General features: G+C 40.8%; 4 protein-coding genes and 2 long non-coding RNA genes across 10 annotated transcripts; 4 read left to right on the plus strand and 2 right to left on the minus strand.

Annotated features, from left to right (window-relative positions):
- Positions 1–14,610: 14,610 nt before the first annotated feature.
- pitx2 (paired-like homeodomain 2) lies at positions 14,611–64,423 on the plus strand. Of its 4 annotated transcripts, none has more exons than XM_069531225.1 (4): positions 14,611–14,798; positions 57,245–57,316; positions 61,741–61,940; positions 62,775–64,423. In XM_069531225.1, exons 2-4 carry the CDS (start codon positions 57,271–57,273, stop codon positions 63,330–63,332), a joined length of 804 nt encoding a protein of 267 aa, XP_069387326.1. In that variant the 5' UTR covers positions 14,611–14,798; positions 57,245–57,270; the 3' UTR covers positions 63,333–64,423. The 4 variants fall into 4 exon arrangements, with proteins under 4 accessions (XP_069387326.1, XP_019934209.1, XP_019934137.1 ...); XM_020078650.2 differs by lacking the exon at positions 14,611–14,798 and adding an exon at positions 53,954–54,910 and having other exon boundaries at positions 57,248–57,316; XM_020078578.2 differs by lacking the exon at positions 14,611–14,798 and adding an exon at positions 53,957–54,910.
- Positions 64,424–65,027: 604 nt separating this feature from the next.
- Positions 65,028–73,040, plus strand: LOC109624320 (uncharacterized). 2 transcript variants are annotated; one of them, XR_002202378.2, is made up of 5 exons: positions 65,028–65,847; positions 68,859–68,967; positions 70,100–70,252; positions 70,535–70,657; positions 70,789–73,040. It is a non-coding gene; the product is annotated as an uncharacterized lncRNA (long non-coding RNA). The 2 variants fall into 2 exon arrangements; XR_011243996.1 differs by having other exon boundaries at positions 70,100–70,657.
- Positions 73,041–79,717: 6,677 nt separating this feature from the next.
- On the plus strand, positions 79,718–93,416 carry elovl6 (ELOVL fatty acid elongase 6). The gene is made up of 4 exons (XM_020080698.2): positions 79,718–80,008; positions 91,230–91,361; positions 91,567–91,718; positions 91,863–93,416. The coding sequence occupies exons 1-4, from the start codon at positions 79,926–79,928 to the stop codon at positions 92,303–92,305; spliced, it is 810 nt and encodes a 269-aa protein (XP_019936257.1). The 5' UTR covers positions 79,718–79,925; the 3' UTR covers positions 92,306–93,416.
- Positions 93,417–97,882: 4,466 nt separating this feature from the next.
- Positions 97,883–115,231, minus strand: egf (epidermal growth factor). Its single transcript, XM_020080711.2, has 23 exons — positions 114,604–115,231; positions 112,531–112,730; positions 112,231–112,412; positions 111,078–111,305; positions 110,790–110,992; positions 110,550–110,663; positions 110,222–110,344; positions 108,113–108,235; positions 107,637–107,762; positions 107,365–107,501; positions 106,925–107,073; positions 106,556–106,660; positions 106,067–106,290; positions 103,627–103,794; positions 103,245–103,394; positions 103,067–103,147; positions 102,856–102,972; positions 102,234–102,356; positions 101,713–101,878; positions 101,052–101,216; positions 99,561–99,657; positions 99,132–99,228; positions 97,883–99,040 (listed from the first exon to the last, which is right to left on the minus strand). Exons 1-23 carry the CDS (start codon positions 114,752–114,754, stop codon positions 98,838–98,840), a joined length of 3,432 nt encoding a protein of 1,143 aa, XP_019936270.2. The 5' UTR covers positions 114,755–115,231; the 3' UTR covers positions 97,883–98,837.
- On the plus strand, positions 104,379–112,680 carry LOC138411379 (uncharacterized). Its single transcript, XR_011244016.1, has 3 exons — positions 104,379–104,669; positions 106,086–106,199; positions 112,565–112,680. It is a non-coding gene; the product is annotated as an uncharacterized lncRNA (long non-coding RNA).
- A 2,771-nt stretch (positions 115,232–118,002) lies between the features above and the next one.
- Positions 118,003–124,347, minus strand: lrit3a (info leucine-rich repeat, immunoglobulin-like and transmembrane domains 3a). Its single transcript, XM_020080630.2, has 4 exons — positions 123,994–124,347; positions 122,341–122,807; positions 119,945–120,250; positions 118,003–119,727 (listed from the first exon to the last, which is right to left on the minus strand). The coding sequence occupies exons 1-4, from the start codon at positions 124,107–124,109 to the stop codon at positions 118,694–118,696; spliced, it is 1,923 nt and encodes a 640-aa protein (XP_019936189.2). The 5' UTR covers positions 124,110–124,347; the 3' UTR covers positions 118,003–118,693.
- Between the last annotated feature and the right edge of the window lie 1,003 nt (positions 124,348–125,350).

Below are 125,350 nucleotides of genomic sequence, written 5' to 3' on the forward strand. Positions count from 1 at the left end.
TCCAAGTTATCAAATTATACAATTTAATAGAATATATTAAATAATTCTCAAGGTGCCAGGTCCATGGCTCATGTGGACTTGTGACACTGACTTACTAAGTCTGTACTTCACAACTGAGGACAGGAGAAGCTGAAAGATGAAGGATATCAACAGAATGTATATTGGGATGTACACACATCTATATAATGTGGAAAAGAAACGATGGATAGATATGGATAAAAATTAATATAATTCCATGAAATTGCTCAATGATTTATATTATAATTGATGTAGAATTTAGAGACATTGGTCAGTCCTGTTGTAGCAAAATGTGGTTTTCATAAATTGGACATTGCATCATTTATCACCTGCTCATGGACGATCAGGCACAAGTGACAAAAATGAGATGAGGAAACATTTTTTTATTTTGCATTTGAAGAATAAAGTCAAAATATCAAGAATGAACTTTAAATTTCATGGTAGAATTCAAACTTTAAGAATTCATCCAACTACTAACATTTGCACCTGTGACTGTCTCTGCAGGATCCCTTACGTAGATGCTTTGATGAAATTGTTCTGGGTTAGAAGTAAATTCTCTCTTTTAGTACACAAAACACATCGTGGTATCACTATTATGTGTTTCAAGATATTGTGCCCAAAAACTGTCTGTCTAGGAGGATTAACCACCTGAGGGCTCCTCTAACTGGATTTGATGGACCAGAGGAGTTGACTTGACTCTCAACATTTCTGATTTCATTTGACTTTATTCTTATTTAGAATATCTTATTTATTATCTTATTTATATTGAAACTTAATTCTCTAAATGCAACAGGATTTAGAGTCTTCCATACCATGTGCATAAGTTTACAATGTCTGTATGCGGTACATAGTTCGCAAAATCTGTTGAATCCTGCTCATCTTCAAATAGTTTCCTCTACAAAAACGGATCATTTTGGTTCAATAGGGCTACAGCCAGCATCAGGTTGCAAGATATTAATAACAACCGTCTTTCAAGGATAAAATCTTTCATACAGGATTCTAAAACTACTCATTCTGCCTTAAATTGCGATTTGGAATATGACAGTTCGACTTCCTCTTGCTGTCACGAGGTAACAGTTGACAGAAGTCGATTTTGACGGGGCAGCTGCAGCTGAGAGGGAATTCATCACCTCACTGGGCTTTGCCCTAAAAGGTTAGGAACACTTGCAATTAATCATCTGGACTGCAACGAGTACTGTTTCCAAATTTATCGTGATGCCAGGCGTTTGCAGGCGTGTCTCACATTATGCCATCCAAGCGCCCACAGTAGGAGACACGGGATGTCAGCTGTAAATTAGGTGGCACACAGTGACCGCGCTGTTCCAGCTTTGGCTAATCCGAGGCGAGGCGCGCAAAGGACAAAGCAGGACACATTGATCCCTGTGACTTAGGTGCTCAAACACTATTCATGTAATTCATGCTATATCCCCATTTGTGGATGCCATGACTATGTACATTTGGGTGGTTGACTCGAGTGCAAATCAGTTTAGAAATGCAGGACATGTTGAGGCTTAAGGCTTCACACTTTTACCAGTACCAGTGTCTTTCATTGACATCAGACAGACAACTGTGTATTATCTGTATTCTTCACACGACATCCCATAATCTACAGTTCAGACACAATGCATCAGCTGGCTTGTGTTTGGGGCTGTAACCTAAACTCCAGCTGCATCAAACCCGACCCATATGATTTGGAAATCAGTTTTAATGTAAGAGATGCAAACCACATCAATATGCAGACCCCCGGATTGAACTGATTCATCACAGAAATGTTAGCATAGCTTTGTCAGCAAGGAAAAAAAAAAGGTGCTGACACTGTTACATCTAAAATCAAAGGAAGAGATTAGGATTTCGTCAGAGGGACGGAGAGGTCGACAAACGTCTGACCACATGTAAGAAGGAACGTTCAGGCCTGTGCAGGTGAGGAGTTGTTGTCAGTGTTCATACATTAGGACTTCTGTCAATTCAAGTTATGAACATGACACATAGTTTTGGAAACATTTTGTTTTATCAGAAATTATCACTTGGATTTTATCAATGCTTGGATTATTCAAATTAATGATGGCACATGAAAGTCTACAGTTAACAAAGAATTTGGATGAGATTGAATACAAAATTAACATTTAACAAAAATATCTTCCCTGAATCATATTGTCTATTTGCAAGTATATTAGATTGTGTTAAAAAGGATCTTTATTTCTTTGACAAGTGTTGTTGATGTCTCATGATCAGCTGAATCAAAACACTCTGCAGGAGCACCAGGGCGATCCAGAGGTTTGACTTGCAGACCGTTGAATGCAACATCCTCAGTTTGAGTCTCTCTCTCTCCTTTCTCATTTCCTGTCATCATCAACTGCTGAGTCCCAAAAAAAATGCTTTTTATTTTTTTGCAACTTTATGACTCATCAAACATCATCCAAATACTTATACTCCACCAGTGGCCTTTAATTACACGTCTCCTTTTAGCTCGCAGCCATTGTTGCTCATCCATTGTTGCTGTTCTTCGAGTTTCTTTCGGTTTTCCTCAAATCTATTTCTGGATTATAGTTAGATTACCTCTTTAGTCTTCACCCCCACCGCTGCACAATGTGCTTAACAAGCAAGACACAGTCACGGTGAGATTACACAAGCTTGTATTTCTATTTTCGGACAACGCAGACTTTGCTGCTGCTGTTTACATGCATTTTTAAAACTACTGGTCAGTTCAGAGCTCGACCGCAGTGCAGCGTGACCACGGTTTAACAGGACGTCACCGCACTGTTGAAGTCGAGTGGCGAGAACTGGAGTCATTTTAATTATCAATGAATGGATTGAAGTTTGATTTAATGTGAATTCTTCTCTCCACCGTGTCCATCACTTCCTCCGTCTGCCTTTATCAGCATAAAGCTGCCGAAGCAGCTGCAGCCGTCCACCAAGAAGCGCGGGACAGCTGGTAGTCCACACACACACCACCACATTTTCACACACACACACACACACATTTCCTCTCCTCAGCCCATCTCCAATCCTCTTGTGTGTATCCCAGGTGGAATTGGGTTGAACAATGGCATGATGGGAAGGGTGTTGTTCGGCGGGCTCGGTGGATAGTGGAATCCTCCCCAAGGTGACCTCTGAGGGGTGGTGGGGGGGTAGAGTTGAAGGCTTTGACGGTGTAATGGACTGATGTCACTCTGACCAGAGATGCTCGGCAGAGTAATGATATCATCTCGATGCTGGAGAGTAAAAAAAAAAAAAACAACAACCTGCAGAGCAACAATTTATGTTTTTTTTTTTCTTCTCTCCTCTCAACTGCTGAAACTGAAAGTTGACACGGTCGTCTGTTGTATGTATTTACAGAAATTTCACAACCCGAGGTCCTTAAAAGTCAGTGGAGTTAAATCAAGTATTCATGTGAGTAAAATAAATATCCATTCTACAAACTCACAAAACATGTTTTTACTGTTTTATCCCTCAGAAGTGCATCGTATAACTATATAGTTGGTTTGTATGAACTTTGCATGTGTTAAGCATGCATACTTAAAATACATGTAAAAATGCATTTATAGATAATGTGATAAGTTGATGTATTTAATAGATGTTGAACAAAATTACAATCACTTCTTAATTTTGATATATTTCTTCCATAAATTTATTTTTTCTGTCACATACAGACAATAATAGCAATTTAAATGTTTTTTTTTAAATCACATTAAAAATAGCCTCTTTAACAACTTTTCCTTTTCTCTGCTTTTGAATTATTGTATTAAAACCTATAAATTATATAAATTATTTAGTATTTAAAACTACAATTACGTACAAGAGAGAGGGTTTTGTATTAGTTTTGTATACGTCTGCATTTCCCTTCCAATAACTCGTCCAAACGGCACAGATTCAGCAGGAGAGTATATAATTAGCAGATGCTGAAGCAATATGGTTGGTAAATCTGCCCATCGCCGGTGATACTGTCAACGAGGCTCCGCAGACTCACAGCAGATATCAGATCACGCTTTAATTACCTTGAAATGAACCAACTTTGAAAAAAATAAAAAAGTATCTTGAACTTTCATATATATTGATCTTAATTATTTCAGCCCCAGAGGGTTCAACACACACACAAAGTGAAAACAGAAGAGCGTTTCTACCTCTCCCTCCCTCCTCCCCTTCCCTACCTTCCCCCTCCTCTGTCTGACAGTGATTTTGCTCTCTTGGTGTGGAGGTGTTCAGAAAAAAAAAAAAAAAAAAGAGGAAAGGAAAGGAAAGGAAAAATAGCCTGGGGCACCTGGCAGAGGATTTGACCTGTTCCCTTGCAGTCGGAGGCAGATTGGTAGAAAACGCACTTTTTCCCACACTAGCCATATTCAAGGTTTGCAGGCTGCAGAGTAAAGCGGTGCCCCTATAGGTGGAAGCCTTCATCTCCGTCTCAGTGTGTAGGTGCGTGCAGCGTGTAACAATCCCAACATTGTGCCGACCCGCCCCGTCTGCTCTCGGCTTACACGCCCAAAATAAGATAAATAATAATAAAGGGTTCCACGTTTATCAAGGGTCCCGGGGTCCGCCGCGTCACGTTAATTTACCCTCAGTCTTATGGCATCACAGCTAGTCACGCGATGGAGCGTTAACCCCCTTGATGATGTATTAAGTTGGATATATAATACGCCGCAATAGATGAAAGTCGCCCATATGAAAACTTTCACTCGCCGTCGTGTGTTTGGTGCATTCAGCTCTATTTAATGCAGAGCTTCCCGTTTCCCAGGCGTGGAAAAAACCCAATAGAATTTCCACTGTTAATCACATTAATGTGGCTTCATGAGATGCTTTGTTCTAGAAACATCTAGACCCTTTATATTTAGAGTTCAATTAAAAATTCACCGTCCTTCTATGAAGCAATATAATGACAAACAGCATTTTATTCTATTGAGACGAAATATGATTTAATATGCCATAAAAATATAATAAACTACTTCTCCAAAGGATAACTTGTATGTCAATCACACTGCAGCTATTTGACAATAACTCATGTTTTCCACAATGGCTCTGGTACCACGGAATAACACTGCCGCACAATAACCATATTTCATCTCCCTGAGAAAAGGGGCACATGGAATCGCTGACGGCGTTTTTTCCTGCTCTGTATTTTCATGGTGGAGTTGTGCCCGATGATGGTTATGATAATTTGATCTGAGAAGACACAGAGATTTGAACTAGCAGAAAGGAGGATGCAAATCCCTCAGTAAATCCCTACACTATATAGCCCGCAGCCTGCCGGGAGAGTTTAATATCTACTGGAATGATTAAACTGAAAAGGTGAAACCACCATTGTAGTAATAAGAAGTAGGGCTGTGCAACAGGGGTTGGGGAGTGGGCTAATAGTTTGCACTGCAACTCTGACCTCCAACGTACACACCCGATCCAAGATGCTGATTCCTCCCACTCATTTGCATCTTCACTCTTTTTCTCCGCAATTTTCTTTCCGTGATGAAACCCTGAAAATCCAACACGAATAGAAAAAAAAAATGGAAAATGATACTTGGTGTTGTTTCCATTCATTTACGTTCTTTTTTATATTTCATTTTCATGTTTCTGCTGCTGGGAATCGATTCCCCCGAACCAATAAACCAAAGAACGGATACGTAAATACATTTCTTGGAAGATTATATGTTATGAAGCGTGATGTTATATATTCAGTTTTGGCCTTTGGTGATTTATCAGCTTATTTTTCTTCAATGAAAACAACTACAACAACTTTTGTAATTATTAAGAAAAGTCAGAGACAGAAATGACCTGTTTCACAATCTGGGTCAGAGGTCACACAATAATTACTATACAACATTATTCTGTATATTGCTGCAGAAAACGATGTCAAAACCCTGGACCACAAACAAAAATATATAAATATATATTCTCAACTGTTCAAGTCGATTATTCCTTCTTTCTTTAATCACATTGAGAAACTGTCAGAGCCTCATGTTTATGGTCGCACTGCACATGAAAGATGCATAATGACATATACCTTCTAATCCCCTCGGTTCCAACTCAGTCACTCTCGTGCCCAACTGTGAAAAGCGTGTCCTGTGTCTTGACAGACAAAAGTAGTGGGCATGGTGCAACCGGCCGCTGATTTTCTCCTGCCAGTCTGGAGGTTTATTCACAGGACTTAACACCCAGGACACACGAGTGTGTATTATGGCTCCGTCTCCGAACTGCTGCCGCTCACACGCTCGCATGTGGGTGAGTTTATGTGTCCACACAGCAGCATGTCTACACCGGGTTCAGATAATGGCCTTTTCAGTGTATAATTAATTCTTCATTCATTTTTTAAAAGTTATCATAGTGAATGATTCTCATAAAACAATAATATATTTAATGATTATAAATAAATAAAGAATATTTTCCAAAATATTATACTGGTTACTTTTCTTCAAACCCGTCTTCAATCACATGATTGAAGACGGGTTTGATAAAACAACAGTGCTAGCAGGCACAGGTAAAATTAGCATCTTTGGGTGAGGAGGACAAACATGTAAAGGCCTGAGTGACATCTGTACCAACATCTGTAGAAAACGGTTAAAATGTATAATCAGTTAGAAATGAGAGTAGCTTCTTTCATGTCTGTGTTATATTCAGATATTCCCTCGTTATCGTTTTGCTGGGACCTGAACACGTCCCTGTGAAAAACAGGCAAATGACGAAACTCCAGATGATCCGCTGCAGCAGCAAAGCGTGAGCTGCACTTCACGCATCTCACGCATTGCCTGGCAGCTTTATATAAGGGCCCTGAAATTAAAACCAAGATATTCCGCAGCCACCACATAACGCAGGCTAACACACTATCCCCGCATCCCATTACCCACGATCAGGTTCCAAAGTAATAAGGACGTGAACTCTCTTTACGCCTTCACACTTCTTTTAGCTCTCTGCCATTTTGAGCCGAACGACACAGGAGACAATGAGATTCAAGTCCACAAAGACCAGCAGTCGATTCTCAGTGGGTCTTTAGTACCAGTCATTTTTTCACATTGTGTTCGTAACATGAACATATCGATGAATGAAGCATCAAAACAATTCATTCTTCTGTTTAGGTGCTTTTCTTCACTAAGTGACTTGTTTGACATTTCGAATGGTCCTGTAGGGAAATTATCTTTACTTTGTTTGGTTTCTAATTTGGTTGGTCAACAGAATCAAATACCCAGCTGACGGCGCAGCACCCGACTCCACCACACCCCTCATCTAAATGGCTAATAATAGCATTAATAAACGTGGGCCTTATAAAACCCTGGAGGTTTTCACGAGAACTGGAGGGAAATCTGATATTGTTCCATGAAAAAGGTCATGGAAGAATTCAAAGCGCACAACTCATCTGAAAGAAAAGTGAGTAGTCTTGTAAAATCCAGCTCGATATAGATTACGTTACATATGAATACAATGAAGCAGCACCTGTTAAATATCCTTATTGAACAAAACACAGATAATGTAGAGCAGCATTATTTTTCTCAACACATTCAGATATTTTACCGGATTGCTTTTTAGTTACTTTGGTTTTTTTTAGTAGTTTTTAATAAAAGAAGAAATAAATTAAAAATGTGGTTTCTACACTTTCACTGATACTATAACAGTAAAATAAACTATTGAACCAACAACAATTCTTTAAGAAATAATGAATTACACTCATTGTTAAGTAGTAGTTATTTAAAAGTAACTTGTCACTCAGAACTAGTTTTGCCAATTAAGTTTGATTAAAGACAATAATGTCAAGATATTCGAGTGTAAAAATCTCAAACTGTGTCTCCTGGCCACTGTTAGATTTATACCACCCCTTTATAAACAGGCCAATACATTAACCTGTAACACTGGATGAAAATGCATTTTGTATCTTCTGTATTATCCTGCTAAAACTGTATCCAGGCACAAAAGCAACCAACTTGCAGGGTAAATGCGACGACCCATTCAGGCTCCATACACAGTAATTCTGCTCGAGCCCCTTTAGTCTCTGCTGGCTAAATCCTCTGTTAGAGATAGAGGCTGGGTTTGATCCCCTGCAGGATCTCAGTTTATCTCTCTTGCAAATCTGCTGCCAGATGACAGGGTTAGCTTTGTGGACTGTGGCTGCCCACGCTCTCCTCAAGATCGACACGATGCCTGGTACCACAGTGTTTCTGCTGTTTTACTCCTCTGGACTCGGGGACTTACACGAGGTTGAAAAGCCATGTATTTCTAATTGTTTATGTATTGCATATTTTTATTCGATTTTATCTTTCTTCATTTTGAGTAAAACTCTTGATGATACTACCCTGTTACGAATTTATTTTTGTGGACAGTCATGACTTTAGCTTGAAGTTCATAAATAAGAGAAATATATTTATTTCATACTGTTTCAAATCTCCCCAATTTGAAATGATGTACAATTTTGTAATGTTTTTTATTAAACATACAATCATATGCCTGGTGTTTTACCACTGAGCATCATTGCATTTACAGAAGCACAGTGGTTTGACACACAGGATGGGATCTAAAGAAAACAGGACAAATAAGAAAACAGAAATTGCACTATATGTTTACCGATACAACTTCGGTGTGTGCAGCGCTCTGCGTGCTGCTCATGCCCAGTTGCTGCGGGAACACATGTGTGTCTTGTGTCATCATTTCATCAGTGCGATGCAGCCAGCTGCTGTTGCTGCTTGCTCATTAAACATTTGTAGAGTCAATACAAATTCCACCACGGCTCCCTTCCTCAGGGCAAACACTGGGAAATACAGTATATAAACGATGCTGCGCTCATCAGTCACCTTTGCAGAAAATAGAGTCATCTTCCCACCCTACTATATCAATAACGGGAGGCATGGAGGGGTTCCAGGAGCAACCCTCCGCAAGTCATTATGAGCCCACGTCGCCTCCGGCAGATGAGAAGGGGTTTGCTGCTGTTGACAGCTCGTCTCTCTGCAGAGAATCGCTGATTATTGTTAAATGTCAATGTGAAATATCAAGTCACCGTGTGAGGGTACTTTGATTGGAGCTGAAGCATTCTTATGCACAGGTGATACACACCAACTTTCTTCACAACTTCATCCGTCCAGAGATTCTCAGTGGTTTGCCACTGCAGTACATTTAAATTAGGCACCTCCCTCAAACAGTTACTGAGAGTTTTACTTTTATTTTAGCCTCTACGAGAAGAAACATTTCTCTGTTTTGATTATTACCACAACTGTGCAACTAGAGCAATAACTCAACAGATTCAATCTCTGAACCTGCATCCTTCCTAAAAATGAACCTGAAATACCAGATATCAAAACACTTTATTTATACATTTTGTAGCGCAGGCTGGAGGTGAGCTTGAAATGCATAGTTGTTTTAAGTAGCAGCTACACAAGTAAACAACATCCGTTTCGTGGCGCTTCCAGGTCGGTTTGCTCTCATCCACTATTGTGGGTTTCTGTTGGAGCAGATTATCTGAAACATGAAACATGTTTGATATTTACGATTCCAGATCGAGGAGGCTGCGACTCAATCTGTAGCTTCAAGATTATTTTGTAAACCCTCCACACTTTATTTGAGCAGATAATCAGCATCTTCTGCATCTTATCATAATAAGCTCTTCCAAGGCGAGGAATTATAATAAACTTATTATACATATACAGTAGCATATTCTTTTGAATCTATATTGGAAATTACAGAGTTTTTAGGCTGAAGTTGCCCAATAACCAGCGTTTATTTCAGTTTTTTGCACATGAATGCTCGAGCATTTAAAAGATAAGGTTATTATTACTGACCTGTTGGGCCACGTGGCATGAGCTGCAGCTAATCTCAGTTTGGACTGGGAGGACTGCATTGACTGCGGTGGTAAGTAATCTGGCTACTGGTGTGCCGCCCCCGCACTGCGAATGTGAGAATAGCCCGCTGGGAGCGAAAGCGCTCTGGGGGCTGCTTATCAAACGTCTCTTCCTGTGATCACAGCGAGATACAGGCCTTCATAGTTCATTCTGCGAGGAAGACGTCGCAGGAGACGCATGTAACTTCAAGCCACCACCACGAGAAACCCTAGAGTCTTGTAAAGCTTTTGAGAAACCCCGGAAACTTAAGAAACATTACTGCTTTTTAAAAATCACGAGTACTTTCACATTTAAGGTGAATTAAGAGCCTGTCTGATCCACTAATTCCTGAAAGACATGATGACTCCTATTATTGAGCCTTTAACATTCATCTTTGCATTATCAATGAAAACTGGCATCGCACCTTCTAAAAACCTAAAATTGACTTAAATTAATTCCACAATTTAGATCAAGTGATCCAGGATCCTTTAAAAAACAATTCAGCCTAATTTCAATATGTCAAGAATCTAAGTGGTAGATTAACAAATCCTGAAACATTTAACACAATGTTCTTTATAATACTGAATATAAAAAGGTTTAGATAATAATGAATTTGCACAAGGCATATTTTCAGACCTTTCTAAAATGTAAAGATACGGCTTTTATGGAAATGTTCACCAATGGCTCAGTATTTAAGTTCATAATAGAAGTTAATGTTTTGATTGATGGTCAGGAAAAGAAATATATAACGTATTATTTATATATTGTCAAAATATCCATAATGTTTTATTTTCTCTGGATTTCAGACAAATAATTTCATATTCCTCATAAATGCACGAACCTCAAATCAGCGAGCATATTGTAATTGTTACTGTACTAATGGCAGTTGCGTGCTTCGTGCAGCCTCAGTTCTCAAAAGCAAAGTGTGCAAACACCAGACGTGAGTTGTTTTACTCCCCCTCGACTGACCTCGAATTTCCTATGTCGCAGAGGCTTTGAAATCCGGTTTGTTTTTGGGCCGTTGGAAAGAAAACACGCACTTTTTCACGGTGTAAATTCTTGCGAGCCTGAAAAACAGCGGCAGATATAAATAGTTTCTGTGTGTTTGGTCAGACGTTCTGTACTTTTCTTTTCCTTTATTGCTTATTCGCCACAACATTAAAACCAGTTACCCGGTTTCAATGCTGCGGCGGTGATGGGTGGACATCCGAAGGTAACGTGGAAAGAGAAAGAGCTACATTTTACTGTCCCATACTTAACCTCTCTCATCAGTTGAGACAAGATTTAAGAGATAAGGCAGAAATGTAACCTTAACATGAACCGTGCATGAACGTATGACCCCCGCGTGGTATGATCTTCCTCTGGTGCAGGACCAAATAAGTCCAATGTGTGCCAAATGATTCAGAGAGAATCAACATTTATTAGATTTATCTGTCCACAATCTCAGTTTGCTTTTGATCTTATCGTAAATTTCATTAGTGAAACTTAATCAGATTCACAACAGAGGAAACGTGTGATGCGAAAAAAAAAAAAAAAAAATCACAACACAGCTCATCATTGTTTTTCTGCCCAGGGGGTAAAGTGTACATGAGATACGGTCGTGCGGAGCGAGGTGCCACATGGTCAACACTCGACTCCACTGAACAAAAGTAAACACACGGTCCAAAGATAGCTGACGGCTGTCAATCAAACCCATCCCCAGCTGCCTTCGCCTGTCAGCCGTCACTCTTTTCCCATGGTTCCACAGGGCCGGAGTATCCCCGCCTGTGTTTTTAGACAAACAGATCGGATTCCTCCTCAAACAGGCCGCTGCCGTCGCTTTTGATAACAATGTAATAATTCAAAACAAATGATCCAGCCCTTTGATGAGAGCACATTTATGGGTCACAAAGACTCACCCTCACACTGACATCTGTTTGATTTTATCTTCTTGAACTTTATCCCCGGCTGGAAAATTTACTGGCTCTGACCAGAGAAGTGTGTTAAATCCTGACTAACGCAGGGGCAAAGACAACTGAGACACTGGGCAGGACAGAGCTCAAAGCCTATAACACGTATAGTGCAGTTACCATATAACACTGTCAAGCACGTAAGTTATATCACCTTTTCAGCATGGTGTCATGAAACACAATAAAAATCCAAATAATACTGTGGAACTCGCCCGGTAGACGGTGGAACACCTTGAAGGGTTGACAAGAAGAAGGTCTGTGCTGTGAGTAAAGTTTTATTCACTTATTTATTCTGAAAAACTCATTTAAATAGAAATAAACAAGTTGGAACATCACCAAACGTTTTGTAAAAGTTCCCCTCCCCTCGAAAAAGTGAGTTTGAACAGATTCTGACACGTTTTGAAACTCGTCAGTTTCTCTGTGGTCGATGTCGGTTTAACACGAGGGCGCACAAGCGACGCGTCTGTGACATCACGACTAGTTTGGAGGCAACCAGGGCCCAATGGTCTATTTACTGTGTGTTAGACACTGTCTTCTGTCATGTATGTTTAAAATATATGTTGCACACAACATCTATTGCACTTCTGTCCATCCTCTGACGTTTATGCATTAATCATTTTCGGGAGATGTTTTTTCCTCACCTTCCTCGAGGGACAGAAGATGTTGCACCTTGTACAGATTGATGGGGTCAATTTTGATTTGTGAATATGAGCCATGCAAAATAAAGTTTGATTGGTTGAGTGATTGAAACTTGAAACATCCATCGTATAGACACTGCAGTGGACTGAGGGTCCTGTAGTTAAACTCTGGGGAAAAAAAATGTATCTGGAAAAGCTATGTCAGCCACAAAGGTACATTTAATCGGACTGTTTTCATATACACAGAAACATATCTGGAGCCAAAAGCAAAATCTATAAAAGTTGTGGCCAGAGTAAAAGCTAATACGTGGTTATAACATTTGTATTTATTCTTATTTTCTTTGTGGGATTAGACAAAGTTCTTTCACGCCTTCATTCAACCCTGATCAAACCAGTTCCTGTTGTGTCACATTAATCTTTTCACAGCGGCAGAGGAGCAGAACTTAGAGCAGAACTTAAACTAATCATCAGCTACACTTTACTGGACCGTGTGTGAATCTAAAAACAGCATGAAACCAAAACCTGGCCCTCTTAATTCTTAATATCAGCCCTGCCTCCTCCTGCTTCTCTATATTTCTTCCTTTAGTCGGGGGCCGAGGGCGGGGAGGGGGCAGCTCCGCTCTAGGCCCCGGCCGTGGTCGGAGCTGTATGCTAAAGCCATGCAGGCCCCAGAGATTTCCAGCCTCTTAGATGCCTATAACTCATCCCTAGCCCTGCTTCTGAAGGGAGATTTTCCCCCCTCTCAATCCCAGGCCTGAAATATCCTTTCAAAGGCCGCAGACTGGAGACAGATATGTAGGTGTTTTAGATAAGGTAGGAATTGCATTAAAGGATTTTTCCGTTTTAAAGCTGTTGCCGTCTTTTTTGCCCTTTCCCATAGACTTGAGAGGAGTAGCTGAGAAAGGATGGGAAGAAGGGTAAGGGATGTGCTTTGGGACGGAGCAGTCCGTACATTTGCGGTCAGTTCACAGCTCATAAAAGACTTGGACTAACCTCAGTAAAAATTGAATAATGTAGAGTGGCTGGAGGCAGCGCAGGAACCGTCTCGGAGAATACGAAAGTTATTGACCCAAGTTTTGGAGGAGAGAGCCTCCCAGCTCATTGATCTCCACACCAGCATAATTACAGAGCAGCGAGATGAATCTTCATGTGGAGGAAAACAGAAAATTCAGAGTGATGAATTTTCATCGGAGTGACGAGGATTCGTGCCAAACGCAAACGTGAAATTAAAAGATCTTTCCCGAAACCTCAGCAGTGGGATAATTTTGCTTCGCGAAGGAGAGCGTGGCCAGAAAGAAACTGTCAGGCTGCAGTGTGTGAACGTGTAAAGTCGATTTTTACAGCAGTTCTGTTAAGGCCCTTTAGGTATGTGTGTAGCAGGACTTCTCCTGTCCCTGCCGCTCTGTTTTATAAGAGCTTATACGCTTCACTCTGGCATAACTTTATAATTACATGGCCTCCTCTTTTCTCCGAGCCAACTGTGTTTACGTTTGCCAGCTTAACATGCACACGCAGCTCCTCAGCATCCACATGTCATTCTGTGGCAGTGTACGTTGGACGGAACCACAGGGAGATTAGACGCCTCGTTCACACTGGTGCCTCAGCACAACCTTTCCTCACCCAGAAGGCTCGGCTGCTCATTTTCAAATCGGACCCTGCTGCGGGGAATTCCCTCTAATTTTGAAATGAGCTGTTACTTTTCCTTCTGTCTGTTCACTGTCAAAGTTTATCCAACGTGTACTGAAATATTTGAAATCCATTAAGCATTAGAACCTGTTATAACCCTCTTTTTTATTCTCATAAATTAAAATGAAAGTTTTTGGCAATGACCTAAGGACACATGGAATATATGTGGATATTTTTTTATGTTGCATTTTAACTTTCTTTATTGTTTCTCCAAGTTTAAAAAAAGCATATTTTCACGTCGATACTTCACTTCATGAGTATTTTAAACCGAGGACATCTTTCGCTTTAATAAACCGTAAATATGCCAGTGGTTATGATACAAAAACATCCAGCCTTAAATCAGAGCATCTGAAACGCAGCCGAACTGAGCCTGGATATTTGCTGAAATAATATATCACATATCTCATATTGAGAAAATTACAGACGAGCGCACTCAGTCGTAGGGAAGGGCGCTAGACTAGACAGGGACTAGGACCCACATGGTCAAAACCCACACATCAGTGGATTGGTAACGGCATGAGAGAGAAAAAATAAGAAAGGGAGCAGGGAAACTTGTTGAATCGAGGAATGAGAGAGTGAAATTTGCACGAAACAGAGCTAGAAATTAACTTGTGAATGGTTTTGATTAGAAGCAAAGCGTGTAGTCTTCGCCATCCTCCCTTTGTCTTCCTTAAATCTTCATTTAGAATCTGCGAGCCAGGACAGCTGTTTTAAAGATCTCTAAGGTAAGTCTGGCTTCATTTCTATTCTTCGCCACAACATCGTGCTTTGTGTGTGTGTTTTTTTTTTTTTTCTTTCTTTCTTGCACCAGCACAGCTCATTGACTCATTTGTTGTTTGGTGGTGTACATTTTACTTATCGAGCAGTGGAGTTTTGTACAGCCTAGGCAGAGATTAAGACAAATTCTGATAAGGACTGGAAGTTGACTCTCAGCATTAAGGAGGATTAATGTTTAGCTCTGTGTGGCAGGGGCCTTCTCAGTGGCGGTGTTTACGCAGTGTTGCAGACCCCGCATTAATCCGAAATTAGTATAAAAGATCAGCTGTGGCCACTGAGGCGAACCTTCACAGGGCTTAGGCCACTAATCAAGTCTCACTTTGGGACAATGAGCGCCTGGAAGGTCAATGAGGGGTCTGGGTTCAAGGAACGAGGAGATTGAGGTGGGGGCGGGGGGACTTTTGGTGACCACATGGTTTAATTTAGGTGAGATCCAAACACACACACACACACAAACACACACACACACACGTTTTGCTCTGCCGTCTCCTCCTCTCGTCCACCGTCCACGACCACGGTTTGTTTTCATTGATGCTGCAGATGATATTAGTATTTATACTTTCACACTTAAAAGACATTTCTTCCTTTTTCTTCGAGCCCGTGTGAAATTCAACACCAGCATTTGATGTCACGCGAGTTTACATTCTGCCGCGCTAAGTATTAGCCCTGTCACATAATTATAATGTGTGCTGAGGGATTATAACAATAAATAGCAGGAGACTATCTAGCTGCTCGTAGCGTAGAGCAACAGCTCCCGTTCCAATGTAAACCAACAGCGAGCAGAGCTGGTCGGAGAATCACAGGAGTGATGTCTCCGCTCCACGACTGTACTTCACAGGAAAGTAAAACTGTGTCAAATTGAAAACAAGCAGTAGATATATATATTTAAAAAAGAAAAATCAGCGCTGGATTTTTCCACTGCCAAACTGGTGCTGGCTGGAACAAGACGCAGCACCACTGAATTCAGTTAGGAAAATAAAATAAAGGAAATATAGCTCTGCATAAACCACAGGCCTTGGATGACGAACACTCACAAAACTGTTGATATCTGCATTATTTTGTGTTTTCAAACCACTCACGCTGAGAGCGGCCACAGACAAACCTGCGTCCAAAAGGAGACAATTTTATTGGCATTTTAAATACGGCCCACCATACGTGCAGCGCTGTAACGCAGCCAAGTGAATGTCGTGGCGAAGAAGGGTCCGAGGAACTCTCCCTTGTAAATTCTTTCCAAACTACATCTGTACAGTTCTTACATTATTTATTTATAGGGATTTTATGGGCGCTCGGGCAAATTACAGTCTCCTTGAACGGAGAAACAGGAAAATCAAGTTAATCAAGAGCTCTTTGGCACGTGCCGAACTTCATCCTGCGCTCAGTTCTCTGCAGTGGTCCCACCGTGTGTGTGTGTGTGTCTTCTGTGCACACATGTTAACAACAGACAAACTACAAATGAAAGGGGGAACAGCACAAAAAAAAAAACAACAGCGACACAGCCAAATGGTAGTTCAGGGCATTTGCACCACATTGTGGTGGAGGCAGTTCTCTTCAAGTGCCAGCAGGGTAACAGCGAACCCCCCCACCCAAACCCCCAAACACACACACTGGCCCCCACCCACCCACTGCAGCCACCCACTGCTCCTGCTAAGATTAGACAAATTAAACACCATTATTCACGTCACTCCCGCAGCTGGTCTTTTAAGTGGTTCTACGTTAACTATCATAATGGTTTGCTTTGAAAGCCACAGTCTTCTCCTTAATTTACAATATGAAAAAGCACTTTTGGCCGAGTCTGGGTTTTCTTCTTTTCTGCCTCATGTTGCAGAGGAAAAACGCATTTCCTTTACACACGGTACTTTCTTGTGCTGCACTATGTTCATACCGTGTACTTCTGCTTCAAAAAAAAAATATATTTTCAATATTTGATAGTGCATACCAGTCGTACCACTTGGTTTTTATTTGTTTAAAAGTCAGCTACTATCATGTCTGTCCCTCTGCACCACTTCATCATTGACAAGAAGACATTCCTGAGTTTGTGTCCTCAAACTGAAGAGTATCTGCCGGACTCCCACATCTGTCCATACGTTTTTTAATGCAGACTCCTGTTGGGGGGGGGGGGGACTCCTTTCATTTTCTCTCTTGTATCCACACAACCTGATAATGGATGTGGTATCAGCGAGAGACCTGTGGACTGAGGACGGCCGGTGATGGATAACCTAGTTTCAGACCCATCATCACAGTACAGCATGTGCCGTGTATCTGTAGCAAAGTAGCCCTCCATCCAGATACAGTAGGTGACGTCCTGTTGGCTGCATTACATTTTAAACCTCTTTCACAAACTCATAATTGCATCTAAATAAGTAAAGCATCGTTTTTTAAAACAGATAAAGATTTTAATATGCATTTTTAAAATTAAGAACCATAACAACATGAGACTATGTATTATTTTCTCTCCAGTGAAAACATGAACTATCTTTTATTCATCAATTGAAGCACATGTGCTGCAAATAAACATAAAACACAACCGAAACTGGAAACACACTGCAAGTAGCACAGATGACAATGGAAATGTTTCCGGGGGGACAGAGAAAAGTGATGTGGTTGTTTTTTTTAATAGCAGACTTCAGTCACTTCAAAACTTTAAAGTCATTTCACAGAAAGTTTGCCTCTGCTGGGTCCATCGCTTTTTAGTGTCCCCTGGAAACACTTCCATTGTCCTCTGTGCTACTTGCAGCACTATCCTCTACTTGGAGAATTAAATTGTGTGTATGTGCATGAGCCTCCGAAGTCAGTGTTCAACCTTGTGCAGCAGTATCATAAAGCCTGGGACAGTCTAATGCACATTAACTAAATTATAGTGATAACAAATACCGCTGAACGTAAATCATCAGCAAAACCATAAAACACAAATTCTTGCTGCATGATCACACTCTTATGACTCGAAGTTGCGTGTTCTCCCAAAACCAACTCTTGAAGAAATGTAATGCATCGTGCGAGCCAGTTTCTGGAGTCAACACCAGCACCGTTAGAGCAACGGAGAAACACCCGGCCCTCTCCCACTCGTCTGCTGCTCACAGTATTAAAAGCGATGAGGTTTGCGTATCAACTTCAAATCAAAGCACCGGGGAGCTGCACATAACTTCCCAGCAGAGGAGAAAAGCAGGTTGAGATTGTAGGTCTATAAAAATAGTGACAGAGAATCTCATGCTTCTGTGAAACTTGATCACTTTGTCTACAAGCTGCATACTTGAGCTCCAGGTCACTGAAACACCCTAATGTCTGAGTTTCAGATTTACCGGTGGATTATTACTTCAATGCAAGTGTCCTTAGCAGAGAACTCGTAATGATTACACTTGTATTCATTCTTAAATATGTATCTTTTCAAAGCAGTTTCACTATATTCCATTGTTTGTGGCTCAATACATAAAGATTAATCTTATTAAATGATTATTTAGATAATAATTTGGGGACAAAACCTTCAGCTCTAGATGGATTTTTTGTTTCATAAACACAGGCATGATTACTGCACAGCACAATTCCTCTAACTTATGAATCAGCCTTGAGAACTGTCTTTTCATTGGTGGGAGGTGCAGCATTACTCGGTCCACGCAGGGTTAAAGCTGTGACACATAATTTGAAGACAGCTGTGCGACTCGCCATGCAGCGTGAGTCTGTTTGTCTGCAGGCGGTTGGTTCTCATCCTCTCTTCGATGATTTACGCCTGACAGATCTCTGTACAGTGAAAAAGAGTCAGCATATAAAAGAAAATGAAAGGAAGGAAGGGAAAGAAAGAAAGATGCTCTTCACATTCACATGTTTTGCATTTCTGCCTGCATGGACGAGGATGACATTTCATTTCTTAGCCCGAGTCATCTCAAAAGGGCTAATTCAATTTGCACTCCAAGCTGTTTCTAATCCTCGCTCCCTTCGGTTTTTTACTCCGTCGTATGAATACCAGAACACTCGCTGTTTGATTGTCTCTTAATGGTAAAATGTTCTGTGTTTTGACACAGAGCGAGAAGAAAAGGGTCTGTCAACGTATATCAATACTGCTGGATATGGATTTTTACCTTGGTTAATTGGGACAGCTCACTAACCTCTTTGATTATGTTTTTTGAGTGTTGACTACAAGGATCCTAATAAGTGATGCCACCTGTAATTTAACAGGGAGTTTGATCTTGGGTGGTGCATAAGCAGCCATCTTTATTCAACTTGCACTCTAACTTTTAATTTAGTCAATGTTCTATCCACTAACATGGAGGAGGTGGGGTTTATGACCTGTACTCCAGCCAGCCACCAGGGGGAAATCGAGAATATATGATCTATGGGCCTGTGCAGCTAGCATCGAGAGTAGAAGCTTAGCTAATGATTGGAAGCAATACCTCTCGTCACCAAAACATATTTATAGCATCTATCTTCTGTGGAACCACAAAGATTGCATTTTTTCTCATGTGCAAATTATACATACTGGATATGTGTGAACGGGTTACGTCAGAGTTGCTTTTTTAAGTCTGCTGCTCAGCTCTTTGCCCTCGCTTGGTCTTCTTTTAACGCTAAGTTAAGCTAATTACCTACTTGGTCTAGTTCCATATTTAGCAAAGAGATGCAGACATGAGCGTGGTACACATTTTCCTATCCAACTTTCAGGAGGACAGTCAACATTGTCCTTGTTGCAGCGCTCCAATGATTTAGCATCTATATTCAGCTCCAAAAATATGACTCCTACAATTCCCACAATGCAACAACAACTTATGTTCCTAAACAACTGAACTGCAAATATATTTTGTAGGAAACTAAGGATATGCTGTTAATTTACATATTTGGTGAGTTGCAAATGTGTTGATACTGAACATACAGTCAGTGATTTTCAACATGCAGCTGACTTGAGAAAGAACTCGTCTCTTTCAACGTAAATTAAATGTGTATCTCTAAAAAAAAAAACCTGATCAGTCATCGCTACACTTCTGCAACATATACCATCAGCTACTGGTAGATTACAGTAGCTGCAGTTTTACAGCCTGCACTTCTATATTTAAGTGTTGTGGTCATGCATGATCCATTGTGGGCTCAGCGAGGCCCTCGTCATGCAGAGCTACAGTATCAAACAACTGGCACAGACTGTGGCCATGAGAGTTTCTCCACACTGGCCACAGGTTGCTTGCTTCTGCCTCCGCCACCAGCAGCCCTCACAAGGTAATCCCCGCCCACTTATGTGCAGCATGTGAAACTAATTTCCCTCACCCGCTCGTCAAATTAGGAAGAGGATTCCAAAACAGTCCATTTATTTTCATCACTTTCCTGCACAGCTCTTCTGAAAGTGTAGTTATCACTCTTGAGGGTTTGTGCTGATATCCTTTGCAGCAAATGCTTGTTTTGTAATTCAGGGAAGGTTGAGCTTATATATAAGACAGCAGCTGGGCCCAGACTCCAGTATCTACTTTAGCATTTGGCATGAAATTCTAGGGCACATCATCAGGCCACAAAAGTGAAAGTAAGAGGAGAAATACTGTACATTTCTGAAGTTCTTCATTTGTCTCTGAGGGAAAAACTCACATGTGCAGTGTGTAAATAAATAAGACAGAAATATCTGAGTTTCCAGCCTCTGCCAAGTAACCGAATACTGGACGTAATAGCAGAGATAAACTGAGAGTCCCTGGCAGTTTAACAGGCTGTGGGAGAAGTTTCTCTTGCAGCCCTGCACGCCATGTCCCTGCTCCACATTTCTATCCATTAACACATCCACTGTGTACGTACTCAATTTGGGTGCGTAATAAGAGGCAGATGAGTCTCGCAGCCACTCCCCTCGCAGCCGGGAGAGACCCTGTAGGGGTGGAAATTTGTCCAACTAAAACCACCCCAACAGGGGGGAACTCTCAGGTCAGAAGCCCTTAAGTTGAGTTGAGCAGACACTCGTATGAGTTTGTGATGAAAACCGCGTGATCCATCATCGTCGGCGCGTTTGTCTGTTAAGGGACCGTAAGCATGCTGGGAGCTCCCACAGGCCTCCACTTGATCACAGTTAATCTGAGCTACATGGGGCAGCGGAGCCATCACTCATTATGAAAATAGAGGGAAACCGAGATAAGCTTTCATATTAAATAATTAAAGCAGATCCTCACAGGGAGCGATCGAGACAGAGGTAAAATATTGTTCCGATACTATAAACCTGTATTCTCACTAATTACACCAGAGCATTTAAATTTCAGATTCTGCTCAACACAAAACATATTCAATAAAGCTGAAATCAATAAGCATATTTTTCTTATGTTATGGTATACCATAAAAAAATAATAAAGGGAAATTGTTGCCATCTGTACCCGATTACATAAGATTACATTATGCTTCAAATAAATACATATTTAATTCACAATTAGCTTGGAAACATTCATTTAAACCAAACTAGCTCTGGTGATCATGTTTGATTAATTCGCTGTATCCCCAGCAATAGCTTTTGAATTTTTTCTAGCATATAATTAAGTCTTTGCTTGATATACCTTGTTTTGTTTTTTCATAATTTAATCAAGATATGATGATATAATGAGCAGAACATTTAACATTAGCAACACACTCAGTCATTTCTCTTTTATGTGATGGAAATATCATTTCTAAGCCATTGTAAACATGCTTTGGCATTTTTGTACTGCCACAAATACACCAAATACATACACCAAATACACCCTGGCTGATGTATCACCCTAGCCACAAATAAATTATTAGTATTTTAGAATTACTGTCCTGCCAAGCGCCTCTTAGGTCTGAGACCACAAGATAAGTTGTTGTTGTTGCACTTCTTTAAGTAGATGAAAATTCCAGGTGATAAAACCTGTTAAGTTCTTTATTTAAAATCTTCACCAATGATCACACTGAATCCTCTTCCTCTTCCAAACAAGAGCTTTTCTTAAAGAGCAGAACCGCATGTGACCTCCCACTCGGCCCACCACAGCCCAGAGACTATAGGCTAGGTAGCAACATCCCAACGTCTCGGAGCCAAGACGAGTCTGGCTCTGATTACCATGGGAGCTACTGGGCCAGCCTGAGAAAAAAGTGCTGCTGCTTTAAAATAAATGTTATTGTTTGTCACAGGAAACCAATCTGATTACTGTTTCTCCTCTCATGCTCACACTTAGCGCCGCGCACCGGGGTGTATTTACGCATGTGGTTTCCATTCCGCCCTGCCCCGCTGTGGAAGAGGGTGGAAACGGACACCTCGTGTTTTCATCTTTATTAAGTCACACTTTGGGGAAGGTTAAAATGAGGCTTGTTTACACAAAGTATTTGGAAGACAATCTGTCTGGTCACATCAAACAATAGATTGGGTTTCTCTGCAGCAGCAGCAGCAGCAGCAGCGTCTCAGCAGTGGGCCGGGGAGAGGGACGACTCCTCTGATAGTCGTGACGTCTGTGTTTGCTCAACTTGACAGGGAAAGTGAGGAGTTGTTAAAGTGCGGAGTGAAGCTATTTTGGGTTCAGTGGGAATTGGCCATTTTGAGAGTATGGTTTCACATTAGCTATGAGCGTTCTTATGGCAGCATGGTGTGTGTCCATGTGTGTGATTGTGTCTTCAAATGGAGCATATAGCTGATTGGAAATGACATCTTAAGGAACCCCTCGTGCCACTTTCACTCCGTGCCCTGTATCGCTCTGGTTCTGTCTTTGTCCCTTCCTTCTTTTTCCTCCTATCACTGTGGGGATTATTGAAACACGCACACACTCTAAAAGCAGTGCAAAGAAAAAGGAGCAAAGAGTGCTAGTAAAAAAAAAAAAAAAAAAGAATAAAGGGCTTAAAAAGGCATCTGGGAGGAAAGCTGAGAAAGCGAGGGACCCATCAGCAGGGTCTGCCAAGGCTTAGAAGTCAGACTGTTTGTTTTGCTTCGAATGTCGACGCGGCCGCTCTCTCTCTCCCAGCGTAGCTCTGTCCCAGCCTGATTCTCCACCAGGCTGCTCCTCTATACCTCCATGGGACCCCTCGACTTGACACCCAGCAAACAAGCAAACACCCACCTCACAGGAGGAGGGGAGAAAAAAAGAAAGGCAATATGTAAATGTTGTGAAAGGACCCAATTAGGAAATTTATCTTGTTTGGAGGACTTGTAATAGTTTAATTCCAAAAACATGTTTTCTGCCTCCCTGATAATGTGTCACATGTGAGGTTGTGGCTTTCTGCAGAGCGGGGGTGGGCGGGCGGTGAAAGGCGGAGGCTGGGGGTGGGGGGGTTAGATTTGAACGTGCCTGGTGGCAAACATTTGTTTATGTTTTCCTCCTGGTGCATCATTTCAAAGGGCGGCGTGCATGCCCCATCGCGGGCTTCACATCTCCCGCCGATTGGAAACACATTGCACAGCACTCCGCACGCCGAAACGTCAAACTAACCGTCCTGTCGTGTATGAAGGAGAGAGGGAGCATGACGTGATGCACTTTTTTTTAAAAGAAACAATAACTTGCGCATTTAATCGGGAAGACATCAGCTCATTTGGTTTCACTTAAACCCACAAGTCGTCCCCCACCACCCCCTGATGTGCAGAAATGGTTTTTCTCTAGGCCTCCCACCAGTGTGAAGGAAGAAACTGTGTGTGTGGTTGTGTCTGCTTTCAACGTTTCACGTATTTACGTGAAGATGTCAGAGGATTAGTGATATTTCTACTCCCTTTATTTTACTCCTACTGGAACAGCGGTTCTAAAACTTTTCCTGTCATCTTGCCCGAACCCTCCGAAAAAAGTTCCCACCCCCTGACCCAACTATTTTAATCATTCATTAGGGGAAGTGACTAATAAGGATGAAAAGTGACTTGAAGAGAAATAAAAGTCGGCACACGTTCAATCCATGTTTTACCCCTTTAGTCATCTGATACAACCCATTTGAGAACTACAGTGCTAGAAACAATAATTAAAAAAGAAATAGTAAATGTCTTTCTAAATGAATGAAGGTGGCTATTATAAACTGTGTGTGTTTCCTGTTGCTATTTATTTTCCACTTTGCCTTTAATTGCTCCCATGAGTTGAGGTACACGACCAACGCAATGACGAGCGATGTCCTTGAAAGGCTCACGCACTAAAAGATCAGAAACTTTTTATTTCTTTTTAATTTCCTCATAAGAAACCCCTGAAACCAATTTTGTATTTCATTGAACATACAGTACATGGGAATCACATATACCTCCCCACTTTAATTGGATTGTGAAAAAAAAAAGTGACTCAATCTTTTGACATTTCATTAGTTGATGCGTCTCTTACTCCTCTAAATGGAAAGATGTCATTTTGAACACAATTTAAATTAAAATTAGGAGTTTTTGTAGATGTCACATTCACGGGGGAATGACATTTATCCAAGTACTAAAAAATGGTCATGGACAAGGTTTTTATTAAATGGAGGAGAAGTAATTTGCTGCTGGGAAGACATTATTATACAGACAGAAACTATTGGATTTCGTTTCCCTGTTTCAGGGATGGTTCACTATATTCTTAGCTGTTAAAGAATGAAAATAATGCATACACTATATGTACAGATAACACTTTTAATTTAAAACAGGTATCTGTCTTTAAGCAATTAGCACTAAGTACATGTATCTAGGTATTTTTGTGCGGTGAATTCATGATAGTTATGCTGCTAACTGGTCAAATCTGTGGTACTTTAGGTTATTTATGCTTCAATAATTATGTATTTGTTTATTTCTTATTTTTGTTTTGTAGTAAAGCTTCAATTTAACTTCTTAGAATTAACAAAAGACAAAAAATAAAACACAAACTTTTATCCTTAGTAGTGATGAGAACTAGTTAAAAAAAAATACAGAAAACATTTGTTTAGTTTTTTACTTTTTACTCACAAGAGATTCTTGAAAGGAAGAAAGTAAATATGTATTATATTGTTTATCATATCACCTGCAGTTTGTGTACCACTGCCTACAGACGGTGAAATTGAGACGGACCAGGTGTTGTCTGTGTGAGTCTCCAGTAGCTGACAGCAGTGAGGCGGCGGGCAGCACAGGGTGAACATGGTCCTGGGCAGGGTAAGGCCTTATCGCCGCTTTAATTTTTCTCCCCAAGGTGAGCTGGGAAGAGATCAGTGGCACTAAACCCTGGGAATTACCCTAGATATTGGCCCCCTGTGCTCTGCAAATGAAATCCTGCCGTCGGCAGGAAGAACATGGTGGTTAACACTCTGAAAATCAGTTTTTGTGCAGACCACAGCTGGCGCGAAGGGGCTGGAGAAAGTAGTGGAGAAAGTACAGGGAGGGAAAGAGGAGGAGGAGAAGGGTGGTTTGGAAAAGAAAAAATCGACATTAGTCATGAAAAGCAAAAAAAAGGAGGGAGAAGGTTTTACTCTTTTCCTCTCGATCTTTTATATCTGCTCTTAGATATTATTCTGCAACAAGTGCCAGTATAATTATAAGTGTGGAGATATTTAGACACATCGAGACGTGGTTCATGGAACAGACCACAACCTCCCGTTTGTAGTTGTGCAGACTGAACTAGTAGTGAAACCAGAACCAGGGTCCAGCTGTCTGAGGGTCTGGGCAGGGGTCTTGGGGCCATGTTGCCTGGGTGAGTGCTGAGATAGAAATCAGTCACTGTGATCATAACCTTCACAGTCCTGAACCAGACCAGCTGTCAGGGCCTGTGATCACACACTACAAGCACTGCAGCAAACATTGTGACTTTCAGTGTATCCCGCCGCCAAAAGCTTTCAGATGTACATTTTGTTGCTATAGCAACTGCTACCCATTCTCATGGGAATTTAACCAACGTGTTACATCCAACATGGAGCTGTCGTATCTGAGGCAAACAAATACTCCCGCCTGTCCCAATCATGAGTCAATCTCAGCTGTCAATCATGACGTCTCACCCGGTTCTTATAGCATCAAAAAACAGTTTTGAATCGTACTTTACCGCCATACGTACAACCTAAAACTGGAAAAACTTTGATTTTTTTTGTATGGCCCCTCTCCCATCTGCAGGGAGGAGGCAGACTTTATGACCTATACTGCAGACAGCCACCAGGGGGCGATCAACATGTTTTGGCTTTAATTTAAGGAACCATTTTGCCATCAATCTTTACACACAATCATGTTACGAAGCAAATACTGACAATCCTCCACAAACTTCTCAATCAGTAGTTTAATACAATTATCAACACGTTGCAATATAGTCGACATTATTTGACTCACTGACAATAACGTATAATATATCATTTGTTTTCTTTTTGTTTTTTAACACAGTAAAGTATCTCATGACCTGCGAAATAATTAACAACTCTTCCAAACGTCAAAGTGACACCACACAAAAAAACTGTGGAGTATGTAGTTATATTTCAACACTCACTCGAGTTAGTCTCCGTTTGTCTGCCTCACATAGAAATACACACCCATATGCTCAGCATGCATGTACACAAGCCACATACACACACATCATCACCCAGAGACACATACCCCCCTGACACCCACCCTCTCACACACACAGATATTATTTATAGATTCTGATCAGGGTGTAAAACAAGCCCGTCTCTCTTTAGAATACCCCTCGACATATCCTCCCAAAAATAGCAGGTGCCCATCCAGTTAGCCGCGGTGGGAGGATTCAGAGCTTGAAAATAAGTGGAAGGATGTTTACTCAGAGCCAGAATGAAAACAGCGCTAATCTCCAATCAAGTCCAAAAGGCAGATAGTTAGCAAGGAGAACCTAAAAATAACCCAGAGGGTAACAAATTCCAGCTACGGCTGAGCTTAACTTTGATGGTACTATACGCTTGCCCTGAAAATGATTAGCACTTCTGTACAGTGGTTTAGGACACACTGTATATAGATGAACTTAAAGGACATAATATGATGAGCCGCCAGTATTAGTGCTCCACAGTTCAGTGGGATGGAAAGTACAGTGGGGGGTGCTATGAAACGAATGGAAAGTTGAGTTGGGAAACAGTTACAGCAGACACGAGTGAATGATGGTGACCTTGGTGATGTTTTAGTGAGATGGGTGTGTTTATTTATTAATACTCATTTTTATGAATATGTTAAATTTAGTATCTAATTTTACATAACACGTTCATTTCAATAAATGTTTTCCCGCATTCAAGTTGTAATTAGTTTTTCCTGCATGCTTGACGATAAACAGAATATGGACTTCAACGGCAGATTGAAATAATTTGTCAGGAGTATGTATAAAACAATAAAATAATTGTCTGTTCTGGCTTCATTTGAAAGAAAATCAAAACATAAAAAGCGTTTTTGGATTTCAGTGAGTTAATGACAAAAACCCTTTTCTACTCGAGCAATGAAATATGAGTGCAATGCCACAAGTATCAAGTGGACGGTTACAACTGAAATATGGTTTCCATAATCGTTGAGCTTTTTAATGACATGTAACTGCAGTGCGAGTGTTACTGTGTTGAAAGGGCTTGTTTTATTTTCCTTTGGGTTTTTCTACATTGAGAGTTTGCGTTGGCCCCTGTTTCTGTGTTTTGGGGAGCAGCACTCCCTGCAGCTGCAATATTATCTCTCACGATTCATCTTCATGTTTGACTCTTTAGCATTAGCAGATAAGGGATTAGGAACTATGAACAGGAACGTCACAGTCCTGCACCTTGAGCCAGAAAAATGGCGATAGCGACGGAGGAAATTGACGCAGCAAAACAGAATCTCATCGTAAGTCAACCTACAAAAATATTGTATCATTTTCCTTTCACTTCAAACCTTAGACCTAGATTTTATTTTAACTGAGAAAGGAAAGAAGGTCATCTTGTTTTACCAAAGATTGAAAAAAACGCCCTGTCTGGTTTGAGCCTTTAGCCACATCCATGTCTTATGATCTGCATTTCAGTCTTTAGGTGGATTTCATGTCGTAGACAGTGAAGTAGTAAATTAAACATGTAAACTCAAAGCATTAAGAAACATGCGTCTATTTCCTGAGTCTCTTAAAGTAGACGCATATTGCAGGTAGTGCAAATAACTCAGCAATTCTGCAGATTAACAGTCACTGTAGACCCATTAGCTGAGGAGCTGTGCTTATGTAGCGAGGCTCGCGGTGGGTTGATATTCAGAATACATGCAGAGTGGAAATTATGTGCTGTTTTCCAAGTGGTTTTGGAGGGTGTTACCTACACTTTGGCTGCTCAATGAAGCGTTCCACATATCCTGCCATCTGGCCGACTATAACTGGCATGTTCCCATGGCAAATAACCAGCATGGTTGACTTGTAGGTAAAGTAATGGTAGGTAAATAGCCCCTTGGATGGAAATTATCAGTTCATAAAATCTTGAAATCGTCACCTTGTTAAAGCTACTGTGCATGAATTGATTTAAAGGACATTTAGCTGTGGAGTAAAACCACTTCCCCAACCTTTTGTGTGCTGAAGCAGAAAAGGTGCAGAGAACTTTGAATTTAGAGATGATTAAACAGCAAAAGAGTAAAAATGTGTAAAAAGGATTCAAGTAAAACCATGTTTTTCTTCCTGCAGCCTTAGTTTCTGCACATCCTCACAGCATATACTCACATCACCTGCGTGCAAAAGAAACATTTCAGTAATTCATCTGTAAACAGCAACTTTCTCATCCACGAGAGGGAAGAAATAAAGAAGAAATACACCGTTAATATTTAAAATATCTAATTTCCCATCAGTGGTTGCCATTCCCGAACACTTTAGCATTAGCTACTAAACAGTAGCGGCTATTTCTATATAACCTGAATTTGTTTTTACAGTTTGGTGTTTGTTTAAGTTTAATACCTGATATAGTTTACAACATATGAATTAGTGATTGTTTTAACCACTGGACATAACCAGGCTAGCTCCTTCAGCCTGCACCCTGTTTTTACGCTAAGTTATGCTAAGTGCCTGCTGCTAGGTTTAGATTTTGGCATAGAGACATTATAGTGGTATCATTGATCATCATCTTGGTTTGCCCACATTTATTGCTTCTATGCTTCTGCTGAACTTAGCGTGCTAATCTGTCTGTCTTTTCACTTTTTGATAGTGAGACATCGTAGCTTCCAGTCTTCTCTCAAGGCGTGGCACTGCTCAGAATGCGTATTACAACCTCTGGTCTGTTAAATGCAACTGTGGAAACCCTTAGCAAACAACCACCACCACCCGCTCTAAAGTTAAAACCACATTCAGCAACAGGAAAAAACACTTATAGTATCTTTAAGATTTATCTTTTGGCCTTGCCTCATGACTCCAGCTGTGGCGGCTTTTTGTGATCATGCAAACAACATGTCTGTTTATTGCAAACAAATTGTTGCTGCTGTAGTGCCACTTCAACATCCTTTCTGAGTCGGCCCTTGAGGAAAATGTGTACGTTTCACAAACCACACGGAGCCAGTGAAAGATATTTTTCCCAGAAAGAACAGACATCAGCACTTGTTTAAAAGAACGATAATTTACCCAAATGTCAATGTCAAGCTGACCTCCGTCTGAGACATGAACATTTCACTTGCCAAAAGGTATATAGTTCTCTGTCTGTCTGTCTGTCTGTCTGTCTTTGTTTCAAACTGCAAATTCTGAAGTCTCATGTTGCTCGCCTTGAGAAGTCCACATGGAGTGAGGGCAGACATCATAAAAAATGCCTATCCACCTGTTGTTCTGGCATTGGGGGAGCATTTGAACCCCACCTGCAATTCTTTGTTCTGACAGACTGTGATGTGTGCGTGTGTGTGCTTGTGTATGTGTGCGTGTGTGTGTATATGCATGTGTGCGTCTCCCCCATAAACAGGTGGGGTTCCCCCGCCACAGATATCGAGTTCCCCTCTTTGATAACCCATTACAGACTTCATTAATTTCACTCACTCCAGCCACGCACTCGCCGTCTGACAAACTCGCCGAGGAATTTTTGTATGAGCACACCTCCTTGGGGTTGTGTAAGTTTTACAAGCAGAGATTAACATGTGTGAAAACAAATGAAATTGAACCCTTTATTGTTTTAGGAGGGTGAGGCGAACATGCCCAGTGTTAAAAGAGCGGCCCGCGTTGGGAGCTGCGGTGCTGTCTCCCATGACAAAGGTTTTCCGCTTGTTTTGAAAAAACAAGGAAAGGAAGAAGTCCTTGAAATGTAGATTAATCATATTGTGAAGTCAAAGAGAAATACCAAAACATGACAAATCATCTTTACAGTTGTGTAATAACAGTCTATATACATTTATTTCTGGCTGTGTAGCCTGAAAACAATACTCTACACATACATCTCCCATGTCCAGTTGTGCCGGGCTAATTTGTGCTTCACTTTGTTTTTCTTGACATTGATTGGTTATTTCTGAGCACATGGGACACCCGACACCGAAGCCCCCTTGATTCCAGTTGTGCAATGAGTCATCTCCGTGTCTGGCAGATGACACAGTGGCGCGGGGTGAACTTGGACCTGATCCGTCCGCATGGAAGCTGCGAGCGCTACGCACCCGAAAACATGTCTCGCATTGTTCCCAACTTACAGGACAATACCCGGGATTAGGACGCTGGGTTAAATTTAAAGCTGCTGAAGAATGCACACAATAACACAAGGACCATCCAGAGCAGACGTTTTTTCTGACCATGCAAAGACAAAAAATTATGGGCATCGTTAAAACAGATTGTATTTGTGTCGTAATTTATATGAACACTTTTTCACAAAATTTGTGAAATAAGGATAAAACTCACAAAGATATTTTTTCAGGACAAAACACAGATATATTTTTTCGGGCCGGGTCTTTTTGCATGAAACTATGTAACAAGTCATTTTGGCTATATAACATCTGCTGCGGACATCACCAGTGCCTGCGCCCTGACAGTATTGTCTCCTTGTGAAATTCTTGACGTGGTCCAGACACAAGCTTGACCTTGACACTTTAAAAACAGATGAGCAACAAGTGCTGGGGCATGAACTTGACCAACTGAGAGGGAGGAGGACAGAGCTAACAATTCACAGTTTCCAGTGTTGGGACAACAACAACAACATTCACGATAAAGGGAATTGTCTTTTTTTGAACACCACTGTTTGAGGATCGAGACAATCCTCTCCTCTTGTCTGTATTCTCAGTTTTAGATCTTGGAATTCAGCTCCATTACCTCCGTCCAATAAAAGAAACTGGGCTTGACAAGTATTGATGAGAGACTGAAACCTGCTTTGATCAACAGGCGAATAGGATCCACTTGTGCCACATTGTTGAAAGGATATCCATGTCAGTTATTTTTAGAAAGCCATACCAACCATTTACAAAGGTTCTCATAATGTAGATACAGCTCATTGCCGTCATTTTTTGTCTGGTTGCTCAGAGGAGGTGCAGCATCTGTTGTTTAAGATATAATATGGAACAATTCTTATTTCAAAGGTCTAATGACGACCAGGCCTATGTTCTACATTTTGTCGACTTGTTTCCTTACATTATAAAGAGAAATCCCCAAAAGTAAATGGAAAGGTTTTGTTTGGTCGCATATCAGCTTTACCTGTGGATTTGCCCGTCTTTAACATCTGCGGCAAACGGCATACCAGGAAAGAAAAAACACTCCGTTAGCCAGTTAGCTGCTTTTTTCTTACACTGTTTGTATTGGGTACTCATAATAGATCACGATTATTCATTTGCCTGAGTGGCGTCAGGTAGCTTGTCATCAGCAATGGCGGTAAAGAAAAGAACTCCCATGATCCCACTCTGCTTCACGACATCATCACAATTACGTCTTTTGTTGTCATTTTGATTGGAAGACCCCTAGTGAAAGTTACATATTGCAGATTTAACTCTGTATTGTATTCTGTCCAGACACACTTCTTGATTCAAACACAGGAGAGTTTCTTTGGGGGAAAAAAAGAGAAAGAAGTTAAGGTATTTTTAGCGATAGATACAGAGCATGTGGATGTTTGATTCCGAGATGATTTACAATGCCGAGGCGTCTATAAATCCATAGCGTTGAAAAGATACAAACATACCACAGAGGCCACAGAGCAGCAGGAGTGGGAAGTTGTGGACAGAAAAGAGCAAACAAAAATCGTTTCATCAGGCAATTTTTGATCTTCCTCTCAACTGCGTATTGATTTTTGTGGCTCACTGTGCAACTTCACTGTATGCAATCTTTAACAGTTCAATGCCATGAAATAGTAGCTGCTCTCATTTATTTAACAAGGTCAATCGTTACCTCAAACAGAGTGAGCCCTCTTCCCTGCACCCGTGTTATTCTCTTATTGTCTGACGTGGAGCTGATATTAAGGACTAAAGGAATATGAGAAAACGCAGAAAGAAAAGACCTCCCCCACACAAGTGATTCAGTTTTGAGTATGCTGCATACAGACACCAGGAATTACTGTTGCGTTGTTTGAAAATCATATTGATCTTTGCCCCTTTTGATTCGCATTTTCCCCACTCGCAGCCAAAGCCTCCCACACAGGCTTTGCTTTTTTGAAAGATCGCTTTCAGGCCGTTTAAAGATGCCAGCCACGTACCGAAAAATTGTTCTCTGAGAATATTACTTCAAAATACGTATTGATTCCGCTCGCAGAAATGAAGCATTATGTGGGTGTTGAGTGGAGCAGGGAGATACGGTGGTGAAAAATGACACTGTGTCATGAGCTATCAGTTTCAGTGGCTCAAAAAGAAACATCTGGTCGAACTCGGATCCAAAGAACACAAACCCAGCTAAGGAGACGGCATGAGTCAGGAGCAGACAGCCTTCAAAACAAACGCCACCAGCTTTGTTGGCTTCTGATACAATTTGCTCGAGGTCTTATTCAGTTCCAGAGCCGGGAGACTTACTTATGATCTCCATGTGCAGAAGCAACTTATTGCAGTGTGGCGGGCCAACCAAAAAAAAAATGAAAAAGGTGAAAAAGAGATGCAGTCACTGTGTATGATAATAGACAACCCATCCTATGAATGTTACATTTTTGCCTCTTTGGGCACTGTACATAGTTTGGCTTTAGAGTAATCCATCAAGCCAGGGTGAGAAATAGCCTTCTATATTTGGCCTCTACATCTTTAGCTTGTCCTCTCAGTGGGTACAGCTGAGGAGAGAACTCTCTCCATCAGTCATAACTGCTGGCCCGAGGCCCAGAGTTCCTGTCACTGAAAGGCTTAAACCAAAGAATCTTCCCTCTCATTCGTACAAAAGCCAAACAGGTCAAAAGGTTCTTAAACGATTTGCAAAGCCAACGAGGAACAATGAGTTGTAAGACTCTCTGAGGGCTAATTTCCTTATCTTTTTTCATTCTTAAAAATCTAATAAACCTACATTTCCAGATCTCTAACAGCACTACAGAGCATGCTCGAGGATTTACTACCATCATCACCTTGACAACATGCAGTCCTTTAAAGTCCTGATCAAACTAGACCCACTTCATTATAGTCATTTCTTCTACATCAGCCCAATTTAAAGGCATCAGGCCACAGAATACGAGCCCCATAAAATGCAAGTGTAAGAGCGGGGATAGGAAAACATTTGGCGAAAGGAGACGAAAACTGGGAATTGCTTCTGTAACGCTGCAGGGTGACCACAAAAATCTGTCTGTGAACCACGTCAAGACTGTGATCATGATTTCACTCTTTTCTCCAGCTTTTCGTCTGCGTTCGTTTACCACCGCGTCAGCATTTTCGCTCCAAATGAAATCCGAAGGCATTCCTCTCTCCACTCTGCAGCCTTTTCAGAGCCCTCATCAAAGCCAGTACGAGACGACCTCAGCAGCTGATGTACGATTACTGCACACACATTAAAAATCCTCGAAACTTAACCAAACTCAGTGATGTAGAATTTAACACGACAGAGAGTCGATTGACAAAACTATAGTTTAGGTTAGACAAAGGTTTTTCTATCAAAACAACTTTCTTTTCATAACCCGCATCTTCAGCTTTTGATGATATACAGTATAACACTAAAACAACTCTCATTTGAAACCATGCTAAGTCCATCTTTACCTCTGCCAAGAGGCTACGTTTTCATCCCTGTCCATTTGTCTGGTGTGTTGATCGTTTATTTTGTTTGTCAGCAGGCAAAATTAATTAGTTTTATCACTTTCCTCAACATTGCAAGATGTTTTCACACATGTCCCACAGAATCATTCATGGATCTTGATGGAAAACATCTAGAGCTAATGGATTTAAGTCTGGTTTCACACTGTGCTGTAACAAAAAAGGCTATAAACCTGTAACGACCACCAATGTGTGGCTGAGATCATGTGGATTCAGTGGGGAATCAACAGTTTGGATTTATCCTCAATAGTTTTAAGGCCTTGGTGGAAGTACGAGCACCAATACATGGTTTTGACTGGTATCAGTCTGATGTGGCTCAATTTGTATAGAAAGATATTTGTTTATCTCAAATAATGATTCTCTGGTTATTGGTCTCTGCCTCATAAACACCACTTCGCTCTGAGTATGTTCACGATGCCTCCACTAATGTTCTTGGAAGTCTCAACGCAGTGAGTGCTGAACACAATTACTAAGATGGAACATATATATGCACTGGCAACAGCTGATACCTTGTGGTCACAGAGCTTCTCCCACAGAACTACTCCGGCTGAAATGATTGACATATTAAGTTGAAATAATGGTGTAGCCATCTCAGACTGTCTTCAAAGTGCAACTGGTGCAATTTCTGAAATGTTCAGAAGTATCAAACTCTCAGTGTGTTTTATAAGTCGGGGCAGGACGCCATCCAATACACACTGGATGGTTTGAGAGTGTGTGTTTTTAAAGTCCAAAGCCCCTGCCTCAAATTTCCATTGGTGCATGCATAATGTATGCATTCAAGGAGGAGAAGGAGGCGACGCTCTAGGATCTCCAGTTTATTGTACCGTATGGAAAGGCACCATTTTGTTGTATCACCAAACAATGACAATAAAGGCGTTCTATTCTATTCTATCACGACGAGCTGGAACTGAAGTGTTCGTGAACAAGGCATTGTTTCTAAAGGACTCACTACAACGCTTTCTGTAGAATTTTCAAAATAAAAGTGGGCCAGCAGGATAACCAAACTTCTCGGTTTCTGGCACTCAAAAACTCCGGAGTGTCAACAACAGGCGTAAACACGGCAGTAGGGATGTCTTTAAATACTCAAACATGGTCATGTGGATGGAGCCTTAGTCCGTGGTGCAAATTCCTTAGTCGGACTTCAAAGTTGAACTTGACAGGAAAAATTCACACAGATCAACTCTGCCCCTGAGAACCAAGAAAGGAAAGACAAACACCAACTTTGGGAATTCTACATTCTGAAGTGGAGGATATGCAGATAATAATTTGTTATCTTATACTTTCTCAGAGTAAAAGAATTATAATTGTAAAAGCTTTACAGGGAGAAAAAAACCAGATGATTTATTTATGTCAAAAAGATCCGTTTCTCATGATCTCAACTGTTTGATGTTTTGCTTTTTCTGCTCAGAAGGATTTTTCTCTATAATAAACCCAAACACTCACCACATTTCTGCACTTACTATTCGCTTCTGTTGAGGGAGAGTCAAAATGTAGAGGCCACACATTATATGTACCACAAGTGTCTGCTAATGTTATCCCACTATTGCATCTCCTGCAGCACTTGTAGCAGACAACACTCGCGACTCTCAAGAGTCCTCATTCTCCGCTTGAGTTGACCGCCACCCAAGCCAAGAGAGGGGGTATGAAGTCATCACAAAAGTCAAGAGCTACTGTGCCACAGAGACTGATGTTCAAGGAGGGAAGAAAAGTTGGCAGAAAATCAGTGTTGTGTCACTGGAAAGGATTTGCAAGTGGGAGGAGGAAGAACAAGGGGAAGTAGGGAGGGAGGAACTGTGGCTGAGGCGGAAGAGGGATGCAATGGAGAGAAAGAGAGTAAAGGAGGGTGAGGGAAAAAGTTCTGTGTGACCAAAGTAAAATAAAGACGGGAGCGGAGAAGCGAGACGTGTGGTTGTGGCGCAGGGAGAATGCTGGTGTTGATAGGAGAGGTGAAAGACATTTTGTCTGGCTCCAGACCCAGCTGGTGTCTACGCTGCACCGCTGTGGGTGTCAGATCTTTATTCCGACCCTGGAGACAGCTGGAGATGTCAACACCGCGCCAGCCTCAGTTATACCTCCCCGCAAAACTCTAGTCATGTGTTTGTGCACGCAGCCGCCCCACTGTCACAACAAGCAGATATCATGTTGACAAAGGGTCCCCCCCCCCCCCCTTTACATCTTTGGGACTATTTGTCCAACATCCCCGAAGGCAGTGCTTTCATTTGTTATATTTTCTCTTCAAAAAAAAGTATATCTGAAGGAAGGTTTTAGTTTGAAAGTGTAAAATGTCCGCTTGAAAACCAGAAGTCACTTGTGGGATTTATAATCGAACATGACAAGAGCCAAAAAGAAAAGTTATAGAGCGGCTTTCATGCCCCATTTACATTGAAACAATCACTCACTACAGGGGTTTCAAATTCTCCTGAACCACAAACAGACATTTGAGGGGTTAACCCTCTAACTACAAATCAAACTGGTAGGAAGGCCTTTTATACATCTCCTAATGGGTTCCAGAGCAGAGGATGGCTCTCATCTATCGTGTGTCTCTCTGAAACTCCCATGTCACCTTTAAAACTTTACAGCTTTACATAAAGGAGAGGGCAAACACAAGAGTTTGGAAAAGATGAGAGGACTCCACTTCCATATCCGTCAAGAGTGGTGATTTCTCTTCGATCTGGGAGCACCGTCCTGAAGCGGAGATATATTGTAGAGAGCAGGAGGCGAGTGCGTCTGACTTAGACACATTCCTCGGTAATGAGGTTAGTTCTGGTCTGATAGGTGACGGAGGATGATATGACGGCCTCTGTAGGAATCTGGTAAAGGCAGCGTCAACGTCCAAAAATGTTCAATTCCAAAAACAATCCTCAAAACTTAGGTGCAGATTAGACAACGTGAATTAGCTTCTTGAATAATAATAATTGATTTAAAAAAGAAAAAAAAAAAGAAAAATGAAGAAGAAAGGAAAACATCTGTCCTTTGCTGGTCTGGACTTCCTCCAGCTGAGATTTGATAGATCACCCTCTTGTCCATGCAGTCTCCTATAAAAAATAATGAGTCCATTTCAAGAGGAAAAAAAACATTTACTATGTATAAATCATGACGGATCAAGAGACGGCGATGGTTTGGCAACAGAAGCTACGTTTCACTTTTTCATAGAGAAGAAAACGCTTCATATTTTAACATCATCTGACTAAACAGGGTCTGATTAAAAGTTTGCAAAATAACTTGAGTCCCTTTTCACAATTCTGCATTAACTTACTACAGAAAATGAGTTAAAGAGAAGTCAAATTTAAAGATGGACCTTCGAGTTTACTGATTTAAAGGTGTTTTCAGCCCAATTTGTTACACCGCCGTCGGTTCTGAAATGTTTTACATATCGCAGCCCGACCTGCATCAAAACTCAGCCAGCAGACGTGTTTATGGGAAATGGGATTCCTAATAAATCTGTGGCATAATGTTATTGAATTAGTGGGGACTTAGGACCAGATACCACATTAAATCCTGTCTTTTCCAGTTCACTGCTTTTGATAGCAACATATTAGATTCCCACATGATATACTTGCGCATCCGCCATCGTTTTTCACCTCCTCCAGCGAGGCGTCGGCGAGGGGCTGCCGATGAATAATAAATGAGCCTGAATTTTCTGATGGAATTTCCATTTGTGCTGTGAACAATTTTCAGGAAAGAGGATTTACACTTAATACCTTGCAGTGCCCCCTCCGACAGTGGCTGTTTGTAGCACAGATTAACAGTGAGATCTCCATCTCCTCCGTGGCATGATGTGCTATTTGCAGCCATTTAAAGAGATACTTACAAATCTTCAGATGTTCAAGCTGAATTAAAGCAGCTGCCCGTGGAATAAATATTGGTAAACAATAAGATCTGCAGAATACACAAGTTTGACGCACAGCAAATAAACACATTTTAGCCTAAAATTACTTCTTTACATGTCTAAATCTCACGATTTCTTATTTTCAACACGTATTTGTTTTGAGACAACAGCAAAACTTTCGTATGTAGTACTGTGAGAATAACACTGATACATCAATGACATCATACTAATAACATACTAGTCCCACAAATAAATCCAGAAATATCGAGCTGTTCCTTTGATTTCATTCATTCTATCAACTTTGCGCCAAATACATCACAGAATATTACTGTTCCAGCAGCAGCATTCTACATGAATAATATGAATAATGATCTTAGTTAACAGATGGTGAAAATGTCAAATAAGATCATTTAAATGTACATAAATTATTGATTTTAATTTAATGATTTAATGATGGGTGTTGGATTTGTACTTGTTGACAAGAAAAAAAATGATATTTCCTACAACTTAGAAAACTAGTGATGTGTTGTTAGCTGTTGATGGTGTGGGTCCATATGACAGTGGAACCTCATGGAGGCCTGAATGGATTCTAGTATATTACAGTACTGAGGCAGAAATTAAATTTCTGGTCTGGTAAAGTTGTGGTATATAGTTATAGTTTGTTTGTTCAGATTTGAATGTAATTGCATTTTTTAAATGCTTTTCTCAAGGAAACTTGTACAACTGCTCGCCTTGAGAACTTTTGCTAATTTTCATTAAATAAAAATAGAACTTGTGAAAAGTTTGTTTCTTAGAGGAAAAGTCGAACATATGAATACAGCTTATGTTTACAGATCTTAATAATTTCAAACATTCAATGCTTTCTACATTTTAAATCCATTGCTCAGTTTGTTCATAAATGTCCTTTGGTTGTTTCAGAAACCAAATTTTGAGCATGAGCATTGATCACGGACAAAGAAAACAGCGACATAAGTCAAGAAAGTCAAACCTCATTAACAGAGAGTCAAGAGAAAAGGCTGGCACAGTAACAGACACTGTTTGATTGACAGGTGATCACAACATAAAACCCAGAGCCGTGCCTGCTTATCACCCCACATGTCAACAATAATCCCAGACTGTTCCCGGTCATAAACCTCTCATGCGTCACCTCCGTGCTGTGAGGTTTCCTCTCCTGACCGAGTTGATTCCAATGTTCAGAAACTTCATCCCACTGTTTCTCTGGATGAAAGAAGCAGCTCAGAACCTCGGATGTAAACGTAAACACGCTCACACGCCCCCGCATGGCACATACTTCCTTTCTTCCCAACATGGCTCGTAATTGGACGCCTGGATGCCCCTTGCCATCCCTCATTACCCAGCATTCCTGAGGGCTACATGCCGAGGGCGCGACAGAGAGACCCGTGTGTGAAGCTGGCGTGGGGGGGGGTCCAGGTGACAGTGATTGATCGGAGTATGATTGATGGCTACAGCTGATTCACTGACTCTGTTTTCAATTGTTGTTGGATCTGGCACTTCTCACCTTGTAAAATTGCTTTAAGGGGAAGTTGTGGGATGGATGTGGGTGAAGAGATGGAAGAAGAGGATGTTAACTACAGAGGTAGAGAGAGCTCAACGCACTGCACATTAAGAAAACACATGCAAATAGAAACAAACACGTGCAAATTTAGAAAACAACTTAAACATAAATTTGACGACACATGAGCTGCAAAAAGTCACAACACATCCCAATACAGAAAAGTGCATCGGAAATGTTTCCAGGGGAACTAAAAAAGTGAAGAACCGGCTGTAGTTCAATGCTTTGTGAAGTTCCATCACCACTGACGAGTATCAAACTTCAGTAACTTCACAAATCATTGAACTACGGCCAGTTCTTCACTTTTTTTGGTTCCCCCGGAAACATTTCTGGTGTCATTTTCACTATTTGCAGCACGATTCTGTATTTGCATGTGTTCTGACTTTTTGCAGCGCATGTGTCGTCTAAGCAGTTTTCTTAATTTGCAGTGCGTTGAGCTCTCTCTGCCAAGACAGAAAAGTGGATGAGTGAAAACATTTCCAAACATTTCCTCAAGATGATCTCATCTGATTGAGCAAAAATGGCGGCTTAAGATGCAAACAGAGCTAGGAGCGTTTGCAGCAACTGCTGGTTTCCAACGTGGCGTCTGTCACGTCTCTCGGCCCCAACGAGGCAGGAATTTACGGCTCTATAATCACCTAGTGTGACGCAGTTAATATCTTAACAAAAATATCTTGGAGTCTGACCCCAGCATAGGTGGTATGTGAAATGATTCATTCAATAAGCCCTATACTGTCTGTGGAGTTCTAAGATTATATACAGAGCTCATCAGCAAAATGAAAACACTTTCAGACACTACCCGGGTCACATATATAAAACGTGCATTTTTACGATTTTAGCTTATTTTTATTTTTTAATTTTCTTAACTGAAACAAAAACATTTAACTTACATTACAGGTTAAAAAAAAAAAAGAAAAAGTCTGATCTCTCTCCCCTTGTCGGTTTTCTTTGAGTCAGTGTGAGTGCACTGCATGATGGTATACATTATATTTGTTGGTTAGCAACCATTACACATTTCTTTTCATGATGCATTGCGGGATACTACATGGGATATACTGATACACAGCCTCAGTCTTTTAATGCTCGTCTGATCGCTCCATCCTACTCTTACTACTGATCACTGCAGGTAGTGGATTTGCGGACTTTGTTTCAAATTACTCAGACTGGAAAGTTTTTTTTCCTAAGGCAGAAATCACAGCACATTTACCAGCTACTATTTGAGCCAGTGGTGTAGGTTGACATGTCGGCTGATCCCCTGCCTTCATTGTGGCCATTTTGTGCAACAGGGACGATTATAAATCATAATGTCTCCCTGTTTAAACGGAAATACCTATTCTCTCCTTTCAAGTGCCCGTGGGTTAGATGTGTAGCGGAGGTGAACAGGTGGCCCCGCTCATTCCTCTTCCTCCCACTGCTCTGTTCCACCGCTCCACTGTTTCTGCTGGGAGCCGCATAGCTGACGTCTTCGCTTTCCGAGTTCCTGCTTTGCAGCCAGGACAGAGTTACTTTGTGTCCCAGCAGGGAGGAAACCTATCAGGAGAGCCAGGGAGCTGCACGGCATACCGACAGAGTATGGAAGGACATTAAAGCCTCTTCTGTGACCTTCTGAGACACCAATAGCCGTCTGCCCTTTACTCCACTGCTGTCGTCCTACAGTATATTGCTACAGTGCACGGGAGACAATGCAGCTTGTTTCAGATGCTTAGTGCTGTGGTGTGATGTATTTTGAATTAATAAAACCAACAATTTAAAAAGGTGGAGGTGGAAAATATTAGAGATACCGATTCCCAAGTACCAATCAGATACCAATACATTTAAATAACAACTTAACTAAACAGCTGCTATGCTACTTCGCTTAGACCCACAAACAAATACAATCTGAGAATGAATGCAATAGAACTGTTTTAATTATCTGTGGTTTGATATTCAGACAACGATTACTTCCTTTAAAGAGCTCAGAACTGAAGTCTTGCATGTTGTACACGTCACCTTTTTACTTATTTAGGAGACCTTTTTACAATATTGCCAGATTGATTACATTTTAGCCAACTTTAAAGACGTGGCATCAGATCGGTACATAGATTTGTGTACTCAACGAAGCCTGGCACATTTTTGGCATTTCTGATGATGGTATCAGAAGATTTTCTTTTTAAATATATGTTATTATGGAGCGACAAATTAGCAGAAATGAGGTGGAGAGACAATAATCATAATCACAAGAGCAAATCTTCAATGAAAGAAATAAGAAATATCACAGCTACACAAAATCAAAGTCATTTTAAACTAAACGATGGTTGAATGCGGGTTCCTGATGTTTTTACTGAGGTCTCTGCTGTTAGACTTTATATTAAAAAAAAAAACCTGCCTCTCTCTTGTCTCGTACCAGCAGACATGATTGAACTAGAGATGGAGTCTGATCTGATTCCAACTCATTCTTTGATTTGGCTGCTCTGGTTCAAAAGCTGAGGGGATTTGTGGTTTGTATGCTGAGGTAATTGGACTGATATCTAATTGGGTGTCAGGAGAGAACGAAGCAGGCGGGCATGCTAAAAAATCTCCATGTGTGTATGAGCAAAAAAAGGAGACGCTCTTTTCTTTTTTGTGCCATTTTCTTTGTCTTAAAAATACCTGAATCAATCCTGGAATCTTGAAAAGTTGTTGCTCCTGCCACAGTTTGCACGTCTTGTCCTAATTTGATTCCAGTTTATTTCAAACACGGTAGGTTAATCAATTTTTCACCAGATATAATATTGTTTCATTGTTTTCTTTGAGATATAGAAGTTTGACCACGAGAGCTACACAGAAAGAAAATAATCTTTGTGTTGTTTTTCTTCTCTTTGGCCATACACCAGTTATGGAGTCAGGAGTTGATCGATTTGTTTCCCCTAAAGATCCTCGAAGTTGAGTGGGATTGGTGACAAAGCCGCGGTTCTGTTGATATGGGCCCCCGGTGACCTGACGGTATTTGAACTGCCCTTCAGGTCCAGTGATCAGAATGCTTTGTGTTATAGCCATGAGCACCAGAGAAGGGGTTAAGACTCAGTTGGTCCGCAAGGGCCAAGCCTTCAACACACTGGAGGATCTGCAGTTCTCTTTGCGAGGATCATGGACCTACAACCTGTCAACCTCTGCTAAATTCATGTCTCACTGGCCGATGGAAAATATACCTGAAGCCCCACCATTCAAGGGCAGCAAATCCAGTCTGTAAACATTTTATCCTTCAGAAAAAAAAGAAACGTTTCAGCGTTTCCATCGATATTCTTCCAAAGTTGGTCCAGCATAATTTATTTGAAATGGCAGAAGTATGATTCTCTTTACTTCAATCGCCTCCAGCTTTTTACAGCAGGTCATTTGTTCCCCTCTGAGTCAGTTCAGTGAAAATCGACACAGTTTATATTCAGAATAATATTTTAATTATTTTGGTTATGTAATGAACCAAAGATCTGCAGTGGCAGCATACTATAACTTCTAGCCCTGCAAAAGAAATAGACGTACAGAGGTGGTTTTTAGATTTTGTGCTTCCCAACCTCCAGAATACGATCTTTACACTTGCAGATTTTACTTCGGGTGATTGCCGCCTGCGGCCCTCAAAGGATAAACGGTATAAATAATGAATGGAGGAGGTGCTTTGTGTCACAAAAATGGTTTAGAGGCTGAAAACTGATGCATGCAACTGTATTTATGAGTTAAGAGGACCATGTACAATATTTAACATAAATGCTACCATAGGATTTGTTTGTGTCATCCCCTGATGGTTCAGAGTAAAAACAGAAAAACAGCACACAAAACGATTTAGTCACTCTGACCCAAAAACTGACTCTCGGGTTAAATGTGGAGGGAATCGTGTGAATTAAATCTAGATTAATCTTAAACACTTAATTAACACTTCTCCTATAATTCCAAGATGTGCCCAGGCTTTGTTTCACGCATCACTTTATGCATTTCGAGGAGATTTTCACTCCCAGTCATAGAAGAATTAATCTGCTTCTTACAAATAGAAAACATGAAAAAGATCTGCTCGATTCATATAAAGACACAAGATACTCTGTTTTAAACCACTACTTTCTGCAACGATTTTCCTCAGAAACCTCTCAGGTCCAATTTTTCAGCTACACAACCTCTCTGTGTTTGACCATAACAATCATACTTTATGTGTTCTTGACTGTGAATGTCAGATAGCTCTGTCGAGATACAGGGCGAGTTCATCGGGTCGTCCGCAGCTGAATCTCACAAAAATGGAATGTGGTTCAATAACACACAGATTAATTTTCATAATCAAACTTTTTGCTTGTGCTGTATTTATTAAAGTAGCATGTGAACACGAGGAAAAGAGCAAAGACGGAGACTCTGAAGTTGCCTGGAGTGAGCACCGGCCCCCCCAGACAGGCACGATGAAGTCATGTGCATCACCAGGGATGCACAGAGTTTGCGTGATCCATCACATCAGACATTATCAGTCATGTAATGAAGGCTTTGGTTCCACTCCCATGCTTTCTTTTCTCTCACACTCCTCAGACGGGGGTTTTTTTTCTCTCCCCCCCAAATAATAAGCTATCTCATCCCTTTTTCATTACACAAGTATTCCAACGCTGGAGTAGCCTGAAGGTTAGAGGAGCTTTCTTGTGACCGGAAGGTCACCACAGTCTGAATCTGCTAGATTTGCGATGAAAACCGAGGTGGGGTGGGGGGGGGGCGATTGAATGTGCATCACAACCTCCATCAGCGTGCCCTTGAGCAACACACAGTGCTCTCATTGGCTCCTCTGAAGCTGCTTAGGGCAGTTGGTAGCCTTTTATTTTTCAGTTTAAAGTACAAAAACTACAAAAACTACAAAAACTTCAAAAACGTAAACACTTTACCCGTCAGTGAAACAGTTGATTAATCAATAATACCTCTGATACTTGTAAGGCATATATACGTCGAAGACTTGAGGGAGGCATGGCGAGAGCCTGCAGTTGTGTGAAACAATCTGGAACGAGATTTTACACTTCTAATTACATCTATCAACAACTGGGGCTTTCATGTCAAAGCCAATGTGTTTCCTGTTAGCTGAACACTGTTCGTGACAGCCCTGCAATTAATTGAAACATTAGAGAGACGGGGGAATGCTCCGGGGCTCATGTGGCCTTGGCTGACGCGTCGCATGCACCACAGCCCCCCAAAAGACACGGAAAGCGCAGGCTATCCAGCGGCAGCTTAGCCTAGCCTCAGTGTCAGCGGGCTAGCTTTCCTCCCAGTCAGGGGGAACCAGATGTAACTCTGTACTCAGCATTAGCACATGTATCAAGTGGAGGCAGCCGCCACGGAAACATCCTTTTGTGACGAGGTTATTGCTCGGCCGCGTTTGATTCTGGAAGGCAGCTCCTCACGAAAGCTAAGTTTAGGACGCACATATGATTCACTGACTTATGGAGCTGTACATGTGGAGAGCGGCAGGATGGACTTGCAATAAGAGAGACCATAAGATTAGAGGTTTAATCTCAGCCACAGCTTGTGTGTCTTTCAGCAAACATTTGCAGAAGTGACATAAGCTTGAAAAAAAAGAAGAAGCTTGAAAGAGTCGTGTAAGATTCATGTTAGACTGACGAGTGGTATTCTGTACTATTATTTTCTGTCATTTGAGGCAATGAAGTTAAATAATCTTGCTGATTTCAGCTGCTCAAAAGTAACAGTTTCCCTTTTTTATTGTCATTTGTGTGATTGTGAACAGGAGTACACGAAAACTACTGAAGATATTTTATTGAAATGTGTTGCAAGGCTGGAAAATGGGTCATAAAACAACCCATTGAATTCTGGGGCAGATCCAGGACATTTTTATTACTTTATTCAACATTGTGAGATAAGTGTCTTTTTTAAACAATTACTGATTTCCCAGGGAATAATTCATGGATCATGCTGAAAAAAACAGGCTTAGTTAGGAGACTGATATCGACTGAGTGCCATTCTTGTTCATTTTGATGTCCAAAATATTTCCATCCATCTTGTGATGGTGTTTTATTTTTATAATCTGTGGTTTGCAGTTGCACCAGTTTAAGGAAACTAACTCTGCTGTCATGAAAGTAATTAAATTTGATCTTTGACTTGAAATTATAATTTTCCCATTCATATCCATAGGCAAAGGCCTTGTGGGCACCAACTACTGCATCTGTGGCTGCAAATCTGCAGGCTAAGACTTTGTAAGAACTTTGTAAGACCAACGTGAATGAAATGTAATACCCATGTCAAGTACGACCCACATGAAGGAATATCAGCGTCCCAGAATACTTACACTTCTCCATAATTGAAGATAAAGTGAATTAGTCTGTAGAGAAAAACCCTTGATGCGTCACGTTATCTCGCAAACTACAACCAGAGACAAAGGGTAGCCGTAGTGTTTCTCAGGGTCAAGCAGATCCGTGTGTTTGTTAGTTATCAGTTCCACATTGGTCTTGTTTATAGCTTTATACGAGCATAATATCTGTATCGCTGAGAAAGAACTACAACACAGACATAACAAAAAAAGTTCAAGGCCTGTTTATGTCATATTTTAATATATTTGAGAATTTTAAATTTCAGATTTATTCAATTTTAGACTTTTTGCCAAATTTTAAGACCCCACGGAAACTCTCGGCCAACTGTCACTTTTCAAAATTGAGTGTGTGTGTGTGTGTGTGTGTGTGTGTTTCATTGGTTCATTACAATGGAAACTGTCGTGTGACATTCACAGCATGCCAGGGGTCAGCAGCACCAGCCTGGAGCGAACTGACATGTCAGTCAGGAGAACGTACTTGGAAACAATCTTAAGTATTATTTATGAGGCCGGCAACTGCGATTACAATGAACTATGACATCACCTAAGCTTGGACCAATAAGCATTTATTTGCAGCAATGTGTCACCTCACACATCAAAGCTGTCCGCCTGGTATTCCCCCTGCGCCTCCGACAGCCTGCAGCTAATTACATGATCTGATAGTTACACAAGGAAGGTTGGGACTGGATGCTCGCTGCTGGGACAGTAAACGTACTCGACGCTACCTCTGCGACAACAGCTGCTGCTGTGCCCTTGAGCAAAGTGCTAAACCCACAACCAGTCCAGTAGCTGCTCATTGGCCGACAGCGTCCGGACCGGGCCGCTCCGAGATATTGGTTAAGCATTTTGATAGGGAATTGATCATTGGATATTTGGACAGTGGATATTGTTAAACTGATGCTGGACTGACATTTGTCCACATGGTGTTAAACGGACTCCAACCAGGAAGAACATCTAAACATCTGATTTAGTAAATGAGTGATGGATTTGGCAGCTGTCATGAGTGAGATTTTTTCCAAAAACAAAAGTAAAATCCATTAATATTAATATATTTATTTATTTTCACTGTACATTAAATCATCTTGACAAATAAACATAAAAATGAAACTGAAACACTTTTAAACAGACAGAGGGGGAAATATTTCAACAAGAAGCAGTAATGAATTAAAAAATATATATTTGAGTTCTTTTTAAGTCATAATATTATTATTATCATTCTAATTATGAGCATATTTTACAATTTTTATTTATTTAAATTACGCAGAAAAGATGTAAGATTAGATTCACAATTTAGATTAAGAGTAATTATTTTTTATTTAAATTCCAGGTATTTATATTTTCTTTTTATCAATAATTACATACAATGTTTATATTTTACAGTTTGTGGTTTAACTGTAAAATATCAAGCCACAATTAGATTTCTGTGTGTTAAGGATTTAAAACTATTTTTTTCGTCCACAATATCTGTATCGGCCCCTAAATACCCATATTCCCAGATCAGCCTCTAGTTAAAAACATTAAGAACTTTTGCTCTCAGGTCACATTCTTACTGTCAGTCAGAAAAAACACGAATACACAACAAACCGTTTCCCTTTAGCTGCATGGAAACAGTATCACACTCCACACACAGATTTGCCCTCTGGGATCAACACGGTCCGTCTTTTCTGAACTGTAACTTTAATCTTCACACAACAGTCGACAAAAAGGTTTGATTAAATGTCATGTTTTGAAATCCCCTTCATTTTCAAGTGGAAGAGCGACGCAGCTCTTTTCAGAACGACAAGAACAAACACGACTTCTGTTCAATGGAAACAGGAAGTTCACAAAAGGGTTTTCAGGTTACTATGCCAGCCTCTCCACCTGGGGCATGTGACAGGTTTGAGCTGCTGGTATGTTTTTCTTACCACATCAGAGGTCGCGGCTCGGTTTTGTTAGACATATTAAAAGAAAGATAATTCCTTGTTCCTGGTCTGGACGCCGTGTTTGTAGAAATGTAAAAAGGTGTCGATAACGACAGTCCTGAAGCTGCGAGGTTTTCTTGTGATGCAGCGAGTTGGAAACTATTTTTTTTCTGGCTTCACATTTTTCTTTTCTGTAAAATATCAGTTACACAAGCCACATGAGTGCGGAGCTACCTTGTGAAATTGAATAATTTCAGTGAAATATTAGTATAAGAGGATCAATGCTTCATTCAGACTGGACATCATTGGGTTACAAACATGTTATTGATATCTTGTGTCACCTCGTGTGAGAATTATTTAGTCACTTAGAGACTTGAGACGTTATTCAACTTTCAACCTCTTCATATAAAGAGTCAACGAGTGCACTGTGGGTTTTGAACACAGAGGTCGATATTTTGACACCAGAAATATAAAGTAGGTTGTTTAATTTGCACACGAGGGGCATGATGCCAATTTATAGTAGGTGATTTTTGACCTCGGTTATAGAAGAAAAGTTTGTTTTTCTTTCTATAAGCCTGAATCCATCAAATAACCCCTTAACAAGAAGGCTACCATGTTTATTTATAAATGTGCATGATCCAGAAACTAATTCAAGGAGTGAGCATAGCAAACATGCTGCTAAAAGGTTTAATTGGACTTTTTTGCCATTGACAAAGGTTGATAACTATAAAACAAACAGTTTTTTTCTTCGTTTTAAGCTAAAGGTCTAGGCAAAATTATTCAGAATATTTTGCCTTGGAAAGTGATAAAAAGAAAGTATAGAGTAAATCTGTATTTATATTAAAAAAACGAATTATTTAACTTATCCATAAAACATTTCCAAACATGTGCCCTTTCCTCTGGCACCCAAAGGCCTTAAGTGCACCATGCTAACTTGTAGCCCATGTGCTAAAATCTAAACTGTATCATATGCAATATACTGTGATTCATTATCAAGCCAATTAAATTAAATTATTCTCATGTTTATACTTACACCTCATCATAAATCCTCCTTTGGTCATCATTGTTATGCAACAGGTATGTTTCTGTTCTTGGAATAGAACCCAAACATCCATCCCTCTGAGCAGCGCTGGCCGTTACTTTTGCTCGGGCTTGTATCACCATTGTGTTGACGGAAATCAAAGCAGCAGCAGACAGAGAAATAGTGAATATGTATACCTTTAATCCCCCTTATCCTGCTGTTAGGCCAGGGTGTGTCCCCCGGTCTTTTATAATAGTCTGCAATGAGAAGCTTGAGTAAACACAATCAATGGAAGATACTAGCATATGCACCGCAGAGACTTACCAAGTACCCCCCCCCCCCCCTTGTTATATTCACCCCTACATATATTCGATTACACACTCCAACCTTTGTGGGTTCCACACAAATTACAATTGATGCAATATAACATGTGGGCACCAATAATAATCATCTCCATCACAGTTGTGGCAAAAACAGATTCTACGATAGGGGTGCCCTCTCTTTTTCTCTGTGTGTGTGTGTGTGTCGGGTGCTCCTGCATGCTCTCTTACTCCTGGATTACAATCTCTTCATCCATTATTAATGAAGTTAAACTACTAGTGGCATGCTGAATGTGCTGCATGGGAGATTTGCAGCTAATCCAGCGCAAAACAGCCCCAGTCACATAATGAAGGGGAAAAAAAGCACAAATGTCAACAGTTTCACACTGGGACTGGATTAGACACCCCCACCTCGCTCACACACTCTCTCACACACACACACACACACACACACACACACACACACACACACACACACACACACACACACACACACACACACACACACACACACACACACACACAGCAAATCTCTCTTCCAGCATGAAGAGTTACGAGTATCCGCACAGCCACCTCCCTCCGTCACCTTCTCTGTGATGTCTGCCCGCTGACGGATTAGTGAACCTGGAGTACCGATTCGAAGGAAAAGGCCGAAGAGCTGCTGAGGCTGAGATCAACGGTTGTGACGCTGCTTCCTCAGAAAGACAATCGGCCTCAGTTCCAGGCACAGACTTAGCGGAATATGACCCAGACACGCACGTGGTTACAGATCGACCTGGTATGAGTGGATGTAGACCCTGCGTCAGGGTCTGGTGTGTCACATGGGTTTGTTGTCTTGTCTCGTTGTGTTGCGTCTTGTTTACGGTGCAGCCGTGCATCGTGTCACCATGAAAAGCAGAGATAGGCATGAAACACTGGAACTAATCAGAACACATGACATGGGACTAGCATGCTGATTTCAGATTAGCCATGTTGCACTCGCCCTCCCTCCTTCTCTCTCTCTTTGTCTTCCTTTTGGATACGGTCTTTTTCACATCTGTCTCTTTCTTTTTTAAATCTCTTTGGATCATTTGCGTTACATTCTCCTCTTTGCTTCATCTCCTCCCTCAATTCTTTTCATTCCACAAACTGTCATCAATTGAGTAACGTAATTGGAATTCTTATATGAAACAAAACTCATCTTTCCAAGGTTTTTCTTAAATGTTGCAGTTCACACTACAATGTCAACAGGACAGAGACAGATGGGGTCATATTTAGCATTTTTGTGAAAGTCTAGATTCCGTGGTATTCACAACCTCTTACATCAGAAAGTGGTGACATGCTCACAAACATTTTCAGAAATGGTGCCGGCCATAAAAGTTAATTTTTCATCAGATGCTAAGTTGATTGGTTGGTCCACAACTTTTAGGCCAGAGATATTTTAACAACTTGAGTTAATTGCTAAATAAAAAAATGTCTTTGTGAGTGTGTTAGCATGATAGCATTAGTATTTAGCTGTGGACTCTAAATTTAACTTCAAGATAATTGTTATTGTTTAAACTCGGGTGTCAACATTGAGGAAGAAATTTATTTCACATTTAATTGGTAAATTTTTGTGAACGTTGCCTGGATCCATCTTTCCCTCTTGAATTCTGTCCCTCTATATACTTCCACCTCACATGCATGTCTTTCTTTCTTTACACATTTTGAAGGGATTGATTAGCACATTTCATCCATCCTCTAACCCTCCACTGTCTGAACGAGCCTCCACCTCTCTCCTCCCTCTCTCTCCTCCATCTCCTCATGCCATCCCTCTCTGCCACAGTGGACCAATTAGGCCTAAGCTGATTCCAGTTGTGACCTTTGGGTCCACCTCGGGTCTGCTGACAGGAGAGTTAGCATGTAGCTGAACTGTTTTACATGTTATTGACGGGCTGGGAGGCATCATAGTCATTTTATCACACCAATTTCATTCTTGGCCGATTTCCCCTTAGGCAGGTTAGTGGCAGCTTCCCATTGATTTTTCATGTAATTGATCAGAGACCTGCTTGAGCAATTTATTGGCCCGCTCGCACCTGTGATTAAGGCTGAGGCCGCATGTGTTTATGCATGCACGGACTATTACCTTCCCCGAGATCAAGTGCGTGCCGTAAAAGCGTTGCTGTGCGGTGCTGTCCGTCTGTGGCTGTCGGCGTAATGAATGCCGTCCTAGTCTCAGGGACATTTTTAATCACGCTTGACCAAAGCCATGTCATGTCCAAAGTCAAGAGAAAATAGCGGCGGGCTCGTCTGACTGACCAGCAATGACAGGAGTTAATGTGCTCACATAAAAACATGGACCAGAGTTTAATTCAAAGTAATCCTTGCTCATTTGAAGCCGCCTCATGCATGGGATTAATATTAGAGCAGTCTGGGGGCCAAAACCACAGTGACATCAGCTAAGCATTTTCTTTGGAAGCCGAGGATGGGATAATTACAGAAGAAGACAAAGACGAAGAGCTGAGTACTTTTTAAATATACACCATGTTTGCCGGGCACGTCGGGAGAAGTGAGGGTAGCCTAACATGCAAGTCATTTACTGGCCTCGCATATTACGCTCTAAACCACAAGCCATGTTGCTGAGTTGGAGTGGTTAGCGTTGGTGTAGCTCATCTCCCTTTGGTACAGTGACAGAGCTGGAATGGTACGGATCAGGCATAAAGCCGCTCAACAAGCTCAAGAGCTATCAAAGAGCCACCCTTTTAATTTGGTTAATTTACAGGCAGCTTTTTCGCTAATAACATTCTTGGAGTGATACTTGACAAATGGAAATACACACAGGATATTTCTGTCTCGGAGGAGAGAGACGCGTCTAACGTTTGGTTCCTTTTTTCTCCTACAATGGAGTCCCACCCCCGAAGTAAAGCTAAATCCACATGCCGTTGCTTTATTTCTAACATATTAGCAGCACATAAACTGATTTGTTTAAAGATTTGTGGCTTTGGAAACACCAATTTGACTCCAAATTTTATTACATGGCCACAGAGCGTTGGCCAGACAGAGCACTCGGCGACAATCACGTGTGGTTTGAGGCTAAAACTGAATAAAAAAAAGAAAAAGAAAACCAGGCTCAGGCAAAGAACCCCCCAGCCCCCAGCCCCCACTCCACATCTGCATTACTCAAGCTTCCCGGTGCACCAGAATGATGACCATCTATAAAGCAAGGACGGTAAACAGTATATCACTGAATGCTGTGTGGGAGAAAAAAGCTTTAGATTCATTTTAACCGACGGCCTATTTGGAATGAATTCAAAAGTCGTGGTGTGAGGTGAAGGGAGAAGTCGGAGACAAGCGCCCTTTCAAGGGATTTTTGTTTCTTTTTTGATTTGACTGTAATTGATTCCTTGTGGCATGAGCAGGATGCAAAGGCTGTATGATGGAGGAAAAGGCATTTGTCACAGCAAACCATTTCTATAGAAATTTTGTGGGGTTTCATTTCACAACAAGACTAATATCTTTGCATCACGGGGTAATTTAGCATTGCATACCCTCCATTAAACAATTATTATTGATGCAATAGCTGTATGCTGGGAAATGTAAATATATAGGGACATATTCTGGTTGAACATGTGTATTTTCACAATACTGATGTGGCTTTGTGGCCTAAATCTTTGCATTTAGTCACTTTAAATAAGTATACATGGTTGCCAGGCCTTGCAGATGTAAATACTGGTTCCATGAGGGGAAATGTTGAGATTTAAGCTTCATATTATGCACATAACTGGTTCTTAGAAGGTTTTAAAAGTGCAGTTTAAAGCTGTAATAAATCCCAGAGGAGAATAATGAGCAGAAAAGGCAAAAATTTCGTTCCAAATGAAAATGTAAAGCAGATTTTCTCCTTTTTTTGCCTTATGGGTTTGAGAGTTTGTGTTAGTGTGGCCAGTCAATCATCTCTCCTCTTTAAAGTGCAGGCCTTGGATGGATGCGTGCTGATGTGCATGAAAGCTGGGAAAGGCTGTTTTAAAGTCCATGTGCGCTGCTGCAGCATGAGGAGGAAAAGTTAAAAATGTCCAACTGTACTGAGGCTGATGTGCTCGTTAAGAATCAGGAGAGAGCGTCGGCGGAGCAGGTCACCCCCGTTTCTCACATCACAGCCCCATCAGAAATTCTTTCAAGTGTCCTTCTGCGTCGCCAAAGATGACAACGGCAAATCGATAAGCGCTTGAAATGAAAAGGAGCCGCCGGTTTGCCCCCGAGGCGAAAGATTTCATACCCGCCAGCCTCCTCTGAACTTCAGGCATTCCTCTGCACCTTTCTGCGTGAGAAAGAGGAGGCTCTCGTGTGTGTGTGTGTGTGTGTGTGTGTGTGTGTGTGTGTGTGTGTGTGTGATTCCCTCTCCTCCTCATCCTCTCTCTTTGTATAAGAAGGTAAGAGGAGAATATAGCAGCCGAACCATCACCATGACTCTCCAGACGCAGCTCAACCTCCTTGTTCTCTCCGTGCATGCCGGATGGGGGCCGGGCGTGATTTGAAGATGTGCATGATGTGGAGGATGTTATCTGCACGTGCTTTGGGGTCGTTTAACTACATTATGCATGTGTGTGTGCGCACGCACGCACATGGTGGATTTCCACACCACAATCCAATATTAAAGCGAACAGGTCAAATTGCGCAGCACTAAACGAGCAGTGATGGTAAATGGTTGATTTTCATTTCTTTCTCTCGTGTTGTTTATCATTTGACTCCACGCACTGTGCACGCACGTGTGTTTACAGCTGTGGAAAATGGATAAAAACAGCTCTGGCCTTCCTGGGCCTCTGAGGAAGAGGAATCTCTCAATGTATTTATTAACCTCATCAAAACAGCTGGTGAAATTTGGGATCAAGCAACATCCACTCTCATAATTACGCATTTGGTAATTTATGTTATCACATGTGATGCTGTGAACCAAATTTTGGTTGCTGGAGAAGGAGTGGGGGGGAGGAGAGCGCGTGATGCGCACGGTTTGCTTCAGTGTTCCCTTTTTGCCTGGAAATTCCCGTGTGGATGTGCGCATTAATTAGGGTTTAATGGGAGTATGACTAAAAATGTAAAAGAAGGATTAGGCCAGGAGGGAGGAGGGGGAGGGGTGCACAGGGCCTACGTCCGGTCTGCTCGGCTCACTTAAGATGCGAATGGAAACGAAAAAAAAAAAAAAAACTGTCTGCATCTCAAGAAACGGATCTATAAAAACATTTGCATCCGAGCCAGCTGTTCACTTCACGAGCACATAAATCCGCAACACCGCTGCTGCTCTGTCTGGCCCTGGAGGAGCCTCATGTAAATACGTTTATTCTGTTTTCCAGCCACCTCTTAAATATTCAAAATATTCTGTTTTGCAGATTTAATAGAATTATGACTAAAATGACAAAATGCATTTTAATTGGGTGTTAATTAGACGCAGACTTCGTTGATTACGCATGGGTTGGAAGAGGAATCCTCAAATGTTGTGTTTTATTTCAAGTACCTGCCAGTAAATGGATATGAAGCCATTAATCTATTTGTTTAGTAATGAATAAATAATGAAAATGAGCGGTTGAGTCGCTTGTTTTACGTTGCAGGATGGACTTACGCAAATTCTGTTTTGCATATCTGTGCCACAAATGTGCATCGATAAACCTGGCGCACTCACATGGATTTTTTTAAACATGCATGGGCGCTTTTTAAAGACGCCACTCTTATATTTTTATTATTGTTGTTGAAAGTTCGTCTTCTGTCGGACTACAACAGGGAGAGACGTATACACACAAACACACCCCTTTAAAAGCGCGCACGCACGCACACACGCGCGGGGTCCCTCTCTGAGCTCAAAAAGAAGGAGGAAAAAAATGCGCCACTCTTGAAGCGTCTTTCCAGGGGGAAAAAGTTGAGGAAGACAGAAGAGGACGAACCAAGGGGAGACTCGGATGAAAGCGCCTCCTTCGCTGCTTCTCCTCACACTGTAAATAGATGGTTATTTATGCGCATAAATGAAACTATCCTGCGTCTTTCTCTCGCTTTTTTTTTGGATAACATAGCTGGGGGAGCCTGATCCGCGCAATTACGCACGCGTTTCCGGACAGAAACTTCAGACTAGTGCGTAACTGGACCTTGAAGTTTGCTCAGTCGTCGCTGTAAAACTCAACTGCTGTGAACACGAGTGGGTCTGGACGCTGGAATTTACCTCTTGACTGTAGAATAAAACGCCGACGGCTGCAGGGCAACGCATCGGTGTCCACGACTGGTAAGTGAAGTGTAGAGAAGCTGAAGGCGCCTTGAAAGGAAGTGAGATGTGAGTTAATGCAAGTGGAGGAATTTGTTCCACTTTTTTTCGCGTTTCCGATGTGAATTTCAAAGCTGTGGCATAAAGGAGCATGAAGGGATGTGAGAGCAGAGTGCGCCTCACAGGTCGACGGGTGATAATGGTGTATCGTTAGAGGTGATGGAGTGTGGGAAAGTAAAAAAAAAAAAACACACAAGGCGGAGGTTTAGGGTTTGATAGTCCCGACCTTTGGTTGGTGATACTTTAAAGAAAATTATGAAATATCAGCTGAGAAATGAAAAACTGTGCTTTTGTGCGTAATTTGCGCGTTTTGGTTTGATTCTCTGGGTTTAAAACGCAACACAAATTCCATTAAAGTGCGTAAAACGATAGTGTACAAAACAAATAAAGCTTCTGAGAACTCAAACTAAAATTAATTGGAGTTAACTCTCTTCAGGAAAATAAAAGTAACAGTGTAAAGTGACTATAAAGTGAATTCAGGTGTTTTACCTTCCTCTGCCTCCCTGTGCAATACCGTGTAAAGAGAATTGAGAGGGTGAGAGTCTGGGGGTGAGTGTGAGGGACGTTCACGGTCTCACGCCTTTAATTAATACGGGACCATATGGTGGAAGTTAGTCGATCCATCTCCCGGTAAAGGCTGCAGTCTCATGCTCCGTGCACTGTGCTGATTTCAGAAGTGGAGCCAGTGTGAGGCGGTGCCAGCTTTCTGTCTGCGCTGGGCCCGGTGCCATGACACTGACTCACCGATCCACTGTCGGTGCTGAGAGCAGAGAGAGTCCGTGAAGAGCAGAGGATCAGGAATGAACCAGATTAATATAAACAATTATGAATGTTAAAATACAGAAATGTGTTTCAAAACACTGCAGCATTAATGAGAATAATATTAGTAATTAACCACCATTATTATAATTATTAAAAATGTTTTACATATAGTAATTGCTGTTAATCTATAAAATATCCTAGTTATTAAATACTGCAATGTATTTATACAAGTTTATGCAATTTATCCTTTACGTGTCAGCACAATAATTATTTCACTTAAAGGCCAATTTATCATTTTATTAATCAGGCTATATTATTATTGTTTTGGTATTTTTTGCATTCTTTTATTTTTCACGTTATTTTACTATTTGTATCATTTAAGGGAGACACACGCCCCTTAACTTTAATTAAAGGTTGTTCAACTAAAACATGACAAAAATGGATCAGAACAAATGATTCGATGCTGAAATTGAAAACATCAAAATTCAGTAAAACTGCATAAAAACCAGCGGGAGTGATTCCAGCCAGTGTGACTGAAACACTGGAGGCAGCCCCTCATTAAATCTCACTGATTAGATAACACGGAGGCTCATGCGGTGACCTTACACCTGACAGCCTGACCCGCAACGTTTCATTTTGCGGGGGGGAGAGGTGCGGGGAGGTGTGGGGGTGGGGGGAAGTTGTGCAGGTATATGAGACACAACGTGTAAAACTTAACCTGGAATATCTGCATCCTTTGAATCAAAGGCAAAAAGAAAAACCCCTCACAGATGATGTAGAGCAGGTGAAGAGAAGAAGTGAGGAAAATGGTTAACAGCATGACTGCATGCAAATTCCCCCCGACTTGAATTATCATAAGCAAACAGTGTGAGCCTGGGCTAATAAAACCCCATCTGTGTAACTTCATATCGAGGTAGTATGAGGGCTGCGATAATGAATTTTGTAATATCCCAGCGACAGACATCTCAATCAGACTCTAATCCCGTGATTTCCACCGCACTTCCAAGCGGCTGCAGGCTGCACCGAAAACACAAGATGTGGCTCAGGCCAAACACGACGGCTTTTCTACAATATACAAATCTGAGCGATGCGCAAAAAGAAATCTGACGCTGGAGGGAAAATACAGAACAATGCACGAGCGATAAAATGTAGTTTTAGTCTTTTAGTTTAGATTATTCATTTTTCTACAAATAAAAATAAACTTGTTTCCACTCATTTGTTATTGCGTAAAATCAAATTAGGTGTCAAACACACGTGTTGTTCTCTGCTGGGGAATTAAATGAGTCACTGAGGCATTGCTAATAAAAAGGTGCAGAACAGATAGACTCGTCAAAATGTACATTTCTGCAACTACAGTTCAACAGCTGACATCCAAACTGTGGATTCTGCATTTAAATACTCAACTCACTCATGTCTCTTTCATTTTCCTCATGCAACACTTCTCACTTTTGAATTTAAGGCCTTATAACTCCACATTGATTGTGTGATTTCAAGTCTAAATGCGACTCTTCTGTCTGTTTTTTTCTTTCTCAGAAGCAGTTTCCAACAAATTTGCCATAATGGACTCCCACTGCCGCAAACTGGCGACCACCTGCGCGCAAATAGGTGAGTGTCTGATCCATGGGAATCGATGTGATGCGTTTTCGTCCACGAGAAAACCGGAGGCTTTGAAAGCATTATGGTTTTAAATGTCAGATCTGCCTGGAAATGAATGAGAAGATATTAACACGTAATATAAATGTGTATCAGCATTTTTCTCATCAAACCTGGTTATTAATAAAAGGGAGTCATCTATTTACTATAGTGTTTAGGTTAGGATAAATGTACTGAGGAGAAAAAACTACAAGAACAAGTATTTTTGATATCCCCTGATAAGTAAGGTAATAATTACAACAATAATAACAATAATAATAATAATAGCACCTTTAAATGTGGCTTCAGTCTTAAAATCTGATTGAAATAATATCATATCATATGTCATTTACTTTTTTGTCAGGTTTATTTTACAAATAAAAATCTTAAATTAAAATGTTAAAGTACACCGATTTCTCCAGAAGAAGAAAAAACAATCCTCACAAAATGGGAAATTATTTAATTGTATTCATTATATATATATATATTTAAACTATTTTTTAAAAAGCTGCTTTATGTGAATGTTCAACAGATAATTTTAGTAGTTTGATGTGTGGTGGGTCTCAGGTAGTCTTGGTCTTTGGTGATGTGGAGGGCTGATTGGGGGGGGGGGGGGTGTTGGTCCAGGTTGTTTTCTGTCTTAGGGGGACACCTGGCGGCCACATGTGGGACATGCAGCTGCAGAGTTGCACGGGAAGCATGCAGAAAAAGCACTGAGCATCATCACCCTAGAACGATTTAATAAGGAAGATATTTGATGCAATTAAAACCTGTATGATTATTAATGAATATAAAAGCATTTAATTTGGAGTTTAAAGGACTTTTGTTGCAACAAAGCTGCAGGAAAACACATGAGGCTCAAATCTAATTCTCATTCCAAAATAACGTCCCTCCGGGGGGAAAGAAAATTAACAAGATAAAGCTGGAATCCTGCATTTAAATGTGGGATTTATTAATTATTCTTCTCTGGAGACGGGAAATCACATCAAGTCTTGTTAGGGAGGTAAACGAATAACCGATAACTGATCATTCTGCTCCATTCGTCCAGCGTCGATGTGGGACAGAGCGCAGTCAGGACATAGCTGCACACGGTGAGCGATCATTGATTATGAATTATAAGAAAATAAAAATAAAAGAGGTGGAGGATGATGCAGAGGCGTCAACCACACGCTGCAGTAAAATATGCAGCGCTCGTTCGATCGACTCCGGGGACAGAAAAACTAAATGTATAACGGAAACTCATTCGTGAGGAGGAATATACTAATGGAGGAATGTGATGTCAAACCTAATCCTATGTAAAAAGCCCGCTCGTCTCCTCCTGTATTGACTGAATCGCTAATTAATGGCCCTCTATGACAGAGGCCTGCTGCGCGTAGTAATCCGCAGAAGAGAGATAAAGCATTCACAAGGTAGAAATGAAGAGGAGACCGATAATCCACTTCAGGTTTAGTAGCGTTGCAGTGGAGGGAGAAGAAGAAAGAGCAACACGCTGTTTACTGACGGACACGAAATAAATACACACAAGATGTGATGTTACTGTTCTTAATTTTAAGGTTTTTAAATAGATATTTATAAGATGTATATTATAAATAGGCCTCAATTATGTTTTTCATTTAATTTTCTCTCAAGAGGATGTTGGCAATGTTTGATGATATGATGCATTTATAAAATAATGTGTTGGTGGTGATACATATATGTCAAAATTGAAAAATATATGAACGACCATCATTTTAAAAACTTGCATCATCTAAACAGAATTACTCACACATGTTCAAAACAAGGGTTTATTGGTTTGTTTGTGTGTGTGTGTGTGTGTGTGTGTGTGTGTGTGTGTGTGTGTGTAGTCTTTGGTTTGCTGGTCTTTATATATCAGGGGCTTTTGCGGGATTAGACCACTAACTTCTTAACATCGCCGATTCCAAATGGCCACGTGGATCAGGGACGTGTGTGATGATCTAATGATGATATCATAGTGTTATATGGAGTAAGAGAAAATGTATAGAATATCACCAGCCTGCATATTTAAGCACATTTTTCCACTTGCACTGTTGTGAATCTGCGTAATTACGCAGCCTCATCTCTGTAAAAACAGCTCCACGGCTCCTCACCTGTCACAGAGCTGACACCCCCCACCACCACCTTGAAAATTAAACTCACCTCTGTTTGATTAAACGTGTTTACTTTGCCTTTAGACAAGTCACAATCTTTAGGGACTCAAAATAAAAATCACTGCACATCAGCTCCAACTCATTAAAAGTCCTTTTCCAGAAATTCTTAGGCAAATGAGAAGCTTATCAGATTAAAAAGAGAGAAAACACGCAACAGGAGAGCTCCCTGGCTGAGGGGTCCAAACGCACAGCGAGGACAGAGATCCAGTTAAGCACTCTGATGAAGTAATCCGTCGTCAACAAACCCGAGTGTGCGCGGTTAACTGCGGCTCCGCTGGGGTTGATTTAATGGATATGTGAACCTTAACTCTGGGGAGGTCAAGAGGATGGCCTCATTTGACAACTATATGACTGACAATGCTTTTTCCCCCCCCTGCGCGTAACTGGGGATGTGGAGACCAGTGAACCACCACAGCTCAGATGGGTCAAAGTTTTTGGACAATATTTTACAACATTCATCTCCTGAAGTGTCAGAGGATTAGAGCTCCAGAGGGGGGGGGGGGGCACTTAAACTGAATTTGTTGGTTGCTTTTCACATCCTCTTTAACTTCTTTTATCTTGGATGAACATGTGGAATTCTGGGGTTAGGGTGAGCCGCACCAGCTGCACATGTGCTCGTTTTAACATACTGTACATGTCTGGTAGTTAGCGTCAGTTGACAAGTGCGCACAGAGTTTGGAGCAGGCAGGCCTGGACCCCCTCCCTTTGAGGCTACATTTACACCCCCCCCCCCCCCCACTTCGTCCTGTCACGGCGCCATTCCTTTGTATGTTGTTTGATATTCGGTGCGCATCTTTATTTTCCTTCTTTGCGCTTTCAGTACAATCCTCTCAGTGCCTCGCTTTATCCACATTGAGTCCCTGAGTAAACTGCAGTGACAGAAGGACTGTGAGCACGCGGCTCAGCTCGGGTATCAATAGAACTGCGTCGTTTTGCTGGGCCACTGGACCCATCTCATAAAACAATGCCAAACTGTGTTATTTTCATTTTTATTTGGTCTTGAGCTGCTGCGCAAAGGCACCTCGGAGCGCCGCGGGTGCACCGTGCGTCCCAGCTCTCTTTACATGCTTTTATTTGGAACAGAAAAATAAGCGGCCAGCCCGGCATTACGCATTGGCAGACATATCTCGTTTCTGCGAGCTCCGGTTGGTCGGGCACACTGTCATATCCACATGCATGCGCCTGTCAGAGGAAATCTGGGCGGGCGTAACGTGGTGACGTGGAGGTCTGGATAGAGACGCAGTTGGATGGGCAGTGCGCAGGCAACAGCTGAAATGAACACAGAGCGGTGTGGTGTGTGTATGCCTCTGGATCTAATATCACCTACCTGTCCTTGTCACTCTGATACTCAGCAGAGGTAGCCGCTGTTCACCACCGATGCCATGGCAGCGCTCAATGGCCTATTTTAAAGCATTTATCAGCTCAAACACAACGAGGGGTTTCCACTCAGCCGCAAGAGGAACCGCGCTGCTGTGCGTATTTTGGAGAGCTGCTGAACACATTCCGCAGTCGGACTTTCCGCTCATCCTTCCAGTACTGAAAGGGACTTAATCTGCTTTTTGACAACCAGTGGTGCGATATTTTGCCGATGAACTCTATGAGGGATCCATTAAACACAGACCACCACCACACAGGGAATAAACTTGCCTCCACGCACTACACGGCTCTGGCGATGGCCTCTAGTTTACAGCCGCTGCAGCGGTCTGTGGACTCTAAACACCGGCATGAGGTGCACACCGTGTCGGACACTTCCAGCCCGGAGTCTGTCGGTAAGAGCCGCCCGGGGTGCAGATGTTCTCAGCAAGGAGTCGCAGATGTCTCCAAACAAAAGATGGCTCCCGGTTTTACATGCATGCAGATAGAAGATTACAGCTGTTATTTTACTCGGATAGTTAGTTTTCACTCTGGCCTGAGTGTGTGTGTGTGTGTGTGTGTGTGTGTGGTGTTGTAGTGACAAGTTTCCGTGCCATGTAAATGGAGCAGAGCTTTTCTTATGTTAAATAAAATAAGTCTCAATGTCAACATGGAATTAGAAGATTAACACAGATCCAATAAAACGAAGGCAGCACAAATTTCAGACCATGAAACGTGGGGTTATTTTATGAATCGGAGTCGGAACAAACAGCTCAACAATTTCCCAAGAGGGTCGTGGATTCAGGGTTTTATTTTCTGTAGCAATAAAGGCCTTTAATCCATTGAACTAAAGTAACTGTGCTCTCCTCTCCACAGAAAAAGAAAAGAACCAGAATAAAAACGACGACTCCTCGGATGACCCTTCGAAAAAGAAGCGGCAGCGGCGGCAGAGGACTCACTTCACCAGCCAGCAGCTGCAGGAACTGGAGGCCACTTTCCAGCGGAATCGCTACCCGGACATGAGCACGAGGGAGGAGATAGCCGTGTGGACCAACCTCACAGAGGCCCGGGTCAGGGTGAGTAAGTCCCCTGGGTATAAACAAAAACAATTCGTGTGGATAATTTTGCGTAATTCGTGCCAATTGTCCGGTTTAACTACAAATATCCTGGACGTTAGTATTTTTACGCACGGACGCCAATCTTTGCGCACGGCTGAAATTTCCAAGAAAATAATTAAGGACATAATTTTAGCTAAAAAAAACAAATAATCTGACTTTTGTTTAAATAAACTACTTGTTCAAGCTCAAATTAATTACACTGTATATGTTTATCTAATAAACTAAATATAATTACATGACGCAAAATAATACATTTTTGGTACAAATTAATTTGTGGGTCTGCAGACTTCACTCTTTTCAGTAATTTTACAATAAAACAGGAAAAAACGAGCTGTTTGTTATTTGCCTGTTGAGGTGTACCAACACATTATTGACGTTAACAGTTTGAGTCGGTGACAGATACCAGTCGTGTTCGCCTGTTCGTGTGAAAGAGGTGCAAAGCTTGTATTTTGCGATTGACGCCCTGGTGTGGTGTGCTGGAGGTCAGTGTGTTTGTGGAAGCCTGCAGGGGAATACACATCCACGCCACATTAGGATGGTGCAGTGACAGGCCGGTGTGTATTCTCCTCAGATAAGAGACACAGTCAAAGCGGATTAATGAAGCCTGTTTGGATTTACGCACGGTGATTATTTAGGAAAAAAGGGATTAATTGAACATAAAACTTTATAAACAATTACAAAATAATTAAGTATGTTCACACAAAGATAATGTGCATAGAGATATTGAGGTTTTAATTGATAATTCATCTTCAAAAATAATTTTCTAACATTTTCTAATTTTCTTTATTCTAGGTTTGGTTCAAGAACCGGAGAGCCAAGTGGAGGAAACGGGAAAGAAACCAACAAGCCGAGCTTTGCAAAAACGGCTTCGGCCCTCAGTTCAACGGACTCATGCAGCCCTACGAAGACATGTACCCCAGCTACACGTACAACAACTGGGCCGCCAAGGGCCTCACCTCGGCCTCCTTATCCACCAAAAGCTTCCCCTTCTTCAACTCCATGAACGTCAACCCCTTGTCCTCGCAGACCATGTTCTCGCCGCCCAACTCCATATCCTCCATGACTTCCAGCATGGTGCCATCGGCGGTGACGGGCGTGCCGGGCTCCAGCCTCAACAGCCTCAACAACTTGAACAACCTCAGCAACCCGTCGCTCAACTCGGGGGTCCCCACGCCGACGTGCCCCTACGCGCCGCCGACCCCTCCTTACGTGTACAGGGACACTTGTAACTCCAGCCTGGCCAGCCTGAGACTGAAAGCCAAGCAGCACTCGAGTTTTGGATACGCCAGTGTGCAGAATCCGGCGACGAATCTGAGCGCTTGCCAGTACGCCGTGGACAGACCCGTCTAATACCAACCTGCACTGCCAAAAACGACCACCCTAACAAGTCATCAAAGGCTGTAGTGGCGTGATTTTGCGCGTAATTTGGGTGAGGAAATCTGGTTTTTACTTTTTTTCATGCCTTTAGGGAAATTCCTCCATCGACTGGCATCTTAGTTGGAATGCTGCATTATTTTTGGCCCTTGTTTCTTTCCTCACCATATCGCCACTTGCCCGTTGAACATTCCCCAACATTAAAGAACCCTGTGAGATTATCCACCCGCTCCCTGTTGTTAGATTTAATTTTATTTCAGCAGGAAAATAAGATTTGATGGTTGGCTTGTTATGGTGGTCATTTTTTGCAGTGTGTGCGTGTGTGTGTGTGTGTGTGCGTGTGGGTGTGTGTGCGTAATCACAAACAGCCGGCCACAGGAACAAGAGACTACTACAACTACTTTTTAGTTTTTTCATTTTTTCCAAAAAGAAAAAGGGCACTAGAGACTGAACCACTGAATCAAGCTCAGCTCCGGGAGTATTTAGGTTTATCCCCCTTCGATGAGTCCGGGCCTGTTTCACACTGCGCCACCGTCAAAAAGAAGAAAAAACACAAGCCTGGTTCATTTTCATAAAACTCCTCATGAGGGTTATTTTCTTTTTCTCTGGACGTTAAATGTTGACTGAAAAAAAAGGTTGTATATATATATTTGAACTATCATCTCCTGTTTGTCGAGGGGAATGCGCTTTAACCCTCCAAGTTTCTCTCCAGGTTCAATTTATCAACGCATGTGGAAAAACTAAAACAACAAAAAAAAATAAAACCCTAAAAAGGAATCATGTTTTGCTTGCAAACAAAAGGGAATGTACATACTAAAACGCACCAGTTGTGTGTTTCTAACATATTATAAATTTATTATTAATGTCTGTGTGAATATCGATTTAGAATAGCAATTCTGGACTTAAAAAAAAAAAAAAAAGACGCATCAAAAATGTTCCTGCGACAAATTATTTGGTTTTTGCTCTGTGTATACTATTTGGTACGGAATTATGTTTCTCTTTTTTTTCCAACATCCAAAAAAACTATTGTGTTTTATTTAATGGAAGTAAATATATTGTTCAAAAACATTCTGCTGTTATTGAATCTTTGTGTTGCTTTAGTGGAGTGCAGGCCAGTGACAGTCTGTCTATAGTCTTTCGATTATGTGAGGTGCTTGTGCCGCCTAATCTATAGAGGAAAACAATGGGACCGCTCCAATACACATAGCAGCGAGATGCTCCGTCAGATTAACTGCTGAATACATGTCTCGGGCCTCGGCTGGTCACTGGTGCTTGAAATAACACGGGAATCAACAAACAGGAGTTGGACCACACAACAACGACAAGAGTCCATTAGAGTCAGTGGGGTTTTCTCTCTCCCTGCATGTGTCTGAGATTCTCTGAAGTGGATCATTAGAAAAGGCGCAATAATGCACACTGCAGTGAATTTATGTTTAAATTTTAAAGGGAATTTAGTTCAATTAAATTGTCCAAATTGTGTGAATTTAATGTAGAAATGTAAAAGATTTTAATGAACCGTTAGGACAATTTGTCATAATAGTTTGTCCCACATCTTTACGCAGCCTCACACGCGCTTCTATCCGCCTTCCTTCTGTAACTTTGCCACATTACGAGTTATGGTGACGCATAATGCGCCAAAGCAAAACAAAAAGGAAACTATCTCTGATTCACAAGCTTAAGCAAACAAAGCTCAAACACACACACACACCCACGAAGGTATGCGGGGCGATGCTGACAGTGGGAGGCGGAGGTGGGGGACAAGTTGGAGATTCGTGGCCGCAGGGAGAGTCGCAGACACCGGGGAGGAAGCACCGCCATGCCCCCTCTTGCAGAAAGAAAGAGCCAGATAGATAAAGTCTGGGTTTGCAGCCTGAGCAGCAAGCGATCAGCTCCATAATGTGCACCATGAGTTGAATTGTTCCGTGTGATTATATGAATGTGTCATTACCATTAAAATAACCGGGATCTTCTTTTTTTTAAGTAAAAAAAAAAAAAAGCGATGGCAGCCTCTTGTTGGAGCTGATTTAGGAGCTGGTGTCAGGCTGGAAGAGGCCCGAGGTCATTTCTGGAAGGGGGGGGGGGTATTATGAAGAGAAATAAATCAGACTTTGTCCAAATTGTTTTCATAAAAAACAACAAACACCCACGAGATTCCCTGCAGCCACAATCACATTCTCTCTCTCTTTAAAAAAAGAAAAAGAAAGAAAAGCTGCGGCCTCTTTTCCTTTTTTTTTTTTTTTTCCCCTTGTGTCACCTTCTGATGGAGCCGGTAACGCGGGGCAATAATCAGCTGACAGGAGGGGGGGGATAAGCCTCGGCTGCTGTATAGGGACGAATACGCAAGTCTGCAGCCTCAATACACATCCGCACAATCAACATGTGGACAGGGGATGACCCTGAAGAGGAGGCTTCAGTGGGAAATGTTCATTTGGCTGAAACGGCGCACAGGACTGCAGACCTTTACCCCCCTCTCCTCTCCAGCCTGCACAAGGTAAGAGCTTATTAAAGTTTAAATGGGGGAAACAACATGGAGTACACTTAGCTGCTGGGGCTGCATGTGCACTTTAACTATCGATCTCTGCAGAGAGAAGGGAGGATTTTGTTTGTGCCATGGCTGCATTTGATCAGAAATCCATTATGAATTCGCACACTGTTGTCATCTTGTGCGTAAAACCAAGTTTGGGTCAGAGCAAAAACATCTGCAGGTTAAACAACACCAGAGAAACACACTCAATAAAACGGCAGACTCGTGTAGTTCATGTTCCAACAAAGATGTAATTCTCGCTACATGTTTAAAGCAAATTTATACTTCTCCTCCCACCTCTCGGTTTTCGCACATGCACCTAAAACGCACAAGTACATCTTGATGTGAGATTTGTTCCGCCAGCGTGATTAAAAATAAAACCCGATGAAACACACACACACCGACACACACAGAACCGACGCTGCAGCTTTCACCTCCACTCCGATGGGAATTCAAATAAAAAAGCGAGCGAGTGCAAATATCCAAACATGTATCGTTACAGGCTTTAATCTGAATAATTAACAAGCTGTCAGTATTCATGAAGCGGCACCTGAACATCCTGCATGCGATGAATCAGGGAGCGTGTTCTGCTAATTACACGCTGATGAGGCCTGGATTTCTACTGTTGCATGTTCTCAAACACGTTAACACCTTTTGCATGAGACACATGAACTCACACATAAATAAAGATAGTTTTGATACAAATATAAACAGCACAGGCCTAAAAGTTTAAATCACACACATGGAAATAGTTACAGATATTAATGTGTTATGAATGGACAAACTGTGCCAGACTTGCAAAAAAGGTTTTAGATTATGCACTTCAAGAATGAACTCGTCCAGAGAGTACCAGGTTATTTAGTTTAATCTTTAAGTAATAAAAGGAAGAGTGGCACATGTGCTGAATTCAGATGCTTCAGATACATGGAGGTTAATTTTGATGTAATAGTAATGAGGCAAAAGGGAAAAATTAAAATCACAACACAGCAGGAATTCCTTTCTGACAGAGCAACTTCAAAATCTCAAAGGTCTCAATTGAAATCAGCAATTTTCAGGTTTTTAAAAGCTCGTTTGTTTTCTACAAGTCAGATTTATTTTCAAATAATGTCCACGTGTTTCCTTCTTAAAAACACATATACCAAATAAACATGGTGCACATGGAAATACGTATACACACAGCCGCATGTGTAGTATTCCACTTATATTAGGACAATATACACATCCTCATAGATTCTTCTGTAGGTTTCATATAAGAATTAAATAATGAAAATGCATAAAGATGCACGTCTCTTATATTCCATCATACACGCCTGTACACACTCACTCGCATGTAGCAAGGTATTTTATTTACAGACAAATATACATCCGTCCATCCTCATATATCCTTCTAGATATGTTGTATAAATGAATTGAATACTAGAAATGAAAAGAGATACACCATACTTACGTACATAAATACACACGTGTATGAGAATGTGTAGGATTCAGCAAGATATTTAATTTAAAGACAAATATATATCATATCCGTATCCATCTAAATATTACTCACATAAGAACTGAATAATGGAAACGTATAGAGATACACCTTTCTTGTATCTCCACCAATTTACATACAAATGTACACACGCGCACACTTACATTCTTAAATATCCTTCATATGTTTAACATAACAATTGAATAATGGAAATGTATAGAGATACATCTCTCTTAAATCCCAGTATACTTATAAAATCATACACACGCTTGCATGTATTCAGCAACGTATTTTATCTGAGGACTAAACTCCCTCCATACACATGAGAATTAAATTGCTACACATGCTACCTCCAGACACTCTCCTCTCCTCTCCGTCCCCTCTAAGTGCAGCAGAGAGGACTCCTCTGTGTCTGGGGGAGGTGGGTGGTTGTGGCTATGGGGGTTTGGCTCTGGACCAATGGCGGCCCAGCGGCCTCAGCTAAAGGTCACATGGTCTGACCTCACACATTCTCACCCTCACCTAAGGCCCGAGGAGACGTTCCTCCATAACAAGACGCATGACCGTCCACCTCTGAGCGGAACTCACACGACGTCGTCTCTAATTCTGACCTGCTCGCTTTGTTTCCACGGCATCGACGAAAGATAAATTGTAGAATTTGCTTTTTATTCACTGTAACAACATTCACATTTGTTTGCAGAATGTAAAAAAGGGAGGGAAAAAAGTATGTCTTTGCCTTGAGCTTGTGCTTTGTGTGAAAATATTGACTCGCTGGTTCATTTCTGCCTCCATGCTTGAGAATCGCCACACACGCATTACTTCTTCAATGCTGCGTGCATCTTGAGTGTACGTGTGTGCATCCTGCATGCATACATGTATGTATGTGAACATGTGCGTGCAGATGTGTGTATGAGCTCCTCTCGCAGTGGGGGCTCAGTGCTGTTTGAGGGCAGGCGTCTGGCCGGAGCGTGTGAAAGCAGATAACCAGGGCGAATTTCATGACGCACACACTTCCTGCTCACTGAAGTTCTATTAAAGAAAGATGAAAACAAAACACACATCTGAGATGTTTTCTCTGCAAATCAATTTCTGCACATTAAGCATGCTGGAAAGATCAGCAGCACGGCTCTCATAGACCTTGAAATAGGGAGGGGAGGGGGGGAGAAATGATCCATCAGGAGAGACTCGTGAAACATACCCAGGGTTAAAAAAATCTTTACGAATACAGTTTACCTGTAGGTGTCACGTATATTTCGCCATGTGAGAGGCAGCTTTTCAGGAGCCTGGGTGGGGACGTTTCAAAAGCTCAGTTGGCATCTTTAGAGGGAAAAAGTGAACATCAGTCATCGTAGGTGGGGTGAAAATGTTGAAGGAATCTCGGAGGCATTTTGCCCTCTGAGGTACCCGAGTGGAAAAAACAAATACGTAAAAATAGAAAATGCACTTAACACCTAGTTTGCTCCTGGAGCTCTCTTATGTGTGTGTTCTTGTGTGTGTGTGGCAGGTTATTGCAGAAGAAGAAAAGCTTGCATGCTCAAACTCCTCTGGATAAAAATGCCATTCAAGTGGTATTATGCAGCATTAAGGTCGACGTACAGCTGCAAGAAAAAACGGTAATCCTGTATTATGTTCTGTGTGGATCATATGAAACACATCCTATATTCTTTTTTATTCAGATCCTATCCACAAATGAATTGTACATAATCTATGGAAAATTATAAAATGCATAGAAACTACGTATAATTCCGAAAAACAGGCAGCCTGCAGGCACACCAGCCGCCTGAAGTCTTCCTCATGCCTCTTCATGTTAACCTGACAAGTCTAAAGCTGCTAACATTTTAGCCTTATCTGAAGCATCGTGTTCAGACACCTTCAGTTTACACAGTCTGCCCCAGATGGCATCTCTCAGCACTGTTTTCTTTAGGCCTGTCATCTACTGTAACGTTAATTGACGTTTACCTCTGCTCACCGCTGTCAGCCACCCGGAGTCTGCGTCTGACGAGCAGCCTGGCAGCACAGTTTTCTCAGGCTCTGACTTCAAGATAGAAAATTACACCTGAGCACTTGTGTTTGTTTTAGCTCCCCCCCCTCCTTTCTTTCTATTTTGTGTTGGAAAATGTGTTTTTCTTTCACACGCAGAGCGAATCAGAAAAAGACATTTGTTGCTTCTCAGTTGATGCGAGTGAAATCCTGCCAGTCCGCCTCGTTGATGACAATAACCCTCATTTAAACTCTTAGAACATGATTAATCTGTTTTATGCTTCAATCAGACACTGTATAAAAATTGGAAGACATACAAATAATTCAGAAACTAAGGGTTTGCAACCCTTTGCAAGGTTAGTCCCAAAGGACACAAAACCCCAAACCATACAGAGTTGATGTCATGTACTCAAAACACTGATCTGACTCCAGCTGTGCAAACATCTTTGGGCATAAAATGCACAACATTATAGAGAGGACCACTTAGAGAGAAGCTTTACATCACATATTCCTGCCTGATGCCACAAAAACAACCTCTGAGCTTTCATGTGATCCAGTTATGGAAGGAATAAGAAAGAAAAGGGGACATTTAATATCATTAAAATCATTAAACATGACATTTAACATCACACGTGTGCTTCACATCATTGAACCACTTCAGCTCAGTGCAGAGTCGCTGCAGGATATTGAGGAAACTTTGGAAATTGTGTCTTTTGTTGGCGAGGCAAACATCTTTTGATATTTCTATCACACTTGCATTTGCAGATTCAGCATTTCTTCCAGTTCAAACAATCACGTGGGAAGTCAACTTTAAAATCTGGCCACCAGCAACTCAAATCTGGAAAATCACCAACTCTGCACTTAAACACTTCTGTTGCTGTAGTCCTGACTGCAAAGAAACACAAATCCTGAAACAAGGTAGAATACAGCAGATATAACTCATGTTAAATTGTTTGTTACTTTCCACCTGATTTAAATAATTTCTTTTAACCTGCCTTGTGTTTAATCAGTGTCAGACTGAGCTGAGTGACGTCCAACCGTCCAGCAGTCGATTGCATTAAAAGGAGGAAAACGTTGCTTATTAACAAACAAACGTCTGCAGGAAACAGGCTGTTTCTCACATGATGTACTCCTCTGTGTTTGTGTTATACTGCATGTGACCTGAGATCAACGAGCTTTTCCCTCCTCTGTTTCCATCAGAGCCTGTTGCTGCTTGTGTCCGTCCTGCCAGCAGCAGCTTGTGGTTGGAGACCAACTATAATTCAACATGTAACTCCATCCACAGACGTCGAGCAAAACATAGAAGCTGCCTGCTTAGTCATTGTAAGAGGTTTGCTCCTCGTAAAATATTGTATTTATTTGGCTTGCTCCTTTATAAAAAGTTGCAAGTTCCAGTTTTCCTGCAGCAGATATGGAGCAATGCTTTTACTTCAATTTCTGTCATTCGATTTCAGCTCCAGTGGTTTCAACAGATGTCAGATTTTCTCTTCTGTGGACGAGCAGCTGTTTGAAACAAGCAACAACTATATACAAACGTTACACTGAGACGTCTGTTACTGTTTACGATGACATAAACATTGATTGCCTGCTTCATTTTTCTCATTCTAATTCGGCCTGTTATTTGAACTATGCATTAATATTATTGTTTTATTGCAAATCTCTGTTTATTATTATATAATCACATCGTTTATTAAGTTTGAATTCCGTGACGTTTTTATATTCCATGTTATAAAATTATATATTCCCCATTTGCATTGATGGTTTTCACCTGTTTCTGACATCGTATAAGACGACAGTCACCATTAACGACCAGGGACCGCAGTGAAGTGTAAAATAACGCTCCGCCTGGTGTACCTGGTCGCTCTGCACCTCTCCAAGCCTGCAGCACTTCCAGCCCTACAAGGACAGACGGAGAGGAGAGCGACTTATTGGATTCGATTCCCACCCAGCAGTGACTTATACGCTCAACCTATATGTCACAGATGGCAGGATTTCAGTGTGGCTGATATAGGAAACCCACTAAGAAGTATTGATCTGTGCAAGATCTGCTCCCTCTGCCTGATCTCCACAGGATCTGAACATATGCAGAGAGCTGCAGGGGAGAGGAGCCGCTGGAATCTCACTCTGTACCAGAAAACACTCAAGTATTAATATTCAGCTTCACAAAAATATTTTATTCTTTATCTTAACTGTCTCTGATGAGTATCTGCAGAAGAAACCAATGTTCTTCACCTTTTCAGAATCAGGGGTATAAATAATAAATAAATGTTATTAACAAATACTGTTAACATTAATTCAGAATTGATTATGACTTGTGGTTTTAATTTCAGAACTTAAAGTTCTGTCATTGACATGTTCTGCCAGGAGAATTATAATAAACAACATGTCTCAGTATCGTAGATTTCCATGACAGACAAGAAACAACTTGATTATTCAGATCTCAGAATAATCCAATAGATATATAGATAGTCACTATGATGTTAAACATTTTTGCAGAGAAAACAATTGTTTGAATGTAGTTGCAGTTTTTTCATCCTGTTAAATAAAAACAACCTATTTTGTCTTAGTTTGATTTCCAGTGATTTGCTGTTAATTCTGCTGCCAGAGCAAGTCCATACATCACTAACACAGTATCTGTGTGTGCGTGTGTGTGTGCGTGTGTGTGTGTGTGTGTCCCTCAGACAGTTTTAATCTCTGATAAGACAGTCACGTCCATCTTTGTCGTCTGCCATGTAAACTCTGGTGGAAAGCGACCTGCTGCCTGCTCCTCCAGGTCTCCACGGCTCCCCTTCATTACCGCGCACGGTGGGAGAGCCAGAGCGCACGGTGTGGTAATCCCTGCTGGATGGTGTCACCATATACTGTCATTAATGATCACACACAGACACACACACACACATTTATGCAGGGCCAGGATTGGCTGAGAGATTAATGGTTACAGCAGCAGCATCATGTTGTAGATGACAGCTACAGGTTTATATCTCTGCAGGTTATGGTCGCTCAGCTCATCCTCCTCTGTAGGAAGCTACAGACATGCATTACTCTGTTGTTGGGGATATAGTGTGTGTTACACTGTTGTGTTGTTTGATGCCATTGTTTAATATATGGGGATTTGTGCAGGGAAATTACCCTTCAAATTTATTTTGTGTTTTTTCTTTATTGTGAACCCCCTAAAACAGAGCTAAGTATACGAGTTGCTTCTTTAACAGACTGTTCATCCACTTTATCTGAATTGTATCTAGAGGCCAGAAGTTGTAAAATCATAATGAAATAAATTTACAACATTAAAACCAACAGGGAGAGAAGTCAGTAAAAAAAAAAGGTTTGTGCAGCAGAAATAAATTAATCTACTTATCTCAGGATCTGCCAGATATATTTCACGACCCCTAGAGGGCAGCCTCAGCACTGCAGTAAGATTTGGGTTTTTACGTTATTGTTCTTACATTTTACTAAATTACATCGGTTTGTGATAAAATAAGATTTACTATATGCTGAGATTACTAACTATATGTAACAGGAACATGAGCTGCTGAAATGCATCTACCTAGATGATGTGTAATTGTAAATGTTATATTATTAAGAAGCCATTTAATGTAATGTTCATCTAAATATTACATTTCTTAGATTAGAATTTGTTCGTATTGAATTGTCATTTGCAATAATCTGGCTCCAAGTTTTGTGATGTTTCTGTTAACAAAAAATATTATTTTTATTAAATATAAACCCAGGGTTGTAAAATTAAATTATTTCTCCACAGGGTTGTGACTCAAAGTTGTTAATGTTGTTTTCTTGATGATTTGTCAGTGAACGCACCACCACCATTTATCCAGGCTTGTAATTAGACCACATGATCCAGCAGAGGGCGCCATAGACAACTCAATTGATTAAAACAAAATTAGCTCCTGAGATACTGAAGTGATTTATCTTCTGTTTTGAAAATTAAACCTCATGCTTGATTCCAGTAGAAAGGAATACATAACATCCATGATATTACTATGCTGTAGATTTCCTCAATATCTACCAACTGCACAGTTTGATCATTCATACCATTTCTCATTGTCTATAATTACATATTCCTTAAATTTATCCTGATAACTTCAGGACTTGTTAAACCATTAAAACATTTTTTATCAGTGGATCATTAGCTTTCTTTAGGCAAATAGCATCTTTAATTTAACGGTGATCGTACAGATTTCCAAGGTCAAGAAACATAAACAAAAACAAGGTCAAGCAGACGCATCAAGTGAGAAAGAAAAATGGCAGAGAAACTAAAACTGTGGGTCGCCTCCGTGAGTCTGACGTGACACTGGCTCTGTATTCTCCTCAATTTATGAGGCATCATGGCGGGTAATGAAGCAGAAAGGTCAGGGGGAATTTGTTTTCATCCGCTCTAAACCAATAGGTCAGATTTCCACTTTCCACACCACAACTCTGTGACTGCAGCTGCTGCCCTTTTGGTTAAAACAATACATTCACCTCAGCCACTCATACATCATATCACCAATTCTCCATCTTATTGGCAATGTCACACACAGTGCTGCTGGGGGATATTATAGAATAGATTTACTGCTGCTCGACAGCCTCGGATATGATATGAACGGCCGTGTAATGTAAGCCATACATTATGAATCCAATTTGTTTGGGCCAGAGCAGGTTTGTCGAGAGCAAAACAGATCGGCTGAGAGTCACGCTGAGGCCACTAGATGGCAGTATTCTGGTGAATATGGGCCCAGAGGAGGGTTTGCATGGAAATAAAACATTAATATTAAAACTAGAATAAGTAGCTGTGAGAGTATGAGCCTATAGATGATGGGTCAATCTTTAATAAAGACATCCCCCATTAACAAGGGACATTTATTACTCTTAATATGATGTTCACTACAAAATACACAGTTTAATTAAACCACAAACAATTATACAGACACAATTCTCAGCCATTTATTCGCACGCAGCTTGTCCTTGTTTCAAGAACATGATCAATTTAAAAAGCAGCAACTTTAGAAACAATATGTCATGAAGTTAAAAGTGCTGAATGTGTAAAAGGGCATGGGTTGGGTAATGAAGGGGGGGGGGGGGGGATTATGATCCCACATGTGTGGTCATGGGAAAAACAGGTTCACAACACACAACGTTAAAAACAGGAAGTCTGTGTTTCTAACAGATTAACATCAGCTGTGTACAGTGAGGAGGTGTTTCAGGGTCAGGGGTTATCTGGTGAGATTACTGTAACTGAAGCTGGTCTGGTTTGTCTGATTTCAAGTGGCAGCTCAGAACAGAAGCTCTTGTTTTGTGATTCAATGATAATAACTCTCTCCACTTGTTCTCAGGACCTGCCACACACACATAGGATTGCACACACACACACACACACACACACACACACATACACACACACACACACATGAGCGATGTTCATGGCTACAAAAAGACACCCAAAATGAGCCCGTAAACACTGTGCAGCTCCAGATACTTGATATACCTGCCAAACGTCTTCGTCAGGGCAGACCAGCTATACAGGTGCACTCACTACACACAGCAGATACAAAGGTGAGCACACACACAGACACACAAAGCATGTGCACATTCCTCAACAGCGCTGGAGATTTATTTGATGTGGAGAGAGCGGCCTGTGGTGATGAAATCCCGCATGATGCTGCAGCACAACCCCAGCAGATGCTCCACCGGGACACGTTAAGATGATATGTTTAGACAGACCGGTGAGAGGTCACACGCACGCTTCTACGGCTAAACTACACCCGAGAGACCCGTGGGAAACTAATGATGCGATGATGAAATCCAACAGATGATATTTTAGGAAGCATAAATAGGTAACCGGGGAGAAAATGGGAAAGGAAGGTGCGGGAACATAAGAGCAGCTCAGTCAGCTGGCTCAGGTGGAAGAGATTCATTTATGTGAATACAGAGCGGATATTGGGCAGCGAGCCTGAGCTCTCCTCACAAGCCTGTGTCCAACTTTGTACAAAAGAAACCAGAACACACACATTAAGAGTATGAGCACTCATCATGTCCAGCTGCTGCAGAGAACGGGACATGTTTACATGTTTACAGGCCATTAAATTCAGCAACAGACAAGAACGTGTGAGCGAAACGGCAAAGAACTCGAGTGTCACTCAGCAGAGCACAGAACTCGGCCAAGGTTCCTCTCTCACTTTGTCACAGAAAGTGATTCAAAGATTCCTGGTCCAAAATTGACACCAAAATGTGTTGCCAAGCAACGGCTGAAAGACAGGCTACCCCACCATGAACCCATATCTATATTCACTGGATCTGCATCGAACTGCACACACTCAGAAATCATTTCCCAATGTTAAAGAAAGTGGATCCACACCAACGGGTTCTTTCTTTCCATCTCTCCAACAAATTTCACAGAGAACCATTCAGTAGCTTTTGTGTAATCCTGCTGATAAACCAACCGACGAACCGAGGTGACAAGAGGAAACAATTCACTTGACTTATATCATACAACCCTCAGAATGTTATGCGGCGACAGTCAACAGATGACCATGGATATGGATGAAGGTAAAATGCTGGTGGTGGTAATTCTGGCTGAATGCAGGTGCATCCAAGAACCACAACACAGGAGCTGAGCAGAATCATCATAGTTTTACACAAACCGACACAGAAATAATTCTCCAAAGCTCAGTTAAATACAAAACAGTAAACAGCTTCTTAATATGACCACCAAGAAGCTGCATACAAGAGGACAACATGAAATTGAACATACAGTATCTACTACTGTACAGGCCTAGTTTACACTGAGCCAATAACAAATCCCCCAAAACCCCTGAAGCATCACAAACACAAATACTGACAACAAGCATATTAGAACACGAGTGTTAATATTTGAGCTCTGTGTTAATCAGCATCAGAATTCATCCACCACACAAGAACAGAGACGGTAAATGAGCTCAGCAACATGTGGATTCACAGGTGGAGCTAGAAGAGAGCAGCCATATTGCAGAAAGAGTCTGAGAGCAACAAACACAGCAGATCCAGAATCAGTGGAGCAAACACACAGATGTCAACACCAGCACAGAGAAATATCACCAGCACAGAGAAATATCACCAGCAGCAGAAACTTACCTGGTGAAGAGAAGTGTCTCTGGGGAAGAGAAGCACTGGATCCCAGCTGTTGAGCCACATGGTCCAAACCTTAGCTTGTATGTTCCACTTCAAACATCAGGGTTAGCAGCTGGATATAAGTTCAGGCTGAGACCACATCAGGACACATCAGGACAGAGCAGTAGTAGCAGCAGTATAGTATAAGAATTAGTATAATTAGTAGTATTCGTGTAAGTAGTAGGATTAGCAGACATGCCCGGTAGTTAACAGTCAGATCCACAACAGAGAGCGCGCCAAAAAAAGGGTGCGTTAAATATTCGACCCAGCAGGTGGAGACTGTCACGTGACTGCAGGAGCTCACCTGAGTTACCAAAGTAAACTTCGACCACAGTCTGAGATTTTAACGTTACTGAGTCATTACTTTGAGAAGGTTTCTCATTATAATGATTTACAGGAGCCTGATTTTCTGATGTGCTTCCATCAGAGGAAAATATCTGCATCTTAAGGAGTTTCTAAAATAATATTTAATATGAGCAAGTTGATAGAATAATAAAGTGGCCAACTTTCCATTTTATTTTCTTAATACACATAATATTTCATTAAATTATTTTGTAAGTCTCTTTCCTTTTTCATTCATACTGCAGACTGATGAGAGTTTTGTATGTGGGCATGTTGTGAACACATGACCACAATAAGTTGGTTAAGGCCAAAAACAACACAAAAAAAGTGACATATAAACAATATAAGAGTTATTAAAAATAAGTTGAACATGATGGAAATGTTCCCTCACCCAATCATTGCTGGTTTAAGTGCTGTTCATAGTTTTAAGTTTTAAACCAGGTGATTTAAAACAGACAGATACATTTTAGATTGTGCAGCAATTCAATCTAACCAAAGCAAAAACATTTAGGCTGGTGTTCTGCCTCTCTACTGCATCAATCATGGGTTATGCAGTTATTTAATGGGAACATTATTTGTATTTATTTGATTTAAATTGTATTTCACTGTTTTAGAGCCTGCATCGAGGAGAATGGTGCAGGTTGGTGTACGGTCACCTGCTCCCAGCACAACAGCAGCTCCTGAAAAAGCTGCTACATCATTTTTGAAAGCAGCTTGTAGATTCATCAGCACCCAAGAGAACACTAACCGTCTAATTTAATCTAAATAAACACACATACATATATTTATGATCAGACAAATATTATTGTTACTTGTCCCCCCCCTGCCTCTGGAGCTGATGCTTTGTGATGATTGATGAGCTGCTCCGGTTCTCGGTCTGAAGGAGACAGATCTGGACGATGGTTTCAACATTCACTGTCAGCAGGATTGTCAAAACATGGCTGAATTTTTTTTACACAATGCCAATTGTGTTTGGCAAGTCCTTATTGACAGTGCAGAGATGAGTTGTCAGTTTCCTTCATCTTTACTCTTACAGAGTGTTTTCACTGTATAAATCCCACACTCCCATAAAGGGAGTAATAGGAGTTCCACCACATGTCACTTTGGTTTCCTCCATGTTTTTGGGCTCTGTCAGTGATGAAGAATTGTTCTGGCAGTCTGGCGTTGTTCCTCCTCTGGATGAAGACGTGGCTGTTGGACAAGTGGATTCAGAATCGACGACTTGGTGCCCTGCAAAGTTTACAGACCACCTTTACTAAGTAAAAAGTCACAGCTCTCTCATGACAAAGTGCTGGTCACTGAGGATATTGCACAGTTGAGGATATATGTGTAGAGATCAATCAAAGAGAACAAACTATTAGATACTATTATCCCTCTGACAACTGCAGGCAGCATCAACCAACTTTTGTTGTAGCCAGCCTTACAGCAAACTTGTAAAACAAGCTACTAGTCAATGCCTGGGCCAAAGAACTGATTACATGTTGACCTCACTGAGCCGGTTTCCCTTCACACTGAAACACTGAACAGCCTGTAAATACACTTGTCTCGAAACTGCTCCTGCAACCTGATTTACCTGCGGTTGCACTTTCTAGGCACATTGTATGAACAGGGCTTCCACAGTCATGGAGAACCTGGAAAAGTAATAGGATTTCAAAAAATTTAATGTTTCAGGCCTTAAAAAATGTTTGTTGTGTATAATTCAACAATTCTGACTTTATTCTCAAAGTGTCAGAGTTTTTTTCTTGTGGCCCTAATACTCTGAATCTAGTCTATTGTCTGATAGGTGAACCTTCCATCAGGCAGTGCCATGAAGGGTTCACTAACCTGTTAACCTTTTTTTCAGATGAAGAAAAAGCTTCCACCTGCATCGGCTGATGACGCAGGTGTTGCATCAGTTTCCCAAATTGTTGGGAAACAGCTGATGATGATGCAACAGAGTGGACCATAGTCAGGCTGTCAACTGTTGGACTGACAGATGACATCATCTACATGTCTTCTGGGGAATGGAGAAATTGTGTGTTTAACTTTTTATTGACACTGGGATTTTGAAACCAAAGATTAAACAAATACAGGATCCAATATTTTTATATACCCAGAGAAAATGAATAAAAACTTAGATTTTTAAAGAATGAACTGAAATTAATACTTATCATAAATCATTTAATTCTAATTTGTTAATGTGAAAATCAGGAAATCTATCCTTGAATGTCCATTCTTCCTTTTATCTAACTTTATGAAACCTGCTTTAGTTTTGTCTCTTTAGTTACTTCTCAGTCACTTGAGATCAGGGCCCCCCAGGGGGCCACACCATCTGTTCCTTGCTCTTGACACTGCTGGCTGTGGAAGGAAGGATTAAACAGACGCCTCCATAATGTCATCTGAAGGGGTTAAAATCTTTGCACTGTGCTTGCAAATTCCATAGTTTGAAGGTGTGCTAGGGACAGACAATAAAGTCAAAGTAACAAGGGCCAAACAAAAAGTTGAAATGAATGTTTCTCTCATTTTATGAAGTTTTTATCACCTGATATTTGCTGAAGTATTATTTTTTTGGTAGGTTAGGTTTTAACCATAGACTGTATAGTTTTAATCAGTTATTTTTGTACAATAATGGGGTGAAACATGATCATTCACAGCTGACACTAAGTTGCAATCAGTCGAGTAAATTGTAAATATCTACTGTTCATTTTGCACAAATGTTTTTTCCTTGTGTTTATAATCTTTATAATATTTTGTTCTTCTATTTTTCTGTGTATTCTTGCACTAACACGGCACAACAACTTAAATCAATCGATCACGTTGTGTTTGTTTAGCTCATATTCACACTTTGTCTCATGGGGACTTGGCAATGAACTCTGTCGAGGGGGGAGGTGAGCCGGCGGCGTTAGGACCCGGGGAGCGCCTCCCTGAGCAAGAGGGCGTTGGAGGAAGAAGGCGCCGCCAACGACAGCTCGCGCACAACCGCGAGGTCCTGGCCACAGCGCGAGCGATGCGAGTCTGGGGTCGCGTGGAAGCCAGAGACTAACACTGATCGAACCCGGAAGCAGCTGGACTCACGGTTACGGTCCGTTTCAGCAGCAGCAGCAGTGAGGACGCACACGGCGCAGCGAGCATGTCGGTGCTGGCTCTGCAAGAGTACGAGTTCGAGAGGCAGTTCAACGAGGACGAAGCCATCCGATGGATGCAGGAGAACTGGTAAGGACCGGACCCCGTGAACACCCACCGTGAACGCCCGCCGCCGAATGTGTGCGTACGTGCCAAACCAGAACCGGAGGCTGCACCGGCGCACACGCATCGGGGATTAAACCCCCAACGCGTCCTCTCTCGCCATCACCCGCACACCGTGCCTCACACAAATGAACGAATTCACAGGCCGATGCTGGGCCACGCTGCAGCCGGATAACACACACACACACACACACACACACACACACACACACACACACACATTCACACTCAGTGGGGATGTGTTGCATTACGCATCATTTTCAGAGAAAGGCTTTGCGCTTGATTTCTTGTAATCAGTTGAATTATCATCAGCATCACCAGTTACCGATGTATTGCAGCTGCAGAGGTCCCCAGCTGCCTCATCCATGTTTCACTGGCTCAGCAGCAGGTTTCTGAACCTGGAGCCTCCAACACCAGCCTCAAGACATGCCCCCCCCCCCCTTCATTTCAGTGAAAATATCTACGTTTTATAAGACGTGTTCACAGATATTACATTAAGATCTGATTCAATGTCATTGTAGAGTGAGTTAAAACAATGCGAACCGTGTTCAGAGCTGAATACAAATGATCTGAGCTGCAGAAATCAGGCTCAGAAGCTTTATTTGTCCAACTAACACTTCAAGACTCAAAGATATTCAATTCAGAGTGATGTCAAAGCAGCACATCTGCACATTAGAGAAGTATCAGACAACATTAAGATATGTTTACAGTATTTCACATTTAAAGACGGGACAGCAGAAGCGTCTAATTGGGGATAGGGTTGGGAAGGAGCCGGGTCAGAACCGAACCGGCAGACGGCACAGGAGGCCTCAAGCCTAAGCACATGGCCCCTTGATATCAATTATCACGATACATTTTTTGCAAAACAACTGAAGATAAAACCAACTTCCTCAGCCTATTCACACAATACATGAATATAGTGATGTGTTTTAAACGTTTGCTATATTGTTACTGATTTCATTGCCCATAATTGAAATGTTCATTAATCAAAAGTATGAGATCGTCACTCTGTGTCTCAAAATCTGGTTTTCCGCTGAAGGAGGAGCAGAGAACACTGAACAACTGACAAGTGATTAATTGCTAAACAGTCTCCAGTGTAGGAACGTGCAGATATGAATCCCCTGGAATCACTGACTGAAAATGAAAACTACTTTTAGATCAGTGTGTGTTTACCCAGGGTAGTGTCTGCCAGGGTTTGCACATACTGCAATATTGCCCTAGACTAATATTTCACTGTTGATAGTGGGGGTTAAGTAAATATTGCTCTGTGGCTGTGTGCATGCGGGTGCATTTCAAATGTAGGTTGTGTCCAGAAACCTCCTTTTTTGCATGAACTCACTGAAGGGGCCATTATGGAGCAAAACAAAATGAGTCATGCGTTAAGTTGGTACAGGCTTCATTAGGCATTCCTTGGCACTGGATTGGTAAAAAGTAGCACAGGCTGAGCAGGAGGCATTCATGTGGATTCCTCTGTCGTCTGTGTAACCTCGCAAATTCAGCAGAATCTGGATTGAGTAGCACTCACAGAGTCCATCTCAGAGCAGTTTCATTATTTGTATTTGAAATAAATCTGTGTGTGTGCGAGAGAGAGAGAGAGCAGTGTGCAGGAGCTGTCCATACCCTGGTACTGACAGCCGGCCAATAACGTTCATCTTCTGATGTCTGCTGACTGAGCATTGGCCAATCACGTCAGGGCTGATCTGTGCTGACTCCTCTCTGCTGCTCATGCGGTGGAGGATGTCTGGACGGGGCCGGTGCACATGGCCGACAGGGGCAACAGCCACAATAAATGTAGTTTCAGAGACAAACAGCCGTAACGTAGACAAAGTGACTCAGTGTGACGTGTTTTTAAGGGTGAGACAGAAAGAAAGTACCGGAAGGCGTGAAGCAGGAGAAACAGAAACAAATGAGAGACTTTAATCACACACTCGTGCACCACAAGGTTATTTATTAGTTGATGTATTCATCCAGGGTTAAGGCAGTAAACCTTACATCCACTCAGTCAAGTACAAATGCTCATTAAATTAGTTTTTGGCCGAGTAACGATCACTGAGCTGAGTTGGACATTAAGATTTAAGTGTTTATGAATTTCAAAATTAGAAATAAGATCACATACAGGCACAGTTCACTATTTTTATGGTTATGTAGTCAATGCTGTGTCAAAGGGAAACATACAAACATGAACAAAAAAAAAAAGTGGAATATTAAGGCAGGATCAAAAGTATTCAGAAATACAGGACATGGTCAGGCCAATTTATTGGTTGAGCTCGTTATGCTTTGACAGTTAATTCTAAGTTTAATCACATGTTAAACACCCTATGTGCTGATATAGACTGAAGTCGAGCAGGTTAGAGTTTCAGTTATTAAAAAATCTACAGGTTCAGACACTTGATGGTGTTTTACCTTTGACACCATTTCTGAAAAATGCCTATAGTGGCATAACTGAATGGGGCGAGGCCAGAACTGCAACATGCTTTACAGTCTGAACCTAAAGGCTCCATGTGCAAGGTGAACATTTCCCCTTTCTTCCCTGATCACCCCCCATAAAATGTGATAAAACGAGGACTGAATAGATTTGACCTTTTAATATAAAAACCTCTGGCGCTGCGGCGGCGGAGCAGATACCAGAGATGGAGGATCGGCATTGATGGATGAAGAAAACTAGTCAGACCTCAAAGGTAAGACATCTTTATGTTTGGATATCACCTATTTTCTTTAATATCTAACTTTTACATTGATGCATGTCGGAGTAATTAAATCATCAAATATCCAAATAAGGACGAACATAACTACCAACACGTATAAGATTAACTAGACTGTTTTATTCCAGATTACTTACAACCCTGGGTTTTACTCTTTTGATCCAGCAGTACAACGTTTAGCTTGATAGAATCTTTCTTTTTGTGATGATCACTTTGTCCATTTTAGCCAAAAGTTTCCAAAGAGCTGGGCCCCGTACAGATGCTAGTTGGAATAAGCTGCATACAACTTTTATCGAGAGCCAAATTGTATTGTTGCATTTCTTTTATCTGTTATTGAAACTTCAGCTTTGCTTTTGACTGTTTTTCTTATTTCATACGTCAGTTTTTTTTGTCATTTTAAAGTCATTTAGTCCGTCAGATGTGTTTAGGACACCTCATCTTGTTAGGTTGATTAATCCAACTAATTCTTCTCCTAGTTCACCCTGCCACTTTCACTTTCTGTCACATTCAGGGGCGACACAGTAAATTAAAAATGTGTGTGTTTTTAGTCTCGCCTTGAGTAATGCACACTGTGATACGTGTGTTGACGCTGTGTATTTATGATGTCTTTGTTTGGCAGGGTTCAATGGAGACTGGTACTCTGATCTGATGTGTTTCCTGGAGACTGGCTGCAAACAGATCAGCATTGTGAGACAAGGACAAAAGAAGATGAAGAAGAGGAAGGAGTGGACATGGATCAAGATGCCGTAATGACATCAGCATCAACCTTGTTGACCTTTAACCGAAGCATGGACGCATGAGGCAGCGAAGGAGCAGCACAATATATCGGCTTTACATTTTAACTGGAAACTAATCGGAAGATGAAACTAATATTTTTCATGAAGTTTACTTATTATATCCAGAACCTGTATCCACTGTACCTCCTGGATATACTGTAGAATTAGAAAAGTGGAAGGATTGTTTTCTCTACTTGGGCTATTGCTGTTATCAAAGCTTTCCTGTTAGTTCAGGGGCGTCACCAGCAGCACATATCACCTGGGAGAACTACATGCAAAGTAAACCTGGGTGTTTTGACTATCAGTGACTCTTAGCACAACATCGACTCAAAACCCTTTTGCAACTGTCACTCTGTGCACACGTTTGGAATACGACTATTTAGTATCACAGTTACATTAATACAGTGAAACTTTTCTCTGTACATGACAGGGAATGTAGATCTGTTCACTTAAAAATCCAACCTACATTTATGATATTAAACATTTACACACTCCTTTTGTAATTGATGTATTTACTTGCTTATGGTAGATGTGGTGCATGTTCATGTGCATTTCATTGTATATATACTGTGATATACAGCTATTTCTCATGATTATAATTATAGGTTCTTTTTTCTGATCCACAATGTTGCTGGACTCCTTATTTATTACATTTACAAACGTTATAGCAAGTTAATTAATATCAGGCAAGTGATTAATATAGGAATGAGAATGATCCACTTGTCATTCAGATGGATTGGCTTAAGCCCCTTATAAACCTTTAAAAGATGAGCATTATAGATAATGGATGGATTCAGATGGAGCTCTTGCATTGTATCATTGCATTTAGTATTTGTGTTTTAGTGTCTTCATGCACGGAATGCAATTCATTTTGATGGGTTAAACCTGCAGTTTAGCCTGTTCTGTATTGAGGTTGCATGTGTGTCAGTTTGGCATTTCTGTCCTAAAGAGAGCCGCTGTCTGCTGTTAGACACATCTTCATCCTGCTGATTCACACTGCACTCCCCACAGACGGCATCGCTCCTCATTGCCATGCAGGTTGCTGGGAATCTGTGTTCCCCGTCTTTGAAAAGCCTTCGGGGGTTGTCGGCTTCCCCACGGGTCTCCGCACTTTTGATGGATCTCTGGTGGTTTTGGGTCTGGACTGATAACAAGAGATCCGTAGCCGGATAATATTGCAGTGAGAATTAACAATGAGATCGCTGTGGTCTGTTTTGTTTATTCTGCCTGTCCCCACAAACTAGACACACTGGTTTCCTCTTATCTTGAAGAAGATGTTGTTGTTCCATTTCTCTTGCAAAGTGTAACACACAACATTTTGTCTCTTGGCAGTCGCCATGATGCATGTCAGAGATGGCACGAAATCACTACAGACATGTTTTGCTCACCCTGAGCTGGAAGGAAATCGAGTATATTGGTATTAACTTGCTAAAGGAGGATAGTGATAGATAGTGACAGATAACAAATTAATGATTTATTCCCAGTGAAATAAGATGAAGACATTAACTGCTCCGTCCTTTGTCTGTTTTCCGTGGACTGCCTGATGAAAAGTGAAACCAGAGAGCAGCGACACTCCAGGCAGATCTTTAGTTTCTGAGGAGCCAGTCCACATTCTCATCTCTGGCTTGTAGACCTCAGACCTGGGGTGGATTCTGTGTTAGTCAGGACTTATTAAGATCACCATGTGCTGCTCCTGCAACATAGTGGGACTAAGACTCAGTGTGTGACGATCAAGAGCAGCCTCTAGAATTGGACTTGAAAAAGAACAGCTTCTGTATATGCAGCCTAGTATAAAAGCACATCAGTATTTGCTTATGCTTTCTTTAGTCGTGGAGTTATTTGATTTAATCCAGAATAAAAAGCTAATAAAATGGTAAAAAAAAGAAACTTAGGGATGCATAACTCAGGGATGTTTCTCTAGCTATTAGTTCATAGCACCAGCACTGGTCCAAAAAATTTCAGACTAGATAAATAGATACTATTTAAAGTACCTTTGGTGTTACCCTCAGGCAGTATTTTGCATTTGTTGCACCACTAGTGCTAAAAAATGGTCGATATTGTCTATTTTGTCTCCATCCAATACTGCACAGTGTTTTTTTCCAGTCATGTTTCCACAATGTCAAATCTAGATGAGTAGTGTGGTCGAGACTGTAGTGTTGTCTTTCAATGTATATTTCTAAGAAAGGCCCCAAAGTTTTTGAATTCCTGTATAGTCTTGAAAAGGTGAAGCTTTATTTTGGTGGGATTTGGATGGATCGTTATGGATTTGAATGTGTAACTTTGTATAACGAATGTTCACGTTGTGTTTGTAGTGCTAAGCTACAAGTGTCCTTCAAGCCATTTGTCTTACTGCTTGAAATAAGCTTGACTCAAGATGTTCTTAAGGGTTAGTGTTACTTAACAGGCTGAAATAATTGCCGCTCAACAGAAGTACGGTTTCATGAAAAGACAAATGATCCTTCTCTGTCAGCCACCAGATGCAGAATGAGCTGAAAAAGTGGTGCATAGTTTTGCTGGTAATTTAATGTCCCACCAGAGACAGCATGCAGAGAAGGGAAGGGGTGTGTGTCACTAACCAGATTATATCTGGGCTCTTCTTGGACGAACTGATGCTGTAATAGCTGTGTCTTATTTCCAGCCCCTCCTGGTCTGATGCTGTGCTTTGCTGCTCATCCCACACAGAACAGTAGCTCTGGCAGCTTTCTACACAATCACATGCAGCACAACGACAGCGAATATACTGTTGTCACACACACTGAACTGCACATGCACGATTGTATTCACATGCATTTGCTGTATGTCTGCATACGTGACAACATTTGCTTTGTTGAGACAGTTAGACGGCAGCTAACTGGCCCAGGCGTGCAGACTCATCCTCAGACTGCAAACTCAGGATTACGTAACGGCTGAAATCTCCTGTACCAGCTAATACAGATCCAAGTTACACAGCAGGTTACCCAGCGGCTTTGTGCAACACTGTCAGTGGGGGAGGGGAAGGGTCGAAGGGATCAACATCCTCATTATATTATGCAGTGTTCCAAAGAGGACACATGCAAGTACACAGACTGTACACACTCCCGTTTTGATTTACTTTGACAATACTTGTCAGCTTATGTCTAGACCTGGAAATTTGACGTTTCCTACACACGCTGGACACAGTTGACCATTTACGGCACGTGGACCGGCTGGCCAATCAGAGCAGACTGGGCTTTATCAGGAGGGCAGCCTTAAAGAGACAGGAGCTAAGATTTCAGACAGTTTCTGAAATTAGCTGCAGCAATGGACAGAGTGAGGAGAGGGATGTGTTTTGTGAACTTTAGATCGTTTGATAATATGATATGAGGATAATATGTCTGCATTACTGATCCTCATAAACATTATATTTATTGGGTGCCATTTGTGTGTGAACAGAGTTTTTTTTTGGCTTTATATTCTTTACTTAGATATGAGCAACCTTGTTTTTTCTTTTTTTTTTTTTATCTCAGATTTTCAGCAGAAATTGGCAGCGGTGCAAACTGGACCAGTGCCCATCTTTTCACCCTGTGATAATAATCACACATTAGAGAAAGAGATGCCAGAGATGCCTAACCTACCCAACTGAGCAGCTCCTGCATACCGTCCTGGTTGTGCATATCGATAACGGCCTCTGGAGTTGGCAATGTTCCTGGAAACTTGATATTTGACTCAGTGTTCCAACAAAATAAGGACTAAACAGTATGACTTCTCCGTAAAAGACCAAAAATCTAAACTGTAACATTTCAGTTTATTTTAGGAAAACTATTCTGCCATGTATAATACATGCAGCAGATCTACGACACCTATTTCCTTTGCTTCTTACTGTTATTTTGGAGGAAATGTCAGCAGGAAGAAAAAAGCTGGTGTCCAACCAGGCAAGAAATATCTGCTGATTCTGTTCCTACTTCAAGCTGATCCTGAAAGAGCTCTGCCTTCTAGTTTTTCACTGGTGCTGCCGTGGCCCACTTTTACAAACAGCAGAATCGAGCCTCTTCCCACACCCTTCTTATATATTTATTTTCTCCAGCTCCCCACAGCCTGCGAAGGACAAGAGGTATAGATAATATATAGATAGATAAATCAGAAATACTTTTTTATTTCTCTAAGCTTCCAAGCCTTTCAGTAATTAATTTGCCTTATTATTGTAGTCTCCCCTATTATATGTTTCTAATTGTTGATAAATGAGAATAAAGAAAAATACTTGTCTGATCTCTCTGCACCAGAAGATCTCCTCCTACACTTTATCTACTATTTCTCTATTTTCACAGAATAGATTTATAAGACACATACTGTAGCTTGAACAAGGATCAACTAGAAAGGTTTTAAAAAGACTATGTGCAGTAGATGAGCAGTGTCTTTATCCCCAGGCTGGTCCACAGTGGTTTTGAGCCGGTTGATATAGTCGGGTTATAAAAGGCAGAACTCTTCGCAGGTGGTGAAGAAATGAATTGAATGCACAGTTGGAGAGTCCGTTAGTTTCTGCGATGCAGTGATGGTATTTTTTTCTTGGCCCTGGGAATGATTAAAATAATCCATCACGTGTCCAATGACATTTGGCCCGTTTCAAGTGTCAGAAAATCTTGTTTTATTGGATTAATCCAGTCTTATTTCTCTTTGAATTGAATTACTGAAGCTTGTGGTCGGAGCTATAGACACATGATGTGAAGGTGTGATGTGAAATGACACTGATGACTGAAATGCATTCCTGTGACTGCACACAGAGGTCAGCTGCAGTTGGCACTTCGGAGCATTTGCAAAGACAACCGCAGCACCTCCCCCTCCCCCACCACCTCCACTACTTCGCCAGCTTTGCCCATGCCTTTGGGTTTCTTTGCCCTTGCATTGTTTTCTTCTGACAGCAGTGGAATCCGTCTTGTTAACGTGGTGCATCAGGCTGTGCACGTCTTAATATTTGGGTTCGTCTCATGTATATAATTATAATGATAAAATACAGAATGACACAGAAAGTCATTACAAAAAAATCCAATTTATCCTTGCTGCAGCTTTCAATTTCAGTCTTCCCTGTGTTTATACTGTCGGGGATATAAACGTATCTTTCAATCCAACTCTGACTGTATTTAAAGATGGACGACATGACGGCTCCTCAAAAATCAATAATAACCAAACCGTTTTTGGCAGAACAATGGCCACAACAATGACATCTCCGCACTTTGACCTTTTAGCTTGGATGGCAGCACACTGAAGGGGAATGCCAACATTGTTCCTCCTCTGCGGTTCCTCAGGCCAGGCTACAGTATGTAGGCCACCGTGTATTTGTGCGTCTCTGTTCTCCCCTCATTAGTGTGTAGTTGAGAAACAGTGCTGTCACTCTGCTGTCCAGGCCTGGGGTGATTCCGTGAAAGCGGCTCCTCTTGACTTTGACTGGGCTGCATTGTCCTTTGTGCACTGGAGGTGGCCTGAATCAGAACTGGGGAGGATCAGGGAGGTGGCATCCTTCATCCTTGGAGGAGTAACACACAATGAAGTCCATTATTATTTTCAACAATTGACTGTTTTTACCTTCCACATCTTTCCATTTGTTTGTTGGTTTGTACATTTATTTTTGGTCGGTCATCAAGAAATCTTAAAACAGATTTCCATGAAATTTTTTGGAGAGGTGGAGCCTGACCAAAGGAAGAAACCATTTAATATTGGAGCGGATAAGAAAAACATAAAGATCCAGTGTTATTTTTATTTACTTTCTTTAATGTGGCAAGACAGTGTTATCCTTGGTGGATGTTAACTGAGTAACAGCACCCTCTACAGCCACAAAGGATGATTAGTTCTGTTGGGTTCGATGTGTTGAATGGAGCTCTGACTGTGAAGTCCCACTCACTGAGCAGAAAAGGTGGTAATTACCCATAATCCCCAGCTCCCTGAATCAGAAGAGCTGCTGATTAACAAATTCACCAAACTCTGTTTAGATTCTTCGTATTGAAAAGTCTCCCGGCTGAATATTTGAGTTAAACTCTGATTTGTTGACTTTAAAGTCTGTTAAACCAAATCTATAGTTCGTCATTACTCGTGAGCTTTCTGGATCTAATTCTGCCTGTTTTACCTGCGGCTGTCGGGTACACGCTTTTCACACAGCATCGCACCAACACACCAAAGCTACGTACCAAGAACAGACGTTCAGGGTGAGGAGTGGGAATGAAAGAGGAAACATTTTCCCTGTTTCAAGTCACTGACCCATCAAAGTCATTTGGATTCTGTCATTTTAACGTAAAATAACTTGTATAGTGTTGATATAATATATTTGTTAGGGTCTAAGGGGAATGAACACCTTTTCTCTTTCTTGCATAGTTTCACACCTGATCAGCAAAACTAAGTGCTGCTGTAGCTGAGCTGTGCTGAGTCTGCAGATCAGGATCTATTGCTGGTTTTGCAGGTTGCTCCTGTCACGGTTCTGTGAGAAATGTTTGCAATTATATTAAAGGTATGCAAAGCACTTGACAAGTCTACTTGTGGGCATTTGAACTGCACACAACAAAGACAGATGGTGTTAGATGGCGTCCAGAGATATAACTTGCCTCGAGTTTAACAACTTGCAGTATGGCTTTAGATGGAGAACTTTACTTCAGTCTTTTCCACTGAGTAATACATTTTAATTTAGTGATTAATTTCACTGTCATGTTGTGTAACCTCCAAACAGAACGAAAACAACATCTCTGAATGGGATCATCACTCCTCGAGCAAGTTTTACACAACTCATTATCTGCAGTGCTGTGGGTCCCTGAGGTCCCTGAATGCCTCATTCCTGGTCCCTGTGCACAGTCCTCTGAGAACAAACCTGATTTACTTGTTTTCATCCAAAAGTGTTATTGTTTATGCATCTTTTATCCAGCTGCACTTTTAACACACGTCAACCTCAGCAACACGACTGCACATATGATGCGTTACACACAGTTTGTTGGCTTGTTTGTCAGCAGGATTGGACATGGGTCAAGAAATAACCAGGAACTCCAGGAACATTTAACTCTTTAGTTCTAGTTTTCACCTACAACCATGTCGTTGTTCATTTCCTCACTTTTTTTGTCTAAATCTGCTTCTATCAGTTACTCTGCTCTCTGCGCAATAGACAAAACAGTGTTCTTGGACAAAGGTGCTCTAGTTTTAGGCAGCGTGCCCCCACTCCTACTCAGCAATGAGTCTGTCAAATCAGTCCACCTGGGCTTTGTGATTGTGCTGAACGCCAGGAAATGCTTTTTTTTTTTACCCTGTTAAATTCAGCTGGTTCAGGTGATGCATCATCACAAATCCTCAGCTTCACGTGGCACAGCCGGCATCTCTGAAAACTGAAAGCTAAGCATTTGGCGACAGATGGAGCTGGACCTAAAAAGTGAATTAAATCATCACTTCAGGTGTTCCCTGAAGTCGGTGCAGTTTGGGTTTGTGTTGTTAACAGCATGTTGTAGTGGTGGTGCATGACGAGCAGATTTATGCTTGGATATAAAATAAATTCAGATCAAGTTCTGTCCCAGAGTGATGTTACTGTCAACATACTTAATAGTAAAGTGGAGAACGAGTAAAAGAACTTGTCTTTTAGCATGTCTTCTTTTACCTAGAAGCACTCCTCACTCAGTTCTTCCGGGGTTCTCTGTCTCAACATGATCAGCACTTAAACCTGCACATGCACAGGTGATTAAAAGGTCGTACAGAGATAAATGTTGGTCTCTTTTCTGTTTGTGTTTACAGGAAGAAGTCCTTTCTCTTCTCTGCCCTCTACGCTGCCATTATCCTCGGGGGCCGTCATGTCATGAAGCAGAGGGAGAAGTTTGAGCTGAGGAAACCTCTGGTGCTGTGGTCGCTCACGCTTGCTGCTTTCAGGTGAGAAAGAGTTTTCACATTTTTAGTTTTTAAGTGTATGTTGATTTTGTATCACACAGAGATATGTCTTGTTGTCCGTCTTTATAAACATTATATGTTTAAAACATGCAGCATATTTGACCAAATTAAAAAAATCTGAACAGTGGTCATATAGTATTTCTACTTGTTAATATTCTGTCTGTGTACTGTGTCTGTGTGTGTGCAGTATATTTGGTGCCATCCGTACTGGGAGTTACATGACGTACATCCTGATGACAAAAGGGCTCAAACAGTCAGTTTGTGATCAGAGCTTTTACAACGGGCCCGTCAGCAAGTTCTGGGCGTACGCCTTCGTACTCAGTAAAGCACCAGAACTGGGTAAGTCAACACCTTCTTTAAGCTCACGTGTCTCATCATGCACACTGGTAATATAATGTTTCTCACAAAAACAGCCTGTCCTGTGCTTTTTCGAATAATACCAATCCTCCTGTTCCCATCCCTTCATTCATTATTCTTCTCTAGGTGACACTCTCTTCATTGTCCTGAGGAAACAGAAGCTCATCTTCCTCCACTGGTACCACCACATCACCGTGCTGCTGTACTCCTGGTACTCCTACAAAGACATGGTGGCCGGCGGCGGGTGGTTCATGACGATGAACTACTTGGTCCACGCCGTCATGTACTCTTACTACGCCTTGCGGGCGGCCGGTTTCAAGCTGTCGCGCAACTTCGCCATGTTCATTACACTGACCCAGATCACCCAGATGGTCATGGGCTGTGTTGTCAACTACCTGGTTTACTCGTGGATGCAGCAGGGGCAGGAGTGTCCATCCCACATGCAGAACATTGTGTGGTCGTCCCTCATGTACCTCAGCTACTTTGTGCTCTTCATTCAGTTCTTCTTCGAGGCCTACATCGGCAAGTCCAGATCATCAGCTGCGGCCATCACCAAGAAGAGCAAGTAAAAGAAAAGAAACTGCCATAAGTATGGGAATTAGGGAGATAATGAAGATAGAAGGAGTTTTAAATGGAGAGCAGGGACCAGTGGCTTGAGAGGCACAGTGAGGGGGGGTGGTGGTGTATTAAGAGGTGGCCGGGGATGTGGGGTGGGGTCGGAAGGGACAAGAGGATGGCCGGTGTTTGTGCTTAAGCATTACTAATAATGTGCAGATCTAAAAACGCCTCCTCCGAGGTGACGTGTCTGTTGAGCGACGCCGAGGATGCTGCGCAGCCATGAAGCCATCACGATGACTTGTCCCCCTGAAGTGTAAAACCCCCTTTTTTGAATCCAACATTAAATCGTTCTTAAAAGATAAAAAAAAAAAAAAAAAAAGTACATTTGCCACAAGCATTTGTGTATCCGATATTAAAAAATACAATTAATCCGTACATATGAAGATGGATGGAGTCTGTATCAACTTGAGCCATCTGAGTATGTTTTTGTCTGTTGTCTGTGTTTGTTCTTTCGTTTGGATCTGTCGGAGAAAAGGTTTGAGCTGCTGTGTGTTGGCGGCGGATGTGAAACCGATGGGGTGAACGGCACTGTATCTTCTGTGTCTTACGTTGCAACACGCGATATATTTCTCAGGTCTTTAGGTTATCTCCTTAATACAATATGCATATCAAGACAAGGTAGACATGTTTAACATCAGCAGGGGTTTACAGTACGGCCGCACGGTTGTGGAACGATTGGACTGACTCGGACGATCACACCGCTCCAGGGCACGATGGGAAACAGATGCTTCACCGTTCGTCATGACCTCGCAGAAGCTGCCGACCACACTTGGAAAAGGACTTGCCATGGATTCTGTCTGTGTTGAAGGGTCCCTACCAGTGGAGAAAAAACCCAGAGTCTGTTGGACACTGAAGGCATAAATGAAGGACAAACAGATTTATGTTTAGCAAATGAAAAAAAAAATCAAACATGCAATTTGTCAAAAATCTGCTGTTATTGACTTAAAATAGTATGTATCATTAATGGGGTCTGTTGTGCTATCGTGCATTTGCACTGTATCAATGTCAAAAACAATTGTTGCTGAAAAACGTGACGTACGAACAAAGAGTGCTCAAATGTGACGTGCCTGTCGTCTACATTTTTTTTGTCTCAACTGTGTTATCTTGGTATTATACAATCTTCTTCTTTTATGGGACACTTGACAGATATACCATGACCAATACTCAGGTCAGAGGGCGATTATCAGTTTTAGATATCAGTATTATCTGCTCAGCTGTTTACACAGACTGTATATAAAGATCAAGAAGGTTATGATAACACATTACTGTCCAATATCAAGAAAACTTTATTATAAATAGCTTTAGATGCTCATGACTGATTCTTATTGGAAATAACTATCCAGATGGTGTTAGAGTATATCCATGTACAGGTCCCTCAAAAGTGAAGACAAAGGATTTGACTCACCCCCTGGTTGCTGCAGTACAAAGAAGAGAAACCCATTGGTGACATCATGAATATTACACATACACATATTAATATCTGTATTATAACCCCAGATAAAATTGTCACAGCACTTGATTGTAGATTTTAATGCTTATTGTATTTAGTGAATATAAATATTTAAAAAGATCAATACAGGTATCTCCTACTCAAACTGGAATTTATTGATGGACAGCCCTGTGGCCTGAGGTGAACCTCCAACCTAAAACTCACTTCACTGTCATTTATGCAAATGGGAGGAAGTGGAGTCATCTTACAATTAATCAGTCAAATAAAAACAGTAAAAAAACTGTCACTAAGTTCGAGTCTCAACAGGTGAATGAGTTAAAAATCCAAACTGCCAGGTGAACGTTACACTTTCTCCTGGATGCATAAACGAGTCTGAGGAATCTGAAAAGATCTTCAACACTGAGGTAAGTGACAGAAAAAATGTCCTGAAAGGTTTTAACAAAGGATTGGTTTTAATCCTCAGTCAACTCAGATGCTTATCTTATCTTGTTTCACTTCACTGAGCCTCACCTGAAACTGCCAGGAGTCTCTTGGAAAACCCTCATGTACGCCAGTTTTTTTAAGAACTTACATGGAACTGTCAAAGATCTTATCTTTAAATGCATCCATGCTCATGATCTGTGCTCATGATCTGACAATGAATTTAGGCAATATCTCCAAACCATTTCATAATATGAAACATTTCTCCCAATTGAAGGCTTCGATGTTTATACATTAAATCGATCGATAGATTGTTGTTTTATTCTTTTACAAATTATATGTCACAGTTTGTGCAGAGTGGGTTTCTTTACACACCGTCGCCATCTGCTGGAAGAAAGTCAGTGCAGCCTCACATGTAAATTATTAGGAACAATACTAGCAAATGATCCGAATAAATAATATGTCTATGGAAGATATGTACGTGGAACTAGCAACATGGTGTCAACACAAGAAATGATGTGTGTTGATTTTACTTTGGTCTGATCATGGTTTAATGTGAGTATATAAAATTTCCGATCAACTTCTCTTTATCTTCACAAGCAGGAAGAAGACAGAATACATGTCCTCTCTTAAAATCTGTTAAAACTACTTCATATTTTCCATCATCAGTATGTTGCATGAATTAATACAGCATTTGAAAAAAGAAAATATATATTCGAAATGAAATTCATGAATCAAATATCTCCAAATACATCGTCTGATATTATTCAATAATTTGAAATAGCTACAAACACTATTTCAATGTAAATGTGACGTATCTGTGCTGTAATGATCTATGTTACATCAGGATTATGGTTTTAAATCAGTGTATCTAAATCTTCCTTACTGCCCCTCAGGAGATTAAACTAACAAGGGAACTCCCAGGTTTGGTTCTTTCTCTCCGGCACAGATTGTGGCTCACGTATCTATGTCCAATATATGTATTAGACCCCCTCCCCTCCTCCACTTTTTAGATTTTAAATCTGCCAAAATCCTTTCAAACCAGTGTTACTCTGTCCTGCTCAAGAGGCGAGGAGACCAACTACTGACCTGAAGGATCAGAGCAAAGCCTTTGAGTGGGCAGCTAATTCCCTCTTTAGCCCTCATCAGCTGTCCTCTGGGCCGTGATGGAGACGAGAGCGATAAAGCAAAGCCAGTCCCATCTGGCAGAAACATACAAAACTAGCTAATAGAGAAAGAATTATAACACTGCATTTGTTTGAGTTCCTTTGAAACAATGACTTGCACAATCACATCTCACTCCTTTATCATTAAACACATTTATTCTTCAAATTAATTTAATAAAGTAACTATTTCCCCACTTAACTCTTATTATTTTATTTCTGATGATCCATTGAGACACTGATCTTCTCACACCACCTATTTCATCAGACTTTTAAATTATTATCCACAGCAGTGATGTGAGATCCCATAACATGATGGTTTTGAATGTACAGTTAAAGCCTCTTTCCTTCTCTTTCACAGATCTTTACATTTTTTAATTTTCTTACATATTTATGATATCACTCATTGTGGCAGTTGTGTCTTTGGAGGTCTGGAGCTGGTGACCTGTGAGTGTAGAGAGAACAATGTTAATCAACTTGTAACTTAATTACTATTGAATTTAAATGGCTATTTTTTATCTGAAGACTTTAATTTGTGGAATTAATAATTTGCTTTGCATCAGAAAATCAATCAGTGGTTGTATCAGTATTGATAATATCTATGTGAGGACACTAGTCATCGCCATCATCTCAACCCACATTGTTACTCAATATGAAACTTCAAATAAGACCTAACAATATCAATCATGTCTTTTAATTGTTAAACCTAAAGTTCAACAGTGAGCGGCTGCAGGATTGACTCAGTGGATGTGGAAGGTTTTCATACAGTATAAATGAATCTGATTAAACCTTGTTTGGTTGTTGAAATATTCCAATCACACATGCTGCAGAGTTTCAGCTTCATAAAGTCTTCACTGCTTTGAAGAGACAAACCTGTGGAGTTGTATTTGAAAAGATGATGAGGTACCTCTATAACTAAAATACAGTGATTGATTCCAGCGGAATGAAGGTTGTATATTTCTAATAACATTTAAATCAATGCTGCTTCCATAAATCTGCCCCCCTGAGGCCCTGTTACTTACTCACAGTGTCAGTGACTCTATTGCCCCCTGTTGCCCCAATTGAGGAGTAATGCAAGATAAATTGACACTGGGCCCAATTTCATCTTTACTTGAAGGCTGATCTGCTGCTGTTTAGAGTGGTGCCCTAACCTATCTGTTCGCCCTAATGGAGGCCAATATATATAGATGAGTGTGTCTTGCCAGGAAAATCAATATCTGTGTGGCGGCTGATGGTTTTCAAGTGAAAGTGCTTTGTTTTCTGCCACTGCCTCGAAACAAAGAGGCTGCGGCTGCTTCTATTAACAATCCCCAGTCAACCTTGAGACTGAGTCGCAGACAGAGACCGAGATAGAAATAGACAGATGGGGGGTGGTGATGGTGGAGGAGGGTGGCAGCAGTGGTACCAGCATCACTAGAGCGTTAGATTTGGTGGAGGATAGAAAGGCATCGTCAGTGGAGCATGGGCAAGAGCTCTGGAGAAGTGTGATGGGCTGTGACGAGGCAGAGACGAGCTGTGAATTGCAAAAATAATCTCTCAATTATGACAAAGATAATGTCATTAGAAACGTGTATTTTGCTCATGAAGAACGGCCAAAGTTCACTAATGATAAAAATGTTAATGCAAACGGAGGTTAGTGGTGAATAAGTTGCAGTTAACGAAACCATTTTTTCGGTGAATGTAGTTTTATTGAAATAAAAACAAGCTTAATCTTGCAATTTTCTAATCCACATATATAATCAGAGCAAAATCCCAGTTGAACACAATGTGAAGAAAAATTCTAGATGTTAAAATGTCTAGATGTTTTTTTTGTTATTTTCTGAAATCAGATAGAAGTCAACAGCAACATCTTTTTCCTTCAGCAGTCTTATTTCAAAAAGCACTGATTCAAGAACTCTTTGGAATAAAATAATTAAAGCATAAACTTTGAAAACAATAGCACAGTTGTCATGTTAGGTTTTTAAAGTAGTTGTTCTTGGCTGAATATGAACATTTTAATGAAAATGAATTTGATTAGCAAGAAACAAACTGTTCTACTTTTCTTCACCAGAGCCCGATCAATTTATCGATAAAATAATCATATAAAGCAATATCTAATACGAGTCTTTCATACGTTGATACCAGTGTTGGTTATGGTTAAACTGTAAAATATCATGCCTCAGTTACATTTCTTTGTCATAAGGGTTTGATACTGACATGTTTTATCAATATATATATATTGGCTGATATGTTGGTATCAGGATTTCTTTACTCCCTATTATCGGCTCCAAAAATACATTTTAAATCTAATTATTGTGCGATTGGCTTCTCACTGAGCCACACTGCCTCTGACAAAAACCTATGCCCTACAATTACTCCATTAATATGTAACAGACAAAAACATGTAAATAATTGCTAAACAACAAAACACAACAACACAAAGTATGTCCCTTTATGACACTAGCGAGCAGTTACTCCTGGAGTTGCACGTGTGCATGACTGAGAATCTCCACAGATACACAAGCAGTCACGGTTTATTATTTGCTCTCCAGTTACCACAGTGATCCAAGGAAATTGAGAAGTTTGTTTGGATTAGAAAATTAAAGACATTTTCAAATTTTCTTGTGAGAAGGTCCATGACAATGATATGTTCAGAAACAAGCAGTGGAATAGATTTACATTTTTTTTTACTGGTCTCTCTCTCTCTGTGTGTGTGTGTGTGTGTGTGTACGTGTGTGTGTGTGTAGTTTGGCATCTACTTAAGAAGGTTTGTAGGAAAGATGAACTGTACACGTGAATATAACAGATACGATTTTTGCCAGCTACAGGTAAATTAGTATGAGAAAGAGTTTCAGTCCAAATACTGTATTTTTGGGGAAAATAGTAAAGAATCCAACTTAATAAACTTACTAATCACTAGAATAACTAGGAATCAGAGTTTTATACAGCATTACACCATCATATTATATTATATACATATCATATAATGTGCTTCTCTCCATCATATTCTGGATAAGGACACTTATTCGACTGTATAAACATATTTTACAGCTTCATTTTGTTATGACGTAAGAGCGCTCGTTGCTGTTTTACGATGCACTGGAGTCTGTGTGTGAAAACAACAGCTCCAATGAGACTTCTCCCATTACCTCCACTGAAGAGGTCATGTTTTCATATCAGGTTGTTGGTTGTTTTTGTTAATATGCTAAATGATTTTCACAAAACTTGGAGGAAGGATGGAACATGGACCAAGAAGCCCATTCGATGTTTGTGCCAATCCGGATAAAATCATTTTTTAGAATTTCCTTATCATTAGAGAGGTCTTTTTAAAAAATATTTTCACCAATTTCCCAGGAAATGATAGTTTTGGATTGAAACTCTTCATTTTCAGTCCGTACATCAACCAGATATTTCAGCATGGCATGTCTGCAGTGTTTCAAGTGTACAGCGGTATCGGTTCTCTCGGCTGAACTAGGAAGCGGGTGACTCCAGGCTTGTTGTCTGGGAGACTGGCGGTGTCTTCTGTGGCTTGAAAGATGAACACGAATATGAACTTGCTGATGATGGACTTGTGGGTTGGGTGATCTCCATGGCAACAGCCGACACCATGGAACACTCATACCCTCTGTTGTGTTTGGAAAATGTTTCCGACTCTTCAGACACATGGTTGTCACCTGATGAACAAAAAATAAGAGCATAAAACAGTTTAGTTGCACTCTTATTTTAAAGGATAGGAGATGAACCGTCAACATCAGTTTGAGGTACCTGTCTCTGAAGAACACGAAGGACATATGGCTCTCCTGGGACAGCTCATGGGGGGGACGGCCTTTCCCTCTGCACCATTTTCCATCAGCATGTAGAACTGCGTAATCACACATCAACTTATTTAATGATGAGAGATAATTGATTGGACGAAATTAGCAGCAATTATATTGATAATTGATAGTGAGAGGATTTCCTGCTTTAGCTCAAGTATTTTTAGGTTTTGGTCAAATAAAAGAATTTCAAGATGTCTTGTCAGAGTTTTTTTTGGAATTTCATAGACTGATGAAAATGAAAATAGTTAGTTGCAGCCATAGTGTTTTGCTCCATACCTTAAAAAAATGTTCATGGTTTCATGAGCTTTAGTTGGATTCATTTAACCTGAATTTGGATTGCTTGATTAACTTGTAACCATGGTGATGACGGTCTTACCCGAGGCACAGGGGTGGTTTCTGACAAGCTCTCGTCTGTCACACTGGTCTCACTCACATCATCCACTGATGGCTGTTTGCGGAAGAATTTTCTGGTTCTGTAGAGAAGAGAGTAAAACAGTCATCAGATTCATTTAGTATTTTTATAACTCTATAAATGAGTTCTCAAATTCAACGCAATATTTTCGGACTTTTTGGAATTTCCTGATTTATTTAAGTTTTTTGTTATTAATTTTAAATAATTTCAGAGTTCTCTATCTTTTGCTTTATAAAAGAAGTTATTATTATTAAAGTTATTAAGTTTTTACGATCATGGAAGGAAAAAGGAAAAAAACTGCACGGAAACCTGAATACACACAAATGGTTTAAAGCACATTTAGGATTTTCTCAGCTTTCAGTACTTTTACATACCTGTTGACCAGAGTGAGTCTAGATTCACTACATTTGCTTTATTTGTTATAAAAACACCGAGCACAAGACACACGGTTTTATTCTATATGATGCTTTACTTGTTTGTGTCTCAGAAGACACTAAACCTCCAAACTCAAAACCTGCCCAAGTGCACTTGCAGTCAAGTGCAGAAGGCAATTTGAGGCAGAGCTATTGGCTGCCATGTAGCGTTTCCACTGGGGTCATACCTCACCGGCTTCCATTTTGTAGCCGAGAAATGACCTATTTTTATGTGTAATTGCTGTAGAACAAGCTAAACCAAGCATGTAATTGAAAGCGTGCCACTTCCACAGGGGAACCAAGGGCTGCGAGCGATAGGATGTGGTACGTGTAGGGGGGAGGAGGACTGTGCTTTGTGAGTCAAAAGAGTGGAGGATGCCAACAGCCTTGTCCGTAAGCCAGCGAAACAACCGTAAAACAAATCAGCTACTTAGAGACAGCTCAGGTGGAAACACAAGGGGGTGGAGGAGGAGGAGGAGGAGGGTGTGTGGTTTACGTATACGCTCCTCGCTCGGCCGGGTTAGGGTTGCATGCTGCCATTCGTTCCACATGTGATCTGCTCCCTGACCCCCTGCTGTCATGCCGAGACACTGACATTACACGGATCATGCCACCATGAGTTTGATAGACACCTCTAAATTCTGTCAGCTCATTCATCGTTGAGGCCGTCTGTGCTGCCCTGTGCTTCCACTGTCCACTGACTACACACAACACTGCTTATACTATACATCATTACTGTGGTGAATACACAAGCACACACTGGTACATAAAGGATGTGTGGCTCTACATGACAGAACTTCCCCAAGAGTATTTTTCAAAGCCTATCAGAGACTCACATGAACCATTTCAGTAAAACCCAGTTAAACTAAATCATTTTGGGTTCATTAGTGTCTCACTTTGTCAAAACAAGGCAAGTTTTTTATTGGTGCACATGTTATTTTTTTAAGGGAAAACCAGGTTAACCCTTAAGGAAAGTAGTTTTGATCAAATGGTTAAAATTTCCTTCCGGGAACTCCTTTCTTGCCCCCCCTCGTCCTCTCACCCGTAGCAGTAGGTGACGCAGGCAGCGATGGAGAGCAGGGAGATGAGGACCACCATGCAGGCCGCAATCACCACGTTCCTCCTCTTCTCCTCCTCAGCCTGCTGCAGCTCCCACCACTCCAGATCACTGAACTGACAACGCTCGCCCATGTAGCCCAACACACAACTGCAACAGATCAACAAAGACACAGTTAAAGATTTTAAAGTTCATTTTCTCTAAAATGTACTTTAAAATCATGACAAAAAATAATGATTAGTCATTTTACACTAATTGAAATATATATTCAGTCAATGAAGTTGATGTTTCTTTTCATCACAGATATGAAACAATCATTGTTAAGAATTCCCTCCCCTGAAGAATCTTTGTCATGATGCAGTGGCTTTAATCATGGGACAATAGCGACACCTACTGGTTGTCAGCTAAATAAAATCAGTAAATGTTTGTTTTCATTTCAAGCTGAAGTGAGATGCCAGAAGAAGTTTGGGAAAAGAAAGATTTTCCTGTTAAAATTTTGAGTGTCTTGATATTTAAAATCTCTTAAACATATGAATAGAAGCTTATTATTAAAATTCTTTACTACTGAATCAAGCATCACTTCCTCTGAGATATCAGCAAACTGTTAAACAAGGAGGTTGAACGTGACATAAGAAGGTTTATTTACTTGCAGGCATATGACTCCATCTCAGGAAAGTAGAAGCAGACTCCCTGGTACAGACAGTAGGATTCGTGGGTGGAGGGGCAGCTCTCCACTGAGTTACTGATGTGGTGCAGGGTCGTCACGTCCGCAGGGCTACCGGTCGTCACCCACGGCGATGTGGCCTCCAGCTCTTAAAATGTGATTTAATTTGACAAATACAAACAATGTCAATGCTTTATTTATAATCTGCTATTTAAAATACAGCTTGTTTCTTAAAGTATACACTGATTTCTGCCATTGGTTAAAGAGCTAAACCAAGCAGTCCAGATGTTAGAATGATTATTTTCGGGTTAATTATAAGAAGATTATAAGAAGTTTTCATGTATTCAAGTATTTAGTGATTTTTTTTTGAGGAGGCATCAGGCTCAGAATAAGTAATATGTGGCAAGGGTGAATATAATTGTCCTGGTTTCAGTGTTTGTCATAATCTAAAATCATCAAAAATCTATATATGTGAATATTTACAGTAAATATTCAACACACACCTTGGCATGTTTGCCCGTCGCTGTGGAATCCAGCCTGACATTTGCAGAGATACTTCCCCAAAGTATTTTGACATTCTGCATTTTTGTTACAGTTGTGTGTTCCCAGTTTACATTCGTCGATATCTGAAACAAAGGGAGAAGAAAAGGTCAATAATCTATAATTTATGTCCATATTCTGAGTATGGTACCCTCACTTAATAAAAAATAACAATTTCAAATCACAAAATACACTTTCATTATAATCAGGCTGCACGTCTCCAGGGGAAAGTATTATTTTATTAATCAACTTGATTAGCACTGATTAGCAACCCAGGAAACACATAAACTACTATGCAAATGGAACTGCAAGAAAACTAAGCTCCTCTAATATATATTTTAAATATTCTCCATATCATTTTGGTCCAGAGCAGCTCTGCCTCTGAATAATGTTTCTACATCAAAAACTCTGTTCCGTTCCCAGGACCTGTGCTAAAACGTGGGCTACAGTTCAAACACCTGCTGCAGAGGGTGAGATAAAGGAGTTTCTGAGGCAAATGTAATGCAGGAGCTTTCTGCAGGATATGTACAGAACTAACTTCACCCCTCTGAGACGCCTTCATGCTGCAGAGGAAGAGATACTCACCCACACACACCTGTCCATCACCTGTAAAACCCTCCAGACACAAACACGTTGGGCTTCTGGCCTGAAGGAGGCACTGTGCATTCACGTCGCAACGCAGTGAGTAGCATCCATTCTGGTCTGACAGAGACGGACACACGAGGGGACGCAACATTAAGTTAGAGGAAGATAACGGGTTGTAATAACTGACAATAGTTTAAAGATGCACTGTTACCTGAGACCATCTTGTCAGTGAAGAGCGTTGGCTCACTGCGTTTGAGAGATGTTACATCAGTGGGGTCAGTGTCTCCAGACTCTACACAATCAACACAAAGAGTCAACATCAGGGTTTAGTTTTACAACTTAGTTCATCAGTGTCTCCAACTGAAACAGGACGACAAGAAATGAATCACCGTCTGTTCCATTCGAGGCGTCAGTAGACGAGCAACTTCTTCCATCAGCTGACAGGATGTAGCGTGAGAGACAGGAGCAGTGAGCCAATCCCAGTTTGCTTTCACACACCTGGGCACAACCTCCATTCAGGTGAAGGCAAACATCTGCTCCTGGAGGTGTGGACACAAACTGATGATGAGAAGCTCAGTAACGGGTAAAAATCTGCAGAGCAACTGAGTCGGACACTGCTCATATATACAGCCCAATCCGGAGAGTTTCATGAAAATGTCTGGACTTCAGTACATACCACTTTACTATCATCACAGCCTCACCACTTACCACGAACCTGTAAACTGAAACACCCTGACTGATCAGAGCCTCATCACAGGAGTCTCTTTGTACCTGGTTTTGCGAGCGGATGAACCACCACAATGGATGCAGGCTGGACCATGTTGCCATGGATACTCTGGAGTTTCTTCCCAGTCCGCTTGTGCACGCTTGTCAGCTGCCGGAGCTCCCGATCAGAGATCCAGAGCCTGTCCTCGAACACTGCCAGGTCAAAAGGTCGACCTGGACAAATCAGATTAGAGGAGGAGCAGAACTGAGTTGAATTGGTGAAACCAGGTGGGAGTTGTTTCCTCTTTGTTCAGCGGTTCACTCAGTGATGACAGTACAGAAAAGATCACACTGGTTTAACAACAAACTCAACAGATCTTGACCATATGAGGCGGCTCGAGCCAGGGAATGGACAGTTCAGCGGAGGTATGACCGAATTAAGAAATAATTAAAAAAGAAAAAGATGACAGCTTGTTCCACTGACGTACTTTGGTGAGCACTGAGGCTCACAACTAACTTTTAAAGAGTTTCATCGGTAGAATGTATTGCAGAAGTGAAAAGACAATTTAAAGAATTGAAAACGGGGAAACAGAACCTGTACATGTTGTTGTCTTGCTTTGTGTCTATTAACACAGCCAAAACATAACAGGGGTTTCATAGACTAAATAAGTGAGTTTTTTTAAAAGAATATACTATATTCATATTTGTCTTTCTGTTTTCCCCTAATCCAAGTATTCAGTTTTGTTTCTTCATTAATTAATATATATAAGAATAACAATAATAAGTAGTAAGTTTGAATGTGTGATGTTTATCTCACCTGCTGTCAGAGCCTGTTCCACCTGAGCTCAGTGTGGATGAAGCCTCTCACTGACTTGTTCCATCACATCACAGTGTCATTCTCAGCCTGATGTTTCATTTAACACCTCAAACCAGGCGAGAACACATCACAGACTCAAAGCTGCCGTGTCGCAGTTTGTTCATCAGATAATCAGAAACACACAGTTCGAGTTGTTCCTCCACAAAGAGCTAACAGGAGGAGCCGTGTGGCTTCAGGCCTTCAGCAGAGGATTCAACCGAGGGAGCCTGTTCTCCTGTGAGTTTCACTACAGGTCAGTTAATCATGTTCAAGTTATAAACGCTGGGGACATTGATGGATTGAAAGAGTCGTTCAGAGGAAATTATAAAACAGGAGACTCGAATCTATTGGTAGCCTTTATGCTAGGTTAGCTAGGAGCTAACGTTAGCTCGCTAGCACTGGCTACAGCTAGCTAGCTAGCGTTGCCACCTGTTGGTTAAAACAGCTCCACCTGTCTGAAGGGGATTTAATTCATAACAAGGCAAATTCAGAGTGAATCTTACTGTTGTATTAATGCTACGATAATAACACCGGAGGGAAGTGAATATTATTTTGAATAAAATATTGTATTTAAGCAATATACTCAATTGTTTTAGGTGTGGTTTTAACAAGGGAAGAAAAATGTTTAAATATTACGAGAATAAAGTCTCAATGTAATGATAATATAGTCAGAGGCTAATAATATTACAAGAACAAATTAGTAATTTAAGTCAAAATTTAGGGAATAAAGTAATTTAACGAGGAAAAAAAAGTCACAATATTTTAAGAATAAAGAAAAAACCCATCAGGACGTTGAACATTGAACGGCAGCAACATAATACAATTGTTTTCCAGAGTCATAGGATTTCTGCTTCTTGTTTTGTGCCATTTTAAAGCAAAGACCTCAGAATTTGTATTTGCCACCAGTCAAATCAGAGGATATGTTTTCAACCAAAAATGAACAGGGATGTGACACAAGGGCAAAGTTCCTGGAGGGGTCGCTCTCATCTATTAGAAGAAGAACGCATCTGTTAACCTGGGTAACACTAGATTTACAGTACGGATTAGTTAAAAGTTTGAAAAATATGCATCTGATAACTATTTTCACTGTTCTGAACTGTTTGACATTTACTTCCCCTTCTATGGAGGCCGCTCAGGGCATTTAGAGCTCAGCTTGTTCGGCTTAACTCGGTCAGATGCTGCTTGAGTTCAGTTTCTAGTGTACTGAGTGGGCGGCAGTGGCTCAGAAGGAAGAGCGGGTCATCACTAATCGTAAGTTCAATTCCCAGCTCCTCCAGTCTACACGTTTAAGTGTCCTTTTGCAGGATGCTGAACTCCAAATGGCCCCTGAGGGCTGTGCCAGCAGTGTAAGAATGTCTGTGTCAGTCATGGACCATGTACTACGTATAGCAAGCACTGTCTGAGTGTGTCAGATACATCAGATAGATGGGCTTAGTCTCTCAGCTGTAGCTCGAAAGCTACCTATATATTTTTTATCATTACCTGTATCAGCTGCGCTTTGTCATCTTGACTCATAGTTCATGAGGCTTAGGTGAGTTATAGCCTCAATTCTAACATCAAGTATTTTTTTATTACTGCCATGATGTCATGTTTTTTATTATTCAGTCCACCTCTACATGTTTGCTTGTGCACGTTTCAAACAAGCCTCACCTACTTGGTTCTCTAATAGGATCCGCCGGTCTGAGCCGTCCAGGGCAGAAGACTCCACCAGACCCCTTTGTTGGTCGCACCAGAACAGACGATCCTCTGTGAAATCGATGGCCAGGCCGGTAGGTGACACAAGGTTGGTGCTGGCAATGATGGTTCGCTCTTTTCCTTCCAAAGATGAGCTTTCCACCACAGGCTGGGCACCGATATCAGTCCAGAACAACTTCCTCAAAACAATAAAAAGACATATATTAGGCAAATGTATTAATCTGTTCCACAGACCCTTCCCCTCCTGTCCATTATCACAGTTAGGCACAAAGACATGTATCCAATCATATTTTTTATGAATAATTGAAATACAGTGTATGAAGGACATGCACTAGAAATATCTTTTTTTTAAATTATATATGGTAGTAATTTAATTAATGAATTGATTGAAAATACACAATATTCTGCTGGTGAGTCACTTTAAATTTCTTCTTAAAAACTCACTTTGCCAGAGGATGAACTGTGATTCCTCTTGGTTTTTCCAGCCCTTTGCTCACAATCGTTTCTCTGTTTAGTCCAACCAAGCTACTGCAGTCAACAGTTGACCGACTGGAACACAAAAGTTCAAAAAAGTGTAAAACTGAAAACAAAAGTCATACCAGTTTTGCTTATTTTTAGCAACACAGCAGTCACCTGAAAATACTAATCCCACTTATCACTAATCCAAAAAAATTATAAAATGTCACACAGAACTTAGATGAGGTAAATAAAAACAAAACAGACAAGCAGAATTTAAAATTACCCAAACATTAAAAGTCACACTAACAGCATAGAGCATAGATATAACAATTTTCTCATCCACACTTCACAAACCTTTCATCCGTCCAGTACATCCTGCGGTGGACCCAATCAATCGCCAGTCCCTCTGGAGAGTTCAGATCCTCAGAAATGACAACGCCTCTGGATCCACCGTTCAAATCGATCCGCTCAATTGTCTTTTGGTTTATACTGGAGAAGTACACCTTCAAAATGCGTAGGAATTTAATAAATACATGTATGTATCAAATAACATGGCCAAATGATAAACCAGACAAACAGAAAAGATAAAAAAACAGCTAGTGTCCCCTGTGAACTTAAAGGCCATGAAATTACAGTATATGTCCACTGGGTGGCAGTAGAGGTTTGCACCTGAATCTGCCTCTGTTAAATTCAGTTGCTCTGTAGTAGTTATGACATCTGAGGTTAGAATCACACACCAGCAACGATTAAACAATACCCACACAAAATGGCAACGAAAGAAATGTTCATCTTACATTGTTTTGGACAGGGTCATAGTCCAAAGCTACGATTGTTCCTCTGGGCTCCTCCACCAGGGTTTGATCCCCTGTGCCGTCTGGGTTAATTCTTAGTACATCTACAAAATTGGCAACTAGCAGATATGGTGGTGGTCCTGAAAAACACCAGTGCAGTGTTTTTTGTAATGTCCTCTAGCAAATATCAACCCAGTTTACAGTGAGATTATGACAGACAGTATCTGCGTGGGCTCGTGTGCCTCAGCTTTCTGCTTTGCCACGGTATGACTCACCGGTTGCAATGCAGCGCTTGCTGTCCTGGTGGAGCTGGTAGCCTGGCAGACAACCACACTGCCACGTACTCGGGGTGACGGGAGTACACAGCTGGCTGCAGCCCCCCATGTCTGTCGATGAGCAACCTACAGCAGCAAAAAAAAGGTGCTCCAATGATGAGCATTTGATCTCTGCAACAGGTTGCACGTAACATAAACCAGTTACAGATACGACTGTGAAAAGCTCAGATTGGAAGATATCGTCCAGCAATATATCGCTCAGGCTCTAGTTTCTTGTAAAGACAGCATTAAATGTACATGCATTGTATGCACATGTAACACCAGTGACGTGTCCAGTGTGACACAAATAAACAAATAAAACGTACCTTCAATCATTATTATGTCCTACTATAAAGTGATGCCACCATTTTTATGACCGTTATCTCCTCAGGCTTATAGCCGACCACAAAGGGCTGATACACTAATACTGTACATACCACTACAGGCTTGTCCATCATCCTGCAGTATAGATCCCTCAGGGCACACACACACGTTGCCCTCATCTGTTGTCAGACATCCGTGACTGCAGTTGGTCATATTCCCTTCACATGGCATGATCTCTGATAGTGGAAAGAAAATGTCTTGAAACACTGCGGATTCCTTCATTGTGACAGTTATCTTAAAGCTCATATAAACTCAAACAAACAAAATCACTGCCTAAAGGAAGTTAATGAGAGTCATACAGGTATGTTACATGTTAAAGTATTTCCTGGGTTATTTCTGGGCCCAGCAGGTTGTAGACTCTAACAGAGCCAGATGGACAGCAAGCTTCTTATTCCCTGCTCTTCTAAAATCCCTTTTATAAAGTTAACCATAATCCCATCAAAATAGGTGAAAGTGTGATGGATGCAGGTGAAGCCCTCACAGTGATGGTGATGTGATGTTACCTCACAGGTATGTGGTATGTCCCCGTATCTGTCAATATGGGCCAGGTATACACAGGCAGGGTACAGATATCAATCTAATGTGAAATAGTTACGGGACCCGTTGCTGTGCCTCTGACTGACTTCCTACTGGTACGATTATTGCTCCAGCCAGGTTGATCTTTGCTTTTTCAAGTAAAAAAAACTGTCATTAAATAGAAACTGTAGTTTTAACATTAACTGAAGAATACATTTGCAGGAAAAGCTGCACTGCACATAAATATAATGAAGAAATGAAAGGCAACGTGAGAAATAGAATATCCTCCTGCATGAATTCTCTGCTGCTGCCTCGTGTAGTCTGCGGCTGCTTGGCTGCATATTTGTTTTCTCATGGACCTTGGCAAAGGTTGTCTGCTAAACAGCTTAGACAGACAAAGCTGCTGACCAGATATGTTCCCTATTGCAAATGTCACCTCATCATTTAATCTCATTGTGTCTGTGAACCTTTCCGCCACTGTTGGGCTCGTGGCTGCGAGATTAGAAGAGAAGAGATTACGATAACGTCTTTAATATGTTAGGAAGTTAATCACAGCGTAGACATTTCAAACTCTTGCTGTTTAGTTTTTTCATTTTTAAGGTGGCAAAAGATACGCATTCATAAAAATTCACTAAATCAATCACTACTAATTTATCATTAAACAAATATTTTATATCTGAAAAAATCTTTATGTTACTAATTAAAGTTTTTTTATTGACTGCAACACGTTTGTGCCAAAATAAATTAAAAAACAACGTGTTGTTACGCAGGCAGACAAAACAGACCTGCGTTATGGCTGAGAGGAATGACCCGACACAGATTCAGATGCAGGTATAGAAAAAAACTATATGGAATAACTGGATTAGTATAATTATATTAGAACTAAAAGCATGTTTCTAACTCAGCTCCTGACAACAAACAAGTCAGCTATCTTTGCAGAATGTCACAATAAAAATGCATTTTGATTGGCCATGATAAAAATTGTAAATATAAATCAATGTAACTTTAAGACTTCAATGTGACACCTTTGTTTTCATCTTTTTAATTGTTACACAGCTTCTCAGGCTCACCACGACTGGGCCTTTAGAGAGTGTGACAAAGTGTCTGTGACCCATGTAACCTAACACACAATTGGCAGTTCACATAAGTCCAGCCTGTCTGGTTGTCTGTGACCCAGGCTTTTTATTGGCCCAGCAGGGTCAAGATAGTGTCTAGGGGACAAATGCCACCTTTCATAGTCCCCAAAAAGGGAAGATGCTCCAGTTCAAAAGCAGAGCTACATTCATTATACTGACCGAAACAAAGGACAACTGTTATTTCAATAGAACCAAAATGTTTCTTCTCTCTTATTCCATATATTTAAGATCATTCACATCTAGGACACGATGTATCATAGACACCCTTAAAATTTGAGCAACATCATTCTTTAAAAGTAAAAATGCATTAAGTCCATAGTCCGTCAGCAATGATCCTGCTAATCCACAAGTAGCGGCTTGTGCTAAGTGACCTTAAATAATTAAAGGAATCTTAGCATAAGCCATATTTAAAGGAATAAAAAAACAATATAATTGAAGAGAACAGAACTAATAGAAATTAGTTATATGAATAACATGATAGTTATGCTAGCAAATCTGCTTCCACTCTACCTCGACATATCTTCCTGTCTGGTAGGAGGGCATATCCTTTTGGGCAGGTACAGAAATAGGAGCCTGGGATGTTCTCACACCCAAGAGAGCAGCCATGGTTCCAATGGGCACATTCATTCACGTCTGTGGCACACAGACAAATTAATTGGTATACTGTTATGAAATTTGTGAGACTCATACCAGCCTTGATGAGAGAAGCAGTCAATGAATCACTTTAATCAAACAGCTTCATCAATATTTAAAAATTTTTAAACTACAAATTGACTGAACTACAAAATATTTTAGTTAGTAATATTTAATTATTTGATGTAAATGCAAAAATACGAACCTTCACAATGAGTGCCTTGCTTACTTAGAGCAAAACCCTCACCGCATTGGCAAGCCCCTTGTTCAGCCATATTGGAGCATACATTCACACAGTTTCCACTCCGTATGTCACAACCTGTTTGAAAGGGTTAACAAAGTATATGTCACTAAAACATTGTCATTTGAGTTATAGCTAATAAGATAAAATGCAATGATAATGATGTGCTACAGAGCATAATAAATGGCAAAGTTCAGTGGCAACCTGAAAATGAAGATAGGGAGTCGGCCAGTGGCTGGTTGAGGGGATGTACCACCTTGATTCCTATCAGGGGTTTTTTCATTTGCTTTGTGTTCACATCCAGTGCATTTCCACCAGTGTACTTGTTTATTTGTTTTACAATCCGAGATTCAGCATCAGTGTAGAATAAGTACTCCAAAAGAACTGATATCCCCAGCACCTGAGACCTAATAAAAATAGTAAAACATACAGTAGAATTAAAAAGAATAAAAGTGAAAAGATGAGTAAGTATTTGTAATACCATATACTCACCTAAGTGGCTGATCTATAATGTGAAGGGCGTTTCCGTTGTAATCACAGGAGGCAATGGCGCATTCTCCTTGGAGACCAAACTGAACCCAGAACAGTCTCTTGTCTTGTCGGTCAATCGTCAGAGAGTTTAGTTGCTCTGCTATCTTAATAAGTGTAGTTTTTCCCTGCCCTATGACATCAGACCTCTGGATACTGGGAGTCATCCCACCAGACAGCCAAAAAAGGAACCTGCAAAAGTATGTTTGGAACTGAGAGAGAGGACTTTGCAAAGGAGTATTCCAAACCTTCTCCATATTTTTCTCCACATCCATAGATGCTTTTAATAATGACAATATTCTGTCATAGACATGTTTAAGAAATGTAAGAGATACAAAGGAAAACTTTATCAAATTTTTTTTAAAAGAGACTAATTCTGTTTTTGATATGAGCAATTGGTGGCATACCACTTAAGTGTCTTTTTCTAGTGTCAGACCAACTTTTCCCATTAACCTTCCAAGTTGTGAAATGCACATGGGTTGTGCCCAATGAGTTGGCACATTGCTATCTTGGGGCAGTGGAAAACACCCTTGACAGACAAAACCCTGGTCTGGAGTCATTGGTGCAGGTTTTTACTAGATAGTCATATGCACCTACATACACTTGTGCTTGCTACATACACAGACGGCATTTTTTGTGCACAAAGTGAATTTCCTCTTAATAACAGTCTGAAGAGGCACAAGTGCACTAAGCTTTTAAAGGGAATATGAACTGGCTCTCTGTGTGGTTTATTGCATGTCATGCCTGAAACAAACCTTTGATTAATTAAGAGGTGAAGAAGAAGGCTTTTTGAACTACATACTTCTTGCTGCAGCCTTTTATTTCTGCTCATAATCTAGCAAAAGGAATTTTGACACACACTTCAGACCATGCGCTTAGATCATTAAAATAGAGCCCCCAGTCAGTCTGGCATTTTGCACCTCTGTGTCAAACCGTGCTTGACGCAGTGAGATAAAACATATGCACAGTAGTAACACACCAACAAAATGCCTGGAATCTTAACCTTGTGAGGAATTGATGGTATTTCAAATATAATATCATTTGTTTTTTAAACTAACCTACATGAGATAAAAAAAAAGCCCCATCATGACAAACGTCGTGATGCAGAATTGATTACCTGTTTGTGGGGTCAACAGCTATGGAACTCGGTTGGTTCAAGTGTCTTAAAAGAGTTCTCTGATTTTTCCCATTTAAATCCATTCTCTTGATTTTTCCCTTTTCTCGACTTGTCCAATATACACTGTTCCAAATCCAGTCCACTGCGAGGCCCGAGATGTGTTTGTCAGATGAGTGCAGTTTCTGGAAAACAAATATGCAAATTAATATGTTGTTGCTCAAATAGAAAGAAGAAGTTAGGAGTTATACTGATGAGTTACCAATTTAGTTCTTTACAACTTTTCAGAAGTTATATAATAACCTGTTTTTGTGCTTCTCTCACTGATGCCTTGTAGATGACTCCAGTGTGTTTGTTAGCCCAGTAAATACCCTCCTCTCTGAAATGAAAGTCGAACAGGATTGACCTCCCCACACCGGCCAAAAGTATCCTCTGATGCTTCCCATCCAGGTTCATCCGATGAATGGCTTTACCATGACCGAATATCAGGAAAGGCTGTGAAGCTTAGAAAAAAAAATCAAACATCACACACATTCCTTTACATGCCGAAGGGAGTAAGCTTATAAAAATGTTTCTGATATGTTATTTCCAGAATAATCTTTCCTTTAGTCATATTGATTTTTCTAACGTTTATAATATTTGTCTGCGATCTCTGCCTGATTTATTCATGCAAGCAATGTTTCTGTGTGTTCATAGGGCCATTTGTTAAACATACATTCTGAATGAGCAACAAGACTCTCATAAGCACTCAAATCAGGTGTTGCCAGCACACAGAGTATAAAACCAGACTCAGTAGAGTGCATACCTTTGCTGTAGCCAAATAATCCCCTTAAATTCAAAGAAGCCTTACAGTTCAGGCCATATTACGTTATCTCAGCTGTACATGGGTGGTAGTTACAGATTTGTAGCCCTTTTTGTTACCGAACAACTTCCAACCACCAACAAAAAAACGGACAGCGTCAAAAACTCCCCTGCAGAGGTTATGACACAATACTAGTGAAATGGCAAAGACAAATTTTGCTCAATTTACATACTGATTTGCAACAGCATATGAACTCATTCAGGGTGTTCTGGTCATTCACGGTCATGAACAACCATGGATACTGCTTCTAACTCGATGGAATGAGCAAAACAATGAGCACCACCAGACAAACAACACAATGAAGTGTCTGGCCTGACATCCCTAAGATGGCCACTGATGCTGAGTTGCTAGGGAAGCATCCTAATGAATCATTGATTGACAAGTTCACAGGGTGGTCAACATGATTCTTCACCTAGTTAGCTCAGTTCACTGGATGTGTTGACAAAATGGGTACTTTCAAACCGACATTTTCCATTTTATAATATAGGTATTGGACCTGGCAGCAAAGGGACAAAACAGAATGTGGTCTGAATGCATGGATAGGAAATCATTAGACATTGATTTTTCATTTTATATCATGGTAAAATTCTTTAGGACAGTCTGCATGGTTGTTTTGGCTGCTAAGCCAGTTCATTGGGTTTGCAAATGCAATCCTGTTGCTCATCAAAACATCAAACTTCTCAAGTAATGGAACTGTGAATGAATTGTTAAAGCCGCAGAAGGTAACAGTTCATATTGACTTAAAGGAGTTGAGCGATATAACAACATAGAACCTGAGACAGATATATATATATATATATATATATAACAGATTTATTTCAGAATTCTGTTTATACAAGGGTAGTAGAAGTACCTTTTGATGCGTCTAGTTTCAATTGGCTGTTTGAAAAAAGCAAATTATCTGACCACGACCCTTGACACAAGATTATTATATTGTTTTTACTTGTTTATATTCTGTTGAGATAAAGATACACTCCATCTGTTATAACAGTGGCTGGTCCTGCATGAAAATGTAGTCACCATTTGTAAGCCTAAGGTGAGGTCCCTGTGGCATCCCACAAAAAACTTGGGCTCATGATGAGATACACCCACTCATCACAGGCCATCTAACAGTGCACATTCGGTACAGTGCGTTGTATTGTCTGCTTAGCCAAGTTCAGTGAGTGGCTGTGTTTTACCATCAGTTGCTCTGCTGTTACTTGAGATGGGGTCGTTTTTGTCTAAGCAACTTGTTTTGTTATTTTACATGATAGTGGACAGCAGAGTATGTAGTAGCACTGCGCCTACACACTTGTGGTGTATACTGTACCTGTAAATTAAAATGTAGACCTTTTTCTTTGCCAACCACAATAAATCTTCAAGAAAATCTCTAAACTACTGACACAGATGGTTTAAGGACCCCAAGACCTCTACACACATCAGAATCTAAAGTAGTCTACAGTACTTTCGGTGTCACTTCTGTCAGTCCTCTGTATTGGGATTATCAGTCTTGACCGTGGAGGTGTCAAACTCACCCACACAGCTGCTGTTCCTCCCCGCTCGTGACAGGCGTTCATCCCAGCAAGCTGTTCCGAGGGCCAAGGCTCCAGATCTTTGCACCATAAAAAAGATCAGCGCTGCTGTGATCGTTGCAGCCAACATAATCCTGCGCCTTGCTCCTGCCATGGGAGCTGCACTTGTTCACTATTTCTCAGGCATTCCCACTATCAGAGCTGGCGCACAAGAATTCTCCAAATTTAAGCAACGTCTGCTCATTGACTGTTGGCATCCTTGACCGACAGTGAAGCTTTACATACCAGGAAATGTCACACTAAGAGATGAGCCCAACGCCAAAACCCCAATGGAAAAGATGGAGAACTAAAGGAGGTGGGATACAGAGGGTTTAACTGCTAAGAGAAAAACAAAGTGAGTGGGATCGTGCTCGCTCCCCACTTTGGCCCCCAGAGTGCCAGTCTGTTTTGGAAGCAAAGATTGAAATTCCTGACACCCCCGTGGTAAATTTTGCACATGCTAGTCCAGCATCGGAGCAGGATCGTCTTTAAGCTGCAGTCAGTGTCTCAAGCAGAATGTGGAATATGCAAGAATTGAGGCTGGGCTGACGATAGGTCCCACATAACAACAAGTCTTACCCTCTCCCCACCCCCTGACCCTGTCCTCTCTGAAAGTGGATGGACATTTCTGTTTAAGAGTTTTTGTGTCTGGGAGAGAGAGAGACATCGGAAGTGAGGCTATTAGACGAGACGCAACGCTGACATTTTTTATTATTTAGTCATTGGGAGAAAAATTGATCTTTTGTACTTGTACCATATCAACATTCACAAATGACCTACACATACAGTAAAAGTATAATTTATACATGCCACACAAAAAATAGGCTCTCTGTTTTGTGTCCTGTGTGTCAATGAGAAGTCAGTGTGTCAGACTGTCTCCTGCTGACATTCATGTGGCTCCCAGAGAGAATCTGTAAAATTAGTAATTTATAGAGATTATCCCCTAATTGTTTGTCCTCATTTTACCCAGGAGAACAACTAACAGACAGCAGGAATCAAAACCTCCATTCATACCCTACATGACTAGGATATTGTCAGCAACAACGTCACCAGTAAGCTTGTAGAGGAGAGGTAGAAGATTTACACGCCTGAGAAAGTTGCCTTGTCTCCTGACTAATGTTAGCTGTCTGAAGGGCACTGACCTTTTCCCACGGTATCACCCTCAGCAGATAACAATGAATATGTTAATGTCACTTCAGGTGACGATTGGACTGAATGACAATCACACATGGGGTTTGAATCATTGGGTAAAGACTGTATCTAGGATACACCAAGAGAGTGAAGATGCTGCAGCCATATTAAATGTGACCTCATGTCATTGCTCTTCCTCAATTCCAAGTGATGGATCTTGATTTAAAAAATCTGTCATGTTTAGCGGACTGATATAATTTCATGCATGCAGTCTGGTGCAGATCCAAATAAAAATCCAGATCTAGTGAATTTAAATTTGGTTTGAAAGGGAGTAGTTTTCAGCTGCTTCACATTAACAGAGAGGACTAGAAAACGCCAATCTGTCGCCGAGATCAGATTCAGTAGGGAATCAAAAGTTTGTATGTATCTTCAATAGTTTTAGAACTATGTCCAAAATATCTTGGTGCAGAATTGAAGGGGACTGCTGAGCCCTTGTGGAGTTATGAGCTCTACCGTGGAATAATTGCTACCTAGACCAAATGTGTTTGACGGACTAAACTTGACAATATTGACCAGAGTTGTCAGGTCACACTTACCATCATTCATTTTACAATTTCACTATACTGTTTTGCTTGTTGACTTTATTTGAGAGTAAGGTTAGTAAGTTAAGTTTGGTTTACATCCATCATTTAAGATGCTAATCCAGCTATTCAGACCGCCTTCATTTCATATATCACAAATTTCTTCCATGACGACACCTCAAAAGGTTTTGAGTAATGATTTTTCTTTTTGTAAGTATTACACGTGACCAGTTTTCCACTCCTCTACATTAGCCTTGTTCCTGGTTTCTAAGAGATTTGTGATGCAACCTCTTGAAGTATCTTACTTGCAGTTGCCTTTTGAAGGTTTGATTTAATGCACCACAACCAAGTAGCAACTATGAAACAATAGAAGAAATAGAAATCTACTGAATCTCGTTATATCCAACAAATAAATTGTCTGCTATGAAGGATAGGTAACTTTAAGGCAAGAGGACAAGGGCAACAGAGAGAGGGGACAGAGAGAAAGACAGACACAATGATAGAGTAATTAACCATCTGTTCAGTCATAGTTTATAGATCATTAACAGCCGTTCCTTGTCTACCATCCATTCATTCTGTTTGTTAAAACCTGGCTGTTGCCATAATAACAGCACAGCTGGCATTAGAGATTACTTATTGCTGCATGCTCCTACAGATGGTGGCACAGAGGTATCCATGGGAACAGTTTCCCAGGTCCACCCTTCATCTTAGCCGGATTTACAGCAACGCCTGTTCAGTCGTGCAAAGACAACTGACGTGACAATTGTAACCCATTGATTTCTCAGGATGAAAATGCTGTTGTTTACACATCAGACATGTCTCACCTCTTTACATAAATAACACTTATACCACTTTACTAGTAGTAATCACTTATATTCTGTTAATAATTGATAATATACCCTTCTCTTAGTCTGTATGCCTCTGCCTCAGAATAGCATGATGGATGCACTATATATAGCACAAGGAGCGCTGTGTGTATTGTAACAATAACATTTTGTTTCACACATTGAAGCCTGGAGATAGCATACAATCCTATGATTAGAGAAAAGGCAAAAAGATCATCACATATTGAAATGACGCTGAGAATAACATGAACTTCTGCTTTCATGTCAAATATTTCCATGATTTTGGTGTCACAGAAATACATACATTTGTTACTTGTTTATGAAATGGTGAGAATTATGCATTGTTGCGTGTGACAGCAGAACAGATAACATTATGATTGACTTAATGTAATGTACATGTGGAGTATTCTGAATTTAGTCACATAATGTAGCCATGTTTAAATGTCTTTATCACATTATACCATCCTATTGGAGTCTTCATAGCATTTAAAGGTCCAGTGTGTAAGATTTAGGTGAAAGGGATCTATTGGCAGAAATTGAATATAAAATAATCCAAGTTATATTTTCACTTGTGTGTTTCATCTCAATTGACGAATTGTTGTTTTCTTTACACCAGAATGGGCCCTCTCTATTTAAATACTTAATATTTACCTCTGTAATATTGCTGTCCATGTTAAACAGAGTCACTGATGGGCAACAATTATTCTTGATTTTGGAAACTCATTCATAACATAATATCTCTTTTTTATTTGATAGTGTTATGCATTTATCTACTCTGATAACATGGTACATGTACATGGCACAGATATAATTAAACAGTTTTATTAATGGCTCATTTAAAAAAACTCAATTTATGGACAAATACATACATAAAGAAACTGGCATTGATTTTCCAGATGTGTCACAGATTCTATTAAACACACTGACAGTGCTTTTGTGTCCAGTAAGGCAACAATCAGCTCAATGCTTAAAGCAACAGTGATGTTGTGAATGTGATGGGGAATGGTTAATTGGTCTTCTTTGACATACCATGCGATATTCATACCTGACACTTTAATCTTTGGCATTGAAATAGTATTGAACACCACTCACAGCTAACTGGCAACTCTTTGTATTGTACTAGAAACAATTCAGTTCCACAAAGGTGCTGTGCTGTAGTGACAACTATTGAGTTTTAAAATGAAATATAAGGCTCCAAAATAAACAAGGGCATGAATACAAAAAAGGTCAGTCAAACAGATCTGGTTGTGGTTTCACAAACAACATCCAGCTTTCATGTCAATTAAGTTTTTGTGAACCATTGAATAAATGTGGAGAGCAGCAAATGGGTGCTGTATCACCTCACACATTTGAAAAAGTATTATTTATAAATATTTATGTATTTATAAACATTTATTATTTTGTAATTAATATCAGTGTCATGAAAGGCAAATAAGGAGAATGTCACATAATGTCTCTCTAAAGTGGCATTTGGGCCTTGGCCATGGATTCCTGACATCAGCAGAGATACTCAGACCGGGAACTGTCGCTCTTATAGGTCATCTGAGAGTCTATGCTCGACCTGGAGCAAAGGAGCATTCTCTCCGAGTCATGGGTTGCTCTCCTTGCCCAAAACTCAGCTGGATGAGAGTTCAGAGTTCGTTGTTTCATTGAAATTGTCTCGAACTTGACATAGCTCTCTTTTTCCAGCTCCTCCTCATCCAAAGCTGGGTCACGTCCTTTGCAGTAGAGAGCGAGGATCTTGTAGACCAACAGCACAATGAGAGGCAATACCAAAGCACAGGCAATGCCACTTATAATCATGAAAAACTGGTTCTGACCACTATCCTCGACAATGTCCAGTGTGTAGAAGTCAATGCACGGATCTTTTCCTGCATCAATACCTTTTGCTATGAGGCAAACTGAGTACCTCATCCCAGATGAAAGACCCTCAAGAAGGACTTTTCCACTGCCAGCATTAGTTTCTTCTGTCCTTTTGGTTTCATCCTCACCATAGGGTGAAAACACAACTGTTAATGGGGCATCGTTTGGTAACCCATCTGCTGTCCAGAGCAACACAGCACTGTCAGGTGTTTCCTCTACAATCTTTAGGTCCTTGACAGACTTTGATGCATCACTTTTCTTGCTTTTTTCATCCGCTGCAAGCTTCCTCCCATTCCCTCCTTGTTGATTCTTCGTTTGTTTTAGTGAGCCCTTCTGTAAACCGTTGCTGGGGGTAGTTTTCGGCTTCTTGGGTACAGTAGGTTGGGTTGGTGTTGTTCCTGGAGGAACTGTAGATGTTACAAAGGGTGAGTCAGTTATGTCTGTAGTGGGAGTCATTGTTGTGCCTTGGCTGGTTGGTCCAGTTCCCATGCTTTGCTTATCAGGTGGGATTGTGGTACTAATGGTACCAGCAACTGAGAGAGAAATAGTGGCTTCTGCGCTGCCAGCAACATTCTTAGCTTTGCAGCTGTAGTTCCCAGCGTCTTTGGACAATATTCCATGCAAACTCATGATGGACCACCTGATGCCCTCCCCTGGTGACTCCTGAACTATAGGGGTGGAAAAAAAAACAAAAAAACACAAAAGTCAGTATACGGAACAGGTCTAACATATTCTTGGCCTGCTTTGCCTGTTCTCAAAAGGTTTATAATCTTGTGGCACCAGCCTTACACAGCTTATTGCGTTATAATCATCAGGCAGTTCGAATTTCCACACCAAAAATTCCATTCTTAAATGGGTTAACTCCCCAAAGACTATATTTTATACCTGTGTTGTTGACTGGAGAACCTTCTGATTTAGCCCAGTACAGATTTGGTGTGGGCATCCCTGTGGCATCACATCGCAGGAGAACATTGCTGCCCAAAGAAGATGTGATCTTGGTTGCAGAAGTCATGACTATTGGTTTTACACAATTGTCAAGTTCAGCACGTTGAAAAAGGACACCAGCCAGATTCTCTGGTCCACTGCAGGTCAGGAATAGGTCCATGAACACCACTGGGGTGTCTGTCATTTTGGAAATCTCTATTAACTTGGATATTTTACAGTCACAGTACCAGGGGTTGTCTTGGAGACCTAGAGGTGAAAAGATAAAACAAATTATTATTATTATTATTCTTTGCTTTTTTTGACCATTGCACCACCTTCACATGCTACATTACTTAAAGCCATTGTTGTTGGACATACTAGAAAGAATCATGGATGGTGAGAGGGCAGTGGAGCAGCAATGCAGCAAAACAAAAGGGTAGTGTCTGCTAGATTTCAAAATAGAAGTCTACTGCTTTTAAAACAAATGCAGTGATGATTGTGCTATAAAATGATGGAGTCATAGATGGAGCATCTATTACTGCATTACAGTCATAGAGGTGGCTGTATGTCTACAAGTGTTGCTTCTTTCTCTAGCACGTGCATCGTAGGGAAGCACACAAACCAGTGACAGAGTAAAAACTTAAAAATACCACATTAGTCTGAGTTTAGCTGAACACCACTTTCGTGGCTGTATTTAGCAACCACCATTACTTTTCCCTTTCTGCTGTAAAAAACCATGACAGTGAAATTCAAGTGCTGTGGAAGTGAACATATCCTCATTTAAAACCCCCATACCAGTTGCACAGGTGCAATAGGTAAGCACATGTACTGATGCATATGAAAGCCCTTTAACCAGATTAGTTCGTCTTAACAGTGGCAAAGCAGCTAAGCCTCTGGCCTTCCTCCAGTTTGTGGCAACACTCTCTTTCCATCAGACTCTCTGTTAGCACACACTTTTATAGGTCACTAAAAGCTCTAACCCATTAATATCGCTGTGGTCATTTTTATCTTAGAATTATTTGTATGAAACTTAAAACCGTTTTTAAGTATACACTATATTAAATTTTTGTTTAGATATTTTAAAATTAGTTTATTTACACTGAAGTTGAAATAATTGTGAAATAACTCCAAGCAGTTACACTCATTAAATATTGACAGAAAATGTTTTCAGGACGTGCTACAGAAGCTGTTAGTACGCAGTCTTTTTTGTTTTTTTCCTAATGTCTAATCCTGTTTCTCCTTCAGCTACACCAGTGGCCTGGATAAGCTAGTTTGTCCTTAGACAGCTTATTGACAATATCCCTCCAACTGTCAGTGCTATACAGCAAACACACAATCACTTGCATGTAAGTCAAAGAAAACGCATCTGACAAAAATATCAGATTAACAAAAATACAGGAAATATTGACAGGAGTGAAAATACTAAATGATGAGGCTAAAATATTTCACGGTTTTACACCACAACAATTTTATCCTGTTTTCACAGTAAATGTGCACCATATATAACACTGTACGATTTTGAAACCATATTTTGTAGCCCATTCTTTTCTGCTTTGAGACAAAAACAATCCTGCTGACATTTTTCCTCACCCCCTCCTCACATGTCCATTATTCATTTGTCAGTGGTGCATTAGCAAGTAGCTCTGGTTGATCTAAAATGAATTCTCTTTTGCCAAAAAAGAAACAAGTAGTTTCTTCCAGTTATTGTCAATCAAGCTAAAACATTTGTTTTGGAAAAAACGCAGAAAGTTGATTTCCTGCATTTTGTACAATAGGTTTAACTTTCACACTTTTTCCAAATTATTACATTTTGGAGTTACAGAGATTATATCTTATAAATTCAAAATTTGACATTTTGTATCACGTAATCACAAACAAAAAGAACCATTTCTGCATACATATGCAATTAAAAGGATAAGTTGTTGACAGTGCAACTAAAGACTTTTGGTTGTTTTACAACATTTAAAACATTAGGTATGATCTTGCCTTTAGAAACTTTACGGAAAACAATGTTCTCTACTGTGTTCTGCATGTTTACCAAATTGTACAGTCATATGGGATCCAGTACTCTTGCAACTTAAACCTAGATTGGATTGCCAAGAGGTACCTTGTTAAACATCCAACATTAATTAGGACAATACATTTATAATACAAATTAAGCGTCAACTCTGCCACAGCTTTGAATAAGCGTATTAAACTGTCCTGGCAGTGACTATCAAGGCAGGTTTCAGTCAGTCAGAACAAGTCAGTCTAGATTAGCAGGTGATGGACTTAAGTTCATGAAGTAATTACAATTCACCTCAAAAGTGTCCTGCCTTGGCTTTTACTTCCTGTAAAACCGAGTATTTTCTACTTACCTAACACGATTTTCTGTGAGGAATTAGTAGAAATGGGTGCTCCGTTGAAGGGAGGCCAGATATCCATGAGGTCAGAGGGCAGGGTTGTTAATTTGTTGCTGGATAGATCTAAGTAGGTAATGTTGAGGAGGTAGGGGATAGCCTCAGTGGGAACAGTGGTGAGTCTATTGTTGTGCAGATCCAGTGTTCGCAGCCTTGGCATCTCTTTTAGAGACTCCCAGGGGAACATGGAGATCATATTTCCATCCAGCCTGAGTTCGTGGAGCACTTTGAGGTTGTAGAAACTTCCAGTATCCACCGAGGTTATGGAATTGTAAGTAATCCACAGGTACCGTAGCTCTGCCAAGTAGTAAAAAGCTTCTGTTGGGACTCGGCGTACAGCGGTTTTCTCAATACGAAGTTTAACTGTATCCACTGGAACGTTGACAGGGATATCAGACATGTCTGGGTCATTGCAGAGCACAGATCTAAGAACAAAAGATAAATTAATTAACTGTTCAAATATATGGATAGATAACAAAACTGTTTTACAAAGTCTAAATGTTCTTCAACCCATTTTCCAGTGGGAAAGCAAGTGATGCCAGAACATGAATATTTGAAATGATCAATCTACAAGGTTATTAGTATTTATCTATATCCATCCATTAGTTTATCCATCCATCCCTCCATACATTCATCCAGACTCTCTGTTGTGATGTGGGATGCTGTTTCTGACACGGCTGTAGTCCAAGGCCACTTCCTAGATGGCAAGGTCAGAGCTTATCACTGTCATCATAAATAATGAGTGATTATGTGGATGCACCTCACTTCAGGAGAAGGAATATCTGGAATTCCTTATAGTCATGGATAAATAGACAAGAGAATGATTTAATTATATTTACATTAGCATTAATCATTAGCATACATTACATGATTACAAGGATAAAAAAAAACGAGGTATGTCTTTTAGCTTCTCGCCATGACTGTAGACTTCAATTGACACACTTTCTTTGTTTCTATTGTCTAACTTGTTCGTGGAAGAGAGATGCATCGTGGCATAGGGTTCAGTGCTAAAATGACTAATCATGCAGGGGGCAATTAGATCTTTCTCTGGGATAAGTGGATTGGTACCATGCCATAGAACGTACATTATGCCAATACAGGTCAGGGCATCCTGTACAAATCACACTGTGGTGGATTTTAGATATAGACTTGCTTTTATTTTTAGTGTCCGTGAGATACCTTAATCTTAGCTGATTATTTTACTTAATGCTGGTTTAACAGTACAATGGATGGCTCAGCGTTTTAGTTAATTGTTGCTCATCCAAATTATAAAGTGTTTAACACCTCAATGGAGGCCTTATGGCTTCTAATGATAACATTAGCAGCTTTGTGCATCTGATTCAACATGTGAATATACTTTCCTTGATTTAACATGGATCACATACCAGGCTGTCTTAGAGCTATGGTACTCTTTCTTGTGCTCATTCAAATAGGTTAACAGTGCAAAATAAGCTAACTTTACAGTAAGGTGAAAATGTAGTAGGACCTGTATAGGACCATATATTTGTTTATTTTGTGGGTGAAGGTATAGCAAAGGTGACCTAAAAAGACAAACCAATAACTTTCCAAATTCACAAAAGACAACAAGTATAAGTTAAATGCACTTTTTACCTGGTTCCTATTCCATCAGTACGTCCATGGAAGACACAGGTGCACTGCGATGGACAGAAAGGCTGAGCCATACCAAGGCAGCATAGGAATATGTGCACACAGAAAAGTCGACGCATGGTTTTACCCCAAATTCTCACATTGAGGAGAGATCAGGAGAAAAGACATCGGGATTCATTAAGAGCCTGGAGAATTATCCCTCCCAAAAAGAACAAAACCAAGAAAAATAACAAGTGGAAAATAGTGAAAAGAGCTTTCAAAGTCCATCAGAAGCAACGGTACACAGGCTTGGAAGAACTAATTACAGTATAGGTGACCTGTCAGATTGACGGTGTGTGTGGGGGAAGGGGTGGGGGATTAGTAGAGGATTTCTTGGGTTTGGCTGGGTCACGCAAGCTACAGGTAGACAGCAGTGCAGGGCCAGTCGCATGGACATGGAGCTAATCGGCTAATTCCGGAGGTTTCTCCTCACGTGATCAGGCCATGCCTCTGGTTAAGCCATTCACTTCCCAACCACACCAATGTGTTTTCTAGGTTTTGCTAAATCTCCATGCTCCTCTGCCAAATTTATTGCGGGACACATTTTAAAACAAAGCTAGGATCAGCTTTGTCAAGTTATATCCAACCACCTTTCATTCCAAATGATAGGTAATGTGGTTTTGACCCATTGTTGTAAGCTTTCTTGTGAAAAGGAGCAGACTGTTTTTCTTCCATTCTGATGTAAGTTCCTCTGCTTCTGAAGAAATTCCTTAAATGTAAATGTATTATTGAGCTAGAGGCCATATGTAAGATGTGTGAGCGAGCTCTGTCTGGCACCAGGGTGCAAAGTGTAATCTTGGATGTGATTTATAACCTGACTGGGTGCAGACCAGTGGTTTGGGGTAGGGGCCAAACTCTCTTTCATATTTTCTGCACACATCTTTTAGCTCTGGAATAACAGTCCTCTGTCTTGATGTCATAGTTGGTGACAACGTCATACCTGTCACCCACATTTGAATCAGCTGATCCTTGGCTCAAGTCTTACTTGTAAATATATCAGGAAAAATAAGTTGACATTCAACTCACTATTGTAGAATGAAAAACCAAAAATGAAATAAAAGTCTAATGCAGGTAAAACGATACATTTTAATTAAACTAGCTTAAAAGTGTGAAAGTGCTTAATCATACCCTGTATTGGTGAGTAAAATTTATTTTAATAATAGTGGACTTCATGTTCACTGCTAGTCAAGGCTAACTCTATTTTGAATGAGTAAGAGGAAAGGGAGCCATCTAGTGGTATGAGGTAGTTACTGATAAACATACATTTTCACGTTTTCTTTTAAAATAGTGATCTTCTGCAATTTAATCCTGCCTGACCACA

This window comes from Paralichthys olivaceus, chromosome 9 (genome assembly GCF_024713975.1).
Source record: "Paralichthys olivaceus isolate ysfri-2021 chromosome 9, ASM2471397v2, whole genome shotgun sequence".
NCBI classification, from domain to species: Eukaryota; Metazoa; Chordata; class Actinopteri; order Pleuronectiformes; family Paralichthyidae; genus Paralichthys; species Paralichthys olivaceus.

Bases quoted from the DNA above. Each gene is read 5' to 3' on its own strand.
- elovl6 (XM_020080698.2), top strand. From the start codon at position 79,926: ATGTCGGTGCTGGCTCTGCAAGAGTACGAGTTCGAGAGGCAGTTCAAC. The intron at 80,009-91,229 runs GTAAGGACCGGA...TTGTGTTTACAG, and splicing joins CGATGGATGCAGGAGAACTG to GAAGAAGTCCTTTCTCTTCT. The intron at 91,362-91,566 runs GTGAGAAAGAGT...GTGTGTGTGCAG, and splicing joins CTCACGCTTGCTGCTTTCAG to TATATTTGGTGCCATCCGTA.
- lrit3a (XM_020080630.2), bottom strand. From the start codon at position 124,109: ATGCGTCGACTTTTCTGTGTGCACATATTCCTATGCTGCCTTGGTATG. The intron at 122,808-123,993 runs GTAAAAAGTGCA...TTTTGTTCTTAG, and splicing joins ACTGATGGAATAGGAACCAG to ATCTGTGCTCTGCAATGACC. The intron at 120,251-122,340 runs GTAAGTAGAAAA...TTTCACCTCTAG, and splicing joins CTCACAGAAAATCGTGTTAG to GTCTCCAAGACAACCCCTGG.
- pitx2 (XM_020078507.2), top strand. From the start codon at position 61,100: ATGAACTCTATGAGGGATCCATTAAACACAGACCACCACCACACAGGG. The intron at 61,281-61,740 runs GTAAGAGCCGCC...TCCTCTCCACAG, and splicing joins TTCCAGCCCGGAGTCTGTCG to AAAAAGAAAAGAACCAGAAT. The intron at 61,941-62,774 runs GTGAGTAAGTCC...TCTTTATTCTAG, and splicing joins TCACAGAGGCCCGGGTCAGG to GTTTGGTTCAAGAACCGGAG.
- egf (XM_020080711.2), bottom strand. From the start codon at position 114,754: ATGGCAGGAGCAAGGCGCAGGATTATGTTGGCTGCAACGATCACAGCA. The intron at 112,731-114,603 runs GTGAGTTTGACA...TTTTTTTCTAAG, and splicing joins GAGGAACAGCAGCTGTGTGG to CTTCACAGCCTTTCCTGATA. The intron at 102,973-103,066 runs GTAACAGTGCAT...CGTCTCTGTCAG, and splicing joins CACTGACAAGATGGTCTCAG to ACCAGAATGGATGCTACTCA.